The sequence below is a fragment of the Chelmon rostratus genome, chromosome 17 (assembly GCF_017976325.1).
Source record: "Chelmon rostratus isolate fCheRos1 chromosome 17, fCheRos1.pri, whole genome shotgun sequence".
Lineage (NCBI taxonomy): Eukaryota > Metazoa > Chordata > Actinopteri > Chaetodontiformes > Chaetodontidae > Chelmon > Chelmon rostratus.
This window is the reverse complement of record NC_055674.1, coordinates 10,772,703-10,899,680: the sequence shown is the minus strand read 5'-3', so window position 1 is coordinate 10,899,680 and position 126,978 is coordinate 10,772,703. Positions and strand designations below refer to the sequence as shown.

The following is a 126,978-nucleotide window of genomic DNA, read 5'->3' as shown; positions in this document are numbered from 1 at the left end:
GGTTCACTGATTCACCATGGCATCTCGTGCAGCTTACTTCTCTCCGTTGGAGCAGGAGATATTTATGGACGCATATGAAGAGGTGAAAGACCAAATTAAAAACAAAGGAAACACCGCCACTGCCATAAAAGAACGACAGAAAGCGGGGCAAAGTATTACAGATCGCCTGAATGCGCAAGTATTTCACAAACACACACTCACTTCACTGAAACCATCACAATTACAATCCAAATAGTTAATTAACCCATAAGAACCCAGACCCATTTCTGCTTTTAGGATAATTATGGGGGACATAAGACAGACCTAATAGACCACATATACCACATTTCTGACATTTTTTTCAAAACACCACCCCCTACTGTCCAAGATCTCAAATGATGTGTCACATTGGGCGTTGAGAACCCGGATTATTTCATGTTTTAGGAAAATTTGGACGTGTGACACCTGTGTCACCGTGGGTTCTTATGGGTTAACATCCCCAAAAACGTAGTTGTATTCTGATTATGAAACAGCTGGAACTGTAAGAGCTGGAAGAGGGTATGCATGTGAGCCTTTTTGCCTCACATCGTACGCAGACCCTCAGGGAGCACAGCAGGCATATAACAATGCCCATGCCAGGACAAGGGCTCGGATCCAGATGACCTTTGGCCTCCTGAAGGCACGCTTCCAATGTCTGCACCATCTGAGAGTCGGTCCAGACAGAGCATGCGACATTACTGTGGCTTGTGCTGTCCTCCATAATGTGGCCTGTCTGAGGAAGGAGAGGGCCCCCAGAGTGCCCTCAGATGACGACAGTGGTCGGCTGATCAGAGACCAATATGTTTTAAATTAAGTTAAAGTACATTCTGTACATTTAAGTTGAATATGGCCTGCAATAGCAGTTAGCTATTTGGCCTATTGTACTGTGTGTACAGGTCTAACATTTGTCTGTTCATTTGTTAAGTATGGATTTGTCCTGCATTTATTCCAGTATGAAGACATGCAGGGTGTTTTATATACAGATCTTTGAGAATGTGTATTTATTCTTGTGATGAATAATATGCTTTGATTCTGTGCTTTCTATCTTGTAGAGCACTGTGTGACTTCACTTTTGAAAGGAACTGATGGATTACTTGCTCTGATTTATTCTATTCAATAAAGGAACGTCATGTCATGTTACTGTATGTGTATTTTTATATTGACTCCTTTTATTCGAACATGTAATTAAAAACAAAGCAAACAGACAAAAAGTGATGATAATAAAAAGAAAAAAGGTGTCACCCTCTTCAATTCATGTTGATCTCAGATTACATGAGTGAAAGGGTGTAGGAAGAAGTGTAAATTTATTAAACCCTACCCCTTAAGTACTATTACATTTTTATCAAAAAACTCATGACTGAAACATCCTGATTCATCCTCAACCTATACATGATCCATATATTCAGCAATTACCGATAAATAACGTGTACAGTATGCAGGCATTGACAGTTACATTATGTAAAGAAAAAAGTGTTGTGATTCACAACACACACCCAAATACCTATTAGTCATTACTATATCTCGCAAGAAGTGTGTGTTGTTTTTAAACTGACTTAGATGTTTGTTTTATCTCTACACACAATTTGTTCCATAGTTTTACTCCACAGATCGTAACACAGAAAGTTTTTAATGTAGTGCGCACTTTAAGAATCTTAAAATTTAACTCACCCCTTAATTTATAACATCCCTCTCTATCACAGAACAGTTACTGAACATTACCTGGCAGTAAGTTATTCTTTGCTTTATACATTATTTGCATAGTATGCATAGCATAGTATTTGCATATAATATATGATTGCAATTAATGATCACAAATGTTTAAATAATGACAGTGGGTCTCGTTGAATGTGATAAGAATATGTAGTGGGAGGTGGTTTCCATTTGTGGTAACTGCTGACTGAGATAAGGGATGAGATTAAATAGATCCTGGAACTTAGCCTGGTCTGGAGCAGGCTAGCTCCACAGAATATATCTCCATGGTAATTTATGTCAAAACATATCCCACTTCCCCTTATCCCACTTTTGTGCAACCAGATCAAGGATAAGTTGATCCAGGATAACCAACATATCCTGGATTAATCCCTTATCCTAGTTTTGTGCAACAGGCCCTGGGTCGTTGTCAGTTCCCGTAAGTTCTCGTAAATTTGCTTCTTGTCTTGTTCTTGTCTTTGTTCCTGTTTATGCCTTGTTTTATGTTAATGTTCCACCGTCTTTAGTGTCTGTGTTACCTGACCTCGAGCTGCTGCCGCCGCCTCCTGAACCAGAGCTGCAGCAATCACCTTGGCCAGGATCACAGTCCTCCTCGCCACCGGCCTCCTGCCATGCTGTCCCATTGCCAGCCTTCTGTCCTGTTGCCTTGCTGCTGGTCCCCAGCCCTGCGGTCCCGACGCCGGCCTCCTGTCCTGCGGCCCCGTCGCCAGCTTTCAGCCTTGTTGGTCTCTGGGGGCCCTCTCCTTCCTCAGACAGGCCACATTATGGAGGACAGCACAAGCCACAGTAATATCGCATACTCTGTCTGGACCGACCCTCAGATGGTGCAGACATTGGAAGTGTGCCTTCAGGAGGCCAAAGGTCATCTGGATCCGAGCCCTTGTCCCGGCATGGGCATTGTTATATGCCTGCTTATATACAAAACCTAATACATAACAAAACCGGTCACAGGATCAGCCTCCAGGAAAGCCACATCCTCTTTCACATTGAAAACCCCTCCATACCTCAGGACCTTTCCCTCCTGTCACAGACGATCATCATGCTGGGCAAATTTCATATTTACAAAATAAAATGTACAAAGAAAAAGCCGAATGGAAAACACTTTGAAAATGAACTAAACAAAACTTTAACACAATAATGACTTCTTTAAACAAGAAAGCCATAAAAATATCAAATTTGTTTAGTAAATACTTAAAATTCCCTGTTTTAATTTAATACAATTTTATATATGGAATGTATTTAGATTACTTACCTTATTTTCCGCACTATAAGGCGCACTGGATTATAAGGCGCACCTTCAATGAATGGCCTATTTTAAAACTTTTTTCATATATAGGGCGCACCGCATTATAAGGCGCATAGAAAGTACCGTGGGGTTGCATTATGCATCCACTAGATCAGGGGTCGGCAACCCGAGGCTCCGGCGGCTCTTTCATCCCTCTGATGCGGCTCTTGAAAATAATTAATTAGCATTTGTTTAAAATGTATTTTATTTTAGTTTGTTCGGTTTGAAACAAATACCGCGCGCGCTCACAGATGACAGTTTACCTGCGTAAAGATGCAGGTGACGGCGCACAGCGCGGATGTGCAGACACTGTGCGCTGATGTGCAGACGCTGTGCGCTGAGGTTCAGGAGCAGAAATCACATTAACCATGTCTGATTAATATTTTAATTGCCTATTATTTAGCATATATTCATATTTTTTCATTGTTCAGTGAAATAGTCATTTTATTATTCAGGTTGACAGCTGACTGCACGCGCCAGTAAAAGGATGACGGCACGCAGAGAGTGGAATACCGCTGTTACTTCGGCCACGCCCCCTGACTACGATAGCCATAATTAACCAACATTGATCCATATAAAAGGCGCATCGGATTATAAGGCGCACTGTCGGTTTTTGAGAAAATTAAAGGCTTTTAGGTGCGCCTTATAGTGCGGAAAATACGGTAAGTTCACCCTCTTTCATCACAAATGAATATGATTTGTTACCCCATATATGTTTATACTGCCTTTACATGACTCCTTGTGTTTACACTGATATTTGAATAAGTTATATATAATATTTGCATTTTGTGTTTTTTTTTTTATCCAGAGGGGTTTCACCCTCGCCGCTGGCCTCAACGGAGGTTCCGCCTTCGCCGCCGGCCTCCAGAGAGTTTCTGCCTTGGTCTTTGGCCACTGGCCAGACCACCAGAGAAACTTTTGCCCTTTTTTGTTAAATTTCCCATTGTGTGTTGTCTTTGCCTGGTTTTTGTCACATCCTTTTTATTTTGAAGGTTGTTGTTATGTGTCTTTGGTTTACTTTACTTCCTGTGTTTTCCCTCTCGTGTGATTGTCTGATGTGTTTCAGCTGTGTGTCATTACTGTTCGTGCCTTGTGTATTTAAGTCCGTGTCTTCCCCCGTCTTTGTCGGGTCGTTGTCAGTTCCCGTAAGTTTGCTTCTTGTCTTTGTTCCTGTTTATGCCTTGTTTACCTTTCTTACCCTGTGAGTCTTTATCCTGTTATTGTCTGGTCCAAGTACGTGTTGTCAAGTTATGTCTTTGTCTCTGTCATACCTCAGCCCATGTTAGAGTTCCCTTGCTATTAACCATGCCACAGTTCACGTATTTCATGCCATCCCGTTGTCTATGTTAGTGAGCGTTTGTCTTTAGTCATGCTCCAGCTCTAGTGTGTTCTAGTATCGTCTTGTCGAGCCATCTCACGTTCTTTGTTAGTGTTTGTTCTGAGTTTTGTTTGTTCAAAGTTTCCCTGTGTTGTCTTTGTTCTCTGTGTAACTATTTACCCTAGTGTGTGTGTTTGCCTATAGCAAGAGTTTGTTTTCCTTGGTTTTTGTCCTTGAGTTAAATGTGTTAAAATTATATATACGCCTTGAGTGTCTGCATCTGGGTTCAACCCATAGATCCCCCTTAGTCCCCATCTTCCTGACAACAAGTTACTTTATTTGGAAAGTAGTGTTATTTTACAATATTGTTTGTGTGATTACTTATTTTGTACTTTACACTATGTTTAAGCTACTTTAAAATAACCAGAAGTATGACTAGTATGTCTGTTATGGTTTGTAATAATAACGCATACTTTTGATTGCTTCTGACAGGGTTTTTGCTGACAAGCAAATGCATGAATGTGTGGTTGGTACAAAAACACAGAATGAAGACATTTATGGATATTTAGCACCGAGGCAGAACAGACGGTACTGCTCTGTGGTCAGAGACGTACACACATGCTGGATTGAGTCATTTGTAAGGTTTGCTGGTGTTATTTCCGAAATGCAAATGTTACCTTTTAAAACATTAAACACACACATACAACACAAGCACCAATTTTGCACCATGTTTTCTGAAAGCTCGATCTTGCCATGCTGGACTGAAGAATTTGAATTAACATTAGAGTTTGTATAATAGTGTTTGTAACATGTGTTTCAGTACTTATCCATGAGGAAAAAATATCCTGGCAATGTTTACTGAACTTAAACTTTCATTTTGAGACTTCATAGGATATATGATCTTCCATTGCCTGCAGGGGACTACTGTGTTTTCTCTTCTTGCTTCTGTCCTGTATGATGAGAGCGAACAAAAGTAGGGTTGATGGGGTTGACTCAACCTCACACTTGCTCTCACTTCACTCATCTGCTCTGCAGCTGCCTCACCTGCAACTCATTCCATCATCAGCCGCTCACTATATGTACTGGGCTTGCTTCCATTGCTGGATTGTTGAGTCTGTTAGTGCTTCATGTCATGGCTCTCTAGCTTATGCATTCGTTTTCTGTTTATCTGTTAACCTGAACCTGTATCTGCTGTCTGACCTGTGTGCTCGACTTTTTTGTCTGCCTACTGGACTTTGGATCCCTGCCTGCTCCTTATTCGATTTGTTTGCTGGTGTTGGGCAGCTCTCTGGTTTTGACCTTTTCCCACCTCACTTACTCTTTAAGCGTTTCTCAGTTTCTATGATTACACCACTGAACCGCACCATATCTGCCTCAGTCATTTGCATTCGAGTCCTTTTCTCTGTATTCCTGTTACCCTGCTTGCACATCAGTTGAGACACATGGCCAATACGTAAAGGAACAACCATTCTGCATTTTGCATTAATAAGAGTCATATCAGGACTTATCAGTGCAAACTGCTGCACAACAGTTAATGCAATTTATTTTGGCTGGCAAAAGCTGCTTGGCCAGTTTCTTTAATATGTTTACCAAATGCACGCAAGGCAGAGATTTATCCTCCTTTCCTCATTCTCCTCCTAGAATTTCAAGCTTGTCTCCATGATGTCTTCTGTCTAAAAGCTTAATCTTGAATGACAGCTTCATTGTGCCAAGTCTCCAAACTGCACCCAGAGAGGCTTAAGAGGTGAATCATATGTATATATAATTTGGTACTGAGGAAAAAAGGAATTTCTGTGGAGGGCCTGTGCATTAAAATCCAATCCAGGTAAATATGTTTGTTGGAAACTTTATTCTGGTTTATTATTCTGTTTCATCACTTTTATTTTCCTGCAGACAAATGTCACATTCTTGCATGTTCATCAGTGCAAAACAGTGTCTCAGGTGCATCAGCTTGAATTGCTTCTTCATAAGGGTACTAACTGAACAGTTCCTTCATGTTATTACTTTTAATTATAGTGATAATGCAAGTATCAGTTTGCAAATTATTCGGTATTCACATTCCTGTAAAATAAAGCATCTGTAATTAGAGTGATTAACAACCTAACATAAACAATTTGTTTCTACTGTGCTTCCCCCAAATAAATCACTGCTGTGTCTGTAAATGAGGAACAGTTTGAGGACATTTTTTATAGGCTTCAGAAAGAGGAGAGATTTCTAGTGATTGCAACTTGTGTCCCATCAGTCATGTTGAAGTTATCTGAGGGTTCAACTGTTGAAAGCAGGGCTCTGCAATAAAAGTAAGATCTGCTAAAGTTGGCATGGAGGTTGGAAACAAGCAAATGGTCTGGTAGTAACCCCCGACCGCTTTCCAGACCAATTTTTTTCTTTTGTGACACGCTGAAGGGATTAGTTTCTTCATCCTAAAAATGTATTTAAATGAAACAACCTGAGAGGGGAAATTGATTTTTTGGTTGAACTAATCACAGCTCGTAAACATAGAACCACGAAGGTTTGCATGTTGACAGTCATTCTATTAAGAAGCTAAAAAGGTTGGAAATAAGACCCTGAAGACACCTAAAAAGTGGTTTACTAATCTGCAGCAGAACTTTCAACTGACATCAGTCAGGAATTTCTAGCCAACAGTACAGGTGACTGAAATTTTAAGTATTACCTGTACCTGTAATAAGAGATGCTATTATGTAAAACAGCCTGTTGTTCTATGAGTCTCTACATTGTAGGGTTCAGGCCCAACAAATCCTGGTGCTTTAACTGCCTCACCTTTGAGACTTGTGTCTCACGACAGAGCCCAGATAGATATAGATATACTTTATTTATCCCAAGCTGGGAAATTGCAGTGCAGCAGCAGCATTACACACAGTGAAATTAGTGAAAAAATTGTGAAATGAGACTATAAAGAACAAACTATCCATAATAAAATATCAAAATAGTGAGCAGTAAAAATTATATACACAATAATAAAATATCAAAAGTAGCAAACAGTAGTGATAAGAAGTATTGTGTGTGTGTGTGTGTGTATATATATATATGTATATATATGTATGTGTGTATATATATATATATATATATATATATATACATACATATATTAGCTGTTATTGTACAGTGCAATGGCATGTGGCAGGAAAGATTTCCTGGGGAGGTGATTAGTAACCCTACACTAGAGCTGCAAGACACCTTCAGGGTGATGACCATGTGAGCATAAACAGCACAGTGTTTGACTATCAGGGCTCAGTCGGAGGAGTACCGCCAACAGCACACCGAATGTCTCTTTTGGAGGATTTTGTTTTTGTCCTCTTCTCCAGCCCAACCACTCTGTTGGGGGCTGTTGCTCTCCTTCTTGTCCTCCATGTTGTTTCCAGCAGCTTCACCTCGCAGAAAACGGGGAAGGAGCCTCCAGGACCGAGGCCTCTTCCCCTGCTTGGCAACCTGCTACAGCTTGATCTCAAGAGACCCTACAAGACCCTCTGTGAGGTGAGTTTAACACTCTTACCCCAAAACAAATCCATTTTGGAACATGTTGTAAGTTTCTTCATTTACATTTAATTTGCACTAATAATGTCCTTACACTATCTCTGACATATTCAACGACATTTTTTAATTTTTCCAGCTTTCAAAGGAATATGGGTCTGTGTTTACGGTTTACTTTGGAACCAATAAAGTGGTGGTCCTGGCTGGATACAAGACAGTCAAAGAGGCTCTGGTCAGCAATGCAGAAGAGTTTGGAGATCGAGACATCACTCCAATATTTTATGACATGAGTCAAGGTCATGGTACGGCCTTCCTTTGCAGTATTTTTACATCTTAGCACAGAGCCAATAGTGTAAACGAACAGTGATGGCAAAAGCAAAATCACAAATAACATTGGATGTGTTATCTGTTTGATAAAACATTGTTTTTATCTGAGTCAATGTTCAATCTTAGAGGTTTTGGTTGTTTTATTTAGGCAAATCACAGATGAGCCTAATATATACACACATGACATATGCCGATTCATTTTCACTTGAACATGTCACGTTTAACAGGGATTCTGTTTGCAAATGGAGAATCGTGGAAAGAGATGAGACGTTTTGCCCTCACCACCCTGAAAGACTTCGGGATGGGGAAAAGAGTAGCTGAGGATAAAATCTTAGAGGAGTGCCGCCATCTGGTCCAAATGTTAGAAGAGCATAAAGGTATGGAGTTAATATATGGATGTGATAATGCATGACGACGTGTTCTGATATACAAAAACAACAACGACGTCAAGAAGGTTTCCTCCTAATGCTGAGTGATCCACAAGGTCTGGTGTTTTCCATGTCAGGACGTAGCCTTTTTGTATTTTTTGTAGCCATTTGCAAGAAATAATGAGGTTTGTTTTAATAGTACAAGATCGCAGTTGTCGTGCTGTATTTCAGTCTTAATAACTTCTTTAGAAAAACCTACATCTGAAGGACAAGGGACACTCATTTGAGGACTGTAATGTACATATTTTGGCCAGGGAAAACAGATGGTTTGAAAGAGCAGTAAAGAGGCCATCCCTGTCAAACTGGAAAGACCACCTCCACTGAAGAAAGGAGGTGGTCTATGACAGCCAGTTACAAGGCAGTCCTGAGATCCCTCCCCACGCAGCTTAACAGCCATTCAAATAACTGAGATTTCCCACCAGTCAGTTCGAACTGAAGACGCCTCTTGGAGGAGAAGCACTGGACAAGCAAGTCCAGATACATCTGAAAGCACGTAGAAGTACCATGACCTGAATGAATGACAATCTTCACAGACATTATACAAATGAATAACTTCTTGCTGTCACTTTACAGGGAAACCATTTGATACAACACGTCCGGCCAATTGTGCAACATCCAATATCATCTCCTCCATTGTGTATGGCAGCAGGTTTGAATATAATGACCCCCGATTCAAAGACTTGGTGAGAAGTGTCAACGAGAACATACGCATTGCTGGCTCTGCACCAGTCCAGGTAACCGTCATGTGTGCTTTTGAAACTGATGCGATTTTAAAGGGATTACACGTCATGGTAATTTTATAAGCAACAGTAACTAGGGCTGGGATGATATGATCATATCAATAATATCAGGATACTTGTGTGCCAATTCTAAAGTACTGATATCCGACAAGTATTATGATTCGATATTACAGTTTATTGCAATTTTTGTTCACTCTGTGAGAGTAACTTTGTAGTAGTATCTTGAAGGGTGTGGGGCAAATTTTAAATGACAAAACAATAGAAGAAGAAGAATAAAAATGTCTGGAAACTGCAGGTATCTACTGATAAAAAATATTTAACTGCGGCAAACATTTGATCAGTATTGTGTGTAAATGCTAACTGTATCTGCATATGCATACAGTGCGTTGTTCCCTTTCATTCTTCCTGTAATATGTAATATGAGCTTTTACACTCGTGGCCAGACATGTATGGTCTTCAATAATCTTTGTTGTTTTTCCTGTGGCCTCACAGCTGTACAACATGTTTCCCAGGCTGGCCAGCTGGATCAAAAACCGGAGGCTGATATTAGAAAATGTTGAGATGACTAAGAGGAATGTCAAAGATTTAGTCAACCATCTGCAAGAGAGTCTGAACCCTCACATGTGCAGGGGTCTTGTGGACTGTTTTCTGATTCGGAAGCAGAAAGAAGAGGTAAGACATTTGATCTTTTTGATTATTTTTCCTCTGTAACAGCAACAGCAATGTTGCATGTCTATTTTCTAATGATATGTGGGTATTCTTTGTCTTAGGACTCCCGTGTTCTGAACTCTCACTACAATGAGGGAAACTTAATGCTTACGGTGACCAACCTATTCGGAGCTGGTACTGATGCCACGGCAACTACGCTTAGATGGGGTTTGCTGTTTATGGCCAAATATCCACATATACAAGGTAAGTCGAGAGAGGAGGCACCTGTGGATGCCCGTCAATAGTTGACAAGGACAAGAACAAATGGAATATATGTGCTGAGATATTCGTGCTGGACAGTTCTGTCTGCTTAATACATAACGGCCAGCCAACGAACTACCAAAAGATGTCACAAACTGAAAGCAGCTAGCTCGGTCACAGAAAATAATCATCACCAAAACCTTCTAGGTTCGTCTTTCCACTGTTACAACGATCATCACCAACTCTGGTTTGGTCAAAATAAACTCTTAATTTACTGAACTGTGAGACGAGCGAGAGAGTGGGCGGACAGAGAAAAAGCTACAAGCAACAGTGTAGAGGCACAATATTTCCTATTTTCACCTGATAATATGACGGGGGAGATTTAAGCATGTTTGACTTCAACAGCCTTTCCCAGTAAAAAACATGGTAATCAGTGGTAATGTGTTCAGTGCAGCAGCCCCGGCCCACGCAAGAACAGCTGCTGCAGGAGGGCTGCATTTCCCCACAATCGAACAATAATGTTCAAAATCAAATATCAGTTTAGTTTTGTTTTTCCAAATTGATTATATATCTGAATTTAGACTATTTGTTGACAGCCCTAATTGGATTCTCATGAAATTGGTAGCTTACATACACTTATGTCCCCTTCGGAATGAATTGCAATCATTTTTATGATCCCTTAACTTTTTCCCTGCAAAAACCAATGAAATCCCCCCTCAGTCTCACCGACACTGTTTAGGGCTAAATAGCACACTAGCATGCTAAACCAGCATGGTGGTTTAGCATGCAAAAACCAAGATGGTGAATATGGTGAAGATTACACCTGTTTTTCAAAAATGCATCCTCACAGAGGTGCTAGCATGGCTGTCGACTCTTAGCCTTGTTAGACTGAAAGCTTGTTGTGTTTTCAGACCAGGTCCAGGAGGAGCTGAGCAGGGTGGTGGGATGCCGCCAGGTCCGGGTAGATGACCGCAAAAACCTGCCGTACATCGACGCTGTCATCCACGAGACCCAGAGAATGGCCAACATCACCCCTCTGTCCATTCCTCACAAAACCAGCCAAGACATCACCTTTCATGGCTACTTCATCAAAAAGGTTCAATGCTCACATATGTTTCAGTACTTATCCATGAGGGAAATATCCTTACAATGTTCACTGAACTTGAAAACTTTCATTTTGACACTTCATATGATAAACCTGCCCTCTTCCATTGCCTGCAGGGGACTACTGTGGTTCCTCTTCTTTCTTCTGTCCTGTATGATGAGAGCGAATGGGAGACCCCAAACACTTTCAACCCTTCCCACTTCCTGGATAAGGAGGGTAAATTCATCAGAAGAGAGGCCTTTATGCCCTTTTCTGCAGGTACAACAACTTTATCAGAGCTTTCTCTACAGATATTTAGCAATCGTAAAGACATGATCCAGTTTAAGTTGTTGCAACTCTTCATTCTCTCAGGTCGCAGGATGTGCATCGGAGAGGGTCTTGCTAAAATGGAGCTCTTTCTCTTCTTCACCTGCCTCCTCCAGCGCTTTCGTTTCACTCCTCCGCCTGGAGTTTCAGAGGAGGAACTGGATCTCACACCGGCCTTGGGCTTTACCCTCACCCCTTCTACTCATAAGCTGTGTGCTGTCAGTCGTCAGTGATAAATATAGCTGGAGCAGGGCATTGCAACTGCCTTTGCAAAATGGCAGGAATAGTCCTTTACTCACCCTCACACAGGGCGTAGCATCCGGATCAGCCAGCAGATGCCCCCATCTTCAGGAGCAGGATCAGTGAACAATGGCAGGATCAGTTCATTTCAGTCACAAGTCCCACAAGCTCATCTTTAATGATACCAGCCCATACCAGTACCCCACCTCCACCTTGCTGGCGTCTGAGTCGGAGTGGAGTTCTCTGCCCTTTACTGATCCAGCCACGGGCCCATCCATCTGGCCCATCAAGACTCACTCATTTCATCAGACCATAAAACCTTAGAAAAATCAGTCTTAAGATATTTCTTGGCCCAGCCTTGATGTTTTATCTTGTTTCTTGTTCAATGGTGGTCGTTTTTCAGCAGTCCTTACCTTGGCCATGTCCCTGAGTATTGCACACCTTCTGCTTTTTGACACTCCAGTAACGTTGCAGCTCCGAAATATGGCAAAACTGGTGGCAAATGGCATCTTTGCAGCTTCACACTTGATTTTCCTCAATTCACGGGCAGTTATTTTGCGCCTTTTTCGTTCAACGTGCTTCTTGCGACCCTGTTGGCTATTTGCCATGAAACGCTTGATTGTTCTGTGATCGCGCCTCAAAAGCTTGCTAATTTCAAGACTGCTGCATCCCTCTGCAAGACATCTCACAATTTTAGACCATCAAATCTCTCTTCTGACCCATTTTGCCAAAGGAAAGTAAGTTTCCTAATAATTATGCACACCTGATATAGGGTGTTGATGTCATTAGTCCACACCCCTTCTCATCACACAGATGCACATCACCTGATATACTTAGTTGGTAGTAGGCTTTCAACCCTATATAGCTTGGAGTAGGACAGCATGCATAAAAAGGATGGTGGTCAAAATACTCATCTGTCTAATAATTGTGCACACTGTGTATTGCAGCAAATTGCATGAATAATGTCATTTAAATAAATTTGATCTTACCTCTTGATATACCTTATACCTCCTGAATAAACTGCATTTATGTGCCATGCTTTAGAGCAGGCATGTCAAACTGATTCCATAAAGGGCCATGTGGCTGCAGGTTTTCGTTCCAACCAAGGATTAGCACACCAGGCTGGAATCAATTAATCAGCTGATCTCAGTCTTCAGCTGATAACTAAATGATCCCTTAATGTTGATTGGTTGGCCTGGTGTGCTCCTCCTTGGCTGGAACGAAAACCTGCAGCCACACAGCCTTTTATGGAATCAGTTTGACATGCCTGCTTTAGAGACACAGTCTTTTCTTAAATGTTTTCTGGTGGAAAAAGACAAAGAAAAAGTAATAAAGATGATTTGAAATGCTACATAAACTGCTTTTAAATTACTTTTTGGCCTTTTCTCCACAGTTGGCCGTCAACCCTAATGAGCACAGCACACTGTAAACTTCATTCATGGTGTTGAGCTGCATAATAGCAGAGTGGATAAGTCACATTCTCGCTCTTTTACTTTTCTTCATTCTGGCATATTTTTAATTGCTTTTACGAATACTTTTATTGCATGTTGTTTTATTTTATTTTAAAGTAGTTATCTTAATTTTATTCTTTCTAATCTTATCTTTCTTACTATCTGTTCCGAACATGGGGATTGCAATGAAAATTTCATTGACATGCGCAATGACAATAAAGACTCTTGAATCTTGAATTGAATCTAAAAGCACTTGCATGTAGAAAATAGTTTGATAAAATAAAAAAAACAAAAACATATCCACTAACCTGTACTATTTGTAAGTAAGGCTCACTTTCACACACTTGTACACAGAGTAAGCTTTTTTTGTCAATTTTATCAAAGTTCATGACGATTGACACACAAATCTTAAGGTTTGTGTCCAGAAGCATATTTAGCCAAGTAAGTAAGTGACATTTGCCCACAAAGTGCAGTATTATGGTGACTTTGCAAAAAAAAGTTTTTGTAAAAGAAATCCACTTACCTACATCTTCAGATGGATCCCTATTATGTTGGTATTCCTCTGATTCTGCTGAATCAGGTGCAAGTGGCCGAGGAGATGAAGAATGGAGCATGGGGACCATAGTTGGTCAGTCTGGGGCCTGGACAGGGGCAGAGCAGGAGACACCTCTGGCCCGGGGGATGGATCGAGCAGGAGAACAACTAGGAGGCTGGCAGCGGAGAAGGGGAAGGCCGGGAGGATTGCGGTGAGTATAGGTAGCTGCCAACTGATGATCCAGCTGTAGTTTGGAGCAGGGTGCAGGACAAGCAGACCACAGGAGACTGGCGACAGGGGGTGACTGACTGGAGTTTCGTGATGTATGTCAGCTGAATCACTGCACATTGCGTTGGGAACCCCATCTTCTTCAGGGACTCCATGGTAGCCTGTGAAAATGGTCAGGCAATTCCCTTCAAAAGATGACAGCTGGGCATCAGGACGGTACCTCAACCACTCCACTGAATGCTTGAAGAGTTGAGTGGAGGCAGGTGGAGGGCTATCAAGACCAGGGCAGGCAGGCTGCGGGCTAATGAATCTCAGTTTTATCGAATGGAGGACAGGACTGGGTGGGCTCAGGAAAAATAAGATGCTAGGGTGGAATTTCCACCATAGAAGGCTACTGTCGAGGACGTGTCTCAAAAATCTCTCTGGTCCTCTGGGTTCTTTTAATGAAGTAATTAGGAGAAGATGTTGAGTCCAAAAAAATCAGTTTTATTCTAACATCAATAGAATGTGCAAGGTTACAGAGCTCTGGGTCTCGACTTAACCTTTCCCTGATCCACAACAGAGTTGGGTCAGTTCATTAAGTTTGACACACTACCTCTCCCTGACCCAGTATTTTATAGACAGAACATGAGGAAATGCTGAAACAGTCGTCGGCTCCTCCTCGTTGACGTCGGGCGCTCTCTCTCCTCTGCTTGCTCATCTTCGAGAATACAACGTCACCGCAGCAACCTGTTTGCAAGGACAAATCTAGAGAGACAACCTTATCCCTGACACCAACCTGTTCTATCTTAAGTCGAGGGCCCCAAGATGTTTCCCATGCCAGGCCTGTATCTCAAAACCTCCTGTTCTAGGTCACACTGGCCTTAGATATATTTTGCACACAAAGAATCACTCCTTGTCTAAATCACTTCTATGAATAATAAAGGAAAAACTTAACTAAACTGAAGTAGAATTTCTGTTAAATATTCAGTCACACAATCCATCAGCAGAAAATATGAACAAGATCAACATATCAGGATCCAACTATCATTAATGTAAGCATATTCATGTAATCTATTAGCAGAATATATGTGTGGAATCAAACTTATCAAAGTATAGGAATATGACCCAAATATCCATCATCGCTCACATGCATATTTTGTAAAAGGCATGATTTTGACCAACGCTGGTCTTCATTAATCACGAGTAAGCCTCCTCCCAGCTAGTGAGACACTTGCAGAGACTTTAAGCCTATTTGTCAGGTACTCCATCTCTCTCACGTTCGTCCGTCTTCTTATTCTTGTTTTATTTGCAGGTGCCATTTGAGTGAACAACTCCTCGTCGTTAGATGTTACAGCTACTTGCTGCCATCTGCTGCACTGGAGGGGACTACATCACAAATAGGCGGTCATGCCTCCCTTAAACCTTTTTTTTTTAGAGGTTTGTAAGGTTAAAAAATGGGGCGACTTACAGGAAAATATTCAAACAACAAGACAGCATTAGAGAAGGGAAAGATAAAGGAGAATCCTGGAGAAACAGGAGGGTTGATGGGGTTGACTCAACCTCACACTTGCTCTCACTTCCCTCATCTGCTCTGCAGCTGCCTCACCTGCAACTCATTCCATCATCAGCCGCTCAGTATATGTACTGGGCTTGCTTCCATTGCTGGATTGTTGAGTCTGTTAGTGCTTCATGTCATGGCTCTCTAGCTTATGCATTCGTTTTCTGTTTATCTGTTAACCTGAACCTGTATCTGCTGTCTGACCTGTGTGCTCGACTTTTTTGTCTGCCTACTGGACTTTGGATCCCTGCCTGCTCCTTATTCGATTTGTTTGCTGGTGTTGGGCAGCTCTCTGGTTTTGACCTTTTCCCACCTCACTTACTCTTTAAGCGTTTCTCAGTTTCTATGATTACACCACTGAACCGCACCATATCTGCCTCAGTCATTTGCATTCGAGTCCTTTTCTCTGTATTCCTGTTACCCTGCTTGCACATCAGTTGAGACACATGGCCAATACGTAAAGGAACAACCATTCTGCATTTTGCATTAATAAGAGTCATATCAGGACTTATCAGTGCAAACTGCTGCACAACAGTTAATGCAATTTATTTTGGCTGGCAAAAGCTGCTTGGCCAGTTTCTTTAATATGTTTACCAAAAGCACGCAAGGCAGAGATTTATCCTCCTTTCCTCATTCTCCTCTTAGAATTTCAAGCTTGTCTCCATGATGTCTTGTGTCTAAAAGCTTAATCTTGAATGACAGCTTCATTGTGCCAAGTCTCCAAACTGCACCCAGAGAGGCTTAAGAGGTGAATCATATGTATATATAATTTGGTACTGAGGAAAAAAGGAATTTCTGTGGAGGGCCTGTGCATTAAAATCCAATCCAGGTAAATATTTGTTTGTTGGAAACTTTATTCTGGTTTATTATTCTGTTTCATCACTTTTATTTTCCTGCAGACAAATGTCACATTCTTGCATGTTCATCAGTGCAAAACAGTGTCTCAGGCGCATCAGCAATCAGTTTGAATTGCTTCTTGATAAGGGTACTAACTGAACAGTTCCTTCATGTTATTACTTTTAATTATAGTGATAATGCAAGTATCAGTTTGCAAATTATTCGGTATTCACATTCCTGTAAAATAAAGCATCTGTAATTAGAGTGATTAACAACCTAACATAAACAATTTGTTTCTACTGTGCTTCCCCCAAATAAATCACTGCTGTGTCTGTGAAATGAGGAACAGTTTGAGGACATTTTTTATAGGCTTCAGAAAGAGAAGGAGAGATTTCTAGTTATTAAGGTTGCAACTTGTGTCCCATCAGTTATCTGAGGGTTCAACTGTTGAAAGCAGGGCTCTGCAATAAAAGTAAGATCTGCTAAAGTTGGCATGGAGGTTGGAAACAAGCAAATGGTCTGGCAGTAACCCCCGACCGCTTTCCAGACCAGCTTGTTCTTGTTTACAGACCATTTGGGACTGCTGTTAAACATGCATTTGCAGTGCACATTCCAGGTTGCTCTCCCTGGATGGGTTTGCTCTGAAGACACTGTGGGTCACAGGATGATTACCAGGGTTGCAAAAACAATCAGACATTTTTTTTTTCTTTTGTGACACGCTGAAGGGATTAGTTTCTTCATCCTAAAAATGTATTTAAATGAAACAACCTGAGAGGGGAAATTTATTTTTTGGTTGAACTAATCACAGCTCGTAAACATATAAAACCACCAAGGTTTGCATGTTGACAGTCATTCTATTAAGAAGCTAAAAAGGTTGGAAATAAGACCCTGAAGACACCTAAAAAGTGGTTTACTAATCTGCAGCAGAACTTTCAACTGACATCAGTCAGGAATTTCTAGCCAACAGTACAGGTGACTGAAATTTTAACTAGCTATTACCTGTACCTGTAATAAGAGATGCTATTATGTAAAACAGCCTGTTGTTCTATGAGTCTCTACATTGTAGGGTTCAGGCCAAACAAGTCCTGGTGCTTTAACTGCCTCACCTTTGAGACTTGTGTCTCACGACAGAGCCCAGAAGGGCGGGGAGGTGATTAGTAACCCTACACTAGAGCTGCAAGACACCTTCAGGGTGATGACCATTTGAGCGTAAACAGCACAGTGTTTGACTATCAGGGTTTAGTCGGAGGAGTACCGTCAACAGCACAACAAATGTCTCTTTTGGAGGATTTTGTTTTTGTCCTCTTCTCCAGCCCAACCACTCTGTTGGGGGCTGTTGCTCTCCTTCTTGTCCTCCATGTTGTTTCCAGCAGCTTCACCTCACAGAAAACGGGGAAGGAGCCTCCAGGACCGAGGCCTCTTCCCCTGCTTGGCAACCTGCTACAGCTTGATCTCAAGAGACCCTACAAGACCCTCTGTGAGGTGAGTTTAACACTCTTACCCCAAAACAAATCCATTTTGGAACATGTTGTAAGTTTCTTCATTTACATTTAATTTGCACTAACAATGTCCTTACACTATCTCTGACATATTCAACGACATTTTTTAATTTTTCCAGCTTTCAAAGGAATATGGGTCTGTGTTTACGGTTTACTTTGGAACCAATAAAGTGGTGGTCCTGGCTGGATACAAGACAGTCAAAGAGGCTCTGGTCAGCAATGCAGAAGAGTTTGGAGATCGAGACATCACTCCAATATTTTATGACATGAGTCAAGGTCATGGTACGGCCTTCCTTTGCAGTATTTTTACATCTTAGCACAGAGCCAATAGTGTAAACGAACAGTGATGGCAAAAGCAAAATCACAAATAACATTGGATGTGTTATCTGTTTGATAAAACATTGTTTTTATCTGAGTCAATGTTCAATCTTAGAGTTTTTGGTTGTTTTATTTAGGCAAATCACAGATGAGCCTAATATTTACACACATGACATATGCTGATTCATTTTCACTTGAACATGTCACGTTTAACAGGGATTCTGTTTGCAAATGGAGAATCGTGGAAAGAGATGAGACGTTTTGCCCTCACCACCCTGAAAGACTTCGGGATGGGGAAAAGAGTAGCTGAGGATAAAATCTTAGAGGAGTGCCGCCATCTGGTCCAAATGTTAGAAGAGCATAAAGGTATGGAGTTAATATATGGACGTGATAATGCATGACGACGTGTTCTGATATACAAAAACAACAACGACGTCAAGAAGGTTTCCTCCTAATGCTGAGTGATCCACAAGGTCTGGTGTTTTCCATGTCAGGACGTAGCCTTTTTGTATTTTTTGTAGCCATTTGCAAGAAATAATGAGGTTTGTTTTAATAGTACAAGATCGCAGTTGTCGTGCTGTATTTCAGTCTTAATAACTTCTTGAGAAAAACCTACATCTGAAGGACAAGGGACACTCATTTGAGGACTGTAATGTACATATTTTGGCCAGGGAAAACAGATGGTTTGAAAGAGCAGTGAAAGAGGCCATCCCTGTCAAACTGGAAAGACCACCTCCACTGAAGAAAGGAGGTGGTCTATGACAGCGAGTTACAAGGCAGTCCTGAGATCCCTCCCCACGCAGCTTAACAGCCATTCAAATAACTGAGATTTCCCACCAGTCAGTTCGAACTGAAGACGCCTCTTGGAGGAGAAGCACTGGACAAGCAAGTCCAGATACATCTGAAAGCACGTAGAAGTACCATGACCTGAATGAATGACAATCTTCACAGACATTATACAAATGAATAACTTCTTGCTGTCACTTTACAGGGAAACCATTTGATACAGCACGTCCGGCCAATTATGCAACATCCAATATCATCTCCTCCATTGTGTATGGCAGCAGGTTTGAATATAATGACCCCCGATTCAAAGACATGGTGAGAAGAGTCAACGAGAACATACGCATTGCTGGCTCTGCACCAATCCAGGTAACCGTCATGTGTGCTTTTGAAACTGATGCAATTTTAAAGGGATTACACATCATGGTAATTTTATAAGCAACAGTAACTAGGGCTGGGATGATATGATCATATCAATAATATCAGGATACTGGTGTGGTAATTCAATGTTTATTTTAATTTTTAATTTTATTCACTTTACTGATCCCAAACTGGGAAATTATTCTCTGCATTTCACCCATCACTGTAAACACACACATGCAGCATGCAGTGAACACACAGGAGCAGTGGGCTGCCGCATCAGGCGCCCACTGCTCCTCCCCTCAAAAAGGGGAGCACATGGGGGGTTAAGTGCCTTGCAGAAGGGCACATCAGCCAGCTAATGGAGGGGGGAGGAGATACTCCACCGCACCCAGGTTCCTCTGCCAGTCCGGTGGGGGGAATCGAACTGGCAACCCTCCGGTCACAAGCAGCTTCTCCAACCTCTAGGCCACAGCTGCCCCCAATTTCAATTCTAAAGTACTGATATCCGACAAGTAACTGCGGCAAACATTTGATCAGTATTGTGTGTAAATGCTATCTGTATCTGCATATGCATACAGTGTGTTGTTCCCTTTCATTCTTCCTGTAATATGAGCTTTTACACTCGTGGCCAGACATGTATGGTCTTCAATAATCTTTGTTGTTTTTCCTGTTGCCTCACAGCTTTACAACATGTTTCCCAGGCTGGCCAGCTGGATCAAAAACCGGAGGCTGATATTAGAAAATACTGAGATGACTATGAGGGATGTCAAAGATTTAGTCAACCATCTGCAAGAGAGTCTGAACCCTCACATATGCAGGGGGCTTGTGGACTGTTTTCTGATTCGGAAGCAGAAAGAAGAGGTAAGACATTTGATCTTTTTGATTATTTTTCCTCTGTAACAGCAACAGCAATGTTGCATGTCTATTTTCTAATGATATGTGGGTATTCTTTGTCTTAGGACTCCCGTGTTCTGAACTCTCACTACAATGAGGGAAACTTAATGTTTACGGTGACCAACCTATTCGGGGCTGGTACTGATACCACGGCAGCTACGCTGAGATGGGGTTTGCTGTTTATGGCCAAATATCCACATATACAAGGTAAGTAGAGAGAGGAGGCACCTGTGGATGCCCGTCAATAGTTGACAAGGACAAGAACAAATGGAATATATGTGCTATATGTGCTGGACAATATCTGCTTAATACATAACGGCCAGCCAGCAAACTACCAAAAGATGTCACAAACTGAAAGCAGCTAGCTCGGTCACAGAAAATAATCATCACCAAAACCTTCTAGGTTCGTCTTTCCACTGTTACAACGATCATCACCAACTCTGGTTTGGTCAAAATAAACTCTTTATTTACCGAACTGAGAGACGAACTAGAGAGTGGGCGGACAGAGAAAAAGCTAAAACAGTGTGTAGAGGCACAATATTTCCTATTTTCACCTGATAATATGACTTAAGCATGTTAAGAAATGTAAGCAACCAAGATGGTGAATATGGTGAAGATTACACCTGTTTTTCAAAAATGCATCCTCACAGAGGTGCTAGCATGGCTGTCGACTCTTAGCCTTGTTAGACTGAAAGCTTGTTGTGTTTTCAGACCAGGTCCAGGAGGAGCTGAGCAGGGTGGTGGGATGCCGCCAGGTCCGGGTAGATGACCGCAAAAACCTGCCGTACATCGACGCTGTCATCCACGAGACCCAGAGAATGGCCAACATCGCCCCCCTGGCTATTCCTCACAAAACCAGCCAAGACATCACCTTTCAGGGCTACTTCATCAAAAAGGTTCAATGCTCACATATGTTTCAGTACTTATCCATGAGGCAAATATCCTGACAATGTTCACTGAACTTGAAAACTTTCATTTTGAGACTTCATATGATAAACCTGCCCTCTTCCATTGCCTGCAGGGGACTACTGTGGTTCCTCTTCTTACTTCTGTCCTGTATGATGAGAGCGAATGGGAGACCCCAAACACTTTCAACCCTTCCCACTTCCTGGATAAGGAGGGTAAATTCATCAGAAGAGAGGCCTTTATGCCCTTTTCTGCAGGTACAACAACTTTATCAGAGCTTTCTCTACAGATATTTAGCAATCGTAAAGACATGATCCAGTTTAAGTTGTTGCAACTCTTCATTCTTTCAGGTCGCAGGGTGTGTCTCGGAGAGGGTCTTGCTAAGATGGAACTCTTTCTCTTCTTCACCTGCCTCCTCCAGCGCTTTCGTTTCACTCCTCCACCTGGAGTTTCAGAGGAGGAACTGGATCTCACACCGGCTGTGGGCTTTACTCTCAGCCCTTCTACTCATAAGCTGTGTGCTGTCAGTCGTCAGTGATAAAGATAGCTGGAGCAGGGCATTGCAACTGCCTTTGCAAAATGGCAGGAATAGTCCTTTACTCACCCTCACACAGGGCGTAGCATCCGGATCAGCCAGCAGATGTCCCCATCTTCAGGAGCAGGATCAGTGAACAACGGCAGGATCAGTTCATTTCAGTCACTTACTGTTGGACAGCAACTTATCCGATATGGTGTTGGAGAAAAATGAATGGTATCATGCCCAGGTGGAGATGCTGACTAGCCTGAATATTTTTAGTACTTTGTACACCTTAAACAACCTGTTTGAATTTGGTTGTACTTATATACACTGCTTTAAAACGAGACATCTTCATTTGTGTATATATTCCTGCCTCTCCGTCATGGTGGTTTTGTTTGTATTGAGTTTTGTAGATTGCACTTTGTCAGTTATATTGCAGCAAATTGCATGAATAATGTCATTTAAATAAATTTGATCTTACCTCTTGATATAGCTTATACCTCCTGAATAAACTGCATTTATATGCCATTCTTTAGAGACACAGTCTTTTCTTAAATGTTTTCTGGTGGAAAAAGACAAAGAAAAAGTAATAAAGATGATTTAATTACCTGAAAAGCTACATAAACTGCTTTTAAATTACTTTTTGGCCTTTTCTCCACAGTTGGCCGTCAACCCTAATGAGCACAGCACACTGTAAACTTCATTCATGGTGTTGAGCTGCATAATAGCAGAGTGGATAAGTCACATTCACGCTCTTTTACTTTTCTTCTTAAATTCACCTTTTAAAAGCACTTGCATGTAGAAAATAGTTTGGTAAAATAAGAAAATAAACATATCCACTAACCTGTACTATTTGTAAGTAAGGCTCACTTTCACACACTTGTACACAGAGTAAGCTTTTTTGTCAATTTTATCAAAGTTCATGACGATTGACACACAAATCTTAAGGTTTGTGTCCAGGTTTGTGTCCAGAAGCATATTTAGCCAAGTAAGTAAGTGACATTTGCCCACAAAGTGCAGTATTATGGTGACTTTGCAAAAAAAAGTTTTTGTAAAAGAAATCCACTTACCTACATCTTCAGATGGATCCCTGTTATGTTGGTATTCCTCTGATTGCATTGATGCAAGTGAAGAGATGAAGAATGGAGCATGGGACCATAGTTGGTCAGTCTGGGGCCTGGACAGGGTCAGAGCAGGAGACCTGGCAGCGGAGAAGGGGATGGCCGGGAGGATTGCGGTGAGGATAGGTAGCTGCCAACTGATGCTCCGGCTGCAGTTTGGAGCAGGGTGCAGGACAAGCAGACCACAGGAGACTGGCGACAGGGGGTGACTGGCTGGAGTTTCGTGATGTATGTCAGCTGGATCACTGCACATTGCGTTGGGAACCCCACCTTCTTCAGGGACTCCATGGTAGCCTGATCAAAAGATGACAGCTGGGCATCAGGACGGTACCTCAACCAGTCCACTGAATGCTTGAAGAGTTGAGTGGAGGCAGGCGGAGGGCTATCAAGACCAGGGCAGGCAGGCTGCGGGCTAATGAATCTCAGTTTTATCGAATGGAGGACAGGACTGGGTGGGCTCAGGAAAAATAAGATGCTGGGGTGGAATTTCCACCATAGAAGGCTACCAACTGTCCAAACACAGGGTTCCCCTTCCACAGGACTGCAGGTGACTCCAGGAAGCCTGGCTCTTCACAGAAACTACAAAAGTTGGTGATCTGACACTGACTGGGGAAAAAACTGGAACTAAATGCTGCATTGCTGGTGAGAAAAGCGAGAACAGGTGTGTCGGTGGGGTGAGATCACAAGAGGAGTAACCATGCAAGACAGCTGGATTCGCGAGATCATGAGATCACACAAGATCATGAAACACAAGAATCCATCTTCCCATTATGCTAGGGTTATGCTCTTGTGGTCATTCAGACCTTCAAGGAACTACTGGTGGCGTGGTTTAGGTGTCAGAACCGGAGAGTCTTTCTTCATTGAAAGAGGAGCAAAGAACTGAAAGCTTTTCTTAATAAAAAGAAGTTTTCACGCCTCTCCCGACTGGATTTAGGACTGAGATCAAATCCAATCAATTTGTGAAGACATGATAAGATGAAAGATGTGAAAGAACAAGAAAAAAGTCAGAGAACACAAATGTCTTCCTCAATTTAACTTTGTCTTACTTTCCACGTGTATTCTTCTTCGATACAGTACAGCTTTGCGTTGGGGACAAACAGTGACATGGGCGTTCAAGCTGTACTCTTTTTCGTATCTGGTTTCCCTCCAAGACTCTTGTGTGATCTGATGAATTTCACATCTTTTTTTTTTTTTTTTTTTTCCAAAGGTTGTGTTTGAATTGTGTACATGTGACTGACAGTGGCTGATTACACCTGTGATTGACTGACAGAGCTGCTCCTCCACACACACTGAAGAGGTGAGTTGAGGGCTTGTCTTGATTGGTACCGCCTCGCCAAGAGAAGGTGTGTTTTGACTGACAGCTCCACCCAGGAGTTTTAAAGTGGAGGAAAGAGGAGGCACTGGTTACTACAACCCAGCGTTTATCCCTTCGTTTAACCTTGAAAACAACTGTTAATTTAAAAGGTTGGTGTCTTCAGAGGCGGTCGACGGTAGGATCATGTTAGAAGATATTTTCCAGTCCTCCACTTCAGTCTCCCTGCTGGTGACTGTTGTGGGTCTGCTTGCCTTCCACAATTTTTACTCCAGCTTCAGCTCCCAAGAAAAGAGAAGGGAGCCTCCAGGACCAACATGCCTCCCCCTGCTTGGTAATCTGCTTCAGGTGGATCTCAAGAGACTTGACAGCTCTCTTTTTGATGTGAGAAATGTGTTGTTTGTCTTAAAACAATGTGATTCTTTGCATTGCTTTATTTGGACATTTTCAGGGTTTATTTTGGTAATCATATTACTTGTATATGCAGTAAATTACATTTCTTATCTAGCACTGTGAGTCTCACTTTTACCTGCCTCCATCTTTTTAGCTGTCCAAGAAATATGGACCAGTGTTCACGGTCCACCTCGGACTCCAGAAGGTGGTTGTGCTGGCAGGATACAAGACAGTCAAACAGGCTCTGGTCAACCATGCTGAGGAGTTTGGAGACAGAGACATCACTCCCATATTCTACGATGTACACAAAGGGCATGGTAAGAAAATGTTTCCATTTTTAGTAGCTTCCCTTTGTTTTTGTCTAAATAAGCCAACCACTTTTGTTTCCAGGCTTGCTATTTTCCAACGGTGACTCGTGGAAAGAGATGAGACGTTTTGCTATAGCCACGCTGAAAGATTTTGGGATGGGCAAAAGGATTACTGAGGAGAAAATCATTGACGAATGTCACTACCTGATTGAAGTATTTGAACAACATGAAGGTAACATTATCTCCACTAAAGCCCTGTCTCCTCAAATACAGTTTCTATCTAACTCTTGTCAATAACTCTCTCAGGTAAAGCCTTCGACAACACCCAGGCAATTAGTTTTGCGTCTTCAAATATTGTAGCAGCCATCGTGTTCGGAAAGAGGTTTGAATACAAAGACCCTGTCCTCCGAACTATGCTGAAAAAAGACCACGAGACCATCCATCTTTTGGGATCTCCTTCCATCCTGGTACTACAGAGTGACTTCATGATTATGAGAAACTTTTACATTGTTGTGCATAATAAGCACTTGTTAAGATAAGTCTGAAGAGGTTATTTCACAGATACTTAATTTACAAAAAAATGACTTTTCTGCAAAGAACTATGTAATTTGGTACTGAGGAAAATAGGAATTTCCTTGGGGGACCTGCACATTGAAATCCAATCTAAGTAAATGCTTGTTTATTGGAAACTTTATTCTGGTTTATTGTTATTGATATTCATTATTTAGATGTGCCTGTATTCATTATTTAGATTTGCTCTGTTCAGCTGGGCACTTACAGTAGTAAAAAAAAGTGTTTAGGTCACATTAACAATCACTTTGAATTTACTAATTATTACTTTTTAAATATACCTAATTAAGCGATTAACACCAAATGTGAAAAAAACCCCAAAACAAATAAAAACACTGATGAATCCAGTCGAGGGATCCAGACCTAATGGCTCCCATAACTGTAATGTTAAGTCCTACAATAATTACACTGTTTGTACTGTGTGCATTACAGATGTACAACATGTTTCCTTGGCTGGGCCCTTTTCTTCAGAACTGGAAGCGTTTGATTGAGAATGTGAGAGAGAATGAGGAGGATATAAAAAGAATCGTAGCAGATCTGAAGGAGACTCTGAACCCTGAGATGCACAGATGCTATGTTGACGTATTCCTGACCCGTAAGATGAATCTGGAGGTGCGGTGTCCCAACTCCAATGCATTCATTCCTAGGCTGATCATACAAGATGAGTCAATCATTAACTATAATCCCTGTTTTCTATGTGTTGTGATAGGAGTCTGAAAGCAAGGATTCACACTATCATGTTGAAAACTTGGTCACCAGTGTGACAAGTCTGTTTGCAGCTGGAACTGACACCTCAGCAAACACACTTCAGTGGTGTCTTCTTTTCATGGCCAAGTACCCTCACATTCAAGGTGGAAAAATACACCTGCATGCTTATCTCAGCTAGCAGTGCTCACATGAAATTTAGGTTAAAGTAGCATTGCATATTCATCAAGCTGAATTCCTTTTTTACGTGCACCCAGACCAGGTCCAGGAGGAGCTGAGCAGGGTGGTCGGAAGCCGCCAGGTCCGTGTAGAGGACAGGAAGAACCTGCCGTACACTGACGCTGTGATCCATGAGTCACAAAGACTGGCCAACGTCACCCCCTTGTCTATTCCTCACAAAACCAGCCGAGATGTCACCTTCCAGGGCTACTTCATCAAGGCGGTCAGTTGTCCACATGAGTCCAAACACACACATTTGCTTTTGTTAGTTCTTTAAATTCTCAAAAGCAGTGTTTGGATCCAAAATTTTATGATGCAACCTACTTTCTTCCTGTGCCTGCAGGGGACTACTGTGTTTCCTCTTCTTACTTCTGTCCTGTATGATGAGAGCATGTGGGAGAGCCCACACACTTTCAACCCTTCCCACTTCCTGGATAAGGAGGGTAAATTCATCAGAAGAGAGGCCTTTATGGCCTTTTCTGCAGGTACAACAACTTCATCAGAGCTTTCTCTACAGATATTTAGCAATCATAAAGACGTGATCCATTTAACTTGTTGTAGCTCTTAATTCTTGCAGGTCGCAGGATGTGCATCGGAGAGAGTCTTGCTAAGATGGAGCTCTTCCTCTTCTTCACCTCCCTCCTCCAGCACTTTCGTTTCACTCCTCCGCCCGGAGTTACCGAGGAGGAACTGGATCTCGCACCATCTGTGGGCTTCACCCTCACCCCTTTGCCTCATGAGCTGTGTGCTGTCCGTCGCCACTGACAACAAGAGCGGGAATTGCCTCCGTGCGACTTGGGGTCACTCAGTCATCCACGATGCAAGGGATGTGCGAGATGATGTCGTGTGAAAATGTCGTGTATTCCGAGATTTCACTGATTAAAAGCAAGCGGCTCTGAATCAAAGGCACACTGATGTTTTCAGCAGGAGTGCAAGCTTTCTGTATGTTACAAGACACAAAATATGGCAATAAAATGTCAAATGGCATCTTGTTGACATTGAAAGTTGTTTAATTGAGTAAAAAGCATTCATCATATACTACGCAAACATTCTGATGTATTAAACTGGGAATGAACCATGTTCATGCCTGCACAGGTTTTGTGCTTGTTGGCTAATTCAGGCCAGACAGTTTTACTTACCCTTACACACGACAGCAGCCTCATGTACTACTACTGTTACTACTACTACTACTATTACTAGCAATATCTTAAAGGTGCAATGTGCCAGAATTGGCCACCTGTCCAAGGTCACTCCAAACAAATAGGCTGCTGCTCTCAATGCTTTTTGCTGCAGCCATCTGTGGCTGCAGCCGCTGGCTGCCGGGAGCTAGTTAGCTCAGTCAGCTGTGCAGCTAGTGGCTGTATTAGCTGACTGGAGTCTGTCCCGACTGACAGCTCAGAGTGCCGGGCAATTGTTGGTGTTTGCACCATAGACTCATGAACACAGCCTGGACAAAAGGGCCAGTTTGACCACAAGGAAAACAGACAAAATAAGATGGTTTTAGTGGTTTTTATTTTGATTCTGTCGAGTTTGAACAAAGTGTAACTTAGCGATTAATCTCGGATAAAAGAGAGAAACAAGGTATGCGTTTGTATTTTTCTGTTAAATAAAAACAATAGGCGTAAGAATATTTCCTTTCTTGACATTACGTGAATTTATTTTGCTTATGAAACGAAGCAAACTTGTCACTCTCCCACCTGACACTATTAATAATTAATAATTGCTAAAGAGGTATGACTCGACAAGACAGCTGGCAGGGCTAGCTGGTTAGCATGTTAAATTCAGTAGATATCTCTGCAGCACAACATGTACTTTCTTCTGTTGGCAGAGTAAAATTCTTACATATTGCACCTTCAAGGTCCGGGAACATTTAGAAAAACATTTGCATCGATACCAATTTACTCCCAACAGAAAATGTATATTCATACGAATAATATAGACCAGGAAAACTGGCTCCTGTTTCTGCCTGGAGCGGGATGTGGTTGGTTGGGTGGGCGGTTGCAATGAGGACATCAAAAAAAATTAAGATGTTATTCAGACTGAGTTAATGGTTTAATTGCTCCATCACACCTACTGGAGAAGTCTCAGTGGTGCATTTAGTGTGACTCAGGGTGGAATGTTCGAAGGTTCTCAGTCATCCAGGTCATGGTTGTCCGATGAGAGTTCAATTTTCACCTGGATGTGCAAACGGGCAAGCAACAGGATATGTCTCAGAGAGAATGTCACTGAAAATAGGGACAAAATAACAAGTGAAGCTTTATGTACAGTTCCTCCATGTCATCATTAGTTGTAGTAGGTTGTTTCGGGAAACTGGTACCCTTCGGATAGAGAGAGAAGCTCCATTGCTGAGGCGACCAAGGGCATAGGTGATAAGCTGTGCTGTCCAGACATGGCGGGGCAGAATATCTCCTGTCAGAGGAATGTGTTGATGGCGACCTGAAGACGCCTGCAACGTCAGCTGGGGAGTGTGGATGAGCATAGTTCCTTGTTTTAGGCATGGAGAGCCAATCAATTGATCACACATAATCATCACCTGAAGAATGACCATAATTGGGCGCAAACCAGACCTAGCACTCCCAGCTAGGATAAAGGACTGATCAAAGGAAGCATCCCTCAGAATTGAGGTGGCATCAGGCAGTGTTCACACTGTGTTGATAAGCTCTCTGTTCTCCTCGGCGAGCATCAATAAACCTTCCTGCATTAAGACATCGAAGTCTCCAGACAGCTTTCCTTGAGGGGACACGAGTAGACCAAATACAACATTTTCCTTTGCAGCTATTGCAATGAGGGCTGACAGGAAGTTTATCTGCTGGGGTTGTTGTTGAGTTCACATGGTTTTAAATAATCACTGTTGTTTTCACTGTTGTGTTGCAGCTTCAAGCACTTTTCCCTGGCTGGACAGATAGATAAAGAAGCAAAGGCCAAAACTTAGAGATGCTAATTTTAGAGATTTATCAAGCAAGTCTAAATCCTCAGGTGTGTGAACGCACCCACTCACACCATGACTCACTCATTATGGCTCACAAGATGGCCAGGTGGGTCAACAACTCCCAAGGTGTGAACAATCCTGCAAGAGGATAAATACCTGGGACTCTCCACTAGTTTGTTAGAACTGAAGAAACCTCTTGGATGAGAGCATCTTCTACAACTACTTCTAGTCCTGTTGCCTTTGTAAAACACTTAGAGGTACCAAGACCTTGATGAATGAGAATCTTCACAGACAAATCCTCAGATATGCAGGGGCGTAAATTACATTTATAGCCATCAGAATACTGATAATAACCTAGAAATGCACTGTAATTCTGGAAGCACGAAAAACATGTCCAACCTTCACGTGTTATCATCTTTAGGGGACTCATATTTCAGGGGACTCCAGTACTTGTTGTGCTGTCGTGTGTCCATCTGGATTAATGGGTCTTACACTTTAAGGCCAGCCCATTTCCTAGATAAGGAAGGGGATTTTAGAAAGGGAGATGCTTTTCTATTGTTCTCAAATGTGACTCTGATGATTATTACCAAGAAATGTGAGCGAAAAAATTTAGTTGATGACATTCCTTGGTTTGTTTCAGGCTTAAGGGTTTGTGTAGGGGATGTTTGGCCTGGATGAAGCTGTTCCTGTCTCCTGCACTGTCCTTTCACTCACTCACCTGGATCTGACACAGGTTGTGGGGCTCATCCTCACTTCTTCACCTCATCAGCTGTGATATAAGTCAGGTTTGACAACTATTACCAGCAGTACTGACACTATCACCCACAGAGAAATATTAACATGATTAGTCATCAAATATGAAGCTTATGATTCTAATAATATTTACTTACTTTACCTTATTTAGCACTCCAGGTCTTACGTCTCACTTCTCCGGAGCAGGTTATGAGATGAACTTCACCTTTCGAAAGCTTCACAATTTTTTTGGCCCTAACACTAAAACTTTTTATGATGAAGTATCGTGGAACATGTTTTTATTGAAAACGTCTCACACACTTCTTAACACTTGGATTATTACAATCTCTTTATTTCTTTTTTTGTCACTTAGCATAGAGGTATGAAAACTAACAGTTTGTAATGCCAGTCCTAGTGATAGAAAAATAACAGATACAAAATAAACAAGAAATGCTTTAAAAAATGACAAAGTGCCTGCACATATCATTTTCTCTAATTCTGTAATAACTGCCCATTGTTACAACAAATCATCAACACATTATTACTAAACATTATACTATGTTTATTCTATTGCTGTTTGTATTCTCTTGAAATGTAATTTGGAAGTAAAAGGAATTTCAGAAATGCTACAGTGTGTTTATTGTAAAAACATGTGTGTTTTACATAAGTCTTCTAAAATGACTCTAAAAAAAGCACATGTGAGCCCTTATGGTCCCAACAAGCTGGAGCATCTGAGGCCCTCTAAGGTCCTTCCACTTTGATAATACTGATCTGTTGATCCTGTGGCTGCGTGGACACACTGCAGTCCTGGAGGGTCCTCGCTGTACAGCTGCTTGGGAAATCAGATGTTTTATTCTCTGACCCTCTGAAAGTCTGGGAATGTGACTGGTTGTATGTAGAGACATAGGACTGCGTGTAGGGCGGCATGAGTGTTTGGCTGTTTTGCTGTGGATATGCAGCTGAATACGGTTGTGTTTGAGGGGGAGTGTGAGTAAGTGGGAGGTTCTCAGCATTGCTACATGGTGTAAACCCATTCATGCTTGAAGGGCTAAGTCCTGGCAGTTTAAAGGCCTCTACATTTTCTAAACTCTCTAAAGAGTTGTAGTTTGGCTGGGATTGGCTGCACTGAGTGTATGTGCCTTGACTGAAGTTGAAGGTGTCTTGGCTGAAGGAAGTTGATGCGGACGCTGTCGGCAAATTAGAGGGTGATGGAGTTTTGTTGTGCTGCTGTTGAACATTGCTACAACTTCCCAGTTTGGAGGCAAAACTCTGTAGAGTACTGAGGATCTGTTTCTGAATGTGTGTCTGCTGCGCCTGCTCCCTCTCCAGACGGCATTGCTGTTCCACCAGCATCTTCACTGCCAGACCCAAGCTGCGCACCTCAGAGCCCAGGGTCTGAATCTGATCCTGCAGTCCACCTCTCCCGCCTGCGTCCTGGACTGCCTGCTGGGGGCTTGGGTTCCCCTCACTACGAGTGGCGCCCTGGCCTCCCGGGGTCTGCAGTCGGATGATGGCAACCCCAGGAGCCGAGGATGTTAAAGGTGATGTTGACCGGTTAGGAAGACGGATGCCAACCCGAGGGAGAGGGTGGACGGAACGAGCAGAGAGACCCGGTCTCTGTGCGAGGAACCGCCTGGGGGCACTGCCTCCTCCAGCCTGACCCTCCATAACAGTCTGTGCAACAGAGAAAAATTTCAGGAAAATACTGAATAACTATGTGAAGCTGTAATGCAACCTTATAAGCGTAATACTTTGTATACATGTTAAATTGGTCAGGCTCCCAAGATTGGATGAGAATATGTGCTGGAACACTAACTGGTACCAGATACTTAAAGATACATTGTACAAACCTAACCTTGGATTTAACAGGCTCTGTAGCCTGCAATGACAGTCTACCACTAATAAAGTGCTTTAGTCAAGGTGAATAAAGGCTGGAATCATTTATGGTGTTTCAGGTTTGCGCCTCTCTCACCTTTTCAGTGGTCAGATCATAAGTCTCAGGCGGCTGTGGCATTGCATTCCTCAGATCAGCACCTTGGACACTCAAGTGATCTCTCCTCAGCAATGACGCCACCTGCTGGAATGACTGTTGAAAAGTAAAGCATGGAGGACTGAAAGTTGATTTGATTCACGTGGTATTGGACACATTGCACAGCTTTTATGCCATTGTAAACAATAATTACAAAGCAAACAATTGGGATTTTGACACATGTGAGGAATATATAAGTAGGTACCTTCATCCTGTGTGACAGCGCTTTATCCAAAAGCCTCTTTCGAGCTGCCAGCATTGAATTGGTGGCTGGAGAAGGTGTGACTCTCCTCCTCATGAATGCTCCAGAAGCTGTTAGAGTTGAAGACACTGTGCCTGCCTCTGCCCTTGTTACAGAGGACTGGGGACTTCTTTGTTGGATGTTCTGTGCAAGGGAGGTGACGCTAACAATCTGGATGTCATTTTCTTCCTTATCGCCCTCATGCTGCTGTTCTGGCCTGCTGCCGCCGCCGATTTCCCCAGACCCAGATGGCTTTGCACCAGTATCCGTATTTGTGGAAGTCTGCTTGGCAAAGTTGGCAGCTGGTGTAAAGCCAGCATGGTGGGAAGCCTCCCTCAGAAGGTTTTGGAGATTAATATTACTCCAGCTTTCTTGCACTGCCCCGGCTCGAGGCTGCACCTGTGCCGGTGATGTGCTGCTTCCAGCCTCCACAGGTCTGACCCTCCCTGGCGGCCTCCCTTGAAACTCCCTCAGGAAGAGGTAGATGGCCTGAGCAGACACCTTGATGTTCTCCAGCTCCAGCACAGCTTTGATCTTACGGAAACTCAGACCAGCCTTCCGCAGCTCCACCACTTTGTGTTTGGCTGCATCATCCAGCCGGCCCATGGTCTGTCACTCCACGGGACCTCTGTGCTTTCAGATGTTGATTTCTAGAAAATTCATAAAACAAACCGGTAATTAACACTTAGTGTGTGTTTAATACTGAGATGATTTGAAACACTGTGAATGTGTTCTAGTATTAGGTTGCAACCAGATTTATCATATTTTCCACGCTTTTATATACCAAATTTCCCTGTTGTTAGATGAAACTTCTCTTGCCATAACAACACATTACTTTATCATGTTGCATCAAAACAGTCTTGCCATTATACAGTAACAACATAGCTCAGTAAAACAAGAAACTTACTAAATATATACTGATGGACAAATGCAAAAATAGGTCTAAACAACTGCTTGATTTTCTTTTCGCCGCATAGCTCTGCTCCACAGAAGAGTAACAAGGCGAGGTTTATGCTGGCTATCATTAATATACGTTTGTACTGGATTTTTGGCGAGAAATATTTGTCGCCCTGGTGGCAGTAGCAGATGTTGGGAGAGCTAGCAAACGACAACAGCTAGCACAGTACGGTTATAAAGTGAAATCCTCACCTTACGAAACCTCGTCGCCAAGAGGTAAGATCGATTGGTGTTTCCTATTCGGTTTAATTATTTCACGTACCGTGATGAGACACTTCGACCTCGCATAGCTACGATGTAATCATATAAACATATACGCTCACATTTTTATCGGCAACATAAATAAACAAATGAGTTGTAAGTGGCGCTCAGCTGGAGGCGTCACTTCCGCTTTGTCGTCATCACCGAGCGACGTTTTCTCAGGCCGCGAGTAAGGTCCAGGAAAATCCTTTCGTTGGAGAGATATGTAAGTTTAACGTCTTATTTAATTGCAATCAGACTCGTATTAGTTCCAGTCTATAATTTATGACATACGAAAAATTGTGTAACATTTTATAACCGTTTGTACTCTTAATGAATAGGGTAGTAATCGATAAACTGCAGCTCCCGTAGCTATGTCCTCCTTGTTTTTAAGGAGCCAGTTGAATGAAAATCAATGGCGGCGGGCTTCGGTTCCAGAGCACAGTGGTTGGTAGTACAGTTAACTAGATGTTTCAGTGATATTTGAAGTAATATGAAATTATGTACGCACAAAAACATTCAAGTCACACCAGGTTTTAAAAATGCGTTAAAGTACGTTAGTCGTGGTATTCTTGAAACAATTCGACGGTGTAGCCTCGATTTGCTCTGTATTCGGGAGTTTGTATTTACTCAGCACTAACTTAGTTTCTCAGGTCACTTACTGCTTTTTGTAAGTCCTTTATGATGTTAGAAATTCATACACGATTATGTTCATGTGTTGAAGAGACAGTAGTTCAGACACAATGCGTGTTTAAGAAGAAAATTGGTGGCCGACAGTTTGTTGATTTCTAGACAAAATCGCTATTTGAAGACATTTTGGGGTCTGTCACGACATGTAATTTCCCTATCTTCTTACATTTTATAGACCAAATGATTAGAATTAAAATATTGAGCTCTACACCATTCACAACATAAGATATGATCTCGAAATAATAGCAACTTGCCTATAACTTTAGGGCACCATCACCCACAAAGCGGAAGGAGGAGGAAAAAACAAAAGATAGAGGCAAAGAAAAGACTAGTACCAAGGAAGGAGACAAGGAGAGAGGACGGGAGAAAGTAAGGAAACGCCGCAGTGCTTCTACTGGCAGCAGCAGCAGCAGGTTTGTTTCCTAAGTGACCTTCTTATGTTATTATTTCTGTACTGGTTGCTGACAAAATCAATCTCAAATGTCTTTTTCTTCTCAGGTCCAGATCGAGCTCCACTTCAAGCAGCAGCTCTGGTTCCAGCTCGGGTTCCTCGAGCGGATCCAGCTCATCTGGTTCCAGCCGTTCTGGTTCTTCAAGCTCTCGTTCCTCCTCCTCTTCCAGCTCCTCGGGCTCCCCCAGCCCGAGCCGCAGACGCCACGACAACCGCCGCCGCTCCCGCTCAGCGTAAGTCACACAGGCAACATTTCTACACTGCGACGTCTTGTATTTCGCTTGTTTGAGTCGCGGTGAAGTTAAGCAGCGTTTTGTTTGTGATTCTGCAGGTCCAAAACACAGAAGAGGGGAGATGATAAGGAGCGAAGGAAAAGAAGCCCGAGCCCCAAACCAACTAAAGTTCATCTAGGACGACTGACCAGGAATGTCACCAGGGTCAGCTGAGAAATTATTTATCTTAACAGATTATCCTCCACAAAAAAAAAAATCCAGGTTTTCTGTTAACGTGGTTCTGATCAGCATGCTGTCTTCTTTTTTACAGGACCACATCCAGGAGATCTTTTCCACATATGGAAAAATCAAAATGGTCGAAATGCCAATGGACAGGCTAAACCCACACCTATCCAGGGGCTTCGCTTACGTGGACTTTGAGACTCCTGAGGAGGCCCAGAAGGCCCTCAAATATATGGACGGAGGTAGGCCAGAGTGTTTGTTTGAGTTTGCAGGATTACTGTGCGCGTATGTGTTGGATGACTGTCCCTTCTGACTCTGTTGTTGTTAGGTCAGATTGACGGACAGGAAATCACTGCGTCTGCCGTGCTACCTCAACGAGTCCGCCCTCCACCTCGCAGACCTTCTCCCCCTCGCAGAATGCCCCCACCGCAGCCAATGTGGCGTCGCAGTCCGCCGCGCATGAGGAGAAGGTACGTTTAATGATTTTCAGTCAGTATCTGTCATCTGCAATTTTGATTTTCACACAACAGCTGTGTGCTGTGTGAACATAACGCAGCATATAAACATATAGATGGTGACAAATTGAAGGAAACCTGTGAATAAATAAGTGGACAATCATAATGAATGCAGATTGTTCCACACAGGTGCACTACATGGTACAAATAAGCAGTTAACATCCAATGCTCTGTGGCATGGAAAAGAATGCTGAGCAGGCCCAATTGATTCTGATTTTGTCTCAGGATGGCAAGAGGAAAAGTTTTAAGTGACTTTGAAATATGGTTGGCTGTTGGGGCAGAGATGACAGGGGCTTCAGTCACAAAGACTGCTCAGCTGTCTCTTGTTTCAGTAAGAACAGTTACTAAAGTGACGTGTGCATTTCGGTTGCATTTGATGACTGTGATGCTTGCACATTGGTGCGATGTGTACGGAAAAACAGAAGAGCAGCTCATCCTTTGGTGACTGGGAATCAATTCAGGGTGTGATCAGATTGTCAGCAGTTACACAGAGAGGGATGTTCTCGTATTGTTGCAGTGCATAAACCCCTCTTTACAAAGATGAATGCACATTTGAGGTGTTGTAATAAGTGTCAGATGAGTCGTCGTATTCTCAACAAATGTGGGAGTGCATATGTGGCGTCCATTGAAAGGCCTGAGTGGTTGACCTCTACAGTGAGGCATTCCGGTGGCTCTGGCATGGTTTGGGTCCACTTCTCCCTTTTAGAGGCAAGGGTCACTGCAAATCAATTCACCTTTATCCTATTATGAAACATTTCTATGCTAATGGAAGGGGTCTTTTCCAGGATGACAATGACCCCATCCATAGGGCAGGAGGAGTCATTTAATGGTTGGCTTAGTATGAAAGTGATGTGAATCACATGCTACCAAATGCCAAGACGCATCGATTACTTACTAAGGCACCTTGTAATGGTTTTTCATTTGTTGCCCGTTTGTATCTTTATGCTCTTTGTTTCAGAGCATTTAGTCTGCTCGTTCTTCCTGCCTTCCCACCACAAGTTTTTATGTCCTCACAGGTCCCGCTCCCCGAGGAGGCGGTCCCCAGCACGCCGCCGCTCTCGCTCCAGATCCCCTGGTCGCAGGCGTCACCGCTCCCGTTCCAGCTCTAACTCCTCCAGATAGACGAGTTTTGTGCCTCCTGCTATCAAGTGATCTCTTAGGTCCTTTCTCTGATCAGCTGGAGCCTCTGCTTTCCCAGACCTCGTGGACTCACCAGAAATAAAACCATCTGCGCTGTAGCCAACGCAAACATCTGCCCGCATGTAGAAAGCGGAAGTGTTTTTTTTTTTTTTCTGCAAATGTGAGTTACTTTTCATGTTTCGTTTAAAGTTGATCCCAAAAAAGCTTCTGTGTTTCTTGTTGTGTTTCAGGCTGAGCGTGGGCTCCACTGAGATCGACAAATATTTCTTTTTAAGTATGACTTCTTTTTACCATGTACTGAATTTTTAGACATTTTTGAAAAATAAAAACAATGAAACAGGCGCAGTGTGTGAGTTCAGTTTTTAACACACTGCTTTCTGAAAGGCCTTCCCTCTTCACCTTCTTGGCTCAGTGCCTTTCAGCGTTGTTTGCTCAGTGCGCCCTTAATAACCTCTGGAGAACATGTTAATGTTTAAAGCATCTGCCATACCTTCACATGAATATTAACTGAAGAGATACACAAATGCGCTCACAATTCAGCAACACTTGGCATACACGTTTGCTCCATTATCTAATGTGGGGAGCTCTCACAGAACAGTAATTACTGGTACTGCAGCCTTAGCAGCATCATTTACTGGACAGAGACATGAGCTCCAGGGAAATGATACACCAGCACATTTTTTTCCTAAGCGCTTTAATCTCTATGAACATGCTTTTTGTTTTATGACAGGCAATCTTAAAGGAAGATTAACCACAAAAACCAGCAGCCCTTGAATGTATCTTCATAATAAATCCTAGAAGGGTAGGCGGAAACAGCAGATACATGTATAGTGTGCAATGTTAGTTAAACTATGGAACAACTACAGAGGGTGGACACAATAACAGTAATGCAGTACAGATACAATGCAATTCATAATCCTTATAAGTACATTTTGCATTATGTCCTCTGTGATGCTTGTGTTACACAGGACTGGAAGACAGGTGCAATTAACAATGGCTCTGTTTCATTTAAGTGTACCAGTGAGCCAGCACACACAGTGGAAGGGTCCTGTCTGCACACCCAGCACAAACCCACACGTGACCTTAATCATTTTGGCTGGTTAGACCTAATTGGTTCATGGAGTCTGGTGACCCCACATAAACCCCAAAGAAGCTCCGCCCACCGTCCACCTGAGCGCAGCTCCGAATCAACCACAAGCGGAAACACCTGGGGGTGATATAATTTAACCTAAATTTGAAAGAAAAAGAGAAATAATTTAAATTACAGTAATAATAGTAATGGGTTCATTATTGAGTGTGTAACGCCAAGCGTGATATTTACATTAAGGATATATTACAGCACAGGAGGGTTGGTCTTTAAATGGGAACAAACTTAAACAAACATGGGCTATTCCTCAAGTGGCGTTCATCCAGGTCGAAGAAAAAAGAAACCAGAGATCAAGTTAAATCCAGGCTATAAAGTCATGAAGGAGGCTGTAAGAGGGTAAATGTGGGTGTATTCACGGTCCGGAGCAGCGTCGTGAGCGTGTTTCCTACCGCTGGGGGTCTCCCTCTTAAGAGAGAGAGAGAACGACAGAGGAAGACTTAAATGTATTTATTGTTGCATCTACATGGGTTTTATAGCATACACTAGGCTGATATTGCTCCACTGTGCTGCCACCCTCTACCTAAAATTACAGCCGTCTCGGTAGCGCTCGGGCGCGTCGCGACGCGCTTTTACGAATAGAGTGCAGCCGCGCCGGGCGTCAATCTCACTTTTCCATGCATGAGAGTTTGATGCTTTCAGCCGCTGAGCAGGCATCTGAGCAGGATCATTTGCATTATGAGCTCGGATCAAGAAAGGAACAGGCAGCGTGTGAAACAGCTTCTGGGGAAACCTGGCAATGGAAACTGTGCCGACTGCGGGGCTGCAGGTAGGCTGGAGGTGGTGGAGGGGGGGTCCCTGACAGACGCTGGCCACATCTCACTGACCTTTCCCCGCTTCGATCTGCTTGTTTTGCACATTCTGCGACCATCCTGCTCGTTTGTTTTTGCCTGTGGCTAATTATAAGCCACACATAATTAACTGCATGTGCCGAAATATAACAGAGTGTCGCCAGTTCTCTTTTCGCAAGAGTGCGCAAGGTCGTTGAGTTTCTCAGACAGGCACGATGTGGTCTGGGCATGGTTATGAAATATAAAACGGTTGACATAATGAAGATCCTCATGCAGAAGAGCGACGGACTTCTTGACGACTCTAATAAAAGAGCAGCTAAATAATGTACAAGCCTTTTAAAAGCAGCTACATTTATTTTATAGGCTTCCAGCACTTTTCACAGAACTTTATAAATAAGTAACGCATGTCGACCTTTTAAGCGTTTTTAATTTAAAGCTTGGGGCGCTGTATTGGTTAAAAGTGCTTTACAACATATATTGAATATGATTCATGTTATTACTAGCTGGGGTCTTTTTTTTTGGTAGTGGTCAAATATGTTATCTTTCTTTTCGCATGTGGTCACACCTTGTACGTTTGAGATCTGCAGCTCAGTACACGGCAAACAGGTGTGGCCCAGAGTGAAAGTCCGAAAGGTGTGCTGAATGTGTTTTGCTTTACTTTGCATTGCCCCTGCTTTAAAAGTGTAAGCTTTCACAATGAGCCCAATGCAAGAAATATGTGATGAGCCCATGAATATATCGGAACATTTCAACTCTCCCAGGTCTTGCATAGGTTGCACATATGCAGGGCTGCAACTAACAATTACTTTAATTATAGATTAATCTCATGGTTATTTCACTTGTAATTTGATTAAATTGTTTTGTTTTGGAATTGTGATCCCCACAATTTCCCAGAGCTCAAGATGGCATCTTAAATGTCTTCAATGTTAGTTTACAGGGAATTATGTCAGTGAAAAGCAGCAAATCCCCTCATTTGTGAAGCTGAAACCAGAAATGTGAGAGAATTTTCTTTTTTTTTTTTGCTTGAAAAGAGGCCCACATAATGCAGAGATGATGGGAGTGGCTAACTACACACCAGCCTCTTGTCTCTTGTGTACAGATGCAGTCTTACAAGTGTGCAGCTTTGTGATTATGCACAAGGAAGTAATCGTTTTTTTTTTCTTCTTTTGTTCTCATGCTATTCTTGCGGTTTGTGTTCACTCCGTTTTCATTAGCAATGGTCGAAGGGCTGCAGCATGCTGATAGAAACTACTGACATTGTCCCAGTCTTCTGGCTCAGTTGCAAAATAACCACCACAGCAGCTGTAATCTCACCTTGCAGTGTAAAGAGTAATGATTCTGCAAAGGAGGTTTTGAAGTTTCGGAGGAAGTGTGTGCAGCCATTCACACGTTTGCTGCAAGCCGTCTGGTTCAACGGTTTATCTTGCGATAATAAAAGAATCTGTCTTGTCTCCTCCTTCGATTTTTTTTTTTTTTTTAAAAAGAGGAGCCGTGGGTTCATTGTGAACTTCTACAAAACTGCTGATCGCCACGCTGCACGCTCACTGCACACTTGTCTCCTTTCAAAGAAATTTCTGAACTGTGGGATGTTCTGACCTTTCACCTTTCAACTTCGAGATCGCTGCAAAATGTCGTGAGCACTGAAACGCAACATGATAGAAAAGTCATTTTTCAATTCATGTTTACTTTATATCAGAAGTCTTTAAGACAGAGGTGTTTGGAGGTAGTAGTGGCTGATGTAATACAAGTGTGATTAACACGTGTGTGTATATATAATACTGTAGATATACCTGTGAGTTTCCAATATTCATCAAAATGTGAAGTCGAAACCTTGTAACTCCACATGTATAGCTTATAAATGCATGGAAGTCATGTAAAAAACTGTTTTTTTTTTAAGGAGCAACAATTAAATAATTGGGAAACGTGGTTGTGCTATGCCTGCCTCTAATGAAAGATAATATGGAACTTTTATTATCGGCATTTCTAAGCAGGTGTTGCTGAGCTGCAGTAACAAAGTACAGTAAATGTGTGCTGCTGATGTGTAAATAAGGTATTAAGGACGACATTTTCTAGAAGTCATGTCTGTGTGTTGTGGCAGAAATGGCATCTATGAAACACTACCCTGCCGGGGTGATTCAAGGTGAGCCGTCGGTGGTCTCTCTCTCTCTCCCACTGCTGCCACCACACGGAAAAAATGCAAAGGAAACACCCGGTGTGCCCGCACACAAACCTAAATACAGTCCAACTCCTGACTGACATCATTTCCACCCAAATATCGATTCATCTGTGAAACTGTGGGAGGGGGTTCTGATCACTCTGAGGATGTGGACTGAGCTTTAAATCTAGGTCATGGAGACAAGTTCACTGCACTTTGGTGACCTGCTTCCTGAATGAAAATCTGATTTATTTTTAAAATCTAGATGTGAAGACAAGTGACTCTGTGTTGAGGGAGTCATCAGCATGCATTAAAGTGCTGTTTTGGTTGTCAGTGTCTCAGGAGGATGTTTAGAAGTGCTGCAGTTTAGTCAGTTATTTGAAACCTTTAATGTGTCTCTATGCTGCGTTGCAGATCCGGAGTGGGCGTCCTACACCCTGGGTGTGTTTGTGTGTCAAAGCTGCTCAGGCCTCCATAGAAACATTGCTCAGATCAGCAAGGTGAAGTCCATCCTGCTGGATCCCTGGAGCTCCTCTGAGGTGGAGGTGAGAACACCTGCCTGTCGTGCATGTGAAGTGTCCGTATTTTATCTGTAAAACTCCCGAACAAAGTCGAGATGAGCCATCGATCGTAGTCTGAAACTTGGCTTGAAGCAGCGCCCGCGGCCCCTGGCCGAGCCCCCACCCGGCTGAGCCTGCTCCGCTGTGAGCATCACTCTCTGCCTGCCGCCCCGCCCCTGCATCCTTGCTTGGAGAAAAATAAGACAAGTCATCTGTCTCAATTCAGCACGGCCTGAAAAGCATGAGCCAGCAGCTGGCAGATACAACCACTGTCTTTGTCTGTGTGTGTGCTGAGACTCTGGACTCTCAGACTTTAAAACTCACTTAAAATACCAGTCGATTTAAAGTGAAAATATGAAGAATGAGGCGAAAAGAATGTTTTCATACATGCAGTCCAGTTGCATTAATCATATGAAACTCCTGTCCACTCTGTTTGAATGCATGCAACAAAAAGAGGGTTTGTGCTGGTTTTATATTAGCTCTGCCCCCCTTTCTCCGACCTCCTCTTCCTTCAGTTGCATGTGTGGTCTGTAGTTTGCTAGCTGTGTGCTACTGCATGCTGAGCAGCGTCCTCTCTGTTAAATACGGAGACACAAAAGAAGAAGCAGCCGTGGCAGCGGCAATGTGTCCCTCTGGGCAAGGCGTCAGCCACACAAACCCCGAGCTGCAAGCACCTCATTATTTTTGTGTGTGTGTGACCTGCCCTCATCAACCAAATACCTATACACAAAGATATCCCTGACTAACACTTCTACTCCTCTCCTCTGCAGTTTATGGACTCTGTGGGTAACGATGCTACCAAGGCCAAATATGAACAGATAGTTCCTGCCTTCTACTACTGTCCCACACACAGAGACTGCACGTAAGTGACGCGTCCTCTTCTGTACCGGTGGTCCTCTCAAAATGTGAGTTTGCTGATTTTGACAGCCAGGGAGATGAAGGTTATCATATACATCCATTTGTGGCCAATGAAGCTGTCTACATACGTCGATTAGGATGGACTGACTTTGCAAAAATCAGGTTTATTCAAATTTCAAAGGTGCTATCAAACATGACACCTGCAAGAAACCACAGAACATTTTAAAGTCGGATTCTTTATTGGGAGTTGACTTGTTGCTCTTTAGGTAATTTATACAGAAATAAATGCTGATGTTTCCCGTTTCACGTCATTAAAAATGCAACGCCACTCTGCATCAGTACTGTAGTGTCATCGATCAACAACTTTGCAAATCTCTCCTGATACATGCTGTGGGTAGTTTGTGCATATAGGCAGTAAAACATTGCTCATGGTGTCTTTAAGATTGCAGTCATTGCGCCACAGATGGATGCACTCATTAACTGAGGGGCAGCAAGTGGTTTCTGGTAGCCGGGCTGACACGCAGAAACTCCTCAGTGATAAGACTGGCCAGTTCCTGCAGTTTGAACAGGAAGCAACAGTTCAGTAGGAGGGTTTCTTCTTAACGGTCCAGCGATATAAATAACAATACGTAAAATCTAAACACCGAGCTGAGGAGTTTATTGTAGACCTGCACTTGCTTGTGTTCATGAGGGGTGATATAATCAAGGCAAAGGAAAAGATGATTGGATAAAGAGGAGAGAAAAAGGCAAATCCAATAAGTGTGAAGGGCTTTGAGCACTCGTGGGAAGAGCTGTGCAAAGCCATTCCATTAAATACTGGCCTGCTGATTTGTTGTGAGCTGGTTAAACATGGTGAAATACAGATGAGGTGTCTTTGTATGCTGAGGATGCATGCACGTACAAGGCGCTGGTTTGTCCACGATGCTTTGTGGATATTAAGGATAATTATGAAGGGAACAGAGAGTCCAGAGAAATTGATTTAATAAGGATGGATGTGAGAGATGAAAGAAGAGCATGAGCCGTGTAGTCAGCATCTTGATACGGGGAGGACAAAGGGAAGACACACGCGATAATTATGAGAATATGAGCCAAGTAATATTTGTTTGCATGAAATGTGGCTCAGAGGCTTGATATTCACATAAGTTAATGAGACGTTTCCAACAAATTAACTCGAGCATGAAGTAAACATCAACACCAACTGTTCGGCAGGCTCCTGCGGGAACAATGGATCCGAGCCAAGTACGAGAGGAGGGAGTTCATGTGTGTGGAGAAGCAGGAGCCTTACTCTGCAGGTAAGAATTAAACGCGCGCACACACACACACACATTACACTTCTTCTTGGTGAAATGGGAAAAGAAGTCATTGTGCGCGGCTCACACAGCAGCGAATGAATGCTCAGCAGGGAAACAGCATCTCCCATTTATGACCAGCATTCTCGGGTTAAACAGCCGATGAAATCTAAGATAAGGAGTGAAAGAGGAAGCGAAAGGAGGCCTCATCGCTCACCCCACTTTGCTGTCTCCTCTGAAAGGAGTAGTTCAATATTTTGGAGAATAATTAAAGTAGTTATAGCATAAAACTGCTGACAATCAATCCTGTTTATGTACAATTTAAACAAATGAGATACATCAGGTTAATAAGCAAGCTCTAAAGTTAGTGGTGGACACTCCTTCAGCAGAGCAGTCTAGCTGTTTGCCCTTGCTTCCACTCTTTATGCTAAGCTAGGCTAACACGTGCCTTCAAAATTGCAGATTTTGCACCTAAAACCCAAAACCAAAACCTAGTTTTGCTTGAAAGACATGCAAATATTCTGAGCAGGGATTTCATAGTATGCAGCACGAACTCTTGCTCCTCTTGTTTCGCCAACCGGCTGACGGCGATGACATTGTGAAAAAAGTGTATTGATGTCTGTTTGGGTTCACCATGTGTTGTAGGAGGTGCTATTTGGCCCGCTAATGGCATTACACTGTCAAAGAGTGTAGTAATAAGCAACTCATGTCCCAGCAGGCACCATTACCCAGTGCTCATTTACATAGCCAAGCCCAATTAGCCTGCCCGTCAGACTGACTGCTCGTTAGGTAGTTTGGCAGACAGACTGTGTGTCAGCATGGCTTATGCTGCAGAGACGATGAGGGCTGGTCATCAAGGGAACTAAAGTGCCCTTTGCTGTCCTCCTTCAGTGCTTTCTGTGTCCTCCTTTTTATAATTCTGCTCGGCCTTCATGTGTCCTCATCTTACGCCCATCTCTGTTCCTGCAGTACACCTCATCTTTTTCTCATGTGTGTAATCAGTTTGTCTCAAGCTCACTTCCTCGCTAAACGTGCAGCCCTTATCTCCGGCTTCTGTGCTGAATCATGCCCCCGTGTGTGTGACAAATTACAATGTCTCTTGGCGAATCGTCCAGTGGAGCCTCATTAAAAAAGAGAAAGTGGCCCCGACCTGATCGCTAATCAGACTCGGCTAATCAATAATGGATGCTCCTCCCCAAACTCGCTGGCAGCGAGTGCACAGATGCCAAGATTGAACCGTTGTGATCTCTTAAGAATCTGGAATCTTATTCGTTATATACAGTGATGGAAGAAGTACACTGATCCTTACTATTTGGCTTTCCTTTGTTAAATATTGGATGATTTTTGTCTTTGGGCCTCAGACAGTTGTTTTAATAGAAGTGTAGAAGGGTAATGTCTCTTTGGTGGGACTGCTAACAAACTCATAGACATCTGAAACATGACAGGGGACCAAAACTCCTAAACTAATAACATTCAGGTATATATTCATGTAATAACACGTTCCTGACAGGCGTTTCAGTGCCATGGAGCTCTTGCATTGTGCAAATATGGTCACTGACTTGGTTTGGAGGATGTCTAAATGTAACAGGGCCATCGTTAAAGGATATATTCACTGTTTTAACAAGTCTGCACCCTTTAAAATGATAATGCTAAGTTCTCACAGGGTTAGAACTGAGCAACCACTGCATTGGGAATTAAAGCGTCATTAGGTAGCTTTAAGAAGGGCCTTTACTCTGAACTGAAAAGCTAAAACACAGAATGAAATCTCTCAAACAGATTGTCGCTGTTGCAAAAAGCAAAATCTCTCGTCAAGGTAGACGAGATAAAGCGCTATTATCGGAGTCTCATGACCGTCCAGCTCTTGCTCTCTGTGTCTCTCTGTGTCTCTCGCTCTCTGTCAATGGCCTCTTGTGTTGTGTTGTGCTGTGCGGAGGTTTAGGAGCATGTGGCTGTGCGTCTGAGCCCCGGAGGAAGAATGGCCTGTCTTGTGTGCCAGTATTCTATATAATATTCCTCCTAGATCATTGGCCAGGAGAAAGTAGCAGCGATCTGTAGAGAACCTGAAGAAAGGCCGACACTGTGGTCCAAAACTTGCCTTGCTCTGCCAGGCGTTTGCAAATCTCGGTCACAGCGTTGTACCAGTGAATGATTTCTGTTCTTCTCTGCTGTGTTACGCTCTTGTGGACGGGCTGCCCCACCCTCAGTGGGTCTTGGCGCTGAAACAAAACTTTCTGACTCATGAATAATTGATGAAGGTGCTGCTCAGCCAAAAGTTTACTGCTGTCTGTGGCCCACACCGTGTCGGCTTTATTGCTGTACAAAGAAGCAAGAGACTGAAGCAAGGGACGGGGAAAAGGGATGGATGGAGGAGAGAGAGGATGGTGCGAGTGAACCAGCAGACAAACAGCCTGTGTGTCCTCTTTTCAGATCCATTTCCCACAGGAAATTGGCTACTGAGATGTAATTTTATCTCAAAAAATTTCCTTTGTTCTTTGCTTTTTTATTGCATTGCACTTTAGCTCAAACCATACCCGCATTTGACTGAGGCACTTAACTTTCAATGGAAGTGATTCTTGTACAGTTCGTTACAGGGGAAGTAGTTTTGTTGGTATCACAGGGTTTATTATTGCCATTCCAATTCAAATTGTGGACCTAAAATGAAAACTAGACCAAACAATTCAATCAAAAATCTAATTAATGTTAAGTGTTAAAAGTCTCTTAATGTTAAATAATACTAAAAATAATAAAGCATCTTGCCACAGTTTTTTTCTGTCATGTTATTGCTGTGTCACAGTGCAACTGGACTGATAACGCCTCATGACCAGTGCCTTAAAGTAGGCTCTGTGGCTGTGCAAACAAGTGTCGCACATGAATCTGAAGAAAGATCCAGTTTATTCTAGATTAGAAAATCCAGTTCCCAGATAGTTTGAAAAAGAAAAAACCCATCCAATTCAACTGTTTTACTGTTAAATATTGCTGATTTTGCATTTGTGCAAGTGAGTTAATTTGTGCGTGTTGGCTGAGTGCACATAGAGCAATGACAGTGCATTTCTTCCTGCAGTGCTGTTTCTGTTGGCTCTCGCTGAGTATGGGCAGAGAGGCCAGTGTCAGGAACAGGCCCAGGAACTGAGCCAACAAGCTCTGTGTGTGTGAAAGAGGATGGGGTGGATACTGCTTATTATTTAGAAAAGGCTGAAAATGATGGGGGCATAGACTCATTCTCGCTTGTAAAATAAGTTGCGACTCAAAAATGCTTTAGTGGTCGTTAATCAAAAACTCTTTGTGTGTGTGTTACTGTGAGAGAGAAAGAGTTTGTTTCAGGGATGTTCAGGCTTGTAGAGGAAACCATCAGTTGAGGCTGAATTATTTATGTGTAGTAAAAGCAGAGGTGCTTCCTCCCATCGCTGCTGAGCTGCTTAGAACAGTGACCACATAAGCCAAAAGTGTGCACACACACGCACATACACACACTCTTACAAGCACAAGGTCACCAGCAGTCTCTGTAATGTAGAAGCTTTCAGAGGTCTCGACCAGCATTGTTTCTGGGTCAGTCTCCTGGGTGATGTTATGATATAATAGGTGGATACTTGAGAGAATCTTTAAAACGTATTTTTCTTTGTTTACACTTTTTTGTTTACCACATGTTTCCATATGTGTCATTTCGGAGTGTTTTCAGTATTAATCTACATGGTAGAAAATAATAAGAATAATGAAAAACCACTGAGTGAGAAGGCGTGTCCAGACTTTTGATTGGTACTGTATAAATCCAGCAGCAGCATTCATTTAAATGAGTAACCCAGAAAATGTTGTGGATGTGGTGAAGGCGCCCACCTGTTTCCTGGTGTGATGATATCATGACGATTAAAGCTAAAAATGGATCTAAAGGCTTTGTGTCATCGTGTAGCGTTTGAGTGTTTTAGTTGCCCAAATGGCACCCAGACTAAGTTAGCGACTAGCTGGTGAACACAGTGCAGCGTTTAGCAACTAAAGAGCCAGATATTTTTCTCAGGAGTTGGTGGAGACCAAAACAGAGCTAAAATAACAGTGATTATTGGACTTATGTTATTTGGGCGGCTAGAAACACAAATCCAAATGAATGCTAATGTTGCTCTGTGTCTGGATGTGTAAATAAGCAGATCAACTTTATAGCCGTGGCCTAGAGGTTGGAGAAGCAGCTTGTGATCAGAAGGTTGCCTGTTCGATTCCTTTACTGGACTGGCAGAAAATTTGGGTGTGATGGAGTATTCCCTCCCCCTCCATTAGCTGGCTGATGTGCCCTTGAGCAAGGCACTTAACCCCCCAATATGCTCCCTGGTTGCTTGATTGCAGCCCACTGCTCCTGTGTGTGGCTCACTGCATGTTGCATGTGTGTGTTTCTTCAAAAACAGAGATGGGTGAAATGCAGAGAATGATTTCCCAGTCTTGGGATCATTAAAGTTAATAAAATTAAAATATATATATATATAAGGTGATGATGTGTGTATTGTATTTATTTGTTTTGTATTGGATTTTACTTTGAGGCAACATTTTCGTATTTAGTTTTTAATTAAAAATCTGTCTTCGCTCTGTTTTCTCTGTATTCCTGCTCCATGTCAATGGAACGGGACCCTTGCGGCTCCCCTCATGGCAGGTTACAGAGAGGGGTTTCTATGGAAACGAGGCAGAGACAACGGACAGTACCTCAGCCGAAAATTTATTCTGTCCGAACGGGAAGGCGTTTTGAAGTACTTCAACAAGCACGATGTGAGTGTTTTCTCCCTCTCTCTATCCTCTGGTCTGTATTTGATTTGCAGGTCTCACAGCCTTTGTTTAAAATATGTCGCTCTCTCTACAAATGTCCCTTTTTGTTGTACACAAGGAGACCAGTGACTATACCACTTACTATCTCAAAATGTCTTGTGTGCAGGCCAGAGAGCCCAAAGCGATAATGAAGATCAACACTGTCAATGCCACTTTCCAGCCAACTAAAATCGGCACGGCCCACGGCCTGCAGATAACCTATTTGAAGGACAACAGCACTAGGAACATCTTTGTTTACCATGAGGATGGAAAGGTGAGGTGTGGCGCCTCTCCCTGGTGTATGTGTGTGTGTCCCTCCCTGGTGGGAATGGTTTGTCATTACAAGTCAGTGTGTAATTGAAGTTCACTTCAATAATCCTTAATACTAGCTAAAGGCTTCGCAAAACAGACATCTCCCCTGGGTTTAGAGCTTTTCAAATGGCATTTCCAGCACAAATCCCATTTAGAAAAGCCATTTTGTATGGTGGTGATGGTAATGAGTGCCGTGCCTTGTGCTGGAGGTAATTAGGGACCAGGAGGAGATGATATTGCAGCACGAGTCAGTTGCTGAACTTCCTGCTTTCCCTGTCTTGAAGGAAATGGTGGACTGGTTCAACGCCATCCGAGCAGCCAGGTTTCACTACCTGCAGGTGGCTTTTCCCGGAGCTCCTAACTCTGATGTGAGTGCATGCACGCGCACACACGCACATACAAAAAGGGCCGTAGCTACAATTGAGGACACTGACATCACATTGTTTGTACATTTTCTGGGGATTTGGGAGTTTCAGCAAACTGTGGAGGCAGTTACACTCTACAGTAGAAAAAAATAGAAGCATTTAATAGGCTGATTCAGTATATTTAAACAGGATTACTTTTATTTTTTTTCTAGTAATGTGGAAAAGGCTTTGAAGCACCATTATGACCTAAATATTACAGAAAAGAAAAAAAAACATGCAGAAATGGAATAGCTGAATAATTAAATAGAATGTGAAAAATCCAGATCAGACTTTCCTTTTACTCACAGAATTTCTAAGAGACTTGCTAGGACTGTGCATACACACACACACACACACACATACACACACACACACGCAGAGTTTCAGTGACTAAGTCTTTGCTCTTTGTCTAGTTGTTGCCACAGCTAACCAGGAACTACATCAAGGAGGGTTACATGGAGAAAACTGGTCCAAAGGTAATGTATTTGTATTTCTACAGCGTTTGCACTGATAGAATACTTTTCCACAACATGATTTATAAGTTTGGGAAATATGCAAAGCCTATAGCAGCATCTTGCCGAGCATAAAAGCACATGTTTCTATATCCCACAGCACACAGAGGGCTTCAAGAAGAGATGGTTCACGATGGATGACAGGAGGCTCATGTACTTCAAAGATCCACTGGTATTAAAGCTGCACGAAACTTCTGTAGTTACACACTGTGACCAGCGGATGCTGCTATACCTTTTTCTCTACTGTGCATCAGTGTCTATTTTGGAGTGCACTCAAAAAGTCAATATGAATATTTTCCCTTTAGAGAGGTTCACAGCTATAGATGATGAAACTGTGTGTGTGTTTCTCCCTCCGCTTGCAGGACGCCTATGCACGAGGCGAGGTGTTCATTGGTAGTAAGGATAACGGCTACACTGTACTTCCCGGCCTCCCACCGAACATTCAGGGCTACCACTGGCAGTTTGGAATTACCATAGTGACCCCAGACAGGAAATTTCTATTTGCATGCGAGACCGAAGAAAATCAGAAAGACTGGATGGCCGCATTTCAGACTGTTCTCAACAGACCAATGCTGCCTCAGGAGTATGCAGGTAAATTGAACACCCGACTCAGTTAAGTCATTATTTACCTCTTTTTTTCTCAATTTTTGAGTCTTATATGTAATATTTTCTGTTCTCTCTGCAGTGGAGGCCTATTTCAAGCACAAACCTTGACTATCGTAGTGTTTGAAGAACTGTTGGTGCTGGAGGAGCAGCAGTAAGTGGAACTGGAGGAAGAGAAGAACCTGAGATATGCACTTGAGATCTTATAGTGGGAGCCTTTATAAAAACTTAAGAGTGACAGAAAAAAAAGGACATAAAGGTGAGACAGCTTTGCCCACAGTTAGCATTCCCACAGCGACTCATTTACTCCACCTGCTATCCTGCTCCACCCGACCTACATTATGTGCCAGACCCATTTCGTAGGGAGTCCGAATCACTCCTGAGCTCATGAATGTTAGCCTAACTCACTTATCTGTTATGTGATTTACATACTTGAAAGCGGTCAGTCATCCTGACCTGAATGTGCAGAAGTTATGTGCGTGACTTGTTGGTCGGAATCACACTTGTGCTGCTCAGATGTCAAAATCTGTGTTTTCGTTGTTCTCAGTAATATAGTATTATATCAATACTTAAATTACCCAGATGTTTAATACAACTGGATTAACCTTGCTTTTCACCTAAGTGTACAAACTACGCCTTTCTGGCCACTTATGTGCACCCTTAAACAAACATTGTCTGACACAGGACTGTAACACATCAGTCAGAAGGAATCATATAGACATGGTCTGCAGATATTCACACACATACATTTCCATGTGTGACTACAATATTTAATTCTCAATGTATTTATTTTTTAACTGTCTAATTTGCTGTACACTGCAATATTCTAGTACCAAGCAGTGCAGGTATAAGCTAGTTTTGCTTTTTTTTATACATATTTAAGCAGCAATGTAAAACGCTTTGGCTGATGTTTATGGTTAAGAATTGGCTTTCCTTTTTTTTTTGATTTTGCAAAACTGCATACAAATTTAGCATTTATTTTAATGTGGTGTTATTTATCCAGCAGAGGGAGACAAAGGAGAGGTTTTAAAACTGAGCCTCACAAAACACACACACACACACACACTCCAGGGGCTCATTGACCTCACCAAACCAGTGACTGCAGGTGTGCACATGAAATCATTTGTGTCCGTGCTGAAGAGAAAGGCATGAAGACGAGTTTGAGCAGTATTGCCACAGGGCAGTGATGCCTTTCTTCAAACTTATTCAAGTGAACCACATGAGCTCAACCATGAAACCTCCACACACACACACACACACACACGCTCTGTTACCGCTTTGAGTCTGAACACACTGTGGACTAAGTGAATCTGAATTACGGTCACTATTAAAAGGGTAAAAGCCACATTACCTTCTGTTTTTATTGTAGTTGACTCTCAGTTACAAGAAAGAAGTTGCACATTGAAAGGTAGTAAGACCCAAAATCAGTACATTACTCTGAACATCAAGGTTGGAAAAAACATACAGGAAATACTGTACAGACATAATCAGTTTGTATGACTAAGATGAAATCTACCAAAGCAACAGTCATACAAAAAAGGCATAAGCTTCTTTTATGAAGAACAGGTTAAATACTGTTAATAGATTATAAGAAATGTACTGGTCAGTCTTTTTAAGAAAACATGGCACTATATACCCCATTTATATATTAATGAATGGGAAATAAAACAAAAACCATGAAATAAAGCAGCCTACTAATGTTTGCACATTTGACGACAAAAAAAAAAAGCATTCAATAAAAACATACACATCTGTGTGTCATATACAATACTCTAGGTTACATTGTCAACATACTGTAGGTCTTAATTCCCACCCACGCTCTTATTAACCATCTAAAGTGCTATTCTCGTCCATCAAAACTTTACATGCAGAAAAAAGTATTTACATCACGTTTGTCTACAGTTTGCTTGACCACATGTTTTTATTACCAAGAAGAGCGCACTTAGAGCACTCCAAACTCAACATTGATCCTCTAATATTTAAAAACAAATCCCCCAAATCTTTAATGTTCTGTGACCCATGCACTGCCATGGTTGTGATGGCTTGCTCAAACTACTGTATGCTTAATTTTTTGCATCTGGCATGAAGTCAAATCTCCTAAAAGAACCATTGTGGCTAGTGATGCTATTCTGTACCTCATATCCTTGTATACACAATAGCAACATGAATTTACTTTAATGTAGAAGCAGCAACACATATTCCCAAATATCCACAGCTGAATTATGGAAATGCTTAAATTGAGTTTATGCTGGTGAGCTAAACTGGCTGCAAAGAGCCTGTTGATTTACTGACATAAACACTGAACCATGGACATAAGACGCATCACTTTACATCTGTTATATGAACATTCATCCACACGCTGACCAAGAACAGAACATTCAGCCGAAATGGTGACTGTCACTGACCTTTTACATGGATGTGAGAAATAAATGTGTCTGCAAGATGACCATCCCGTCCACATAACGGTGAATTATCATGCAGCTACGGCTATGGAAGAAACTGTCCAATAATAGCTTAATAAGTGAGGCGTGCAGCGCCTGACTTTGTCTTTTGCGAACCATAGCCTGGGGCTGCATTCACAGCTGCAGGAGGAAGTGGGTGAGGAAAAGCAGGACGTGCAAGATGGAGTAGGGCAGTGAAATGAGCGCAGGACGACAGATGGAGGGCGTGTGGACTGAGATGGGGAGGTTTGGGAGTGCAGGAAAGGGAGGACGAAAAGGTTTATACCTCGCTGGAGCTGACTCCTCATCTCTGATCAGGTCAGATATGGAACATCGATTGTATGAACATGAGTGATCCACACACACACACACACATACACACACACAGATCCAGAGAACGACTAAGGCAGGCTTTAAGACCTGCAGCAGCTTGTGCTCTTCATCTCCTTGTTTACGTACTCCTGGAGCTTGAACTTCTCACTGGGATCCTTCATAGACCGGTGCTTCAGCTCCCTGAGACAAAGGAGACAAAATGCACCATTAACACTACAAATGGTCAGATTATGCCTTAAATTGCCCCAAAAACTAATTTAGGAACATGTAATCTAACACACACACACAGACCTTCGCTGCACAGAATGATGTATGCACAGAGTTCGACACAAGCTCTCACTAAAGCCACGGTCCAAACCAGACTCCTTTGACAAAAACAGTCATTTCAGCCCCGAAGCGTTGGAGTTGCAGGCCTACAGCTGCCTTGATTGGTCAGTTTATTTGTGTTATTGTGTGATTTTGGTGAATCCTAACAAACACTTTAAAACACAGAAGCCACAGAATAACAGAAACAAACTGACTGATCGAGTCAGTAGCAGACCAGCAACTCCTGTGTTCTGCACATAAAATTGCTGTTTTTGTCAAAGAAGTCTGGTTTGGACTGTGGCTTTGAAGAGAGTGATAACGCCTTGAAAGCAAGGTAAAGCAGTGAAAACATTCTACACATAGCATACTCTTAAACGCTTACTCCCTGTGCTCATCTTAAATCACATGAGCAGGACTTTTCAACATCACATCTGGTTCTGGGGCTAATCGTGATCCAGCATGCAAAAGCTAGCAGCTGACCTCAAGTTAGGAGGATGACCGTAAAGTGCAGTAATTTCTTTTACTTTGCAGTTGCATGCCAATATTAAGATTAAAACGACAAAACATCTCTTAAGTAGACCAATCCACAGCACTAGCAGAGAGAATGATGCTCACTTAGCCACAGCAGTGAAGGCCAGCTCTACATTGAGACCGGACCTGGCGCTGGTCTCCATGAAGGGAACTCCAAACTCCTGCAGAGTCGAAGCAATGACAGTTATTGAAGAGGTTCACTCACTTGGATAAAACTCGGATAAAAACAGTGGAAACGTTTACAGCACGACAGTGAGCTTGTTTGCTTTGGATAAATCCAGCTCAGATGTGATAAATTTGTCTTCCCGCTTTTCCCCTGCAGGGGAATTTGTCTCAGCCCTCAGTGGCGATAACTGATGTGCTCTTTTTCCCTCCTAGGCTAAGCCTTAAGTTGCTTAGCGGCACTTTATTGCTCGCACTTCAGGAGAGAATCGCTTGGCTGTTTGCTACTTGTTTTGTGTGTCATGCTGTGAAGCAGCAGTCAGGGAGATTGATAGGGGGGAAACGTTTGCTCGGCAGCTGCCTTTGTGGCCCTGCTGGAGTTTATCATAGAAACATAAAGTTTTGATAGATAATGACAAAAAAGAGCAGGGATCTATATGATAAATATTAATTAGGTGTCTGGCCTTTCTTTGCTTTATCGTCTTGGTTTGCAGGTGGTACAGCAGAGAGAATTCTGAGATAAAGATTAAGTGAAAATGAGAATTGATCTCTACATAATCCCACCTTTGTGTAATATTCATAATAGTCTCATCTGCCAAAGAAATTCAATCAGTCGGTAAAATACCCATGATAAATTACATGAAAGACCAGAATACACCAGAATTAAAAGACAAGCTGACAACTTTCTGCTCATGTTGGGTGCAGCTGTGGAGTCTGGACAGTAAAAAATGAGCCCACATCTTCGTTAAATCACCTTTGCGAGCCTCTCTCCGTCTTCTCTCTTCACCACCCTCTCGTGAGTGGCATCAGCCTGGCGAGACGGGAAAAAAACAAGGTCACACAGGCGCGCATCACGCGTCGACATCAGCGCTGAAACCGCAACCGCCGCCCGCCCGCTCACCGTGCAGCTCCGCTCGCTGTTTGTTCACAGTTTACACACAAGCCTTTCCTGGTGTTCAGGTTTGATGGCAGCTAATGAGTCAAGATTGGCTCTCAATTTGCTAATTAAGGGCTGATATGGAGCGTGGGGGACTGAAACTAGACAGAGCTCCAAGGCAGAGACATCTGTTCTCTGTTCAGAGGGAGGGATGTGAAAGGCAGTTATGGGAAAAAAATGGTGTAACACTGATATTTGCAAATTAGCATCTTGAGATATTGTCAGATGTGCGCGTGTGTGCTTGAAATGAACAAGACTAATTGTTCTTTTAGAGATATTAGCAGGCAAATAGCTGCCAGTGATCGACTGACTGCGCTCCAACATATACAGTCTTTTATACACTTGATGCTTGTGTGTGTGGTTACTGATGCCCATCGGTTCCTGCTGAAGACGTGAATCTTATTTTATCAAATAATAAGTGAACTGAGAATTAGACAAAACATTAAATGCCAACATTGTTCAATAATCTGTGCTTTATACACATCTGGAATGATTTTTTCTTCCACTGCCTCTACCTACATTACCCAAAAAAACCTCCCATAATGCCTTGCCTTGTTTCCAAGCAGCATGAGCACCACATCCTGTTGGGCGTACTCGTGGATCTCAGTCAGCCACGCCTGGAAACGATGCAGGACAAAGAGACGAAAGGGGGAGAGAGAGAGAGAGAGAGAGAAGCAAGAAGACATTATTAGTGTGAAAACCTAAAAAGGAACAACCTGAGATGAGAGACAAGAAGAGGAAATGTGCGGCAGACGTAAAAAGGGCTTCAGGAGGAGAAAACCTTGTCTGGGATTTGACAAGGACGAGCCCGAGCATTAAATCTAATAACGTGAATAAAGAGGGGGAGGAAAGTGAGAGAGACAACGGCATTTACAACAAAGAAAGAGAAAAACCGAGGCAAGGACAAAGAGATAAAAGGGATAAAAGCAAGACAGAAACTAAAAAAGACTCATCAGTTAAATGAACAGTCGGCTCCATCCTGCTTTAACTGCATGCTCACGGGGGGATGATAAAGCTTTACACGGGAACAAACTGCACCTCTGACTGCATGCGCTCTGACAGCACCTGAACCATCCATTCACCGCTAGTGAGCATTTAATCAACTCAGACCCCCTCCTGCTAAAATAACGTCCCTCATCTCAGCACAAAGCTAAGCTGCACCCACGATGCATTGCTCCACATTGGATTCCTGACCGGCTGCTGATCGATGCGCCTGTACTTTAGCGGTCTGTCTCTGGAGCGCCCCCCCTCCCCCGACAGCACCTCTGTAATTCATTCTGGTGATGACCGTGTTCGCATGGGGATTTCACCTCAAGCCAAAGGTCCTGCTGCCTAACAGGAGATGAGATCGGCAACGTGTTGACACTGCCCCCTGTGAATTTCACTGCGTATACGTGCGGTTCAGGAACACTGCATGTCAACTGGAATCTTTATAAACAGGAAGTTGTGGGTCGGAATGATCTGTGTATACATTATCTTGATAAATACTGAAATAAGAGTGGCGGCTACTTTGGCCCAAACTGCAATATCTGACCAACTACTTGATGGATTTCCATGACACTTTGCACAGACATTCATGGTCCCCAGAGGATGAATCACACCGATTTTGGCGAGCCCCTGATTTTACCTCTTGCATCACCAGCACGTCAAACTTTTCTCAACATCTACTGCATGGATTGCACAGACATTTATGATCCTCAGATGATGCACAGTATTCATTTTTCCTCTAGCATTCCGATCAAGCCAGTTTATGAAGAAATACCTGCAAAACTAGACACATTTCCATCAGCCTCGGCTGTGCTTTGCATTTTGCAGTAATTAGCAAATGTTGCATGCTAACATGCTTAACTAAAATGGTGAGAATGGTAAAGAATAGCATGTAAAAATTCACTGTGAGCTTGTTTGCACTGACTGTCTGCCTACATCCATCCTCAAAGCCCTGCGAGCAAGGCTGCAGACTTGTAGTCTTGTTCAAACTGGATTTATATCTACTTTTTGAGCTGAAACAAAGTCATGAAGTCAAATGAAAGTCATTTAGTCGGTCATCAAAAAATGAATCAGCAACAGTTTTGATAATTAATTACTGTCTTTTCGTTAAGCAAGTCCCAGCAGATTCCAAAATGCAAATATTTAGCGGTTGGATTTTTTTGGCCCGCTTCGTCTTTTATTATCCAGAAAAAAAGCAGGTTAACTGTTAATGAAAATGATTGGTAGTTACAGTCATGTATACTTCAATGCCAAATGAATCTTTGTTTTTTTTAGCACATCTTTAATGAAACAAAACATGCAAAAAATAAGAATATGAACTTTACTACAGTTCTTCCATTTCTCACAAAGTGATGTAGAACTAATCCAGAGCACCTTTAAAACCTTCTCCCGGCCTTTCTTAGTCTGCAGCTGCAGTAAAACCATCCAAACTCCATGAATTCAACTCCACGTCCAACAGAAGATGCATGGCCGTCTGCAGGCTCACGTGACTGACAGTGCAGGACCATGCTCAACAACACTCAAGTGCTAATAAATACAATACCTGCATTTCACTCAGCTAACCCACTCGTGCAATAAGTCCCTTTTACAAAAAATAACTGATTTACTGCTGTTTCACTGTACCGGCCATTATGTCCCTTTGTTGAAGTGCAATAAGTCACCTTAAAAAAGGGACATGATTACATTCTGCTCTAAAATGGCTTTCCATTTGCATTCATTTTCTAGAATAACAGCTGAATGTATCTCTACTATCATCAATAACCCTCTCTATAAAATGCATGTTTCATTCATGCAGTTGTTGGTTTATCTGAACAGAGTTTAATGGAAAAAAAAAACAAATCTGCAGACGGAGGAAGGAAAACGCTTAAATGAAGACTTGAGTTGTGATCTAATGCTGCTTCATTCTGACCTTTAATTTAAGTGAAATAAACGGAACATAGCTTTTTACTAATACAGGGTTTCATTTAAAGTGTACAACACTGCTGCAGTTACATTTGCCTCTGTATCATCATTTTGAATCACATTTAGCTACACTCTGTTTTTGTGTGAGAGCAGGTACACTGAAGATGAGTAGTTATGAGAGTTTTATATAGGAGCCAGTTCACCTCTACTTGCCTTCTTTCTTCTAGTTTATTGTGTTGCCTTGAAATGAACGCCGCATCACATTTGCAATTTGGATTTAATAAGGTCAGAGAGGTTTGGTGATATGAGAAACCAGACAGTGGCTCGGAGGTTCTTTAATAAGGCAGTGAGCTCCACCTGTGGGAAGCGGAGGACCGATTTAGAGGAACATTTAAAGACATTTAGACGAAGGTCCGGCCGAGCCCCCTCTGCTATTCTGAGATAACTGGAAAAAGATTGAGTTGGGCTGTTTGAATTTGCATCACAAAATCAGCATTCAACACAATGCTGAAGGGGCGAAATGTTACAGAGGAACATTTTGCATGTGGATAATTGTCTGCTTCATGCATTATTCAACTCACAAGGTCTCCCATCATTCGCATGTTGCTTAACGTGGTCTGCTGCTTGCTGGTGCTGCTTCTCCTGGAAAACAGCTCCTTTAAAAAAAATGTTTGTATGAGGTAACCTCTATCAACCAAATTGACATAATGGTGTGGACGTTTGGCCATTGTAATAGAAGATTCATCTATCCAACCTTGAAAAACCTCTTTTCATCCTCCCACGACGAGCCTAAGCAAGCGTCTGCAGGATAACATTTGATAGCTTGCCTCTGAGTGATTCTCTCCATATGCTGTGATTACAGTTGATGAACCACAGCTTGTAATTAGATCATTCAGCTGTTTATAGCGCACCACCCCCCTGACTGCCCCATGGGTCATTTCACAGATACGTCATTGATTCCAGATGATGCCACTTGTCACCTATTACCAAAGTCTGCTATCTTTTCATCGCAGGAGAGGAACGACATGTGCAGTGACTGGCCAGACAGCAAAAATGGATCAATGCAGCAAACAGGATCTAGGCGTTATTTGCCTCAGCGATACAAGGAGGATATGAGTGACTGCATTTACACTTCCTGTGGGAAGATTTTCACCATTTATTCATACATAACACTCAATAACTTGTTTTATTTTTGTGAAAAAGTACAGAGAGAGGAGCTTCAAGTTTATGAGAAAGTCTTGGCTGAGGGAGCCGCCAGGAGAAGAACAGGCTTTCAGAGTAAAAGAGATCAGACTCCAGTTTGGAGGAAGCGCTAATTGATGAGTTAACAGGCGCACATAAATAAAGATACCATGCTGAACAGCCCATCACTGAGGGCCATCATATCTCTGTGAAAGGCTGAACAAACAGTGCTGTCAATATCATATCTATATGCTGCAAACAAGGCTTCAAACACGAGCTCTGGAGTTCTGGATTTTGCAGTAATAAAGACCCCATAAAATCTAAACATGCCTTTATTTCTCATGTTAGTCACGCACTTCACATTTACACCTGTGCTCAATTCTCACACTTTAACATGGATTAAGGTTTGCATGAAATTTTGCACAAGACCCAGGTGGTTCTTGAATATGATGTCGAGCTTGCGTGCTAACAACACCCTTGTGGAGCTGTTGGAAGGTGTAGGTTTTTTTAATGCAGGCTCCCAGTTTCCCCCTGCCGCCGGTGTTTGAGCTAAGCTAGGCTACATCAAAGCCGTGAAAAATGACTCAATATGCTTTCTTTTATACCAGAGCAACAAACAGCCCTGCAGTGAATGTTTTGTCCACCTCCATTTACATACTTGGCAAAAGGCAAAATACTAGAAAAGCCACTGTTTCTTTTGTGTTATTTATGATATTATGCTAGTTGCTGTCGACAGCCAAGCTGAATGTGTTTAGGATCATGCTCCTCGCCCTCCAGTGGCCACAGTGAGAAACTGCAACACTGGATTCGATTTGTAACCAACAAACAAATAAATATAATCAGTAACCGTCCTTTTCTGCTGTGATGATAGCCTGCTGGTGCTTCTAGCAAATGCTTTAAAAATAAATAGATAAAATAATGTATTTATTTAGCTTTCGATTTAGAACAACAGGCCAGAGAGAAAGCTACATACCAGGCTCCAAATAAGTGTAATATCCTCAGTGGCTACAGCTGAAGGAACTGGGCTGGGCTCATCTTTTATTCAAGACTAATACTTCTGGCCAAACGCTCAGGGAGCCAAATGTCAATGACAATGTGGCACCGTATCAGGGGCAGTAATACATTTCTCTGCTCCTTGCTTTGGCAATGGCAAGTCCCCAAATTGTGTGGCAAATCAAATGCAGCCTGGAGTTTGTTTTCTTTGCAAGGGCCGCGGCATCTTTAACAAACCCAGTGGAACTCAGCTGCTCGATTCCTATGTTAGTACATTACCGATGATTCTCAGTAGTTTGGAGCTCTGATCAATTAAAATGCCAGTTTGAGAGTTCCAGGCATTTCCAAATAAACCACCCAGTCAGTGTGAACAAATTCAGAAGTAATTAGTTGCTATTTGCTCTTATGTAAGAATTTTTATTAAACTAAAAATGCACGGGCGAAATTCTTGCTGCCTGCTCAGCTGCAGAAGTAAGAGGCGCTAACAATGGCAGAGGACCTGATGTGACAGAGGGAGAGACAGAGGGACAGAGAGCGTGCCAAAAGGCAGCAAGATGGAGAGACAGACAGTGACAGTGAAAGACAAGACAAAGACCCACAGATCTGTATCAGAGAGGAAGAAAGATAAAAGCCAGGCAGACAGCTGCAGGCGGCTGCTTTGCAACATTGGCGAGACAAGTTGTCACTGGCAGAGGTATGTGAGGGCACTTCTGATGTTGCCTTGTTCTCCTTGTGCTGTCACTGAGATGAAAAAGCAGAGCCGTGTCCTACTCCAGGGGACTGGACTAGCCGGGCCAGCACATGGAGCTGTGATGCAGTTTTCAGTTTTTTCCGGCAAAAGACGGTTTCAATTAATCTTGCACAACAGGCCGGGACGGAAGTAAGAAAATGCATTTGGCCTCAATGCTGTAACAAACCGCAATGTGTCCATAGCGGGTGCAGAGCTGCCGGAGCGCACCGAAACAACGCTGCCCCTTTCTTTCCTCCAAGCAAGGAAACAGAATAGTCACAGATAACCTCGGCCAGCTTGTGCTGCATCCACAACGCCTGCAGGAAATGAAAGCTTGCAGAGCTACGTTTTGGTATCAGAAGAGCTGGACCTCTGCCTGCGCCGCAGCTTTTCCTCAGGATGGATGCGGCTCCAATTGCTCGGCACAAGTCAGCGAATGAAATCATCCAAAAACACAAACTTACTTGCTGCTTTGATGAAATCATTGGTTAAAACTTGCTACATCACTGGTATTACCTAATACTGTATTTTGTTTGTTTGGCTGACTTTATACTGTACACATATTGTTTCTGCATCCTATGTAAACTCATGTCATACTTTGCTGGGTACAATAATAATAATGAACACGACTATGATTCCTCAAGGAGCCTCAGAGTCTCTTTCCACGTCACCCAACTTTCCCTCTGTTGCACTTTTGTCTGAGCAGATTTGCTATGGGTGACACTGCTATTCTTGCCGAGGTTTGATCAGAGTATTAAACCAACAGGCAGAGTGGAGACGTCTGCTCCCAACAACAGACAGAGCCAGCCTGAGCCGACCCGGAGGAGCACAGGGAGAAAATAGGACTTCTCCCCTGAGAGGAGGTTTAAGCTGCACGAGGCAGCTGAGCTGAACTGAGCGACACCGTGTCACTGTCTGACACGCGAGGAAGACGCGGAAATCCTGCAGAAATGAACCAAAAAGCTCTATTTGATTTACTCGGAACCAGGGTTTACATTCAGCATTTTTCGCGCGGTTTCTCCACATCAGCGAGTCCCATCTGTGTTGGAAAACTTCACAACAACGCTGAAAACAACAGCCTCGTAAGCTGATTTCTGCGGCCCGACAGGGAAGAGAAAGGCTTTTATGTTTATAAAAGAGCAGCTGACGCGTCTGTCTGCCAGCAAACATGGGTGTGAGACATGTCTGGATGACTGATGTGCTTTGAAAAGCTGCAGTCATAGAGCGAGCATGAGCACGAGGGAGACGTGCATCCTCACATCTGTCGACGCTCTCCACCAATTAGTCTTTGTGCTGGCCCTAACCTCTGCGTTCAGCTGGTGATATGGTTACACTGTTTAAAACAGCGTTAAGTAAACAAGATAAGTACGATTCATGTGTGAGTGTGAGTTTCATTTACATTAAACCAGCTCTGTGAAGGACAATGAACATCCCGACGGTAAGAGTGAATAAAATGATCGTTTTGCTCTGAGAAAAGTTGTTCTTTCTCTATTTAAGTCCGTCCTTTACAGATATTAATGTGATTCAGCTTGGCCCTCTGAGCCAACAGCACAAAGACAAAGAAACACAAGCACACACTGCCAAAGGAAGAAAAATTACTGATGAGCTGAGGATGAAACAAGGTCACCTCACAGCATTTGTCTCTTCTTTGGAGAAAAAGCAAGCCAGGACAAAATATTGCAACTATGCCTGGGTTCGCAAGTTGCTCTGAAACTACAAATAAGCATATGGACATACGTGACCCCTCTTTTTCAAGTTAAAGTGTTTACAGCCCTACAATGCACTGTACCACGCAACATCCTGACTTTCATGGTAAAAAATATTTTTTCTCTCTAGTTTCTGATGTCTTTTAGATAAAGTTGAAGTATTTTGTAGTAATAGACTGACATAAGCACCGTTCCATGCTACAGAAATCTGTTTATACTTGTACAGACTAGTAAGACTGGACATAGAAAATCCTCTATAACTGGTCTTCTTTGCTTGTGTGCCTGCATTGGCACATAAATGAAGCAGATTTTCTGCTCTGAACAGCTTCTTTGCATTTTTAATGAGCTGTTTGGGAACCTGACTTTTTCACTGTGTCTTGGTGGATGCTCGAGAATGAATTCTTCGACTGTCTGCTGTAATGTACCTACATGATTTGAAAAGTTATAATCTCACTAATGTAAGACTTTCATTTAAAGGGCCAGCGTGGAGGATTTAGTGGCATCTAGTGGTGAGGCTGCAGATTGCAACTAACTGAATACAACTCCCTAACCATCCATTTCCAAGCGGAGGTGAAGCCATGGTGGCGGCGACCGCCCCCTCTCGTGGCCCAATTGTTGAAAAACGCGTGCTAAAGTGCCCTCTTGGACACCAAAACGCGTGCTAAAGTGCCCTCTTGGACACCAAAACACGCGCTTAAGTGTCCTCTTGGAAGCTAAAATGCGTGCTAAAGTGCCCCCTGGGAGCCAAAACGCGCGCTAAAGTGCCCCCTGGGAGCCAAAACGCGCATTAAAGTGCCCTCTTGGGAGCCAAAACGCGTGCTAAAGTGCCCTCTTGGACGCCAAAACACGTGCTAATGTGCCCTCTTGGACACCAAAACGCGTGCTGAAGTGCCCTCTTGGATGCCAAAACGCATGCTAAAGTGCCCTCTTGGACGCCAAAACACGTGTTAAAGTACCCTCTTGGACGCCAAAACGCGTGCTCAAGTGAAGCCTTTTCGCCCCTGCCCTTCAAAAAGTCTGTGCACGCCACTGTATTGCAGTACTTATATACTTAAATTCTCAGAAAAAATGACAATGCAAATACAAACTGAGAACATTTCCCACTGCTGCAGCGTCACATTGAAAGCATTTAACTTGAAAAACACAAGTTGACTTTTATTGTGAAGCAGTAACAGGAAATGCACTGTTTTGTTGGGGAGCTTTGCATTTACCGCTATCGTTCGTTAAAAAAATGCAACGATAAAACAGGGCAACAGTCATTTTTGGCATTTTTCTGACTGCAGATCAGTTTGAAATATTGCAGGGAGTAATGAAACAAGACGGAGCCACAAAGAGCTGTTAGAGCTGCAGACAACAGGCTGCAAACCTCCAACTTCTCTTCACTTGAGTATCACTGTGTCCTGCTGTCTGCAGACTCGTGTGTGTCAAAACAACATGCATGACGGTGGGAAAAGCAGAGGTGAAAGAACAATTACGTGTTTAATTGGTGGCAAATGGTCAAGTCAAGAGGTAAATGCAATCAGGGCACAAACCCTGCCAGTGCATGCCTGGATGTCAAACTTGCAACTGGTTTCTAGTTTTTAGAATTGTGAATGTAAAAGAGGAAATCAATAATTTATGGTTTTCAATATGTTATGAAGGGAAAGAATGGAATGGGCGAAATGTTAAGTGCCAGGAAAATGGAGATCGAGTGAGAGCAGGCCGAAAGGTCTCAAAGCTGCACAGACAAAAGAAGACAGAAGTCATTAACCTGCAAATGTGCTACTTATACATTTTCATTATAATAAATTTGCCCATGCGCCGGTGGCAGGGATGTAGATGCAGACGCTCACCTCGTTAGTCGGGTGCCAGTTTTTGAGATTGCGTGCACATACACGGTGCTCATTATCATGATATCCACTGTGACATCTGTGGCAGTCGTTTCCAGAGACATGTACTGTGTATCAGAGAGGTGTGTGTGTGGGGGGGCTCAGCGCCATCCTGTCAATCAAACTGATATCTTGTCAGTCCTCATGTCAGACCTTGTAAACACACTTCCTCTCTTTAAAGTTTGCTTTTTTTGGTCTAAAGAAGCCTTCTATTCCCAGCAAAAAATAAAAAATATACCTGACGTGAGTCTCTGTTCCTATCAAGTGCATTCATCGTCCTGAAACGAGGCAGACAAAATGTTCAAATTTAACACGATAGGCGGTGATAAAACAAAAAGAAAGCAAGCGTGGAGAAGCTCAGAAAACACCTAAAGCCATATATAGAGTTTACTGACTTTGATGCAGCCACACTGTGTGGGAGGACGGTGACCTCTGCTGAGATACCTCTACTTTGAGCCAGAGTTTCTTCTTCTGCTGTTCCGAACCCAACCATGTCTTAGATCCAGTGCTAAAGCCTTGACATGCTGCAGGCTTATTAACACTGCAGACATCAAATGGATACGACGAGCTGTGTTGTGCAAACACACATCGTGGGCAGTCGGCACTCAACTTTTACAGCCCTCTTGCCGCGACGTGCTTAATTACTCTGGTTCTGCCAAGGAATCTATCCGCAGGTGCTCACTCACTTGTAAATGTGCAGCCATTAATTTCAATACACTGCATAGTTTCTGGCAATTTGACAGTATACAAGCCGTTAATGAGATTCAGTCCGAATGAGGCTGTTTAGTGAACAAGCTATTAATAAAATGTGTGCGTAAACATGGTTTCTTGCAATAGCACCTGCAGTCACTGATTTTTCTGGCCGCTTGGGGAGAGCAGAAGCAGGTAGTGAACACAACGCTGACATATCATCACCTCTTCAGTTGGTAAGGCGAACTTGTGAGTAAGCAGTTGCTTCTTTACACATCCAGCATGTACCGAGCAACATTATGATTCATGCTGGAGTCGTGTATGTGACTCAGCGGAGACTCATCACTCCTGAGGGGAATATCTGGCTCTAGCTGCTGCCGCCAAATCCTGAATATTACCCTTTCTATGCGTTTCAAAAAGCCTACAATTTACAAGTGCATATAATATTATTAACTCTTAGCTAGGATAAGCTAAGATGTAGTTTCAGATCCTGTAAGTGAAAAACAGGGAGTGGTGTGTTATGAAAGGGTGCATGCTTCCCGGGGAGCTGTGCCATGAAACAGCATCTCGTTTGTTGGGACTGTAAAAGTTTTTAGGCTTTAGCGGGTTTACCAATAGTTTAACTTGAAAAGAAGTTATTTACATGATGCTTTTCCACCTGCAATAACTGAATTATCTGGCCACTTGGGGGTAGAAGAAGCAGGCTGTGAAGACAAAGCTTACATATCATCACCGACTCAGTTGATATGGTGAACTTGTTAGTGAGCAGTTGCTTCTTTTCACACAGAGCAGAGTGTTTCCTGTCACCTGATGAATGTTACTATGTTCACCAGTGTGTGACTGCTGTTTGCTGGTGGGAAGGTCATGAAGAGTGGATTTTTACAGCTTTTTTTTTTGCTGAAAACAGCTGCCTGCTGTGGGCGAAAAAAGGCAATAGGGTATGGAAACAGCGAGAGTGAACTAAAGCGGAGAGGCTGTGGGCCGAACAGCTAAACGATGATCTGAAAGTGACTCGAAAGCTTCATAAAGCCGAGCGGAGCTGCAGATTCAGGTGAGAGGTTCATCACTACAAGCGACCACTTTCATACGTTATATACATACACTGTGAATATAAAAGCTCCATGTTTCAAACAAGTCATCATGGTGCTATCTGTCAGACTTTTATTAGATCCTCCCTGCCCATTAAATGCCCACAGCTTCATCCCTGCAGTCTGCAAAGCAAGAGTTTGGTTAGTCTCAAAGTCCAAGCTGAGACAACCACTGATGACACCACCATTACTATATTTGTTGCAATTGTGATGTTTACTCCTGAATAAAAAGGTATAGTATTTTTTGTTTTGTTTTGTTTTTCCTTGAGACATTAGCCGCTGAGGCTTCTGCACCAGACCAATACATTTATTTATTTTGGTTGCTTCAAAAGTCAGATTTTCACATTCCATTACCAGTGTCATTACTACTCTGAATGATGCTCAGACCTTGCTCTGTTAATAGTTTTGGGTTATTTACTAAAACTCTTTTTTTTGTCATTAGAGAAAATTATTATAATTAGTGTTAATGGTCACATTTCACTTCATGTGTTCACGTTGAAGCCACCTCCAGTTTTATGGACGCCACTTACTATTCTGCTTGGATATAATTGAAATCCATTTTCACACTCTTTCTTTGGATAATAAAAGGATTGCAGGACTGTGATAAAAAGCCAGAGTAACCACAACAAAAATAATGACGCCTCTGCATTTGTTCATGCCAGTTAGAGATAAAACACTCCGAAAAGACAAAAGAGATAGAGAGTGACAGAAAAACTTTTTTTTTTGTATATGTGTTGGATTCTGTGTGAGTGTTTCTGTGAAAGATTAACAATAGGCCCATTTGTCTTTGCCTGACTGTTTAACTTCGGACAAAGAGCAAAAACACATCTCAGTGCACTAACGTACAGCTAGGAAGAGAAAGGGAAGCAAGTCGCCTTACAGAGCTGGCTTTCCGAGGGATCGAATATTTCCCTGAAACTGTGTCAATAGTTGCTGTGACCGAGAGGAAAAATGATACAGAAACAGACAGAGTAGATGATGATCGGATGATTCATTTTGTGCAAACACAGTGCAGCACCCCTGGCTCCCAGCTGATCTGATAAATCTGTATCATATTAGGAAGGTTTTCAGGAAAACTGACTGAAAAGTGACGTAGTGTATAAAATGCAGAGGAAATACCCGAGAGGTTGTGGGAAACAAAAAAAATGTGTGTTTAGTGCTGCATTTAAGATTACAAATGTTTTTCCTGAAGCAGAAAACACTATATGCCACAGAAAACCTTTCGTTTTTTTTATACTTTTTTATGGAGCATATCACTTGTTATGGACTATAGATCCAATACTCTGTACCCATAAACGGACTCCAAGGTGCTTCTCCTTGAATATTTCTGACCCTAGCACCATCAGTTCATTTGATTATTTTATTTTAATGGATAATGGGTGTGCAAGCAATAGAGCTTCTGTCCTCCTGTCCTTCTTGGAGACTCTTTGATGTCATAACGTTGCAGTTGAAAAAGCTGAAGGGGCGGTTGAGCACTTCAATTTACGACAAAGCGGTCTCTGATTTTTCTTGGTGCTTTTGGACGCTGAAAGGAGAGGTGGAAGAGAGACAGTTGGTAAATCAAATTTTCGTTCTGAGAGCGTCTGAGTGGCTTTGACCTTCGTCAGACCCCTCACAGGTAAAGAGCTTCCTTCTGCAGAGTTGCATCAAACTCGGAGGAACACGAAAGGCGGGAGGAAAAGAGGCGTTATGTAACAAAGAGCAGCGAGATGATGAAGAGATGGCCACCTTCTTTTCCCAAAACTCTCCTTAACAAAGAGGACGGCAGTCAAACACCTCTGACGTGAATCCATCCACTAAGACAGTTTAGTTATTTTTATCCCTTCTGGGAAACTAAAATGCTTCAACAATGACAAAAGGCAGGCGGCTGATAGGACGTCTTCACTCATCTTGCAGTACTTGAGTGTGCGTTTGTGTGCACATAAGCGTCCCATCTGGTTAAATGGGAATGTGAAAGCAGCTGAACCCTGGTGGATCATCTTCCCTACGACCTTTTGCCTCTGCAGAGCTTCGCTCCACTGGATGCATCATACTGTATATGAGTACAGTAACGGACGGGCAATAACCTGCTGAGCCATGGAGCTGCCATGCTAATAATGTTCCACATAGGAGACCAATTACAGGAGCTGTGCGAGTGACGGGGTAATGAATGAGGATTACTGCATGTCATGCCCTCACTAGCTTCTCCAGAACCTGATGGTGCAGAATAATGTGCGTTCGTCGCCTGAGACGTACATCTAAAATGCCAGAGTGTCCGCTGATTATAAATGAATGGTATTTAAATTCATATCACTGCATTATTTACTGACAGCTTCTCTCATCACCATCTGGTGCGGTGGTGCCATGACATTTAACTAACAGCTATGTGGTAGGCAGGCGGCCGTTTCATTTGAAGGCAGACCGTGCCCCGGGGGGACGCACGGAGAGATGAACGAAGGCACACACAGGAAGGTTTCATCTCTCGTTGCTTTTATTGCGTTTTTACAACACAACAACGTGAGCGTGATCAAGCGCTCGTCACCGGCGCATGCAAACACACACGTGCAGCTGCAAAGCAATGCACTAAAACAGTCAGCATCAAAGCCAGACCGTTCAATAAGACACTTTTTATTAAATGCACAGAGAATGTATTCTAATCCGGGTTAGAGCTATGGATCTGCAGTGAAACAGAGGCTGTGTCTTATCAGACGACCATCAATTCTAATGTTAGGAGAATGCTGTAGGGATTTTTTTTTTCCTGCTTGTCTGTAATCACAAGTGCAGGTTCAAGTTCTAAACAGCACGAGTGGAGCCAAGTGTCTCGCTCAAGGACGCATCAGCCAGTCTTAAAAGCTAAATGTTGTTTGTCATTGCCTTCAAAAATGATTCATATGACTGTTTTCTGACCTGACGCGTCTGTTGACAAGGCGAGTTTGTCACTGCCTTCCAAAATCATCGCAAAATGATTCATGTGACGGCCAACAACACCACGGTTAAAGCTGTTATAATCAATAATTTTACATTAACAATGAATGAAATGTGTCATTTGAAGGGGATCGCTAGTAGTGACGAACCCACAGAAAATCACTACCTTACTTTGTAGTTCTTCTAGAGTCTAGTTTTGGTGCCTAAACCTCGTCTAGAATCTAGACGAAGCAATCCAGCATCTTTGAGTGTATTACTTTGGTTATATGCAGCTTTACTGTTTTGGTTCAGGCTCACTGTGCTCATCAGGGTCATTCCAGCCACAGCAGGCATCAAAAAAGCTGTTAAAACACGCAGACTGCTACCTGTTCAGCACAGCTGACAGACAAAGTTAGCGACTACCTGGTGAACACAGTGGACGGGCGACCTCCAGCAGTTTGCTGCTCTTTCTATACGGTGCGTTTGAGGACCTGTGGGTTAACTGACTGACAGAGAGCACTGAATCGTTCTGGTTTGACAAACTGCTTGCCTCCCATACACGGCAAAAGATCCGAGCTTGGAATGATAGCACCACAGGAGCCAGGCTGCTTTTCAGCGGAGTAACCCAGACAAATGATTTTCAGCAGAGGCCTAAATGGACTCTTACAGTCTCCCTGAAGCACCACTTCTGACAAGAATTATCATCACATTACTAAATGGCTTGTGTATTTCTGCTACAGTGGCCTACACCAACAAACACTTGCCACTGTGCAAAGGCTAATTCATGGCGCCGATTATAACCGAATACAGAAACACCTCAGCAACTGTAACAGTCTCTGATGTAAGCTGAAGTGCATGTGCACTTACAAGTCTTACTCATCTGTCGACCCAGTGTCAGGCCAAAGCGTGCAGCAGACCCACCGGTCCACTGTATCGGGGTCACATTTTGTGTTGCATGGGCTTGAAAAGAGCATCTCAACGCAGGGTCAGTTAGCAATATGTAAATCTTTCAAAATAAAGCTCGCTGACAAACATTTCAGGTGACGGCAGCAGTTTGGTTAGGTTTAGGCACCGAAACAACTTAATAATGGATCTTGGTTGGACTTAAAATGAGTCATTTTTCTTAAAACAAAGCACATTGACGATTGCTCTCACATGGAAATCTAACCCTGCTTCACTCCCATCATTATCGCTCCCTGCTGGTACTACACCTTCATACACGTGTACTTTTCAGACCTCGGTGAGGCACAGTGAGACGTTGACACGCTGTCCTCTATTGGCGTCTATTACACACTTTAACGTGAGACCTTGCTGCATCCGTAGATTTTACACCACTTAAAACACAAATGAAGGCAGCTGATATTTCAGATGAAGCACGTCAGAGTATTTTCTTTCCTGCGTTAAGCGTTGAGTCTTTTGTCCCTCAGATGACGGACAGTTCCCATATGACATTCGCTCTCTGCTTGCCTAAATGTCATCTACAGTAGCTGGGGAGACAATAACACAGCGCAGAGAGGAGCGGGTCTGCGGGCGGAGGAGGAGAGAATGATCTGCCCCTCTCATTTCTCCCTCTCCTTCGATGCGCCATTCATCACCATTAGTGTTCATTAACATGAGTTAGTGCTCGTTAGGCAACGGTGTGCCAGCGGGCATCTGTAGCTCGCCGCCAGCATATCTCCTCCCTGTAATAGGCATTGACTGAATGTGAGAGCGGTGGAGGGACGAGGAGACGGGAGAGGAAGGAGGGAAGGCCAAGCAGGGAAGGGAAGGACCTGTCAGCGTGTGTCTCCTAAGTTACTCCGAATTTATCTCTGGAAGACTAAAAAACTGCTTCAAATTATAAACTTTACCAGTGATGAAGTGAGAATACAGCAAACAGCAGATTCTACAGAGAGAGGCGTCGCAATAAGCCTTCTTGGAGTGTTTCTGGAAATGCCAGAAAATACGAAAAGGTCTTGAAATATCACTAACAAAAAATTATTGCATGATCTAAAAGCTATATAATTTCTATTTCTTCTTCTATACCTTTCTTTTTCTACATTGTTTCCACTGTTTGAGGCTTGGCTGGCACTCATTTAATTAACATCACCTTGTTGCACCCTCTTCTTCTGCAACGCTATAATGGCACACGACTGGAGAATCAGCGCCACCAGCTGTTTATCTCACATTTGTTAAAGCACATAGATCATTCTATCAGCAAAATCTCTGGGCTGCATTAAACAGAGTGAGCATTCACTCTGATGACAAACTTTTAACACTATCGCATGAGAGCGCACTCATCGCCTTATAGACTCGATCGCTGAATAATTCAGGGGACAAACGTGTGAAGGACACTTTGTGTGGACAGAGACTGAAGCAGTGTGTGCTGGGCCGTGAAGCGATAAGAGAAAGGCTGGAGGCCGTCTGTAGCAGCAGAAGCTGGACACTTTGTTTCAGATGGTTGACGGTTACTCGTCCTCCCCTTCTGTTAGCGTCTGTCCAACCTATCAGTGCAGCTTCCTCCCCCTATTGAGCAGCTGATCACATCTGGAGCTAAAGAGGCTGGGCACATCATATTTCTCTGGCATATTTCCCCTTCCCCTAACAGCCCCTTTGCTGCCCTGAAAAGACCCTTTTTTCCTGATGGCTAGTGCCAATTAAAGCAGTTGAAAGCTGCCAGCCCTCCTGTTGCAGGATGCACTTACTGCACAAAGAAAAACCAGCAGGTACGATGACATACTGACACCAGCTGCCACGACTTTAGCCCCTCTGTCAGCAGCGGAGCTGAGAGGGGATGGTAATGGAGCTAGATGTGCAGCTGTTTAGCTTGTTTCCCCATTAAAAAGAAAGACTTTTTCCCTTTCAATACAACAGGACTGTAAAAACACATTCTTATTATTGATTCAGATATGAATAATTTGTTTTATTGATTGCAAGAATGTGCTCACAGTTTGACTTCTCATCTCTATCAAATCTTCCCTCCCTGGGGGGCTGGTATTTATTTTTATTTCTTCTCTTGCTTTTAACGAATTGTCTGTTTTTCTGCTTGTTTCTGCACTTTCACAGCTTGTTTTTGAATTTAAAACAAAAATGAAGAAGTCACCACAAAGCTTATCTGAATAAAATGCAACAAAACAGCCACTGACGAGCCATTCTAGAGGTAAAAGCACGCTGCTGTTTTTTCTGGTTATATGCACATTATTACAACATGGCAGAAATAAAATCTATGTACTTCTTTGTGACAGGTTGACTATCTGCCCTCTTTATCTCATCTTATCTCTTTATCTACCCTCCTTATATTGAATCTCTGTTTTTTAATTAACTGAATCAATAAAGGTTATATATGTGGGCACCCACGGCGACTGTGATTTGATTTGTACACTGCTGAGTTCTGCAGAACAGGCTGCGTCAAACAACCTTTAAAAAGCTATATGTTAACTTTCGGTTCATGCAGATGTTTTTTCTATCTGCAAAGGAAGTTCTTATCGGTCTCATCCTTCACCGGCTGATCTGTTTGCAGGGCGTCTGTCACCAGAGTGCACACGTTTAACAGTCTGCACCACACTGGCTGAGTGGTCAGCGAACCCCAGCAGGGCTGACCGGGACCTTCGGTTCAATTGGTATGTTCTCATGATGATCCAAAGATGTGCGTCTTACTGCCATTGACCAAGACGCCGCTGACTTGTGGCCGCTCACTGCTCTGTGATGAGTGAAATGCAGATGACAAATTTGCCTGCGGGGACTGAGAAAATAACACATAACCCAACTTAATTGCTTAATAGCAGCCGTTCCTCAGTCTCAGCTTAATAAACTTGGAGGCAAGGTGCTCTGAGAAACAGCGTCTAGGATTCCAAACACGGCCCTCGTGCTATAACTGAACACTGACAAATTCATTGTGGAAGGTGACGCCAGCTCTGATTGCCAATGTTTGATTCTGAGAGGGAGAGCAGCCCCTCATTGTAGAGATTACGGACCAGTGGAGAGAGAGGAGGCGAGAGATGAAGAAAGAGACTGACTGTTATCCCTCGCTACATCACATTCAGTCTCCCACATTCCTCCTGTTCCAGTTTTTCTTCCCCCCCCTTTTCTCTGATCCCCACCTCTGATCACAGCCTCCGTCACACAAACTGACTTTGATAAAAAAACGTTGTTTAATGATGTTGCCAGAAACGACAGCCACCGCGAAGCTCTGCATTTTGTCATTACAAAGGCGCATCAGACGTGACTGAGCCTTTTGTGGCAACACCTGTGGCCACGATCTCGCCTTTCAATCTGTAAAATCAACCCGCTGGGCCAAGATAAAGTTAATTAAAACCCTTCCTTTCAAATCACAATGTCAGCCGTGACATTTGGGGCGCATGCTTATGAAAGAGCAAAAAAGTTTGCATGAAAAAGAAGTGAGAGAACTGCATTAGAACAAAGAGCAATAAAACATAACCTACCTGTATGTTGTCAAAGGACGTTTTGTTGGTGACGTCATACAGCAAAAGCAAAGCTACAAGAAAAGGAGAAAAGTTTGAGTGTATCGTTTCATGGCTGCAAATCATTTCCTGCTGAAAAATGGAAGAATTCTGAGCGAGTGTTGAAGCATTTCACCTTCATGTCTTGACCCCCCTTCAGATTGAATTAAGAAAGAGTTCATTTTCTGGGCACAAGTTAATGTGGATTCTCTCTCTTGGCCTGACAAAGCCCTGAATCACAGCAGGCAGCACTCAGACAGACCAGAGTTAAGACTTTAGGTGCGGAATTGACTGTACATCGCAGGCTATTTGACATGTTGCTGCAAAACACAAAATGGCCAAATGGCCGAGCTGGGGACATTGATTATATTGAATAAAACTCAGCCTTGAAGAAATATGACAAACTGAGCACTGATTTGTTTTTTCTCGTCAACATGACAGCTCTAACAGGACTCGTGCAGCTTTATTTTAAGCCCTGTCGAGGTAACTTTGAGTAAAATGATGACTGACGATGGCCCAGTCAAGGTGTTTGCATGAACGGGTCCTGAGGCTAAATTATTAATCATGGTATCGATAAGCTCTGATGTTATTGGTTTGGCTGTCAGTGTTAGAGGAATTAAGGCATTCGTCTATAATTCATTTTCACTAGTCCCAATCCAGAAGACCGTCTTTTGCATGTGAGGGTGGAAACGAGAGCAATCGCTCAAAACATTTAGCGGAAGCGCATCACATACAGGCGGAGAAATGTTTGCTCGTAGTTCATCACTCACCGCAGCCTGAAGTCTGCAAATATTATATATGCTGTCATGAATGCTAATTTATATATGTGTGAATTTGAAGAAATAAAACAATGCTACCACTGTTCTCTTTGACACCAGACTTCAATTTTTTGTCCATTTCTTTGCTGAATCGGACAAAATCAAAACGCAGCAAGCATTACATGTGCACACTAGAGTACTAGTACACAAGACTACACAAGATATTATATTATACATTATTAAGGTTATTCATTCAAACTGCCTGGAAGCCTCAGTCCATGCCCCTCTATCAGTGTGTGGAGCAGCTCGCCCAGGGACTGCAGGTAGAGAGAGGCGCTGAGAGAGGCGGCGTCCCAGGAGAGACGAGCGTGATGCAGACTGACAGCTGTGTAATAAAGCGGAGTTCTCCTGGACTCGTCCTGGAGGTGTTTCTCACTCTTTTGCCATTTGTTATCACTCGGTGGTTGAAGTCAGGACACAACAAATCATAAACTGCTGCCACTGTTAAGGATCTGTGTGTGTGTGCGTGTGTGTGTGTATTCATGCATGCCTTTCTGCTACCTTGTTTTAAACATCCTTCCCAAAAAGTCCCATATCTGTAAGGGTCAGTCTCTCTTGTTTTGGGGAAAAAAATCAAAACGTCTGATTATATGCGAGATTTCCTGGCAAATGGAAGAGTGAAACTGAGGTTTGGAGGAGGAGATGAGCAGAGATTGCGAGGACAGGGTGCAGAAAAACTTGATGAGAAGAAGCCGGAATGAGAGGCGACGACACAACAAAAGGAGAGAAAGCTAAACTGGGGAGACACAATGACAACAATCGAGAGGAAAGACGAAAAGGAAGGTGGAAGAGCGTCAGCAGGATTTGGAGAAAACGTCCTGCTGAGAGTGTTTGTGTGTCTCTCCTTCGTGTTCTCACTCAGGCAAACACTTTGCGTCGCTCTCAGTCTCGCATCTGTGATCTCATTTCCATCACTTGAGAAGTTTTAATTTGTCCTCCCCTCGCGTTTCCTGGATTGTATGAATTCCTTTTCGATTTGAGCTCCGACGCTTGTCACGAAATCACAGAGCGCATTATGAAGCAGAATGTAATCACAGGGTAAGAACATCATCGAGCATTAATTAAACCTTTCTTAAAGGTTTCAAGACGCTCAATAGTTTTTGCAAATCATCCTCAATTAAACACAAATGCGCTATTTGTTCGAAAAGAACAGGTCATGTAGTTCATTTTAAAACATTAAAAGGTCGTTTATGACTTGTTTGCCATTTCCAGCAGCATTGTCTGTGAGGTTGGAACCGTGCACACCATTAGAGCTTTGGTGTTGTACAGTACATGGGTACCTCGTTTTATGCTTTTTCAAGCCATTTAAATCATGCTCAATCAAGAGCTGAGGGCACCACCGAAACAGGCGTGAGATGGATTCAGGTGAATTACACCCACGGCGAAACGGTGAAACTGATGCATACATTTTGCTAAAATGATGTGACAACATTTCCACGTTTTACCAGGGGAGGCTCTTAACGGGATTATTTAGCCCCTGGACTTTAGCGACGATAAAAGATTAGTTTTAACTCAGGAAACTGGACGCATTTGTTTTGCAGAATTGTATTTTTATCCAACGCCTCAGAGCAAACCTGTTATTTCTTCTGTATGTTTTGTCTGTTTCTTTTGTATTATTTTTTTCTCACTGTGGTTTTCTCTTTTATCACCGTTTGCACAAATAAACCAAACCAAGATAAGCAGAACTGCTGAAAAAAAAAACAAAAAAACAGAAACTAAATAATCAGTGAATTTTCACACAAAAATGAGCTGAAAAATATCTGATGGCTGTCTACACCTTTCCTCCCACACAGCCGATACAGTGCATATTCACCGACATCTAAAATAATCCTCCCAACATGCATCTCTCTCTCTCCACCTCTCTGTCTCTCCCTAACTCAGACTCCCTCCACCCTCCCACACTCGTTCTCTCTCTGAATGCACCAGCACTTTAGCTCTGGGTTTTCTCTGCCTTCAGCTCTGCTCCGGCCCCCAAAAAGTTATGGCAGCGAAAATTAATGCCATTTATCATAGTGCGCCTTGGCTTTGTGGAGGAGTGTACGTTTGCATGTCAAACACTGTGTTTGTAGATGGGTTTAAGGTAATAAAAGCACTGCTGGCAGGCTTGTGCGATCTGCAAATCCTTTAGTGTGTCATAATGTCACTGTCATTGGCTGCAACATAAACCTTGTTGCATACAGTAATAAACCATAAAATAGCTACAGCAACCCGTGGCTGGCCCAAGTCTTTTTGGGACCCTAAACAGAATTCAATTCGCAGTCCTTGGCGTTAAACAGCTTCCTGGCCTCAAGTTATCATCATTTATCGCTAAAAGCATGAGCTGCTGTCAGACTTGGCAAAAACACTGCCTCGTGTACCGGCGTCACTAAATTTGGCTGAATGTTGCTGGAGTCTTGTATAGTTCTGCAACACTGTGTACTTTATTCAAGCAAACTGAGTTTTCTTCTTGTAGGACAACTGTGCAGGGTTGTAAACTTCCAATAGCTAGTGATAGGCTTCTTGGGAGCTGTGCAAACTAGTTATGAACCTCATCATCACCTTTTAATTAGATGCACTGAATGTGTCAGCAGCTGCTTATTTACACATCCAGCACTACCATTCATAGAGAGTAATTTTGCTGGCCACCTGGTGAATGTAAGATCAATATTCACACTCTTTTAGCTCTGTTTTTGGTCCCTACCAACTCCTGAGGAAAAACATCTGGCTCTTCAGCTGCTGAACGCTCCAATATGTTCACCAGTTAGTTGCTAACTGTGTCTGCTCGCTGCTTCATGCTGAACAGGTGGTGCACAGTGAATGATGCTATGAGAGCGGTGGGAGTAAACTAAACAACCAGCTGAAACTCACTATAAAGCCCCAACTCCTCCTACACCTTTAAGCAACTGGTTTTATCAATGACCTCATCACACCATTGCAACTATGGTCATTAATTAACCTGCGGTGAAGAGCTTCTGTCTCCCCCTTCTGGCATTAAGGATTATTACACTAACACTATTGACTATGGTTGCTTGTCATTCAGCTCTGGCAAACCAATCACTGCAGGCTGAGGTAAAACGTATCAGTTTCGGTGTGGTCAATAGGCTTCATTAGGTTTGTGTGAACTTGTTTGGCAAACGACTGAATGTTCATTTATAGGTCAAAATTCTGCACTCCAGCTTTAAGTGTTATGGGACATGAAAAATATGACTTACTGCACCTTTAATTTTCCTGCATACAGCTCGCGTGCATCATTTTCAAATTCTACAGAGCAATGAGCACCACTATCAGCCACAGGAAAGAGAGATACAAATGTTAACATGATAATTGGTTCACTTTTACCGTCTGCAACACCGCAGTTAGAGATTCATATACAATTCAAGACGTAGCTTAGCCGAATGTTGGCTGGCGTTTCAGAGATACTTTGATGTGGACAGATGTGCAGTGCAGCTAAAACGGGGCAAAAGTCACCCGGGCTTACCCTAAACCCTGCAACAACTGCTTGAGTTTCAGGGTGAGTTCACTGTGGGGACGCAAGGACAAAAGCACACTTTGCAGAAAGAAACTTCAGTTTGCTTTCAGAGTTAACGGGAAGCACGAAGAGACTGACAGCCTGGTGTTTACGCACAATGTGAAGGCAAGCAGGCAGATGAAAATGCAGCCGCTCCTGTTTGAACAAAACTCTGAAACCACGGTATCAGAGCCTTTTGTACGACACATCAGAGACTTCAGAAAGCTCGCTGACAGTCTGTTGCTGAAACAGGAGTTTGTTCGGGTTAGATAAAGTCGCTATGAATCACAGTCAGCACCATTTGTGGGCTTGGTATCTACATGGGTGTGCAAGTGATGAGTGGAGACTTTTTAGTGCGATATTGCAATAGGGCCAGCAATAAAGTCTGAAGTTCAGATACTATCGCAAATATTTTTTCTTTCTCCAGATACACCAGAGGCTATTTCTAATTATTTCCTCACTCGGGCTTTAAGAACAGACAGAAGGTGCATTTAAAAAGGTCACATCTCTAATGATGTGTGGAGATACCAGTGCAACGCTGTGCAGATAGTTGATAGTTCAGCTTATCCTGCGACATGCCTCGAGGTATTACTGGAAACTATAATTGAAAATCCTGACACTGAGATGTCTAAGGCTACACTGCAAAGACGTGTGATGTGGTTTGCAGAGGAAGATATGTTCCCGGGCGTCGTGCCTGAAACTGGACCTGCTAAAAGTCCTCCGAGGTCTCCGTCCTCCAGGAGACAGAGACAGATAAATCCTGCTATAATTATGCAGGCTGACCGCCAAAGCATGACATGCCTGATGAGGATAATACACAGACACAGATTCACACACACACCCACCTCCACACACACACACACACACACAACCTGTCCCTGCTTAAGTTGCGTAAACTTGAATGGATTACACAGACACACAGATCCCGACGGTAAAACCTCCCTTTGATCACGCGGGGACTCCTCACTGCCCAGAGATTAAAAGACCAAACGAGGTGATGCACCCTCCATACAAATGAGGGGACAAAATGACAAACACATACTGCAACATCATGTGAATACCAAAAATGGAGCAGAGCCACCGTTTGCCCCCTCAGAGAAAAAGCTGTCCTGCTTGGAAAGCTGTTCTTTCGGTGTAAAGCTGAACTCCTTCACTTCTTCCAGGCACATTTCACTTCATATCAAGCTGTTAGTTACTTACTGTTAATGTTATATAGCAGTGTGTGTGTGTGTGATCTGGTTGATTTACACTCTAGGGTGCACCTGATCCTTCATAGTTATAAGTTCAACCGTTATGATTAATCGCTGATAAGAAGGTGAAAGATCTTGTATTCCTCTGGGTCCAGGTTTTGCTCCTCATACACCAGCTAATGTGAATCTGATTCAACATTTTCACTAAAGCTGCTCTGCCTCGATTACCAGCTTTGTGACAAAACAATGGAGCATTGCCACAAAGAGGTTTCTAAATGAACATGCATGCCTAATACTCACGATGAATAAAAAGTAGATATACACACATGCAGGCTCACATACTCGCACATCGGGAAGACTGATTACGGATCAACAAAGACCCAATGGGATGTCCTTCCATCCCTGGAGAGGAGTTATAAAACCTCAGCGCTTTATAACTCTGCACAGTGGAAGAAAAACAATCTCAACCACACCTTCACACTAACACTGCTGTGAATTATAACAAGTGCAAAAGCTTTTTTTCATGCAAAAGCAGCACCTAAACAAGAATCCTCCATTTCAATGCGCACAGGACAAGTGTTCATTGTATATGTAGGTGTACATATTTTAGAGCTTCCTCTCCGCCTGCCACTAAACACTCGAGTAATCTACACTTCATCCATCAGGTGGGGAAAAAAAACACTGAAAGGGTGCTGTAATAAGGCCTAATCTGCATAATTGGAGACTGGCCTGAGTTGCATGTCAAGTGTGTGAAAGGTGTGTGTATGTGTCTCACCGTGGGCGTCACGGTAGTAGGCATGAGTGACACTGCGGAACCGCTCCTGTCCAGCTGTGTCCCAGATCTGCAGGGAGTAAGAGAGGAAGGTAATCACTGAATCGAGAAAGAGGTTTCTGTCTTTTTAATAAGTCCTGTGTTTGCGCAGTCGTGAAACCCTCCATCCAATTTACTCCGCTGATATTGGACGAGTCTGATATATGGAAATTGATATTGAACTATCCTTTGTCTTATGAATTCAGCACTGAACAGATCTGGACTAAAAGCTGCATTAATTGATTTTTTCGTGGTCACTTGGGGGCAGCGCAGCAAGCTGTGCACACAACACTGACTTATTATCACCATGAAGTTGTTATGGCTAACATCCACACCCAGCTATCATGGAGCAACGTTAACACTAATTAGCAGCCGTCTTTACTTCCAGTAAGTCTATTTTCTCTTTTCTGCTCTGGTTTTGGTCTCCACCAACTCCTGAGGGACATATTTTCTGGTTGGGCAGGTTGCACCCAGTGGATTTATCAGAGCTTTTTGATTGAAAACGAGGTTGATTGGAGTGATGAGAGAGAACCAAACACTAAAGAAGGCCAGCTAAAAGATGCTAATTCAGTCCGACGAGCTGAGGGGAACGATCAGGCGATAACTCTCTGTGGGTTTATCACTGCAAGCAGCCCCTTTTACATTACTCAAAGTAATTTGATCCAGTGTTAATATGAAAATATCGATTTGTCTAGATTTAAGGTCACAGCACATATTGTATTTATTATTTTCCCCATCATTCCTAATGTTTATCTCAGCCTGGGTCATGATATTGAATATGAATCAGCTGTGGTCGATGCCAATCGTTCCACTGTCCTAACCTCAGTGGAATGAGGCTAATTAAGTCCTTCTTTTTCCCATCAGGCAGAACTGTGGCTCATCACAATTTGGCTCCAATGGCAATTACATTTTCTTCTCTCGATAGAGCAGACCTGTGCAGGTTGACTGCACCCTGCGCTTGTTTTATATGAAGAATTCATTTTTTCTGCATTTCTCTTCTGGACTATCCCTCTTCCTCCTTCTCTCTCTCACATGTGTCAGTTTTGATGGTGGTTCTGCCTCCCGATGGCCTCCCTGGGGCAACCGCCCCCCCTCCGGGATCCAAGTGGCGGTAATGAAGAATGGCAATTAGGGGAGGAAAAATAACTCCCTCTCCCTGTTTGTAGGATATAAGCTGCTCTCTGCATACCGGCTTTGAGCCAATTAGCCTCAAATGAATACATCACAGGGCAAAGGCCCACACCATCAACCTCCATCAGCCCCTAATTAAGATCATTAGGGACGATACACATAATTATCTGCTTTGTTGGACAGAAATATCAAGCATGCAACAATGCTGTGTTGCTGTATGGCCGCCACGTCTCTAGACAGTGGGTGACGTGAGGAGAAGGGAAAAAAACTCAAAGCTGAATGGAAAGTATTCATGGAGATGGATAAGCCCTAATTATCTTTCAGCCACTTTTTGTTTCAAGATCAATGACTGTCCTCACAAAAGATGGCCAATAGCAGCACTGCTGCAGCTAAAATGTGTTTTATTGTGGATGAAGGCGGGGTTGGAAACAGGATCTGACAGGTGGCTACAATGCCTCAGGGATGGAGCCCTGACTCTCATTTGTTTGACACCTTTCTCTTGACGGTCACTCTTATAGACAGTTATCTGAGGATTCTTACCTGCAGCTTCACCTTGACTCCATCAATGTTCAGGACTTTATTCTGGAAATGAAAGCAAGAAATCATTAGTGACAGTGCCTAAATTTAAACCTTTTCTCCCAGCGAGGAACAACTTTTCCAGTGTATGAAGGGAGCGACCTCAGGTGTGGCTGTGTCAGTCTGTGGTTAGACACCTGTCTGAAAAGTCTCTTCCTCTCATCTACCAGCCCCACTCTCCCCGCCTCTCTCCATCAATACTGCATGTCTCCACCTCACTTTGGCCCCTTTTGATGAAGCCTTGCCTCTTTCCTCCAGAGGATTAACCCCCTCTGCCCTCCTCCGTCTCTCCATTTTAGAGAGACATTCCTCTGATCTCTACTTCGATCTGCTCCACCACACGGCCGACTGGACGTGCAGTTTCCCAGGCCAGAGGTTGACTCTGCATTGATGGATGGATGTGCAAAGGTTACACAGCGTGCCATCAAATTAAACTCAGTCTAAATGATGACAGGGGTTGGTTCAAGCTTAAAGTAACTAAATGTGAAGTAGAAAGGCACAAAAAGTGCCTTTTGCCCATTGGGCTCTCTCATAACATCAGCTGAAAGAACAAAAAACTATAACAGTACATATCGGGCCGACTTGTCCCTGCAGCACATTTACACATCTGACCTATGTCCAGAAGTGATAAATCAGTTCTGAGGTGCGAACCTGCCTTGTGACCTCAGCCGTCACCTCATTGATCTGGCCCAGTCCCTGGAGGGGCATCTTATCGATCTGCACGATGAGAACGATTGATGTTGAGATATTTCATAGATGTGAATACTTTGACCCGTTTGTGGCGATAGAAGAATGGTCATCCTGTGCCAAATTTCGGTAACATTTTATGTTAAAAGGTACACATATTCAGCAATCACTAGCTGCTCATTAGCATGCACATTAGTGGCTCTTCATTAGTCTTTATAAAGCTCTTATTCTACATGAGTAAATTAATAATGATCATAATAACCATAACCCCTGGAATAAGGCATTAGTAAGTACTCTACAGTGACAAATAAAGAGTCAGTGTGCTACTAATATGCATGCCAATACCCATCAAGTTAATGGTATATATATATATATATATATATATATATATATATAAACCTTGAGTGTTTACCAAATTTCATTGTAATCCATCCAATAGTTGTTGAGATATTTCAATAAAAAACAAAATTGCCAACTTTGTGGTGGCGATAAAAGAAAAGCCATCAAAGTCCGTAGGATTCATCCTCTGAGGACCTTGTAATATACAAAATTTAATGGCAATCCATCACATAGTTTTGAGATATTTCTGTTAGGACCACAGTGGTTGACCCACCAACAGACATTTCATTTCCATTCTCCACTGTGGTAAAAGATGACTGGAAGGATTAATCGTTCATCAAACTGTTGCCTTCATTTTCTGTCAATGGACTAATGGATTAATCAATCATTTGAGTTCTGGAGGAAATGCTTGTAAAATGAATGACTGCCCTGGAGAACGGTGTGTATTGAATGTGTGTATCGACATGGAGGCAGGCAGCTTTCTGCATATATTCCACATCTGTTTCATGACATGCATTCCCATTTTCTGCGAGCCAGTGGCTGCTGTAGAAAAGAGGAGGTCAAGACGTTCTTCAGTGACCCACATGCAGGCCTCCCGGTATGCCAATGTGGATTAAATCACCTGGCGCCATGGCAACCCACAAAAGCCTCTCCCCCACCATCATCCCTTAAATCATTCCTGAGAGCCAATGCTAACCTCTCAGGAAGGAGAAACAGAGGATATTCAACCCCTCCAAGGTGCTGCTAATCTGCCAGCAGAGCACTTCGAAACAGATACAGTCCTTGTTGACACGTTTGCTTGATTTACCTCTCCGAGAGTCACAAAGGAGGAATCTCATACATATTCACCAGCAAGCCGAGTCGGTTTATATGTGCGCTCTGATAGGAATCAGAGTCTCAATAGACTTCCACCCTGTTGTTGTTGTTGTTGTCACTAAAAACATCCCACAATGTGCTTGGAGGCGTCATAAATATTTAGTGACCCAGAAAAAGAGGCTCCCGGTAGCACCCTGATGAGGATTTTGGATGGTTAGTCAGGCTTGATTGCACTGATAATGATGTTGGATTTGATAAGAGGAAACATATGAAATCAGCCAGAACAGGACATAATAACACAGACTTAATGAGCACTGAGTGTGTGTGTGTGTGTGTGTGTGTGTGTGTGTGTGTGTGTGTGTGTGTGCATGTGTGTGGACTGAGCAGGATAAAAAGCAGCTGAGCATCTTATGTGACTTACTTTACTGTGGTATAACAGGGGATTAAATTAAGGTCTTGCAGATGAAAAACTTCTTACAAGGTGACACATCTCTGCTCTGTGTCGTTACAGTTTACTTACAATTTACAGGCAAGGCAAGCCTGCATCACTTTCAGGTCAGTTTCATTCCCTGAGCTCCAGCAAACACCCTCCAAAACGCATCCTCAAATACAAACTGCTCTAATTACCAGCCAGTCCGCCACCCCCCCCCCCAATGGTACGTGAGTGAGAAGGTACAGAATGACTCTCACAGCACTTTACAGGGATCATAAATTACAGATGCACGAGGAGCTTTCAGAAGGGTCGGCGAAGTGTGAGCCAATAAAACATTGATGGCAACAGCGTGAGGCAAAGAACAGGAGCATGATGGCTACAAAAAGGTTGCGTAGGACACAAACGCACAGCATTGATAAAAAATAATGAGAGAGGCCGCTTCCTCTTTTGCTGCGAGAGCTCGCTGGAGCGTTCGGCTGGCCGGCCTCAACGCTCACGTCAGGAAGCAGAGCGAAGGGGGAAGTAAGCTAAAGAAGTAAAGGCATGGACATACAGAGAGAGGCACGGCTCCACTCTGCAGTCAACCCGACTCCCAGCTGTCAGGTTTTCGAAGTCTTGCTGATGCAGACATTTATGCGCACGCTCTCACGTACTGTACCCGCAAACGCACTCAACCCCTTCACCCCGCCTGCCCACAGAGAGACGCTCACTTCATCGGCTGCTTTTCAAAGACGCTTGGTGACGATTGTGATAGAAGAGTGCACCCTTCACACGAAGTGGTGCTATGCATTATGCATGCAACGTTATATCACACTTCATGTAATTTTAGATTACAGTACTGACATTTTCAATGACTTTTCTTGAAGCTCAGTTAAAAAAATGTTTTTAGATAAAATGAAAAGATGGAAATGTGTCATTTTTGTGAATCCAGTGCATGAAATCCCTAATAAACCATTATATGTCTTCACACTGCTGCAAAAATCCTGTAAATCCATTCAATTCAGTGTTCCCAAATGAATGACAGCCTACAATAATCAGACATAAGAAAATAGCTACCTCTGTACACATTACATAGTATATAATAATATACACATCTGACAGTATGTATTGTCAAATCATCCAAACCTATTTCACACCAATTAAAAATCACTAATAATCCTCTTTATCCCCTTTCCTTCCCTTCCTCTCCATCTTCCATAATGGCACAAAGCCATTCAAGACAGCTTCTCAATCTTCAGCCCAAATCCAGATCATAATTATATTGGCCGTCATGCCTCGACATCAAGCGCACATACAATTTGATGGAGGAGGAAATCAGGGCAGAGAAGACCCTCTCAGGTCCTGTATTTGCAGGACTGTCACACCTGTAGGGAAGGAGCTTAAAGCCTGCATTCATGAGGCTTATGGCCATTTGTTGCGCTGTCATATTAAGTTATTATTAATGTGTGATCTCTTCGACACTTGCACGTCTTTTCTTTTCCTATAAGAGCTGGTAGTTTAACATTCTGTGAGAAATACATTAACTCTCTAATATGGCCTCCTCTCCTCTCCTCGATGCAGCTTCGTCAGCATTTTCAAACCACAGGGCACCCTTTCACAAATACTTTCAATTAAGGTGTGCTGGATATTCTCTTGGAGACAGAGATAGCACAATAAATCACTTTACACCAGACGCACACATAATGCAACCTACAGACGCTACGGGACTCATTCGTGGCGGGCTATACTTGCTGACCCTGGTTCATGTGCTAACAATGATTTCCACTGGTCATAATTGTCTGTGTGCTCATTATCAATATAACAACATCGTGCACATTTAATACTTATTAGTGTCATGTTGTTGTTTTTTGGATGATGGCACACTTGTAAAAGAGAGCTCCTGCTCTTCAATGTTATTTAAGACAGAGGTTATATCACATTATATTATATTATCATGCAACTATCATTGAACATTAATTGATATCAGCCTCACACCACGAATTCAGGGAGGACGTGCAGGGCTAAGAACGAAGGTTTATGTGCTCATCAGTCACAGCTCTGCCTGAAAAAGCAAAGTCTGCTTCCCCAAAACACTCCTAACTCTCAGCATAACAACCCGAGCCTTCCTGTTATTGACTTTCTCACTTGAGTGACCTGGTGAAGCTGGAAACAGAGACTAATTGAAAGAGCAGTGGGCCTTAGGGCCCTTTCACAAAGACAGCTGCACTGCTGCAAAAACTCTGGCTCCCTCATTCATTTCTACGAGAGCTCAGCAGTGGTGAAACGGGAGGGCTGCTGCAGAGGGATCCTGCAAGGACTGTCCCAGGTCTTCACGTTGCAACCTCATCTGGCACCACGTGGCATTGTTTAATATGTACATGCATGCAAGCACACGGCTGCGGTAGAACACTGTGTAGCATGTACATTGTGCATGCATATACTTGGTTAATTTACTGTTTAGATGGCTAACTTTCCATGATTGGAAATTGACACTCACAGGTCTGTTGCAAAGGACAAAGTTACTGATTTACCTGCATCACTTTGCTCTTTTGACGTCAGCCCATATCTTAGACTGAAGCTGCTTCCTCGAAAGCCACTTGCTCGCACTTGATCTTTTCCCCGTAACCTGTAGCAACGTGCTTGCACTGACGCAGACGCTTTCTGTGATCCAAACCTGGCCCGAAGCTGCAAATACGCACAAACGCACTCACGCAGCAGCTTGTGATGTCGTAGCACAGATCCATTATTCAGCTGAATGCCGTGAGGGGGAGCCTCTCTGAAGCGCTTCCCCAGGATTTTCTCACGCACAGATACAAATCGAACAGCAGCACAACAGTATATGGCTGTGCATGGTTGATGTGGCCATGTGTGGCGGTGAATAATCTCCTGTGGTTGCATCACAGGACAGAACAGGCTGTGGGGCAAGCTGTTGGCTAGGACTCCAACGTTTCTTGCCCGTCCTTCAGATTTCACGAAAACTCAAAGTTTTCCTCCCCTGGCACTCAGACATGATTACATGAACACACATGAAATATAAAGTTAGCCCCTATAAGCGTGGCTGAAGTGAAAACATCTCTCTCTTCTACGCTGCCGCTCTCATTTCTCTCAGAGAAGCGCTCTTATTTATTTTGGTCCAGTATCGTCACAGACTTCTCCAAAGAATATCTGCCAACGCATATGTTGCTCAGATTTATTACAGTTTTTCTCGACTGTTGAGACACATTTCCTGAAATCATGCACCGCTTTCTTGAAACTATAAACACACACACACAAAAAACCTGGTGGCTTCATACTTCGCCAACCAGTCAAGTTGCATTCATGTCTGTCCAATCATAATATATGTAGTGGAGACTTTAATAAAAGCTACCAAGTCCGGCAAAATGGAAGTTAGTAGATTTACTTTAGAGAAATTCCTTGCAAAACTGACCCAGATTTTACACAAAAACCACCATATACACAGACCGTATAGACTTCTAATCATGACGTGACTCATAACACTAAAAGACTTCAGTTAATTAGGATCTGTATATATTCAGAAAAACCTTTAAATAACTCATGGGAGCAGGTCCACAAGTCTACAGCAAAACACTGTAAAAACACAATAAGTACTAGAACAGAACTGTAAACCACAAAGAAAGGTGTATTCAAGAGCAACAAACCACTTCACCTACATCAGCATCTTGTGTATCCGGCAGCTGAGGACTGTCGGCATCACATGTGACAGCAATCAGCAAGGGAGTCTATACTTCAGTGAAATGTCCCTACATGCACAAGTGGAGAATTGAGTGGTAACTGAGCTCAGGTTGTCTGCTAATGTTTCCTTGAGGGATGGAGCATGAGAAAGCCCCTTGCAGCATCTTTAAGGAGCATGTTGTGAAACCTGATGTATGAAGGGGTTTGATTATATATTATTCACTATTATTGCTGTTTTAGGCTGTTGAGCTATCATTAGCTTTTACAGTTGCAGCTGTGAAATAAAACTTCAACATGACAGACATTATATCTGCTTCATAAGATCAAGTCACAGGATCAGGCTTTAGGCAAGACTTTTATATCATTACTTTATGGAAAAAAGTCTCCAACCACCTGTTATCTTCCTCATCCTCAGTTTCTCTGTACAGGTATCTCGCCCACCGTTCATCCCTCGCTTTGTGTTTTCCATCTCTCATCAGCCTCGTCCAGCGATGTCGCCCATATTCCGAACTCACTCTTTCATGCCATGGTTAAATATTCATGGTGCTCCTCAGGGCTCCCCTCTCTAGATCCCCGTGACATTAGGGCGGCAGGTGGCAAAGCTGGTTTTCATTAATTACAAACACCTTCCCGAGGCTGAAGTGAACCCCCACAGCACGCACACACACACACACACGCAGTTTACACGTACATGTACACACATATACATGCACATGCACTTGGACAGTCTTTCAAGTGAAGCTGCATGCTTCAGGTTTTAATGCAGCGAGGACTCTGAGTTGTACATCAACACAACAGAACGTATCACCTCTAATAATAAAACCAGACACACAAACTGACAATCCAGTGAAGACCACATATGAACACATGCGTCTGTTCTTGTGTGTCCAACTGTGCCTCGAACTCTTTTTGTAGCTCCTGCTTCATCCTAATTCGATTCAATTCTCACACAGGAAAAAAAAAAACATCACTGCCACTTGATGGCATGATCAAGCTTGGCACTTTAATTGCACCCACTCAGAGAAGACAGGCTGGCAGGCGGGAGGGCGGATAATGGAGAAATCAGTCAGCCGTCCCTCCGCTAACTATATTAAATAATGAAAAGAGGAAAAACGTATAGAAGCTGGCAACAAGTGAAAGACGAGACGTGAAAAGAGCGTCACGGGTGAGGCGATGGGCTGTCAGTGGCATGCACAATGACAGAGGAAGCATCAAAGAGGAGCGGAGGCTTTCAGAAAGGAGGACGTAATCACCAAGTCACAGCTTGATTTCTTCGACGGGTCCGTTATCGTACTCTCACATGCCAGAGCTGCCTCTCTCCCTGCTGTCTTATTTTCCATCTCTTTTCATCACTTGCGCTCTAGTATACTATAACAGACGCTTATAGACTCATATCATCGTATCTGCAGCTTTTAACAACTCAAATCTGTCGTGGAACCAGATTCAAGGAGTTAAATCAAGCAGAGTGAAGTTTTATTGTTGCATCGGGAGAAATTTGGTGTGGATTTAAGACATTCAGTTCTTTGAAGCCTTAAAAATGTAGGAAATTTACAGAAAGACTACCGGCAAACAGGAACGTTCGGTCCCAGCTCCTCTGTGTCCTCAGCACCTCTCATATGTATACATGAGGTGATGAATGATTGGAGCAGCCTGCTGTCAATAGTTTGAGAGACTCAAACACACAACCTCATCAGCATCCTCCAACTTGTCAAAGCAACAACCTCCACGTCTCTGCTTCTCTCATCAGCTTGATTTTGACTCCCGCTGATCTACAAAGTCAACAAAAAAGCGGCTGCATGTTCATTTTATACTGAAGACGGCAAATACGCCTCTACCAAAGTGCATCTGGTTTTTGCCTCCAACCTGGTCGCAGTAATTACGCTGTGACTAACATCCACTTGTTGCATGAGTCACTTGTGCTAAAAAAAAAAAAAAACGCTGCCTAAAGATGATGACCTCGTGTTTCTCTGAACAAAGACATTTTCAGCCATTAAACAGTCACTTCAGCATGCAGCGTGTAACAATGCAGTCTAAAAAAGTCTCAGACGTCAGCTATGATGTTAGTGCGCTCAAGTCAAAAGCAACCCACAGTAAGGGTCTGGGGGTGTGTAACACACACACACACACACACACATATTGAGTCTTTTCCAGCCAGAGAGGAAAGTTAAGTGATTCATATCACGCTTGTCCTAATTTAATCCATTTCAGAGTGCCATCGCTGAGGATGGACTGGCTCATGAGTCAATGGTGCAAAGGCTCACTCAGCCTGTGTGTGTGTGTCTGTGCTAGGACTGAACGATATGCTAAATAAATAAATTGGATCGCCATTATTTTGACAGATATGGCGCATGTGATATGAGTCAGGATATTAGTGGGGATGATGCATTTTCACTGAAAAAGCATGAAAATGATTATGTGATTTTTGCCGGGGTCCGTACCAAACAAGCATGCTCCCTCAGTATTTCAATTAGAGATTCATCTGACGGTTATTTTCTCAATGAATCGTCTGGTCTATAAAACATCAACCGCAGCGAAAAATGCCCACCGCAGCAAACATCATCCTGTTGTCTAATGGTTTGTACATTCACAATGCGAAAATATTCAGTTGCAAATAAAAGTTCTGCAATTAAAGTCTATTTAAGTAAGTATAAACTGAAAAATGTACTTTAAAACATCACAAGCAACAAACAACAAAAGTATGTGCAGAACGGCCCATTAGTCTTATATTAATATATATCATAATCTTGGATTATTATTGTTTATGCATTAATGTATAAGTATCATTTTAAAGTAGCTAGTCAGTGTGGAGCTACTTTATAGTTATAGTAGTTATAGATAGATAGACTATAGATAGTTGAATTAAAAACAATTTAGTCTATTTTCTACAACAAACAATGGGTTGGGTATGTGTGTCAGATTCAGGGGGATGTTTTCATCAGTGTTTAATCACCTGAAAATAAGAATCATTGTGTTCAGAAAATGAAAACTAAAAATTGTAGTTAAGTGAAGTACTTGAGTTTTTACTTTCCGCAACTTAAATTTACTATAATGAAAGATCAAGAAGCAGCAAACCTGAGAACCTGGAACCACCAACAGTTGCCGATTCATTTTCTTTCGACCAGCTTTGGTTTATCGACTAATCGTTGCGGCTCTATTCCACATGTGCGCACTGTTATCAGCATGTTTCTCCTCTGCAGCTTATTTTCTGAACCTTTCTCTTCCTGTGTGCACGAGCAAATAACTACTGGCCCTACAGAGAAACTGCCTGCGTTCGAACACATCGCCGGCATCCCGAAACGTGGTGACCAATCAGCAGACGGTGCCAGGCTTCACCAACATTATTTGCCAGCAGTGATGCAAGAGAGACAGCTAACGATGTGTGGCTGCGGTCAGGAGAGAGAGACGCATGACAAGAGCTGCCTGCCTGGATCTCCCCCGGCTCATTAACAGTTGCCAAATCTGTTGAGCATTGTTATCAGTGGGAGCTTGTATACTGTGTGTGTGTGCGTCTCATTGTGCCGCCGAATGTGTGACTGAATGGAAGCGAACGGAAACCACACCAGTATCTCACCTCATGATTTAACACAAGCGAGACAGACAGCCATCCGCCTTCAGTAATCTACTGATGGAGCAATTCATATCTCATAAGGGACGACTTTTAATGTTTCATGTCCTCACCTGACAAATACACTTTTCACACAGTTTTTTTTTGCAGCTTTAATAGATGCACACACTCTCTGTTAACCACAATAACCTCCATCACCAATGGCAACGGCCTCGTCTTCCCGAAAAGGTCATCAGAATGAAATAACCTCCCCTCTCTCTTCCTCACCCCCGCGTGCTCATTTGAGATCAGTGAATTGACAATTCAACACATTTTCAGCCCATTTAGCCACTAAGCTGTTATCAATGCTATTGACCACAGGACGAGGGCTCAGTCTTCCAGCGCGAGCACGAAACACTGTTTAGGTTGACCAGACCGCAGACAATACAACCATTGTGACGAATCGCATGTCGAGGTGGGATGATTGGCTCGGCATTACGGGGGTCAGAGGTCGAGGCGAGTAATCAGTGTTTACAGCTTCAATTCCAGGTGGTATGACAAAGGACATAAACCATCTCGGGGGAACATTTGTTGCCTCTTTGACCATTAAACGTATCACTTCCTTTTAAGATTTATTTGTATGTTATTTATAAGCTTGTAAAAGTCCCACAGGGATCCCTTAAATTTGATTTTTAAAGAGCACCAACACCTTTGACAACATCGTCGGGTTTATCTCTCCACAGGAATCTGCTCATTATACATTATCCCTTACATATACTGCAGGTTGAATAACTAGTGTCTAGCATCAACTGCAGATCTTTCTTATATGTAGAGAATTGAGAATTCACAGTCACTCTGATGTGTCATTAGATGAGGGAGTCTAGGCATCTCCCCCCCCCCCCACCATCTCCATGGGAGCAAAGCAAGCCCACAGCTAAATTAAAATCTCAAGTAAATGAGATACATGGAAACAGCCTGCTACCTTCCTCCATGCACATTATATATCCTTTAAGGTGTCTGTGTTCATTACTATATATGTGCATGAATATTCAGAACACCTTCAACTCCTCATTATATTTCTGAAGACATCTACCTATGTGTCCGTTTCCGACTTCATGCTCTCCAACTCTGGTTATTAGACTGTAAGGTTTACAGCTGCTTCTGTCCCTCTGTGACTCGATTGACCCTTCGCTGCTGCCTCTTTTCTCATGCTCTGGTAGGTGTAACACACCCATCTGCACGCACACACTTTTACGTCATTGTTGATGGCTGATGCAACAAACGGCACAGGACAGTTCACCCAAAAAAATGAAGGTCACTGGACACATATGCAACTTCTCCAGTGCTGTATCAGCTTTAGTGTAGAAATTAATTCAGGTTCATGACCCCCAAAATACTTGGTAAGTGAATTCAAAGCAGGTACTCTGAAAGGAAATCCTCCCATCAGCGTTATTTGGCTTTGATCCACATTAATGAGGATGAGGGTGAGCATGGTTCCCATGCTGTCTTGACCAGGGTAGCAGAGGGTGAAGGTCAAAAAATTTTCCATTTATTTTTAATGCCTCTCTCAGGCTGTAATGTTCTTAAACGTGGGAGCACAGTGCTGAAATATATGCCCACTCCTAGTTATCGTAAAATCAGACAGTTTTGCAGATGCCTGATTCATAGCCCCCACCCCCACATACATACTAAGTACACCCAAAAATAACATCAGAGGAAAGTGAAATGTGAATCAATGGGGCCGTCTGTTGTGAGTGAGACTCTCGTGCTGTGAAATGGAAACTTGATTTTACATGCTTCAACTCCATTAGCCAGGTGTGACACTTGTGTGAAAAAGCCCAGGTCGTGACACACAGAGGGGTCAGAGTGTCATGAGTGCAAATGGGACATGAGGGCTGACCTGTCTGGGAAGGCAGAGAGGACAGTAGAGGAGGGTGTTAATATGCATATTTTTGCAGGGATATTATGCATTATTTTATACTCCTGTTCATTAAAATGATTTGGTAATCTGTGACTTTCTGTACTCTTATTATGCTGCTCAGACTTTCACTTAATTGGATCCATCTCCTTTTCTATATTTCATATAAAGCAAACTGCAACTACTTTTTGAAGAGCTATAAAAATGAAAGCATTTTCTTTGTCATTGTTATTATTTTCAGCTCAAAAAGAAAATAAATAAAATCCATCTAATCTTGCTCTGTGAGGCACAGTGGTACTTTAGTATGCTAGCATGCTAACCAAGACAATGCTAGCATGGTGAAAAAAATACTATAATGTTCACCATGTTTACCTTCTTAGTTTTGCCTGTACGCATGCTAATATTCTAATATTCTATACTAAATAGCAGGCTTGGGAATATCGAACAGTTGTTTAGACATTCCAATCAAAACCACACATCAACCTCATGGTGGCGCTAGAGGAAAAGTCAGGAGACCAACAAAGTCATTATGATTGATCCTCTGGGGACCATGAATGTCTGTACAGAAAAATGGCAATCCACTGATTCGCTGTTGAGATATTTGAGTCTGGACCAAACTGGTGCACCGACCATCCCTAGAACCAAGCCGCCAACATGGCTGAAAACATCAAGCCTCACCCCAGCCTCAGTCTGATATGTGCAGCACAGTTGCTTCTATCACACATCGTTCAGTGGTGAACTCAAGCCCATCCATTGTCGTTGTGGCTCACGAAGACACCTCCCCTAACGTAGTGCTGAAACGGTAAATCACTGAGATAAAGGTATTGTGCACAATACAGACTACAAACCGGGTGAGATGAATTAGTAAGCCAGGTGTGATCCATGTCCCTTAAACCTGTCAGGGACATTTTATGGACCACTCCTAGATAAAGTGTTGGAAATAAATCACTGGGGAAGGGACGCAGTGCTGTGATGTTTCATCTGCTGACGGCTGCGGAGTGTGGTGTGTGATTCCAGGATGAGTTGAGCTATTGCAAATTTGGTTCACATATCGGACGGCAAGGGAGGAACTGTCGCTGAGGTCAAGGCTGGTCATGCATCTCAATCAGAGAGGAAGTCACGGAAGTGACTTTATACAGTCAAGCCCCGAATGTGCAGAATGGCACAAAAGGAGAAAAGAAAAGCGGTTTGAACTGAGAAAAACAAGCAGGTTATCTCTTGAAAAGCTTCAGCTATTGCCAAGAATATTTATAGTTGAGGCTAATAGTGATGTCATTAGTTTAGCAGGTATTTGGTCAGAAACTAAAAGTGCTGGACAAACACTGATGATGGCGTGAGATCCAAAGTTAAGGGCTCCCAAAGGTTTTTACAAGTCATCCTCTTGAGACCATAAATGCCTGTGCAATATTTTGTGTCAATCCATCTTTTAGATGTTGCCATATTTCATAGGATAAATGGAAACAGTGACCTGATGGTGGCACTGAAGGTCAAGGGATCAGAGTCTGTAGGACTCATCCTCTGGGGAACATGAATGTCTATCATCTATATGTGATCCATCCTCACAGGCTTCATTCAAGATCTGCCTGCCCGAGTCAAACAAGCCGCATTTTTTTAGGGTGCACAGAGGTGAAATCTGTGGTTGCATAAGAGGTCTGACACCCGACATAACTGACAGCTGGGAGCAGCCTGCTTGTCTCTCAGCAGAGGTGAGAAGTGCTGCTCTTCTCTCCACCACTGCATTTACGTCAACTGAGGGATTGAAGGATTACTTCCCTCTGGTGTCCTGAAGTGAGGTAGATTGTGCAGAGGAAAAGAGGAGCAAAGGTTTTTTTTACCTAAAACAACAGACATGAGTCAAAGGCTGGTTGGAGCATTTTGTATATTGTGTGTACTGTGAATCGGCCCTCTGAGTGAGCATCTTTGCTTTCCTGCATCTCTCCCGCATGGTTTCCTTCTGTCTCTTTCTCTCCCACTTAACAGTCCTCCTGCCGACTCTCGAAGCTTCAAGGTTAGTTTCCAAATGAAGACATTCTGACCCCAGCACTGGAGGAAGAATCCTTTCCGAAGCTGACAAGTCTGTTTTTCAGCAAATAGCGCTTGGGACTCATTACGTTTGCAGCTAAGATAAATTCACCGACTTCCCCGCCACTTTGTGTTACTGTGGGATTTAGCTGAAAGTGAGAAAAAAATGTTTTGCCTTCAGGCTACAACATTTAAATGAATAAACAACACTTGCACGTTATTTTTAGCGAGAATATGCACTAAATGCCAAATAGCATGCTGCGGAGAAAAGTGACAGAAAAATGAAGCAAACTCAAAGTATGATGGATGAAGACAATTACAGCCCGGGAAACTGTTATTGGTCCCTCAGTGTGTGAAAATCTAATTGCAGCAGATTGAGATTGGCTGACATGTCAAATACTTTGGTGTTGGATTAATATATTTGGTAGCCTTGGACGATTTTGTTGAACCCCAGTCTGGAGGAGGAGTTCAGCACCAAGGACAGCTCCCACCATTGACTGTAGTTCTTTGCACATACAGTAGTGGTTAAAGCGTAAGTCTGCTTTTAAGTTTTTATTTTGTCAGCAATCCCATGAAAAGATCAAAACCAACAAAGAATAGATCCAACTAAGCATCTATGTAGATAAAGCCTGACACAGCTTAGTTACTCTGTGCCATAGACTTTCATTAATGTCCAAAAACTATTAAAAACACATCAGCGAGTCACACTGCCGCACCTCATTATGATGCTAAAGGGTGTTGTAGTTCATCCTGAGTAAATCCCACACACCGTGCTGCTGCTGTGAATCCTCACCTGAGCACCGAGTGCGCATTAATATGAGGTTGAAAATAGTCCACAACACACTGTTTACTCCTGTTTGAGTTAGCAGATAAAACCCATTAAATCCAACTGTTTTAGTAAACTACTGAGCCAATCAGTGGGCCTGTCACTGACAGGGTAGGGGAGTTGTAAAGTATTGAGAGAATGACGGGTGTGCTGTTGGTTTTAGTCTTTTCATGGTATTTACTGACAGTAGGAAACATAACAATGCGTCTTAATAATGATTCTGAACCAACTGAAGCGTGATGTCAACTTGGAGCCAGAAAACAGCATTACAGTCCCATCCTATTGTCGGCCTAATGAGAAAACTAATGAATCCAAAACGACTGCCTGAAGCCAACACGAAGTTCAGGCATTGCAGCTTTTTAATATGTCTTTATTCTTTGCAGCAAATTTGAAGTAGTTTTGATGCCACAAGGAAAAAGTGTCGAGTCATCAGTTAAGATGCTTAGTGTTTGTTTGGCTCTGCCTCTTTCAGATTAGAAATATTCCACCTATGGCACAATATCTTATTTAATGAATTTTATACATATAAATGTCAAAGCCAATTACTGTTTATAATACATGTGCAGTATATAAATGTGCAGTTTGCCTCTGTGCTGTCTGCCTTTTTATCTGTGCCAGAGAGATCAATCTGTTGATCTGTGCCCTGCAGAGTCAGACCACTGATAAAAAGACAAGCTTGGAGGAGTCTTCTAATAAGTAATTGCTGGTTACCCTTTTAGGGAGTCCTGTAGAGCTCCTCCTGATTTATTTAATAAAGAGCTGTCCTCCACAGGCAGGGCAGGAGCCTAAGACGGGATCCCTTGGAGCTTGAAGGGATTAGACATGAGGTGATTCTATGTGTTACAGAGATAAATGGAGAAGGAGAAGAAATGCATGTGATTTTTATGCTTGTGTGTCCATGCATGTTTCAAATCCATATTTCACCTAAACACCAAACAGCAGTCTGTAGTGTAAAGAACACAGCAGAGGTCTTTTTCACTCTGAGAGCAAAAACTAAATTTTGCCTGAGCAGCAGGAGTAATTTCCACCCACCTGATGCCTTTCACATACTGCGAATAACCTCCTGATCGAAGCAAAAGAAAAGCAAAGAAAAGAAAAGGAGAAAATTACCTGCACTCCAGCACAAACACAGCTCTGCCCTCACCTGCCCATCAGTTAGTACCTGCAGCACCATGGCAACTGATGACGTGGACACGCTTGCATCGTTTGCAAGTCTACTGTGTAGTGTATTCTCTGGTTCTCCTCTGAACATGATGACTTTTACCACTTTTTATGCAAATCGGGCATTTCCTTTTTATTGAGCAGTTTCTAATAAGACAAAAAGCTGCAAAAACTCACCTTATCTCATAAAAGTTTTACATTTTAGCTGCAGGTTCCAATAAATCTTTAACAGAGTGACGTGGAAGTGGATATTTATTCAGATTTGATAATACAAATTGTAATTTACTGTAAGCATTGCTCCTATGTGTGATTCACAAGGCAGCTATAGAGGTGAAATCACATCCAATTAACCTGATTTGCTCAAAATGTCATTGCTATTAATGCACCACAGGTCCATATAGAGGTCCTGTTAGTGTTGAGGAGTAATTATTTGCCAATATTAGACAGAAGCAGACCATATAACAAGAGAAGATCTACATGGAATTAATATGATCAGGTGTGGTTTTGTTTTTCACTCTGTATGAATTTATCGCCCTTTATAGGAAGATTTTACAATTACGTGCAGTTTGCATGGAGTTATACATCCCATTCTGGCTCTCTGTATTTTAAGCCTAACAAGGCACCAGTGCAGCTCTGTAATCCTGAGAACATGCTGAGGCTTAAATGAGATGAGACTACAATAAACAAGAGGGGGTAGAAAACACAGGGCCTCGCTGCAGCTTTGAAGTGGGAGCCGGATCAAATCCCCATACGAAACAAATTGCTTTTCTTTCCCACCAACTAAAAAGGGATCACAACTGTCTTTTCCTAAAAATAACGACTCGCTGTCTTCCTCTGTGTTTCCTCCATGGGAAGACAAACACCAAGTACCTTCATGTTTTTCCTACTCAACAAAGTCCTGGTCTCTTGACTTCTCAAACACGCTGTTTAGAAGATGTGTGCAGTCACACAAAGGGAAACTTTAAGTGCATGTATTCAGAAAGTGGGTGTTAAGTCTGGTTCTGTGCTAAAACTTTTACCAAAGGACAGAACCATTCAACAGGAAGCCATGCAGGGAGCATGGGAGCCTTGAGGATGATGATAAAAGTATTCATGTCACGCTGCAATTAAATAATAGGTCAATATAACAAAAGCACAGACTAACTAGACTTTATGAGTTTTGTACTTCTTCACTCATCAGCAGCAGAGGGGAAAGATATCTGATGAAGGCCTCTGCTTTGCTTCGACAGGCCTAAATGTACATCAGGACTCCAAACAGTGTTATAAGAGACATTACATAAGTAAATAAATCAACTGCTCATCCACCCACAAACTCATCCAACCCACACACAGGGCTATACAATGGTTAGATACTTTAGTTCAACACACACACACACACACACACACACACACACACACACACACACACACACACACACACACACACACACACACACACACACACACACACACACACACACACACACACACACACACAGTAGCAGCCCATCTGAGTATGTCTCTGAAGAGCATAAAGGATCTAATGTTGCACTCACGCTTCATGTAATGTGTCAGCATTGTCACATACGTTCATTTACCTTGATAGATGGAGGAGATGGGTGGAGGAGCAAGTCAAGATAAATTCGCATAAAGGGTTTCCACTGAGCTCAGAAAGATGGCTGGAGGAACAAAGCCAGCAGCTGACAGGCATTAACTAAAAGCAACGAGGGAGGGCGAGCAGCGAAATGCTTCCTTTTAATGAGTGACTGGAACAGCGAGCCAAAACTGTACATGTGTTAGTTTAACACCGACCACTCCATCAGCAAGTACAAAAGAAAAGAATACAATAAAACCACACACTATGACACTCAGAAATGACCACAGGTTAGTGAAAGGCAAATTTTATACATCAAAGTCTGTTCACAGGACTTGTGGAGCACGACTGCAGCTGTCAACAAAGTTGTATGTCGCTCCATAAGGAGCTGTGCATGTGCCTCAAGTGATGTCACATGAGTCAGACTACAAGCTTAAAAAAAACAAAAAAAAAAAACAAATCTGGAGGTGTGGAGTGAGACAGAAGTGAGCTTACCAGAACTCTGCAGCCCACTCCTCATCTCTATGTGCGGCTAGCGGCTGGAGGCTACATTAGCTGCAACACACCCGAAACTCTGACTGAACTGTTGCTGGTTGGGATGCATTGTGGGTAAAATAGACGTCATGTTTTGACAAGGAAGATGAGTGTGTGGACTGAAAAAAGCAGATTTATCTTTACACTGTCCTTCGTGACTCTCAGACACTCTCAGACACAGTGCAGACAAAAATTAATATAATAAACTTCCTAAAAGCACGATTTTCTGCAGGACTCTTGGACATGAATGCACAATATATCTGACACGACAGATGATAAATACATTAACTACACCGTGCATGCTCATGTTCCAGTCAGTGTAAGGGCATTTAACTTAATTTGACCTGTTAGGACAGGCAGACAGTGAAGGTAAAAATAAAAAAAGGATAAAAGCCCATTGATTAACACTCAGGGCCGTTACTGTAGCTGTGCATGAGGTCACTGCAGAGCCGCAGGGAGTGAAATGTCTCTTTTTGGCGCCCTGGGTCTTCGTGTTGCTACGAGTGATCGCCTGTCTCAGTCTCTGGGGCGGACAGACCCACCTGAGCGCGATCATTAGCAAAGATGGTCAAGTTCGTTCCCGGCTGCCCATGTGGGACCACAAAACTGGCGCACGAGAGACACGATTATCACCCAGGGAGACATAAAAACTAAAGCATGTCAAACTAATTTAAGAAATCAATATCCTATCTTATGAGACTTCACACAGGAAATACTCAAAGCTCCGGGGCAGATAAAGACACTGGATAGCTCCCATTAGCACTTGTGGCCCCGTTTTCCAAAAGGTACTAAACCTGAAAGTGTGTTTGCGTGTGCATGTGTGCGAGGGAAATCGCTTTCTGCTCGTTTCTGGTTCCACTGATTTGAACTCACCCTGAAGTCGATGCCCACAGTGGAGATGAAGCTGCCAGCCAGGAAAGCTCCGTCTTTAAAACGCACCAGCAGACACGTTTTCCCCACACCAGAGTCTCCAACCAGCATCACCTGCGCAGGAAAGCCAAGAGGGAAAAACGCAGGCAGGAATGAAGGAAGGCAAAAAAAAAGTTAGATGCACAAAAACGTGCAACCGGACAAAACCTTCCGACCGTCTGACTGGTCGATAAAGGTAAATGGCACGTGGAGGAGCGTGGACAACACGTGCTGTTGCTCATGTTTAACTTTAATTGAAAAAAACAAAAACAAAGCAGAACATTTGAGTCACTCAGCTAAATCAGTCCGGCTATTTTGGTGCTCGGCCAGTGAAGACGGTGCATGTGAATGAGCGTGTGGCTTCTCATCATGGCCACCGGAGCCTTTCTGCAAGAGTGTGAATGTATACAACCATCTTAAATGCACATGCAAGCTTGCGTGTGTGTGTGTGTGTGTGTGCGCATACAGGAACAGACATACTTGGGCTTCATTCCCGCCTTGCACTTCTCTTTTCATACTGAGCTGTGATGAAGTTAAGGGTTTGATGTGATTACTGTTATCAGGTTAGCTGAGGGACTGTGAGCCCCAGACAATGGAAATCCAAAAGCTCCTCTTGGGTGCACAGACGAAGCAGAGAGCAGATGAAAGTCAGAGGAAGAGGAAGGAAGGGATTTAACAGGGTCAAGGAACTGATACAAAATGTGGCAATGGGTAATATGTCTGAAGATCTGACCCTGTATCTCTCATGCCTTCTCCCTTCAGCAGCTCCACGTGAGCCAAACGTTTGCAGGAGCGTGCAGGAGGAGGCACCTGGTCTCTCCCTGCCCTTTTTCGAAATACAATGCAATCAATTTCCTCACTGACACGATGCAGAATAACGATCAGAGGGAACAGTAAACAGTGAAACGTGGCACGATGCCCTGCGAATGGCCTGCTCCTACTGCATTTCTCTGCAGTACACTACAAGTTAATCTCTGCAAAGATCCACCTGTAATAAGGCAGCCTAAAGGCGACAGGTGGGTTCTTTTTCAGTCTTGCAACATCAGACTAACATTACAGGTAGATCTAGAAAGGATTCAAATAGAAATTGAAGGGAATATTATTGGATTTCTAACTCAAAATGTAAAAAAAAAGGAAGTCCAAGCAGCCAACAAATGACAATTACTGGAGTAGGAATGCAGTTCACAGCTTGGATGGAGCAATCAATCCAACTGCTCTGCAAAAGGAGCAACACAAAGTGTGCACTCACATCAAACAGCTGCTTCAAAACCATGGAGTAGGTGGCACGAGTCCCTTGAAGCTACGCCGGGAGTGCACACCGAGAAGCTGTGGGTGTGAGTCTGTGTTTGTGTTGTGGCGAAGTGACGGATCTCTACTCACACGAGTGCTCACGGTGCGGTTAGGTGCTCGCTGTTTAAGATGCAAGCACAGTGACAAACGCGCGCTCAACCGGTTGCACAAGTGATTTGCCGGCTGGTGCGCGGCGCTGCGCACCTCTCCGTGTTATCGATCGTCTATTGACACAGCTGGTGTCAGGAGCTCGCTTAATGGATAAAGGTGGTTGTAAAACGCAATGCAATGGAAGCTGAACGGGAAAACAACACTGGAAAGAATAAAGTAGAACACAAACAGGTTCTTTGTGTGTTTTCGTCCGAAAGGGAAGCAAAAGCCACAGTGTCCAGATGTCCTTTATAGTTTTTAATGTCCTTTATTGCCATTTTTGGTGTAAATGACAAAATTCAGTCCACTTTTACTTGAGTTTGCATGCATCAACATCTCACCTTGAAAGCGATGTCATAAAACTCGCTGCTGTTGCTGATGGAGGGTCTGCTGGGATGGACCACCCCGTTCATCTGCACAATGCCCGGGCTGCTCCTCGCAGCCTTCCCGGCCCCCTTCCCGGCGGGGCTGCCCGCGGACGGGCTGCTGCTCGCGGCTTTGCCTTTCACAGCCTTCTTGCGAGACATTTCTCAAAATCTCCAGAAGTGTCTTCACGAATCCAAGATAAAAACAACAACAACAACAAAGGTATCGTGTCCGGATCTGCAGAGGGCTGAAAAGTTGCAGCGGCGACGAACTTAAATGAGCAGATTTTTCACCTGCGCGTTGAACGCATGTTCCTCCACACCTCTCCACTCAAAGTCGAGGGGAAATTGTCCCGAAACGCAAAAAAACACAAATCCGCTCTCGCTTCCGTTGTTGTTTGAGCCGCTTCCTGCTCCTGACAGCCTGCTCCTTTCAGGACAGCAGCCTGAGCTCTGCGCGCTGTGGCGGAAAACTCCACCTTGAGCGCACAACAACCAGGACGCACAGACGCCCTTAAAAAAACCTGAGCCCTTTATCTCCACATTATAAACTCACAGGATCAATATTACGGATCTATTGCAGAGGCGCGTGGTAACTTTTGAGCAGCGCCGTATCACCACGTGACTCAACGTTATCTGTTGACAAGGTAACCGTGACCTGTGTGATTGGACCATCGCTGATGAATATGAGGGAAGGAAAGGTGCTGATGGAAAACAGCCGTGCAAATACTTTATCATGAGGGAATTTTTCCTTAAAAAAAGACATTTAATGAAATCCCTCAGGATGTATTTTTCATATTTTCCTCTATGGCTGTTCCCTGGCAATACTGATGTTTATGGAATTATGTGTTGTAAACCTTCAAAATAAGAGCTAGCTCAAAAGTGATGTGATAACGACTCATGCATGGCTTTCATTAGCTTCCATTATTTTCTGCATGCATGAGACGTAGCTGGAGGCCAGAGCTGATTATAGGACATGATGCGCCGTCTATGATTGAATGAGAGGCAAAGATGACGTCAAACACGTGGAGCAGGTTAATGAGAGCAATCAGAGTAATCTGTTGCTATTAGCATTGGCACTGCTGCTGTAATGTGGAGGAAAAACCAGCAGTGCCACCTGTGGAACGTGCCGGAGATGTGACTTCAACAAAGCACCACAAGAGGGCGATATAAGAATATAAGTCAGAAAGTCACATAAAACAGGGGAGAACAGCAGAGTTAAGTTCAGGTTTGTTGGAATACCCCAAATAATAAATAATAATTGAAACTCTTATTTATAAAATGATTAGAAACATGGCAAAATAAGGTCACCGCTTTTAACATAAACTATGTAAGTGTGGGAGAAGAGAGTCCTGCTGGAAACTGCAACAACAACAAAATACGTCACATTTACCCAGCTATATATATATATATATATATTCCTATCATACATGTGATTAGATATTTATATACAGTAGGTCTTCATTATCAGAGGCAGGCCTTTGTATGGGCTGCAGTTGTTTTTTAACCTTCATCAACAAGCTGCTTCTGCTCAGAGCAGAAGAGACAAAAAGATGGTCACCGGCCTCTCTGTGACTGTTACCCACGGCCGCTATAATTCACAGCATAATTCCAGCGTCCCTCTATAGCATGGAGGATGTCGCTCTGTGGCAGGGTCCGCATATTGTTTACGTTTGCAAGAAAGACCAGCAGCGTACTCTGATTAGACCCTGATCCTCTGTGGCCAGTAATGAGATGCTGTTGTTTCCCGGCTCTGTAATCTAGTTTGTTATGCAATGTGAAATTTGTGTATGATATGACTGCCTTTCTGATCCAGTGCCAGCCTGTCCGGGCTCATTAGAATACACCCAAAGATCATAGCCCGGAGACCTTGCGTGCTCCCCACAGCAGGAGTCTGAAGTGCAGCTTGTATTACCTCTGACCTTTACAATGTGCAGCATGAATAATACCAGGCTAAACCCTCCGAGAGGCAGCTCCATTTCATATATACAAGTTAAACGGATTGGAAACCTACCCAGGAAGAAACACCAGAGCAATAAACAGGTTGTGAGTCATATTTAAGGGAGTTTCTGTGCAGTGGATGAAATTTGACAGCATGTTCACCTCTTACTGGATTTGGCAATGGGCGAGTTGCAATTCTTCATCGCATTGCATTGTGGTAAATTGTGTTTGATGTAAAAAATAATATTTTAACTTAATCTAAGATCAAAGTACCAAGCATATGCTATTCCTCTTTTATGCTGCCAAACATTGTAGTTTGCACAGCGAGCATGAGGAAGTTATTGTGCGGAGACTTTTTGGGGGATGTCAGAGAGCTCTCCAGTTCAGAGGTACTGAGCAGTTTGGTTGTAAACATGCGGACAGCTGTAGCCTCTGGTTTCTGTCCCCGAATCTGCAGTCTGTCAGCGTTTTTCCACACTCCACCCAAGTCAGCCCAGAGTAGGGAGTGGAGTGTCATTGGTTTGAGGGAATACAAACCCCCAAATCCATCGGCCCCCTTGCACAACTCCCTTTGACAGCTGAGATTCGTTCTACCCCAAAAGCAGCTGTCTGCTGTGGCAACAGCTGGGCATTTTGGAGGGAATACGGGACGTGGATACACAGGGTCACTGGAATCCATCCCTGGTTTCAGAGAAATTAACAGCCTTGTCAAGATGAGTTAAATATGCCCAACGAGTGTATTGTACACTGCCAGGCTATAATATGTACTTGTGTACCATATGCTTGTTTGTGTCTGTGCCAAAATACATATCTGGCATCACCGGCACATAAAAAGGCCTAAGAATACAAACTGTGGAGGCAGTTGAGAGAAATCTAATCAAGCAAATGTACTTTTTTTCCCCTTTCAGCTAAAACTAACAAGGCGGTGATGAAATTCAAGCTTTTTTCCCAGTGTCATGCACTGTGAAGCAACTGTGTGATTCAGCTGTCAAGAATGCATCAAATCACATCACTTCAACATGTTAATTAGGAGCAAATTACGGCACTCCATTCAGAGCTGTGCTATGTTCCCCACAATAAGTCAAAACACCTGAAAAGTGTGGGTGAGTGCAAGCGCAACGTACCCGGTCAGGTGCTTGAAAAACACTGGTAACATAAGGTGGCTATAAGTGCACGCATGTGTGGGCGCGTGTGAGTGCCCAATGCAGACGCAGCGCCCTCGGGGTCATATCACTCTGCAGGCGCACCCAAAGGCCAGGCATTTGTCAGTTTACCCAGGGTCAGGTGCCCTGAACGTGGGCTGGGTGGCGTGCAGCAGCCCGGCCAGTCGCTCAAACAACGTCACAGCAACTGTCGATCTGTTGGCCGCTCTCTGCCTCAGCTGCCTGCGGCCCGAGCGCCGTGAGGAGGGGCAGGGGGCATCCTGCCAGCCGCCATCTCTGTTTGTCAGGCCTTGGCGAGAGCAGCCATCAGTGGACTGGTACTGCCAGGCACTCATTCGCTCCCTGAGGCTTTATAAATGACATCTCTCTGTGTGTGTGTGTGTGTGAAAGAGAAAGGAAACCGGGTGGTGTTGGTGCTGCTTGTTTATAGTGCGCCATGTAAAAAAAAGTTAGCGCAGACATGTTTCAATGAATAAGAAATCCTAGAGTGTATGTCTGTACAATACAAGTGGCCTTGTGCTCATCTTGACAGTTTTAGGTGCCACTTACTTTGACTTTAACTCTATAACCCAGATTATGTTAATAATATCAGAATAATTGGTCAATTAATGATTTTAATGAGTGAATGATGTTTACTGCTTTAACGAGGTTCCAGCCTTTACTTCTTATGACCCCTTAAAGCAGCTCTAAACAATATTTTTCTGTGAAATAACATAGCGGAAACAATGTGAGTATAATGGGGGTCGCTCATAGTGATGAAATCATCACCAGAATCTGCAGTTTTCCTCACCTTTACAGAGCTTTATAGTGAGTATCCATTTGTTGTTTAGCTGCCTGGCTTACATCTTTATTTATCATTTAGTTTCACTCTCTGATTTCTGTTTTCTACGGTGGCCGATGAGGGCCCAAAATATTTCCATTAGGAGACACGTGCTGCAGCTTCACAAACGACGCCAATTCAAAAACACGCACGAAAATCCAAAACAAATACAGTGACAACGGAAATGAAATAACATGCTGCAGAATGCCAGAACAAATACATTGACAGCTTCAGTCTTTTTCCTCCAGCATCAAAAATTAACACTAATCTGGTCTCTCGCTCTCGATCTCTCGGGCTGAAAATCAAGCTGTTCCACTCAGTGCTCCCCCTAGAGGCCTGGAGAACTTCTGTTGTGTTGATTTGATATGCAGCGTTTTTTTTCTGTTGCGTTTGTATTCAGGGTTTGTGTGTTTTAGACTCTGTATCATTTTTGCATTTGCAGCATGTTTCTGCTGTTGTATTTACTTTGGCATTGTTTCCGAAGCTGCAGCACATTCCTCCGCGTGAAAATGTTTGGGGACTTTGCATTATGTTTGCCCCTGCTGGCCACCATATAACCAACAAATAAGTTATAAAAACCCACTGTATACTACATGCTCATCCCCAGTTAGCAGACAGACACAGTTAACAACTAGCTGGTGAACATAATAAAACATTCAGCAGCCACAGGAGGTGGTGGAGACCAAAAACGGAGCTAAAAGAAAACAAAAACTGGACTTACTTTCATCAGGTGACCAGAAACATGACTCATATTTTAAGTTCATCATATGTTTTGTTATGCTACTGTTGTGCTGTCCAAAAAATCAGTTACTGCAACCCTTTGTCATCTATTTATTCATTTGGCTGTTGCTGGCTCAACAGCTGCTCTTCATTGGATCCATAGGGGAAGTGTTGTGAATCAAAATTAAGTGAAAATAATATGACATGCATATTCATATACATATGCACAGACATAAATACACATATTTACATATGAAACAGGTAGTAAAATAATAGAATAAGTGCATTGTAAACACTGCAATCAAATGTCCATAATTAGCCCATCGACACAGTACACTTCTCATTATGTTCCTGTCATAAACTATATAAATGAGACGATCAGTATTTGTGTTGCAAAACTACATTTTTCTTCTTTCCCTTCCTGTTCAACATCTCATGACCCCTCAGATTTATCTTTTGAGAGAGGAGAGGACACATCCTGTACCAAAGTCGGTCACTAAATTGCGAGGATGAATTCATGCTGTTTTTATCGGGCATATTTCATATAAATTACTGTGAGTAATTTCAGTTACATTTTTAATGCAGCTTAATTGCTGTAGCTGAAAGTGGGGGTTGAATTTTAATTTGATACAATGTTTTGTTTACTTTTCTCTGTTTCAGAGAAAAATGGTGATGGGCTGATTATCAAAATCAAAAGCTTGAGACCTCTACAACTGTAGTGCATACAAGTACAAAATAAAATGGAAATGGAGACATGAGCCTTTTCAAAAACAATGTGTTCTGGTGGCTTGAAATTGCCTTGGCATGATCGTTTTGCTCAATCTTGCCATATTTTAATGTGCTAAACCAATGAAGCCAAGCCCTGACTTCAAATCTGTCATCACACGAAATTTTTAATTCTCTTTCCTCTGCGTCGTAAAAAAAAAGGTGACACCGTTAATTATTACCTTTCCAAAGACGTCATCACAGCATCTCAGTGTCACACTTGCAATTTCCACCTCTGTTTTAACACTATTTTCACAGTCACTGGGGTTTTTTTTTTTCTTCCATTTTTCATTTCACTGTAACCCAGCAGGGGGTCTGTATTAGTAAGGCCTCAGAGAGCTGTAGCAGGGTTTAATCTGAAGTGTTGAAAATAATACGTACCCAACCCTCCCCGGACCCTTTAAAAGATCCAGACACAGGAGTCTGAGCCAGGGTACCAGGATGGAAAAACTCTACAAGGGTAATAATCACTACCAGGGGCCCAATTTTCCCCAATATCTGCTCCTTATTTCAGCCTCCATATTTATTTGGATACAGGCCCTTTAGGCTTAATTCATTCTGAATGTGCTCTGCATTTCTACTGTATTCTACTGATTGAGTTAAGGTGCAAGACACTTTTATTTCCACTTGCAACGATGTCTGTCATCTTAAGAAAGAGGGTGTTGGGTCCGCTCACAAGTGATGGGCGTGTTATCCGAGGCCCGACCATAAATCCTCGCTAATCCGGGGTGCTTCCTGCGAGCGTCAGTGTCACTGTATTCCGCTGCAGATTTATGACCTCACAAATGGTGTCAAACAGGAAGCATTTGCCGTCGAGTGCGCTGGGTCGCTTACACATACCAAAAACATGCAGAGTAGGCAGAGAAGTGACTTCACACACTGATCATGAGATTCAGTGGCCTGAGACTCGATCAAGTCGGACAGTTGGGGCAAAGAGTAGAAAAGCACTTGGAGCGGAGAAAAAGCAGAGATTCGCTACAAGGCCTGCCTAAATTGCCCGCTTCCATTTCAATCCTCTCAGTGCGCTCAGACGCAGAACAGATTGAGCTTTAGGTGGCCGTAATTTCTCACGGCCTAGACGAGGCCAGAATAAAACATGACTCACTGTCCACTTTCTCTCTCATGCTGCAGGGCCAGAGGCGGGCACTACATGTCAGAGCTCAGCTGGAACTGCCGCCATAAAAGACACGCGCGCATGCACACCGAAACACACACACACACACACACACGCACATTACATGCAAGCTGCGGCAGAGAGTGGGCACACCAAGCACCAACTGGAGAGAGCCGTGGAGAGCGGGAAAAGGTGTGAGCAGGAAAAGTGGTGTGTGTGGGTGAGTGTGAATATGCGAGAGTGTGCGTGTGTATTTGTAGAGTTTTTGCAGTTGTGACAGCTGGGATGAAGGAGTGGAGGCGGCGTGTGTGATTGGAGGAGGTGCCAACAGAGCAAGTGTCTCTTTATTTTCATCACACACAAGTGTGTCTGTGTGTGGATATATGTTCGCGGACACAATGTACATCTGTGTTTATGTCTGTTAATACCTATCTTCACGGTAATTTAGTCTGTATGTACCGAACAGTCTGATCTTGTTTGATATGAGAGCAATATGGAGCCGTTGTACAATGTATACAGAATGTAAATTAGCCTCATGTTTACATGATACGTCCATGTTCTGTTGTATTTGCCATTGTTTATGCAGTTAAAAGGTCAATACGCCCAAATCACAAAGAAAAAAAAAAGTTCTCACTTTCTGTTAGTTCTTTTCTGTGCATTGTACTTTTGGTTTCATTTGCAAAAGTTTTAAGCAACCCCGCTGCCAGACGTGAAAATCTATATTGTACAACTCTGAAAAGCCCCACTTTAAGTCCAATGCAAATTTCCAATGCTTGCTTTCTGCAATATATTTCCATTGCAACTGCAGTATGGCAAAGATTATAGGGAAAGATTATGGTAACAGCAAAAAAAAAAACCCTAAAACATAATATTAGGGAAAATATCACGCTTGCTCTGAACATTAATTGCAGGTCTGTCAACGCAGACTGTATAAAAGAAATGGGCGTAGCCTCCAGATCTAAAAAGTTAAGCCAATGTAGCTTCTTTCGGATGCTTTCTTTCTAATGGCCAGCAGGGGGCGACCCCACTGGTTGCAAAGGAAGTCCGATTGTTAGGAAAAATGACCATTTCTCACTTAAATTGCTACCTCAGTAAACAGTCTCCTGTTGCGTTTATGGTCTCTAGTCGCTAGTTTCAAGTCATCTTCAACACAGCCTGACATTCATTTTGTAAGTTATGGTCCCATATAGAGTCAAATAGTAGAATAAAGTGGTGTATGCTTTAGGGTGTGGCCACCTTGTGGCTGGCAGATTGCTACCATGGCGACCTGTCAGTCAGGATAGAGGTATAGTAATGTGTATTCATGGCACCGTGTACATAAAGTTTACCTTTGAAAGCTAACTTTGTTAGGTGCAGTCAAGTTTGATGATCGTCCTCGGGTTGTCAGTCAGCCTCGCCCCTTGCTCCTCCCCAGCTCCACCTTCTCCAGTCCAAATATGGTGATTTCTAGTTCCAGAAAAAGAAGATGGCCATAATAGGAAACTCAGTTCTTCAAAACAGTAGTCCACAAGCCAATTGGTGGTCACGGTGGCTACATACATTTCTACGTGACATGATGTGAACTTCAGTTGTCTCCATGAAAATCATACATGTTACGCACCCCATCCAGCACCCCTGCCTTTCAGTTTGCTACATATGCATTCACGCTGCTTCTTGTGTTGGCACAGCACGTTGGCTCTGTACGTTCATCATGAGGTCCAGAATCCTCTAATATGGACATTGGACATGTTGAAAAATTCAATAGCAACGTGTTTCCCCAGCAAACAATGCCCTGGTTAGTCTGGACAATCCACAGACCTCACTGTGGACAGTTTTCACTTCCTTTTATTGAAAGTAGTTCCAATCAAGACTTGCCCACAGCGAGTTCTGTGAGTTTTCCAGCCTGAGCGGGACTTTGTTTCTGGAAAGACGGAATGCTGTTAAAGTTTAAAAAGTAAAATTTTCAGTGCTTTGAGCAACACAACCAAATTCCATTGACCTCCATTGTACTGGGGTGGAGGCAGAAGTCTGTAACTAAATCTCTCTGCATGATCTAACACCGCTAATGTCTTCTTGCAATGTGGGTGAACTTATCCTGTAAGGTTTTGCATGTTATGGCCACTACACCAGTGTATCTGCTTACTTTGCATGTGATTATGAGTGAGTTGCGTAGGTGAGGTCACTCGTTGCCGTTGAGGTCCGGAGCCATGGCAGCAGCTGCGGGGAGGCAGGCAGGCAATGATGAGGTCATTCAGCAGGCAGGATTAAGGCCGTGACAACTGGCGCTGTGGCCAGTGCCAGTGCTGACCGGGGCAGTTGTGCAGCGGGCATTGCGCTCCGGCCCCGGCTCCAAACCAGCACTACCCCTCTGTTGTTTTTTCATTAGCTTGGTACTGGCCCAGGGCGCTGCGCGGCTTGCCAGGCCCACAGCGTGAACCCACAGTTGTTGCAGGGCTTTAGCGTCCCTCTCTCTCCCCCCGTCTCTCTTCGTCTCTGTCTGTGGTCACACACTGTGACCACAGTCCTCACAGGGAATAAAGGATCAGGTTACGTACCAACACACTCGTTAACTCAATTATGCGAGCCCTTAACGCTTTGATGTGCAGCGATAACGCCAGGATTATTGAAGGGACAGATGCCATCTGACCACAGCAGAGCTTTGTTGCGGCATGCCTCAGCTACGAGTCGATGAAAGATGGACAAAATGGACTGGTGGGGGTCAGGAGAAGCACCACTTATAACCTGAAAGGGTTGAAAGACGGGGACAGACGTGGGAGATATCAAAGCGGATGAAAGCATTTCACAGATCTTCACATGAGCGCTTGACATTTGGGGTGTGAAAACCTAAAATAGCTTGTAATGGGTGAAACAGCTCCAAACTCGCTTCACCTAACATCTGTTTAATACATGAAGGAGTAACAGGATGTGCTATGTGTGGCTTTAAATTAGGTGATTTTAGTCTCCATTTTCAATTTTCTGCACTTTAAATTCTCCTCCTTCTCTTGCAAAATGACGAAAATGCATAAAACACAACAGCTAGCCCTGCATTGGTTCCCACTTATTTTTCAGTGGAGCTTGGACATAAACCTAAAACCATTAGCTGCACCACTGAGACCAATTAGCCAAACGTGGCCAAACAAACCTCCGCTTGCTTTTACAACATGTTCTCTCTTTTTACCCTCCCTTCTTCCAGCCTTTCCATTTTCTCTCTCTCTCTTTGTGGCAGACGGGGACACAGTTTTAAGTGTCTTCAGCCCCTTCTGAGCTGCTGATAAGTGATTTATTTATTATGAGCGTTCTTGATTCTTTGCAACTGTAGGGATGCTCTCTTATGGCCTGAAGGCCTGATATATTGATGTCTATCTCCCACATAAGCTCCAGATGTGAACTCACTGGCTTGATGTTTGGTTGGAGGAGCTCAGCTGGAAAACTTTACAGTCGCAGACCGGCAGTCTGACCTGAAATAGCCGACGAACAGAGACTATGGTGACAGGCACCCGACAGCTATGCTGGGTTCAGTTATGCACATATCACTGCTTTAAATCAGTTGTTACAGAACATACAACCTCTGTTTACTGAACATGCGCTCATTTAAACCACAGCAGTCTCAGGACAGTAAGCCTCCTTTCCCACTAGGTGGCAATGCAGTTGCAGACTGACATGCTAGAGGGGAGAAAAACACCTGTGGGATGACAACATCTCACTTCCCGCTCTCTCCCTGCTGTCCTCTTGTGTGTCCCAAGTCTTTTAGAATGTGTTATATTGCCATTTAGAAAACAAAGAATACAATTCACTTTTCTCAGCAGAAACCATTTGATTTCTCTGTTCAAGACTCGAGCATAATGATAAGGAAGCAGACCTTTAAATCGACTTTTGTTGAATTTTTCAGCTAATTTGCAACGTGTGTGTAAAACTACAGTGTTCTGCCAGTTTAGAGTGAACAAATCCTTCATTGTTATGCTCAAATTTGATGCAAGATTTGATTTTTTTGATGACTCTGCTGCTCCATCTTAAAACAAACACACATTTAAATTTGAATTTTATATAATAATAATTGCACAGTTTTATATGAATAGAACAAATAGTTATCTAAAGGGTGTTTTATTAAAACTGTGAGGTTATAGCTGAAATTGCAAGTTGGAGGAAATTTGGATCATGGATCATTCTGTTCCACTGTCGGGCCTCTTTGAGTCTGATTTCTTTAATTGTATGTAAGACACAGTTAGGCTCAAAGTACAATATAGTTATAGATTAAGTATTATACTTATATATTGCTTATATAAATAAAAGGAAGAAAGAAAAAAACTCCTAAAAGACATTGACAACATATTGCCAGATACAGTTACATTATAAAACATAACAATTAATAAATTGTAAAATGACAAGTGCTTTGTTTTGGAAGTAAAAGAATTAAACTTTGCCTTTTTATTTTTATTTTTGCTCTATGATTTGTAATCCTCATCATTTATAACTATAGCTGCTCAAAGCTGCATTATGTTGTGGAAACTTGCCGGTTTTGTCTTGCACCTGCAGCTGATTGACTTGCATATACTGAGAATAAGGTCAGAATGTGGATAGTGCCGTCATATATGTGGCTGCAGCATAGGAGCTATACACCACCTGCTCTGCCCGCCTCATCAGACCCAGCGTGACCATGTTCATGATGTTGTTACACTAGGCAGAAAGCATGGATAAGCACTGAAACCCCCACGGGAGGTGAAGTTTCTTCTCCTCTTGTGCAATGTTCTCCGTTTTAGCGGCTATTATTAACAACCAGTGGCGGAGCAGTCAGCAAAAGTTCCTGGTGACCTTCTCACCTTTTTTTCGTTTGAGTTCCTGTCCTTAAACTACAACCAGAAGAGCAACAAAAACAGTGTTTGATGTTGTTAGTGAGGTCTCTTTCTCTCTCTGCCTGGAAGTCCCCGTCTCCTCCTAACTACGACCAAATGGTGTCCTGTAATTCACAATGTGCAAGTACATCATTTGAGAGCAGACTAAACCCAGAAGCCTGACGTTGGGATTTCTCCACCACATGAAATGGCTGCCATGTTTAATGTAAACAAAGGGTCTATAAAATAACAATAACACAGATAAACAAGTCAGTGTCAGAAATTCATAAAATGAGGATTATAAATCAAGGGTCTTATTTGTCCTTGGAGTGTAATCGACTGGGATTTGGGACGTTGCGGTTTGCCAGTGTCCGCTGTGTTTACTTACATCTCACAGGGGCACAGTAAAGACGATGAAAGACAAAAGGAATTATGACAAAATAGGGTAAAGTAGGTGCTGAGTCAAGAGAGAGGAAGATGGGAAATGGAAGAGACAAAAAGAAACCAAAAAAAAAAAAGTGAGCACGAGGGGAGGCGAGCCTGGAATCAATAATCTGTTTTCTCTCGTTGGGCTGAGGAGGGGAGAGCGAGAGAGCGGCGCCTGAGGACAACAGACCGCATCCTTCCTTCCTGTGAGGCAACGTGGGGACAGGAGGGGCCACCAGAGGGGGTCACTTGGCCAGCGATTCACTTCCTGTCAAGGTCACCGGGGATCAAGGGATAAGTACATCCGGGTCGCACGAGGAGCCACCTGTCTGATTGTCTCCTTCTGTGTTCAACCCCCCCTCGATATTGACCTCAATGGCAGCCTGGTTGGGAATAGCGGGAGCAGGAGGGAGTCAAGGCCTGAGGGGTGAGGTGGTATCATTCTGTGTCCTCCCATCACCACCCGTCCTGAGTCTGAAGTGGACAAATGGGTCGATCTCCTCTTTGTAGAGATGTTCCGGTGTTTCATGTCATGTTTAGAGTTTAAAAATGACCATCTTCTACTCCATTTTTGAAAGTTGACGGAGCATTTTTTTAACTCCAGGAAGGCAAGCTGAGGCCCGCTCGCTAACAAAACTATCATTCAAACACGTCTTAGGAAGCATATAGGGGGTTTCCAGAGGGGCTGTTGCTGTTGAGACAAAGGGATTATACATTGAAATAATGTGCACTGGACGGAAACATGCACCAAAGGACTGTGGCACCGAGGGCTCGAAAAACGGACAAACTTTGCCACTGTGACACTGGCTGGGGGCTTAAGCCAGCTGAGGAGCGTGTGTGTGTGTGTGTGTGTGTGTGTATGTGTGTGTTTGAGAGTGTGCCAAGCCGACCAGAAAGCGCTGGCAATTTCCTTGAGATGCAGAGCTTCATCGCGCTCCCCAGGGAGAGGCCAAATAAACCTCAGATGTGCAGCAGGATCTGTCCCGCCCGGCCCCCCTTTGTCTCCCCCCCTCCACCTCCAAAGACTACAGAAACACATTAGAGCGAAGAAGAAGAAGAAGGAGAAGAAGAAGAGAGGGAGAAGAGGACAGAGAAGGGGCGAGGGAGGTAGAGAGGAAAGGGGAGATTTCTGCCGTTACATTTTTTTTAACTCCTTCGCTGTAAGCTGTCATCGTAGTCAGCTCTGGGGAGGTTTGCAGATGTTTATCATGTACAAGAGGGAAGAAAAAAGAAATCATAAATTGTTCCACGATGCATCCCGGGTCACAAGTTCAGACCCATAAAATACACGAATAACCCTGCAGAGTGTAATTATGGAAGTAAACCTCCATGTCGTAGGCCGCAAGATTCAACCTCACAGACCTGTCTAAATCATTTTGGAACACAGGCCTGAGATGGCTTTGTGATGTATGGACGCGAGTGCACACACACACACACACACATACACACACACACAACCACACACATTGTGAGGCCAGAACAGTCATCTGGTTATACTGATTTTAAGAGGAGCACATTTCAAAGATAGCAAATTGTGCCGGGAGCGAAAACCATTTATGGAACAAGCCCGCCCGCAACTTGTAACCGCATTGTAACCACGTAAGTGACCGTCCCAAGCAACGCTGATCTATCTGCTCTCATTCGACCCACCTCGGCACCTCTAATTTGATCTGATCTAGAAATGACGATGTTTTGAGCAAGTAAAGTGTGATGTAATCTCTCCTAAACCACCTGTAGTTATCAGTAAAAGCCTTACCAGCAGGTCATTTTCCTGATGCTACTAAGGCGGCTCTGTTGCACCCAGTCGCTTACCACAATGTGTGCTCTTTAAGGGGCCTGGAAACCCACCACCACACACACATAGACGCATACATGCACATCTACCGCCCCACCCTGTCCCAAGAGTCCCCTCACAATATCTGTCAGCACACACTACAGGTAAACACATACACACACCACCAGGGCGTTAAACTACTGCCCATTACCCTACCCCCGTCCCATGAGGCTACCTGACTGACTTAGTATATTTTTAGTATCAGTAATAATAATAGAAAATAATATATTCAAATAGTAAAGCTGAATTAAAACATATTGTGGACCATAATGAAAATATCATGTATAAATATATGCAGATGTAACATTACAGTAGATGTCTTATGTGTAACTAAAGAAGCACAAACAGTACAAAAAAAGTTGTTGCAAAAAAATGCAAAAAGTGTGGATTGTATTAACATCAACAAGTCCGCAATGGCCATATACTGCATATAGACGTAAAGCGCTGCAGACAAAAGCTATAAATATTGTTCCAAGATGGAGGAAATCATTCCAAGACAAACAGCACACAGCATGTACAGAAAAATGGCAGCGTGGAAAGCACATATGGATTATCATCTGTTCACAATATCGCTGTATTATCAGAACATGCAACAAGAAAGCTGTCATATGTGCTGTCACATGTCCAGAGAATGCACACAGATATGCAGAGCAGCTCCATCCTACATGCTATCCACAATCTAGGTCTGCTAATAACGGGCAATCAGAGTGAATTGCGATGCTGCTGAAAAAAAAAAAAAAAAAATCAGAGACGTGGGCAGCGATTTTGAGGTCTGGATTCAGGCTTGCACCTTCATAGTTGTTTGAACACAAGTGAAGTCCAGTGTGGCTCTAAGCACAACAGAGCCTCTACAAAAAAGAAGCATCTCTAGGGGAGGAAGCGGTGAATGAAGATGCTCTGTGGCTGCCCTTTCTACTTTCCTTTCATGCTTTTGGGCCTTTAAGAATACGTCATCAGTGTCCTTTTTTTCTGTTTTGTAGTGTAGGCTCTGCTGCCACCTCCGTGGTTTCCAAGCTCAGCCCTCCAACACTGCCAACCCTTCTCTGCGATTCGATCATCCTCCTGTGTTCCCAGCTTTTGGCCAACACTCGTCGATATACTGTAAAAGCTGAGCTCCCTCGTTAAACTGCCTCGCGTCCCTGTCAGTGCAGAAAGGCCGGCTTGTTACTGGGGCGATTATTAAATGTCGCTCTTGTAAACACGTATCCTGAAGCATCACACGCTAGCCTGAGCTGCAGGAGACTAAACAGACTTCCCACGGATCCCAAAACCAACTTACAAAACCACAGCGGCACCTCAGCCCCGCTGGCGCTACCTTTATTTTCCCTCTCGACTTTTTCTGTTTTCGCAATCATCATTTTAACGGGGTCTATAAGCTGCGGCCACAGCCAGGCTTGTGGCTAGATATGAGCTTGTGATGGACTTGGGGTTACTCTTGTCATACCCAGACTACTGGGCTCACAGTGGGGAAGTATCCGTTTACCCCAGGTCTCCCCTGCTTATTCTCACTCTGGAAGGATGCCTGTAAAGCCAAGGGGAGGGCGGGGGAGGGAGTGTATGTGTTTCCATTACGACTGTTGCGCCCTGAAACACTAGAAGTCTCATTTTGGGGATCCAATTTTATTAAATCAACTGTGTGACAACGTTGGGTTGTTTCCACAACACGAGCAGGTACGGTGGGTGTGAGGTGCGCAGACAAAGTGCTCTTTGAGTACTGCGGTCAGGCGCTTTGCCAGACACCTTTCCACACCTAGCACTTGGAGAGCCTAATTGAGAGTATGGGCTGAGCCTGTCGTTGCCTTTACCATTATTGCACTCAACACATGGCCAAGAGGCTCTGATAGCTGTAACACTGCTACCAAGGGCTCATTTCAAATGTGTGTGTGTGTGTTTATAGGGAGGCCGGTTGAATGCTTTTGCTTCTGTCGGCGCTGCTGAGCAGGAATGGCGGACCCTGCTGCTGCATAAATGTTCTGACAATGATTTTACACCAATGTAGCCCAGCTGCAATTACTTAATGATGAAATATCCAGAAACGTAAACGGAAAAACAAGTGACAGGTGTGTGTCCGAAAAATCGGCGGTGTTGTGTGCGCATGCATGCGTCTCGGGGAAAGCGAAGCGTGACAAGAGAGCGAGCAAGTCCTTTTTACCTCTATAGAATAATTGAGAGGCTGCAAATCATAATGAGAGCCTGAGCAAATAAATAAGGGAGAGATTATTTATTTGATTTCGGGGAAGCCGGAGCTGTAACTCATGTCTCATTGGAGTTGGCGCCGGTGGTGCTGTGGTTTCCAACATGCTGGGAGCCTCCTCCCGACCAAGCTCCGCTCTGCTCAGACTCAAGACTCAGCTTACACCAAAACATACAACTGCTAACACCCTGTAAAGCACAGCAAGGAAAGGGCAGGCATGCAGAGAGAAAGGTCCAGGTCGCAGTGTTAATGGAACCACTTGCAGGCTGGAGTCGTAGCGGTTGGTCAACCAAATGTGTCACAGTTTCTACCGTACTGTTTTTGGCGAGATACAGCGCAGAGAAATTAAACTGTACAGATGGTTTTGTCCCAGTACAAATGCAGAGACAGAGAGAAGTAGTTTTTTTTTTTTCTTAAGAAGTACAATGCATCAGAGGAGGATAATGATGAGAAAGAATGTGATGGTTCAGTTAAGCCTCTTCACACTCCTCACGTTCTTACATGCTGTCTCTCTTCAACAGGAGGCCTGGGAAAAAAAAAAAACACTTTTACTTTAGCTTGGATTCCAATCCCATCCCTCCTTCTCTGGCTGTTGGATTGCCAGCTGAACAGTGTACAGGGCGGCTGCCATTTTGGCAGGGTGACTCTTTTCCCTTACATAGTTATTAAAGGCTGATTTTCCCCTTGGCCCAGGTCTTTTGAAACAAGGTGTGCTCACTCACTGGATAGGCCCCGAGCAATCTGGGCCCAATTCAAAGGGGAAGTCACAGAGGAATCGGTTTGCGGAGATCTATGAAAGAGAGCTGGCTGGAAATCAATGTCATGTCACAGCCAGATATGATTACGGTAATCTGTATTAATTTGACCACAAGTACATAAATACAGATTAGGACAAGCCGTCTCTGGTGTACACTCCCACCCACTAACCCACACACAAATGCAGTGCATACTCTGGGCTGCACGGAGAAGCCAGCACATGGAAATACCTTTAGAGGCAAACAGTGATGATATGTGATGGAAGACAACAAGTTAACAAATTAGCTCGTGACAAGCTTCGCATGCTCGCGTGGTGGTGTCAGGCTGCGTCACATCACATGCTAGATGGAAGTGAACAACCAAAAAGAGCAGTTGCCGTGGTGATATGTCTGCGCGGACACACATTGACACATACGTGCACTTGCAAAGAAGCAAACACATGCGCACATTTACAAGAAAAGAGACATGCACGCACATGGACACCCAAGTAAACACACTTGGCTGCGAGCATGGTCCAAATGGCGATACTTCCCCGGGTGAGACAGCACCCTCTGGCCTGCAGGGCTAACAATAGGATCCATTCTGCACTGTCCCCACTGCGCCGTCCACAGTCCTCCCTCCCCTCCCTCCATGCTTATGACTAATGACCTCGGGGCAGGGGTAAGTTAGGGGTGAAGGTGGTGGGTGGTGGTGGGGGGGTGGAGGGAATGATGCTGTCACTGATACAACAACATCATCACAGGGTCTGAACTCAGCCTCTGTCAAACCCACAACAACAGCATCTCAAAAAGACAAAGTGAGAACCGTGATCAAGCCAAATCCGAGTTAAAGCGCCCCTGTTAAAACCGCCCTGCAGCGACACATGTTGTGTCTGTCACCGTCTGCAAGCGATGCTTTCGTAGGCCAGCATCAGCGATGTCCGTCCGAGAGGAAGTTACAGAGAAAAGTCACGTTTTGGACCGACGAGGGACAGATCGCTGGGCGGCATTTGCTGCTTCAGCGAGCACGCCAGGAAAGCTTTGAACATGTGTTACCATGAAAAGACATTCCACATTAGGGCCATTAGAAGTGCCATTACGGTAAGTGTGCCACATCTCCCTCTCATTCAAAGACGGCTTTTCGAATAAAACCCACCGTATCACATTCCCTTTAGGAACACTTTAAATAGGCCACAGGGTTGTATAGCTGTCTGAGGTTACGCATGTATCACTCAGCTGGAGGACTAAGGGAGGGTGGCGTGAGGCCAAGCCCAGTTGAGGGGAACGTGTGCATGGTGTGGGGGCCGGAGCAAAAGTCTTGAGCTGGAGCACACAGATGTGGAGGCACTGACGGATGTTTTTGGGACAGATGCTAGCTTCGCTCAAGCATGCGCAGCTGCGTGAACGTGCACACGTGTGCCTCAGAGCTTTTGCATGCAGTTTTGTGAGTGTATGTAGACATCTTTACGGTATATTTGTGAGCGTGTGTGAGATTATCTTTTGTGTGCGTGTGTGCTTATGTAAGTTTGTGCGTTTGTTTTGCAGCTTCGTACTTGGGTCTTTAGATTTTTGACTCCTTGGTTGCAATAACAGTCAGGTTGTCTTATTCATTTGTAACTTCATGAACATTCAGCAGCAACGATAGGACTCAAAGGTGTTTCTGCCTCGGCGGCTCACAGCCCTTTGTTGCAGCCAGCGTTTCGCTTTGCGTGCCACAGACGGACAGCAAAGCTACGGAGTGAATCACAGTGTGAGCAGAATCTGCACCCCGCTGAGGACGCGTGCGCATGTGTGAGCGCTGCAACCGTCATCACAGTTTGTGTGGGTTACCGTGCGCACGTATGCCGACGGAGCGCTCGCGTCCATGTGTGATCGGAGATGACGCAAGCCTCGCCGGTGCAAGCTGGTGCAGTGCTAAGTGAGGCCCTAATTGAACCGCCTCCCTGATTGCAAACAGACCCAGGTGAGTGTGTGACAGCACCCTCCTCCTTCCCGCCTCTTCCTCCTACACTCGCTCTAATGAGTTTGGAGACCCATGTCATGCACATTGCTCACTACAGAGCTAATGATTACAATTTGACCAGCCGTCTGATTAAGGAAGTGGCTATTAGAGCGCCGTGCCACACTTAAAGTCCTCCCCCACTGGCTCGCCACGGAGAGTTTTATGGGCACAGGTGATGGAGTGTCACTGAGGAATAGCTTTGCACCATCAAAGCTCTAATGATCCTTAATAGCATATGCATGTATTTTACAACTGCGCTGCTCACAAAAAAATAACACAATTATATGTAATATCATTCACAAGGCGTAGTAAAACATATACATTTTGGAAGGAGGAGCTTAGATTGTGGTGTTAGGCACCCAGACAGGAAACAAAGCTGATTTTTACAGGGCGAGGGCACCCAAAAGTAATTACTTATAACATAGGTTGAGGCCCGTAATAAACAATTACTTGGATTACACCAGCGTAGTGCCTCGTAAACACTGCGGTTCTGAACTACACCTGAGTTTTCAGCCTGTCTGCTGGCTGGGCCAACGCACTACCTCATAGGAGAACCATGTCTGACAGCTTGGCCGTCCTCCAACCAAGCAAGTACGGGTTTTCTCAAACGCTCTCATCGCGTTAAGCTTTATTAAGATGATCAAAATGGGAATAAGGAGCTAAGCGAAGACCGGGTTAGAGATTGGTAGCAGACAACAGCAGCACAGACTGATCCTGGGAGTAAGGGGAGGCAACAAAACAAATGCATCGAACTGGTGTGACAGTACGATCTGTGACTCATGATGCTTTTTCAAGAGCTGAGGATGGTCCACAAATAAAGGGCAGACCATGTGGTTCCCTCTAGCACAAATGTTCTGTTCCTCTTTCCCCTGAAGGCCAATAAGATAAACAGCAAGGCCTCCACAACGCACTAACCCCCCCTTGAGGAGAACTCACCCCCATCACTCTTTTTCTCCTTCTCACTCCTGCACATCCCTCTGCTCCTCTGCGCTAAATCTTCCCTCTCTTCTGATCTCGAGCCTTCTACATCTGTAAATACATGGCAGGAGAGCCGATAAAGAAAGGAAGAAAGTGTTTGTCTTAGAGAACAAATGAGCACCTCCGTGGTCAGAAACGCATTCCTCGCCTTCTCTTGCTTTCCTCCATCCTTCCTCCTTTCCTTCTCTGGCCTGCTTCCCGGCCTCTGCCAGTAGGCGTAATGCTGGAAGGCTCCGCTCCTCTCTGCGTCGTCTCTGTTTGCCTGTTAGCCCTGAGTCCGGGCCGGCGGCAAAACAGACCAGCACCCCGAGACGGAGCCAGGCGGAGTGAGATTAACATGAGCCTGGAGTCATTACGCTGTTCATGAGCCGTGTCCAAAGCAACAACTTTTATGGCACCTGTAACACACCAGCTAATCTGTCTGACACCCCTGACCAAATAAACACAGCCAACGCCACTGCAAACACACACACGCACCACACTAATGCTGGCTTCCCACATAAGCAGCACTGATTTGGGCATAAAAGCGAGTCGCCTTTAGTGTTTGTTCTGAGTTTGAAGTGCAGTTGTCGAGGGTGAAGTGAGGCTTCATGGCTGACGATGTTTTAATTGACCTTTGACTTTCAGGATGGTTTCTCATGAGGAAACAGCAGCACCGGCATTACATGCACGCATTATGCCAGACCCCTCTCTGTCTCCACCAGCACACCACCACCTCTGTCCTACCCATCAGTCAATGCCAGGGCTAATCAGTCAAAATAAATCCAATAACCCAAAACGCAGACCCCTACATTTAATTACAGGAATCGGGATCTTGGAGGGGAGCGCACTGCCAACACACATACTGGCCCCTTTATCGAGAAGCATACTGCACTAATTGCAGCCACTGTGATTATACAATTTAACTGTATTTAACCACATTAGCAGAATAGTGTGCACTACCGGGAGTGGACATAATCCTCGGGAAGAGGAGATGTATATAATTGAATAATTTTCGATTCACTCGGCTGATAAGGAGCGGAGTAAAGGAAGCAAACCTCTCCACGTTGGTTGCAATCTCATACCATAGTTTTCTCATTAGGGGTAGTCAAAGAGAGCCTTGTGGTGGGTTCGCCCTGGGCCGGTGACTACTGCCCTGTGAGTGAGAGGACAGGAGTGATGGTGTTCCCAGGGAAGCTGGGGGTTAAAAGGTCACCAGTGAACGAGGCACTCCTGGTGGATTGTGTTTGAAAAGGCTGCACAGGGTCAGAAACCTGGCAAACAACATGTGGATTCTTGAAAAAGTTGAAATGGAATTCAACTTTTGTTTTGCCAAGATATCTTCATTATTAATAATAATAATAATAATAATAATAATAATAATAATAATAATAATAATAATAATAATAATAAACTTCATTTATAGAGCACTTATCAAAACAAAGTAAAACGTGCTTCAGAGAGAGAATAAATCCATAAAATACCAGAATAATTATAAAATACATGAGGGGCAAAAAAATAAAAAATCATTCCAACCTCTTAGAATCTCTCTCTAAATAATTATGAATTTAGATCTATCATTATTAATGATAGAAGCTAGTTAGCCTAGCTTGCCTGGCTTTCACTTTCTGAGTGAACTTGGCAACCTCATATTTGAGTCCTCATGTTTAAAGTTGTGAAGGGACAGACAACTTAAATTTTGACCCGCCCAGAGGCCTGAAGCTTAAATGCTGTTTCCTCTAATTTGTCCAAAAAAAAAAAAAATCATTAAATCCTTTATTGAAAAAATTAAACGTATGTTTATAATTCCTAAAACAAAAAGTGCTAAAAATCCACATTTCATTTCACCTTCAAGAGGAACTTGTCAATCGGGTGAAACTATACTTTTACACTGATAAGTGTTAGTAATGGAGTCTCACCCACACTTGGTAGGTGCATAGAAAGGAGGGTTAAGTCAGTTCTGAGAAAAAGTGTTGGTTCACACTCACAAATATAAATCTTTCAGACTTGACTATGATTTTTTTCAATTCCTTTTTTAGCGCAGAAACAGTCCGGCACAAACATTTTGGCTCGCACCTTCTCTGGTGTGCTCCTGAATGTAGAAAGAGGAACTTAGAAGAAAGCCAAATAAAAAGTGTGTGACAATGCAAACAACAAACGATGAGGATGAGGATGAGAGGATGTTATGACACGACAGTGCCGATGAGCTGGGCGATTTCTCAGGCCCAGAGAGAGGAGCAGAGAGGCCCTTCAGGCGGAAGTGTGGGTGATCAGCCGACAGACAAGGACATGTGGTCGGGGTCGAGGGTCACCTCACCCCCATCTCTGCTCCCCCGCACCGCTGCGCACAGGAAGTCTGAATCAGCGCACACACAAACACGCAGAGGCGAGCGTGCACGCGCATGTAAAAGCGTGCACAGGCGCACACAGCGAGGAAAAAAAATAATAAATCCTGGTCACTGCTCCAGGGCTGACCCAGTAACAGTCCCCCTGCAGCAGCCGTGTTCTCAGCACAGTGATGACCTGCTCCTGGAGCTCGTAAACACAGGCCACCCAGAGAGAGAGAGAGAGAGAGAGAGAGAGAGAGAGAGAGGTAGGCGGGGGGTGGAGGGGACTTACACTAGCCTGGAGGCTGCTCTCCACAGGCCAACTGTCACGTCCTATGACCTGACCTTCTGCATCTACAGCTTTAATAACACTCACACACACACAGCTCACACATAAACACAAGAAAATCCAGCTCAGTCAGGAAGACGGATTCTGTTACCGATGCTGCAAAAGTTTGTTAAAGGTGTTTTTCTTGTTATAAATCATGGAGATGTGATACCAAGAGTTTCGTCAGCTGCAGTTCTGGTAACAACACAGGAACGGCTCGATGTCACAGGTTAATGAGGAAGAGATATAACATACCGCAAACCTCGCTGACTGATCAGCATGACAGGTGGCACAGACGATGGTTCCTCCTTAGATGCTCATGCAAATTTCCACCGAGGTGAAGGAGGAAGTGCACCTGCAAACCGGTTAACCCCTGGCCTATATTTGCACACTATGTTCTGTTTGCCAGTCAGGCAAACCAAGCCTGATGATCTCACTGTTGGCTTGTTTGCCAGAACTCGGACACTAACTCAGATAATATACTTGCAAAGCTTAGTGCATAGCTGGACTGGAGTTTTTAGTCGTCCTCGTGCTCAGTTAATGCTCTTATATTACAATTTGCAACTGGTTTCAACAGGAAGCTGCAGACTGGCGCACAAATGAATTGCAACTGCAGTGGCACTGTGTTTCAGAAGTTACCAAATGAACTACAAATGTTCTTTTAGCTTACAGAAACGTCTATAAATGGCTCCTTTCAACCAAACTTTTTTGCTTGTCTAGGGTTAGCAAACAGAGGTTGCTGTGGGACAGAGCATTGATTATGTGCAGGATGTGTTTGGTACTGAAAGATGTTGGGGGGGGTGTTAGATGAAAAAACAGTGTGATGACTGTTCAGAATCCCGCCCCAGACACAGACTTTCATTAATGACCAGAGGTCTGGTCATGAACTTGTGGCTTGGTCAAATAATGAACGCATTTGTGGCCCCTCAAAGAGAAAAAACTTGTCTCGCTTCTCAAAGTAGCAACTGTAGGCAATTTGTTATGTTCGTGCCGATGTTGTAAGTGTATTCCTTTGAGGCCGGTCTTAATTTAACTCATCAGTGCCTCAGCAGATGTGTGTGCGTTTGGTTGTGTGAAGCGCCAGATGTGTCGGGCACCTGTAGTGTGCTGTCAGCGCTGAAGAGAGGACCCGGCGGCAAGCAGGACAGTGGAGCTTGTCCGGGCAGACACAGATGCACAGGGTCACACAGGGCGGCCATTGTGCGGACACACATACACACACATACACACACACAAGTACACGCACACACACGCACACACCTGGGATGGGGTGGGAAGCAACAGCAAAGTGCCACTGTGTTGAACTGAATCAGAGAGCCAGCTGCTGCCTTGCTGTCACTGGGATCCACCAGTATACCAGTCAGCACTGGTTGTAAGAGAGCAGAGGTCAGGCAGAGGCTGACGGACTCGCTGATTGACTGTCACCTCAAGACTCAACAGAATAAAAACACCTGACCTGGAATGACTTGATATTAGGGTCAAGCCCAAAGGTCGTACGTGATGTTTTACACAAAGTGTGCAGCAAGTCAACTCGTCACTTCCCTGACGACAGACATACGTTGAATGACTCTGAGTGCAGCCAATCACGCTGCAAGAGCAGGAGGGACGGTGTGTTTGTCAGTCACACAACAGGAGACGAGTCATGACTTGGACTTGACTTGGGACTTATATGTCTTGATTTGAAACTTACTTCTGACTTGCAAAACAACAACAACACTACAGCTTGTGTCCCTGCCTATATCCATAATGTTCTCCACGGGCACCAAACCTGTCTCCTAGAATTTACGTTTACATACTACTGCTTTGTTTCCCTACGCATGTCGTGATGGGGAAAGTAGTCTCTGCCTGGATTGTGTCCAGCATCATCTGTTGCAAATTAAAACCTCTAAGAGAAAGGATTGTGGACACACGGACACCTGAAAAAGAAACTGTGCTGCCTTCTTTATCCTTTGATCGTTTGATAGGGAAGTCCCATTTCTTAAAGTCGTATTGTGGAATGATGATTATATTAGCCGGATTTTTTAAGAATGAATCCATGTCTTGTCAGTTTTATCGAATAAAAAGACTATTTTTGGTTGGAGCACTAATATGTAAACCAGATGACACTGTATATGCCACTTAAACCAAATTATGAATGTGATGTGATGAAGTGCTGTTTGTTACAAAAAAAAATTGAACAATAATCCCTGAATCAAATCAAGTGAAATGGAGATGTGGCCATTGCTGCAACGGCCTGATGTGGAGGCAAAAATAGCTGACTCAGCAAATCAGGGCGACCCACACGGCTGGTCATCACAGACTGATAAAGATAAAATGTAAAGTTGCGTGCGAACAATTTGAATCAGCTCCAGACAATTTTTCAAACTTTGCATGAATTCAATTCATTGAATGTGTCGTCGATGCTGCAAGACAAAAACAAGTCTTTCTATGACGCAATCTTGCTGATGCATAGATCAGCAAAGACATTTGCGCATGTGAGGGCCGATCTCAAGGCCAGAGAGGAGGTGTAAATCTGATCTGAGGTCAGATCGTTATAATTCAATGCAAATTTCTTCACCATTGCAGCAGTCGAGGGTGGATGATAACAACATTCCTCCAGAGCTCAATGCCCAGTTTAAAAATGCAGATGTCAGATAGCGCCCCCTTTCCCTCCATCCCCCCTCTCCTCCACTCTTGATCTCCCCTCTTTGATTTATTCATTTTCTATGTTGGCGAGCCAGACAGGACAATGGCGTCTTTCATAACTGAGGCCCATGTTCCCGCTGCCAGCACCCTGAAGTCCCCCAGAGTCCCTCATCCACCAGGCTGGTCTGATGTGACCTGGTCATGGAGGACTTGTTCTACTCTGGAAGGAAACACAGAAAGAGTAATTCTATTAGGTCATACAGGCTGTAGGTAACGTACATTCTGCACTATAAAAACGCTAATTTAGAAAAACATTATCAGGCAGAAATTACTGACAACATGGAAAAAGCTTTGTTGTGAGATCAATCCGTTCTGTGCTTTTGGCTCAAATCTCAGTTATGCTGTCTTGTTAAATAAAAGTCACAGAAACTAAAACTGAACCGAGTGGTCCTTGAAACTAAATCCAGAAAACAATCCTCAGCCTCTTTGCTGTTATTTCTTTCATTACGTTGGGATTACATATTACAGGGGTGCAAGTACTGCACTCAAGAGCAAGCTCTTATCATGAGATGAGATGAGATTTTAATGGTACAGTGTAGGACTGATCCAGCACAAGCTGAAAGGGATATT

General features: G+C 43.4%; 7 protein-coding genes across 8 annotated transcripts; 5 read left to right on the top strand and 2 right to left on the bottom strand.

The window, feature by feature from the left end:
* Positions 1 to 7,459: 7,459 nt before the first annotated feature.
* On the top strand, positions 7,460 to 12,933 carry LOC121620238 (cytochrome P450 2K1-like). Its single transcript, XM_041956211.1, has 9 exons — positions 7,460 to 7,823; positions 7,960 to 8,122; positions 8,375 to 8,524; positions 9,149 to 9,309; positions 9,808 to 9,987; positions 10,086 to 10,227; positions 11,136 to 11,320; positions 11,446 to 11,587; positions 11,681 to 12,933. The coding sequence occupies exons 1-9, from the start codon at positions 7,614 to 7,616 to the stop codon at positions 11,866 to 11,868; spliced, it is 1,521 nt and encodes a 506-aa protein (XP_041812145.1). The 5' UTR covers positions 7,460 to 7,613; the 3' UTR covers positions 11,869 to 12,933.
* A 4,805-nt stretch (positions 12,934 to 17,738) lies between these two features.
* LOC121620240 (cytochrome P450 2K1-like) lies at positions 17,739 to 21,767 on the top strand. The gene is made up of 9 exons (XM_041956212.1): positions 17,739 to 17,948; positions 18,085 to 18,247; positions 18,500 to 18,649; positions 19,275 to 19,435; positions 20,111 to 20,290; positions 20,389 to 20,530; positions 21,035 to 21,219; positions 21,345 to 21,486; positions 21,580 to 21,767. The coding sequence occupies exons 1-9, from the start codon at positions 17,739 to 17,741 to the stop codon at positions 21,765 to 21,767; spliced, it is 1,521 nt and encodes a 506-aa protein (XP_041812146.1).
* A 2,598-nt stretch (positions 21,768 to 24,365) lies between these two features.
* On the top strand, positions 24,366 to 27,139 carry LOC121620241 (cytochrome P450 2K1-like). The gene is made up of 9 exons (XM_041956213.1): positions 24,366 to 24,563; positions 24,727 to 24,889; positions 24,963 to 25,112; positions 25,187 to 25,347; positions 25,883 to 26,062; positions 26,160 to 26,301; positions 26,413 to 26,597; positions 26,718 to 26,859; positions 26,952 to 27,139. The coding sequence occupies exons 1-9, from the start codon at positions 24,366 to 24,368 to the stop codon at positions 27,137 to 27,139; spliced, it is 1,509 nt and encodes a 502-aa protein (XP_041812147.1).
* Positions 27,140 to 30,405: 3,266 nt separating this feature from the next.
* LOC121621320 lies at positions 30,406 to 33,592 on the bottom strand. 2 transcript variants are annotated; one of them, XM_041957743.1, is made up of 4 exons: positions 33,455 to 33,592; positions 32,270 to 32,955; positions 32,008 to 32,121; positions 30,406 to 31,709 (listed from the first exon to the last, which is right to left on the bottom strand). In XM_041957743.1, exons 2-4 carry the CDS (start codon positions 32,909 to 32,911, stop codon positions 30,777 to 30,779), a joined length of 1,689 nt encoding a protein of 562 aa, XP_041813677.1. In that variant the 5' UTR covers positions 32,912 to 32,955; positions 33,455 to 33,592; the 3' UTR covers positions 30,406 to 30,776. The 2 variants fall into 2 exon arrangements, with proteins under 2 accessions (XP_041813677.1, XP_041813678.1); XM_041957744.1 differs by having other exon boundaries at positions 33,525 to 33,592.
* Positions 33,593 to 33,664: 72 nt separating this feature from the next.
* On the top strand, positions 33,665 to 37,094 carry LOC121620987 (RNA-binding protein with serine-rich domain 1-like). The gene is made up of 7 exons (XM_041957273.1): positions 33,665 to 33,728; positions 34,459 to 34,605; positions 34,691 to 34,876; positions 34,975 to 35,080; positions 35,187 to 35,340; positions 35,427 to 35,568; positions 36,630 to 37,094. Coding segments are annotated over exons 1-7 (843 nt in total). The 5' UTR covers positions 33,665 to 33,726; the 3' UTR covers positions 36,736 to 37,094.
* Positions 37,095 to 38,380: 1,286 nt separating this feature from the next.
* Positions 38,381 to 51,883, top strand: LOC121620422 (arf-GAP with dual PH domain-containing protein 1-like). Its single transcript, XM_041956462.1, has 11 exons — positions 38,381 to 38,666; positions 41,258 to 41,388; positions 42,174 to 42,265; positions 43,471 to 43,553; positions 48,181 to 48,293; positions 48,457 to 48,603; positions 48,926 to 49,009; positions 49,459 to 49,521; positions 49,658 to 49,729; positions 49,920 to 50,148; positions 50,243 to 51,883. Exons 1-11 carry the CDS (start codon positions 38,576 to 38,578, stop codon positions 50,269 to 50,271), a joined length of 1,134 nt encoding a protein of 377 aa, XP_041812396.1. The 5' UTR covers positions 38,381 to 38,575; the 3' UTR covers positions 50,272 to 51,883.
* Positions 51,884 to 52,758: 875 nt separating this feature from the next.
* LOC121621065 (ras-related protein Rab-26-like) lies at positions 52,759 to 101,851 on the bottom strand. Its single transcript, XM_041957372.1, has 9 exons — positions 101,567 to 101,851; positions 99,750 to 99,860; positions 81,316 to 81,357; positions 79,609 to 79,675; positions 73,321 to 73,373; positions 55,422 to 55,487; positions 54,688 to 54,744; positions 53,856 to 53,932; positions 52,759 to 53,114 (listed from the first exon to the last, which is right to left on the bottom strand). The coding sequence occupies exons 1-9, from the start codon at positions 101,750 to 101,752 to the stop codon at positions 53,015 to 53,017; spliced, it is 759 nt and encodes a 252-aa protein (XP_041813306.1). The 5' UTR covers positions 101,753 to 101,851; the 3' UTR covers positions 52,759 to 53,014.
* Between the last annotated feature and the right edge of the window lie 25,127 nt (positions 101,852 to 126,978).

Excerpts from the sequence above, each read along its gene's own strand:
- LOC121620238 (XM_041956211.1), top strand. The coding sequence starts at position 7,614 with ATGTCTCTTTTGGAGGATTTTGTTTTTGTCCTCTTCTCCAGCCCAACC. Across the intron at positions 7,824-7,959 it reads CCTACAAGACCCTCTGTGAG|CTTTCAAAGGAATATGGGTC; the intron begins GTGAGTTTAACA and ends TAATTTTTCCAG. Across the intron at positions 11,321-11,445 it reads ATGGCTACTTCATCAAAAAG|GGGACTACTGTGGTTCCTCT; the intron begins GTTCAATGCTCA and ends CATTGCCTGCAG.
- LOC121620240 (XM_041956212.1), top strand. The coding sequence starts at position 17,739 with ATGTCTCTTTTGGAGGATTTTGTTTTTGTCCTCTTCTCCAGCCCAACC. Across the intron at positions 20,291-20,388 it reads TTCGGAAGCAGAAAGAAGAG|GACTCCCGTGTTCTGAACTC; the intron begins GTAAGACATTTG and ends TCTTTGTCTTAG. Across the intron at positions 21,487-21,579 it reads CTTTATGCCCTTTTCTGCAG|GTCGCAGGGTGTGTCTCGGA; the intron begins GTACAACAACTT and ends TCATTCTTTCAG.
- LOC121620241 (XM_041956213.1), top strand. The coding sequence starts at position 24,366 with ATGTTAGAAGATATTTTCCAGTCCTCCACTTCAGTCTCCCTGCTGGTG. Across the intron at positions 24,890-24,962 it reads CGATGTACACAAAGGGCATG|GCTTGCTATTTTCCAACGGT; the intron begins GTAAGAAAATGT and ends TTTTGTTTCCAG. Across the intron at positions 26,063-26,159 it reads CCCGTAAGATGAATCTGGAG|GAGTCTGAAAGCAAGGATTC; the intron begins GTGCGGTGTCCC and ends GTGTTGTGATAG.
- LOC121621320 (XM_041957743.1), bottom strand. The coding sequence starts at position 32,911 with ATGGGCCGGCTGGATGATGCAGCCAAACACAAAGTGGTGGAGCTGCGG. Across the intron at positions 32,122-32,269 it reads CGCTGTCACACAGGATGAAG|TCATTCCAGCAGGTGGCGTC; the intron begins GTACCTACTTAT and ends ACTTTTCAACAG. Across the intron at positions 31,710-32,007 it reads ATGATCTGACCACTGAAAAG|ACTGTTATGGAGGGTCAGGC; the intron begins GTGAGAGAGGCG and ends TCTGTTGCACAG.
- LOC121620987 (XM_041957273.1), top strand. Across the intron at positions 34,606-34,690 it reads ACTGGCAGCAGCAGCAGCAG|GTCCAGATCGAGCTCCACTT; the intron begins GTTTGTTTCCTA and ends TTTTCTTCTCAG. Across the intron at positions 34,877-34,974 it reads CGCCGCCGCTCCCGCTCAGC|GTCCAAAACACAGAAGAGGG; the intron begins GTAAGTCACACA and ends GTGATTCTGCAG.
- LOC121620422 (XM_041956462.1), top strand. The coding sequence starts at position 38,576 with ATGAGCTCGGATCAAGAAAGGAACAGGCAGCGTGTGAAACAGCTTCTG. Across the intron at positions 41,389-42,173 it reads GGAGCTCCTCTGAGGTGGAG|TTTATGGACTCTGTGGGTAA; the intron begins GTGAGAACACCT and ends TCTCCTCTGCAG. Across the intron at positions 49,522-49,657 it reads TGGAGAAAACTGGTCCAAAG|CACACAGAGGGCTTCAAGAA; the intron begins GTAATGTATTTG and ends TATATCCCACAG.
- LOC121621065 (XM_041957372.1), bottom strand. The coding sequence starts at position 101,752 with ATGTCTCGCAAGAAGGCTGTGAAAGGCAAAGCCGCGAGCAGCAGCCCG. Across the intron at positions 73,374-79,608 it reads CTACTACCGTGACGCCCACG|CTTTGCTTTTGCTGTATGAC; the intron begins GTGAGACACATA and ends CTTTTCTTGTAG. Across the intron at positions 53,115-53,855 it reads GCCTTCACTGCTGTGGCTAA|GGAGCTGAAGCACCGGTCTA; the intron begins GTGAGCATCATT and ends CCTTTGTCTCAG.